This window comes from Staurois parvus, unplaced genomic scaffold (genome assembly GCF_062004578.1).
Source record: "Staurois parvus isolate SC_StPar_1 unplaced genomic scaffold, SC_StPar_1.0 ptg000009l, whole genome shotgun sequence".
Classification (NCBI taxonomy): Eukaryota; Metazoa; Chordata; class Amphibia; order Anura; family Ranidae; genus Staurois; species Staurois parvus.
The window spans coordinates 12,394,369-12,518,041 of NW_028317805.1; the positions used below are offsets into that span (position 1 = coordinate 12,394,369).

Genomic DNA, 123,673 nt, shown 5'->3' on the forward strand with positions numbered 1-123,673 from the left:
GGATCACCGCTGGGTAGACAGAGGACAGGGATCACCACTGGAGAGGCAGAGGATAGGGATCACCGCTGGAAGGTCAGAAGAAAGGAATCACTGCTGGGAAGCAGAGGACAGGGATCACCACTGGGGATGCAGGGGACAGAGATCACCGCTGGGGAGGCAGAGGACAGAGATCACAACTGGCGAGGGAGAGGACAGAGATCACCGCTGGCAAGGGAGAGGACAGAGATCATAGCTGGAGAGGGAAGAGGACAAAGATCATAGCTGGAGAGGGAGTGGACAGGGATCATCGATGGAGAGGACAGTGATCAATGATGCAGAGGGAGAGGACAGGGATCACCGCTGGAAGGGAAGAACACAGGGATCGATGCTGGGGAGGTAGAGGACAGGGATCACCACTGGGGAGGCAGGGGAAAGAGATCACCGCTGGCGAGGGAGAGGACAGAGATCACCTCTGGCGAGGGCAGAGATCACCACTGGAGAAGGAAGAGGACAAAGATCATAGCTGGAGAGGGAGTGGACAGGGATCATCGATGCAGAGGGAGAGGACAAGGATCACCGTTGATGAGGCAGAGGATAGGGATCACCGCTGGAAGGGCAGAATAAAGGAATATACTAAGCAAAATGGTAGTGTGACAAGAACACCCCTACCTGGAAAAAGAAGGTTATTAGGTGATCCACGCGGAGTAATATGAATTCAAAAATATTCCAAACAATTCTTTATTTGATCACATAGATCATAAGGAGGTTAAACATGAGCATGGTGTACATATGAAAAAAATAAAATCATGTTAAAAAGCACTAGGCGTCTTCAGTTTAGGGTCATCTTAACAAATAGAGTACCACAAGGCAGAGTTATAAAGTGGTGATATAGTTATCCTGGGTTTCCATGGGTTTTCGGCTTGTATTCGAGTAAACCATGTATGCAGCAAATGTGTTCCCAATGTATGTCAGGTATCTCCTGATGTGAAAAAAGCTGGAATACAAAAATATATAGTATATATATGGAAATATGAAAACCAAAAAACCATATCACATCCAATATTCACCAGGCCTCCCTCTACAATGGTCAGTGGATACTACTATTACCTTCTCAAAGGTGAGGTTGACAGGCCAGCTTCTCAAGTGTAGGGACTTCCTGGATAGCCACCCCAAATAAAATAAAGTCCACAGTACCAAATGATTCTGAGGATATATATAGAAAAATAGTGAAAAATGTAAAGATCATGGGCATCAGGTCACCCTGAAAATAAAACACACACAGAGTGGGTATATTACCATCAATGAAGATCAAGAAGACATCTGTCGACTTGAAATAGGATCAGGTCCTTGATGCTTTTCCAAGATGCATATGGGGGTGAGGAGCCAGGTAGTCACAATACATAGATTCCAAACACATACACTGTGTATATAGCATATAACAGGCTATACGGGCCTGAATTCTGATACCCAATAAAGGGTTTCCAAAAATTGCTCAAAATGAGAAGATTATTATTCCATATACTGTGTATATAGCATATAGCAGGCTTTGCAAACCTGAATTTTTATACCCAATAAAGGGTTTCCAAAAATTGCTCAAAATGAGAAGGTTATTGCGGTTTCATGAGGATATGGCTATGTCACAGCACAACCCCTAGATAGGATAGCGTATATATATATATATATGTAGATCGTCCTCCAAAGAGGATTTGCAAAGATTCCCCGAATATACAGGGTAATTTAGGCCCAAATAGCATGTCCTTGTTAACACCATAAAAGCTCTATCAATCGCAACAGCCGTAAGCTAAATTAACTTGCCACCGGTGGAAGATAAATTTCCCTGAAAGATAGCCGTTTGCGAGCCGCTGCAACAATAGCCTTATGGTAGTTTTCAGAGGGTCAAGGGCCTTCCTAGCAGGGAGCTGTGACACCGCCGTTCCTTCCCGCCTCGTGGGCGCCGCACCCAGTGAAGACGCCGAGCGTAGTGACGTCAATACGTTGACGCGTTTCGTCCGCCAATCACCGCAGACTTCGTCAGAACTGGGAGGGGACTTCAATACTTCGCCTTATATGGTGCTCTAATTGCATACCAAAGAGTCTCCACCTCGCCATCTTGTGTTGAAAGAGTATCACTACATTGGAATAATCCAAAGTGAATTAAAACACATATATTGAATTTAAAATGATTGCTGGATATAGAAGAAAGGAGCCTAAATATTATTATAAATCAGATCCTCTTCAAAGAAAAATTAAATTAAAGATAAAGAGGAAATCTAAATTAGCACAATACTTGTTCCAGTGGGGAAGACATCAAGACCAGATTCCGCTACCCAGGCTTTCAATATTAATCCAGTTATTTGAATTTATTTTAATTATCTAGAGAAAATAGAATCTGAAAGTTACGAAACAACAAAAATTTAGAAGAGATCTTGAGGACTGGGAGAAAGGTGAGATATTCGATCTAACAAATAGCAGAGGAAGAAGTCGATCAAAACGTAAAAAACATTTCTCTAGGAATAATAGAGGCTATTCATCAATGAGTGAAGATGATGAGGAAAGCTATAAGAGATCGGTTAGTTTTTTAGAAGAAAAGACAGCGGGCGAGAACCAGGGGATACTAAAACAAACAAACAAACAAATCAATGGGACAAAGGAAGAAAGAAGCACTCTAGTTACCCTAAAACCACCCAATCAAAATCGCACCCGAAGCCACAAGAGATAAAGACCAACGTAGAGGGGGGAGTGAATGATCTTAAGGTAATAAATCTTTCCAAATTTGTATTGAAAAAAAGACATAATGATTTACTACGGAAAGGTTTAACCTTCTCCCCTACGGATAAAATGGACCTATTTGAGGTCTATAAAGACCTAAACCTGTTCCTGAGAAAGATCCTTCTGAGAATTCCATATTTATCTAGAGAAGAACAAAATCCCTATGACCTCAACTCAGAGAGGGAACAACAGGCTTTGAGAGACCTTATTAGCCTCTCTGAGGAGACCTCCATAGAAAGTGAGCTCGGGGAGGTGGATGTCTCTAATAAGTGGAAAAGACACACTAGACTTAAAACTCCGTCTAGAAGAATGCCCAATATCAGGGAAAACAAATGGTTAAGTACTTTCCTAGATCTAGTACACAATGATCTGGGGAAAATAGACTGGACAATGAGGAACGGTGATAACCTCACTAAGAGCGAAAGAATAGCCCTTAGGGAACTTAAGAATGCTAAAAACATTGTGATCAAAAAGAGTGATAAAGGGGGAAATGTAGTATTATTGGAGAGTGTGGAGTATGAGAAGGAGGTACTTAGACAGTTGAAGAGTCAGGATACATATCATAAACTGTCTAATAACCCGTTTCCAAAACTTGTAGTTGATTTAAATAAAAAAGTGAGATTGGCACATGAAGCAAATCTATTAACCAAACGGGAATGTGATATGTTGACAGTTGATGTATATAATATCCCCACCTTCTATGTAATTCCAAAAATACACAAAAATCCCTCTCAACCACCGGGACGCCCTATAGTATCGGCCATTGGTGGCCCTTTGGAACCAATAGGTAAATTTGTAGATGATTTAATTAAGGATCTGGTTCTAGAACTCAGATCTTATGTAAAAGACACTGGAGATGTACTTAAAAAGATCCTAAATGTAAAAGTACCAAAAGGTGCACTCCTGGTCGGCATTGATGTGGAATCCCTCTACACCTCTATCCCACATACCTGGGGACAAAAAGCTGTGGCCCACTTTTTGGAGACACATTTTCCTGAAATGGAGGCTCAAAATGAATTTATATTGGATTTGTTGGAATTTATGTTGACTCATAACTGTTTCCAGTTTTTGGGTTCCTTCTACCAACAAATATGTGGTACCTCCATGGGAGCACCTTGGGCCCCGGCATATGCATGTCTACATCTAGGTCTATGGGAAGAGGAGTTGGTATATCCCTCTATTCCCTATAACCAATACGCAATAACTTGGTTATATATTGATGATGTCCTGATGGTTTGGGATGGTAGTATTGATGAGCTTAAAAGGTTTATGGAATTTCTGAATGACAATGATAGGAATATTAAACTTACTTATACAGTAGATAGAGAGGTGATAACTTTTTTAGATCTGTCAATCTCTGTCTACGGAAACGATCTGGTTACTAAAACATTCAGAAAGGAAACAGCGGCTAATACACTTCTCCATGCCAATAGCTATCATCCAAGGAGTTTAAAACAAGGAATTCCTATTGGTCAGTTTCAGAGAATAAAAAGAAATTGTACAGAAGATCTGGAGTATAGATATGAATCTATTCAGCTTTATAAGAGGTTCAGAGAGAGAGGCTATTCACATAGAACTCTTAGAAGAGCAAAAAGAAGAGCCCTCGGTAAAACAAGAGAGGAACTGATAAACAAACCAAAATTAAAGCTAGCTGAGAACCTTGAAAACCAACCGGTAAGATTTATAACTAAATTTGGACAACAGTGGGGGGAAGTTAGGAAGGCCCTGGACTCCCATTGGTACTTATTAACTCAAAACCCGCAGATAGCCAAAGTAGTAGGAGAGAGCCCTCAAATGGTAGCAAAACGAACTCGGAATCTAAATGATATACTAGTACAATCAGAATTCCAGAGGGCACCACAGAGAAACTGGTTAACTAGGAGGACCGGTATTTATGGAATGTTCCCTTGTGGTCACTGTCAGATATGCCCATTTGTGCATAAGTCTAATCAGTTCTTTAATAATGATAATTCTAAGATATTCCAAATACGCAGCTTCATTAATTGCTCAAGTAGCAAAATAGTGTACATGATAGAATGCCCATGTAAGAAGATGTATATAGGTAAAACCAAAAGGAACCTTAGGACTAGGATTGGTGAACATCTGAGAGACATCAGAAATGAAAATAGGAATGTAAGAAAGGGAGAAAAAGAAAACCCATTGGCCCAACATTTTAAAGAAGTCCATGGGGGCAAAACAGATGGTCTAAAAGTAAAAGGGATTTTCATGCTGAATATTTCAGCCCGTCGGGGTGACTTTGATAAAGTCCTCCTACAAAAGGAAAAATTCTGGATTTATACCCTGGGAGCACTTGCCCCATATGGACTTAATACAGAACTTAACTTTGGTTTTTTTTTGAAATGAGTCTCTTGGAGCCTTCTACATATCCTAAGCCATAATCCATATTATGATATCCTTTATGTGAACTAAATATGGATATATTTGGACAAAATATGAATCTTAATTTTGTATCTGATTCTATTTTCTCTAGATAATTAAAATAAATTCAAATAACTGGATTAATATTGAAAGCCTGGGTAGCGGAATCTGGTCTTGATGTCTTCCCCACTGGAACAAGTATTGTGCTAATTTAGATTTCCTCTTTATCTTTAATTTAATTTTTCTTTGAAGAGGATCTGATTTATAATAATATTTAGGCTCCTTTCTTCTATATCCAGCAATCATTTTAAATTCAATATATGTGTTTTAATTCACTTTGGATTATTCCAATGTAGTGATACTCTTTCAACACAAGATGGCGAGGTGGAGACTCTTTGGTATGCAATTAGAGCACCATATAAGGCGAAGTATTGAAGTCCCCTCCCAGTTCTGACGAAGTCTGCGGTGATTGGCGGACGAAACGCGTCAACGTATTGACGTCACTACGCTCGGCGTCTTCACTGGGTGCGGCGCCCACGAGGCGGGAAGGAACGGCGGTGTCACAGCTCCCTGCTAGGAAGGCCCTTGACCCTCTGAAAACTACCATAAGGCTATTGTTGCAGCGGCTCGCAAACGGCTATCTTTCAGGGAAATTTATCTTCCACCGGTGGCAAGTTAATTTAGCTTACGGCTGTTGAGATTGATAGAGCTTTTATGGTGTTAACAAGGACATGCTATTTGGGCCTAAATTACCCTGTATATTCGGGGAATCTTTGCAAATCCTCTTTGGAGGACGATCTACATATATATATATATATACGCTATCCTATCTAGGGGTTGTGCTGTGACATAGCCATATCCTCATGAAACCGCAATAACCTTCTCATTTTGAGCAATTTTTGGAAACCCTTTATTGGGTATAAAAATTCAGGTTTGCAAAGCCTGCTATATACACAGTATATGGAATAATAATCTTCTCATTTTGAGCAATTTTTGGAAACCCTTTATTGGGTATCAGAATTCAGGCCCGTATAGCCTGTTATATGCTATATACACAGTGTATGTGTTTGGAATCTATGTATTGTGACTACCTGGCTCCTCACCCCCATATGCATCTTGGAAAAGCATCAAGGACCTAATCCTATTTCAAGTCGACAGATGTCTTCTTGATCTTCATTGATGGTAATATACCCACTCTGTGTGTGTTTTATTTTCAGGGTGACCTGATGCCCATGATCTTTACATTTTTCACTATTTTTCTATATATATCCTCAGAATCATTTGGTACTGTGGACTTTATTTTATTTGGGGTGGCTATCCAGGAAGTCCCTACACTTGAGAAGCTGGCCTGTCAACCTCACCTTTGAGAAGGTAATAGTAGTATCCACTGACCATTGTAGAGGGAGGCCTGGTGAATATTGGATGTGATATGGTTTTTTGGTTTTCATATTTCCATATATATACTATATATTTTTGTATTCCAGCTTTTTTCACATCAGGAGATACCTGACATACATTGGGAACACATTTGCTGCATACATGGTTTACTCGAATACAAGCCGAAAACCCATGGAAACCCAGGATAACTATATCACCACTTTATAACTCTGCCTTGTGGTACTCTATTTGTTAAGATGACCCTAAACTGAAGACGCCTAGTGCTTTTTAACATGATTTTATTTTTTTCATATGTACACCATGCTCATGTTTAACCTCCTTATGATCTATGTGATCAAATAAAGAATTGTTTGGAATATTTTTGAATTCATATTACTCCGCGTGGATCACCTAATAACCTTCTTTTTCCAGGTAGGGGTGTTCTTGTCACACTACCATTTTGCTTAGTATGTACCTTTTGGGTTTATGGATCCACACTTATACCAGTGAGTCGGAGATAAGTTAATGACACTAGTTATACGTGTCATTATTGGGTGGCTTGTTTGTGCTTTATTGTTGTGGCAGAATAAAGGAATCACCGCTGGGAAGCAGACGACAGGGATCACCACTGGGGAGGCAGGGGACAGGGATCACCGCTGGGGAGGCAGAGGACAGGGATCATAGGTGGCGAGGGAGAGGACAGAGACCATCGCTGGAGAGGGAGAGGACAGAGATCACCACTGGAGAGGGAAAAGGACAAAGATCATAGCTGGAGAGGGAAGAAGACAGAGATCATAGCTAGAGAGGGAGTGGACAGGGATCATCGATGGAGAGGACCACTGTTGATGAGGCAGAGGATAGGGATAACCACTAGAAGGGCAGAACACAGGGATCACCGCTGGAAGGGAAGAACACAGGGATCACTGCTGGGGAGGTAGAGGACAGAGATCACCACTGGAGAGGCAGAGGATTGGGATCACCGCTGGAAGGGCAGAAGAAAAGAATCACCCCTGGGAGGCAGAGGACAGGGATCACTGCTGGGGAGGCAGGGGATAGAGATCACCGCTGGGGAGGCAGAGGACAGGGATCACCGCTGGGGAGGCAGAGGACAGGGATCACCGCTGGAGAGGGAGAGGACAGGGATCACCGCTGGAGAGGGAGAGGACAGCGATCACCACTGGAGAGGGAAGAGGACAGAGATCCCCGCTGACAGGGCACTCAGGAGAACTCCTTTCCCATCCCAGCACTGCACAGAGCTCCTCCTTCCCACACTACACTTAGCGGAGATCACACACAGCCATGATCTCCACAGTGTGTATCTGGCTACTGCGGCTGCACTGCTGTTCCAGCCAAGGATTTTCACAGGTCAGAACTGCAACATAGAAGCCAGCTACATACTGTGCAGATTGTGGCTGTGTATAAGGGAATGTGATCTCAGCTATGTGTAGTGTGGGGAGAAGGAGCTGTGTACTGAGATGGGAAAGGAGCTCTGGCAAGTGCCTGGCCAGCAGCGACCCCTGTCCTCTGCCCAACAAGCGGCGACCCCTGTCCTCCAACCTGCTGACCCTTGTCCTCAGCTCAGCTGACCCCAGTTCTCTATGACCTACTGACCCACTGTACACTGCTCTACCAATTTCTGTACAATCCCCTGCTGACCTTTCATCCTTGGACTTGCTGCCCCCATCCTCTGCCCTTGTGACTCTTGTACACTGCCCTAAAAACCAATAGCTTCTGTACACTGCCCTTCAAACTGCTGATCCAGAACTCTGCCCTGCTGACCCCTTGTACACTGCTCTGCTGACCCCCTGTACACAGCCCTGCTGACCCCCTGTACACTGCTCTGCTGACCCCCTGTACACAGCCCTGCTGACCCCCTGTACACAGCCCTGCTGACCCCCTGTACACTGCTCTGCTGACCCCCTGTACACAGCCCTGCTGACCCCCTGTACACTGCCCTGCTGACCCCCTGTACACTGCCCAGATGACCCCCTGTACACTGCTCTGCTGACCCCCTGTACACTGCCCTGCTGACATCCCATCCTCTGCCCCCTCACATCAGAAAGGCTAGATCCAGCCCTGATGTACATCGCTGGACAAGGTGATTGGCGATGCATTTACACCATGTGATTTGTTTAAAAAATGAAACACTATGTTTACAGTTAAGGAAACAATAATAAATGCACATATCTGTTCAGGAAAAAATGTGCTTTTATTATTTTTCCCACAGAAGCCTCTAAAGCATTCCAGCCACAAAGGCAGGTCCCTGCAGATCGCCGGGTCTGCAAATTGCTAACATGCAGAATTCATGCTGAACTCTTCATGTTAACAAACATGATCCCCATCCCTATTGTAGAGATAGAGATGATAGAGATAGAGATGAGGATGATAGAGATAGCGATGGAGATGATAGAGATGGAGATGATAGAGACAGATATATAGATAGAGTTGATAGAGATAGAGATGATAGAGACAGCGATGGAGATGATAGAGATAGAGATGATAGTGACAGAGATGATAGAGATGGAGATGAAAGAGATGGAGCTGCTAGAGATAGAGATGATAGAGATAGCGATGGAGATGATAGAGATGACAGAGATAAAGATGATAGAGATAGTCAGGGGACACTAATGTGGGGGGAGGGAGTGGCAAGGGACACTGCTATTGGGGGGGTTAACTGCTATGGGAGGGTTAGGGACACTGCTATGGGGGGGGAAGGTGGGGTCAGGGGACACTGCTCTGGGGGGGGAGGGAGCAATGGACACCACTATGGGGGGACAGGGGAACACTGCTATGGGGGAGGGGGGGAAGGGATGGCAGAGGACACTGCTATGGGGTGGAAGGGGGAGTAGAGGACACTGCTACGGGGTGGAAGGGGGAGTAGAGGACACTGCTACGGGGGTTAGAGGACACTGCTACAGGGGGCAGAGGGGGGGCAAGGACACTGTGGGGGAGAAGGGGAGACTTTTTCCTGCACAGGAGTCCCCTTTAAAATCTATACCAGGCCTTTTCACCCGGTATAAGTGTTGAGGAAAATTCCCAGACTGTGTTGTTAAGTAACAGAACAAAGCCAGCTGGGAAATGTCATTTATCTTTTCATTGCTAGAAGGTTAATGTGAGGGAAAAAAATGAACCGTGGCCTAATATAGGCGGCAACCTGCTATGATGAAAAGTGTTTGTGCCACAAGATGGACCTCTGTGTGAGGTCCCGATCATGTGATCACTGATTGGCCAAATCAGTGGTCACATGAATAGTATTAAGCAAGATGTCACTTGCTGACATCATTGCTTACTACTTGTGAAATCTGTGAATGATCACAGAGGTCACATGGTACAAGGCTATTCACAACAGCCTGGTACCATGTGACAAGCTGTGACCAATCACAGCTCTCACAGTATTTCTCAGTGGCTGCAAGAATGCAGCCAGAGAGAAGGAGAAATGATTGCTTTTACAGCCTTTATGGGTGTAAAAGCAATCAGTGTAAAAAAAACAACAACAAAATCTTCATCACCCCCCCACAAGTAGTACAGTGTCACTATGGTGACACTGTACTGCTAGGATGACAGTATGTTAAAAAAACAAATATAAAAAATAACATAAAAATGGAAAAAATGTTTTGAAAAATTATAATTTTTGGTTATAAACTAATTTAGGTTATTTTTTTTTTTACTAAAGAGATATATAAATTTTGGTCAAGATTTATGAAGAAAGATTATTTATTTGCAAAATTTTATAAGAAAAACACTTTTCAAAAATTTTTGGACTTATATAGCAAAAAAAAATAAAAATCCCAGTGGTGAATAAATACCACCAAAATAAAGTTTTATCTGTCTCAAAAAATGCTAAAAAACTCATATGGGTACAATGTTGCATGACCGCGCAATTGTCATTCAAAGTGTGATAGTGCTGAAAGATGAAAATTGGCCTGGACAGAAAGGGGGTGAAAGTGTCTGGACTTGAAGTGGTTAAGGTCCACCCTTTAGCAGGAATATTGCTACAGGGCGGACTCCCTGTGCAAAATCACATATATATATATATATATATATATGTGATTCACACTCCTACTCCTACTGATCACACCGATCTTGGGGAGATCAGATGATGTAAGGGCAGAGGAGATATCTAGAGTCTAATAGACCCCAGATTTTTCAAAAACGAATATATGACAATGCCTACTGCTGTAACTATTACATATTTACATTCCCTGTGACAGCAATAAAAGTGATTTAAAAAAAATGAAAAGAATTAACAGGACAGTACCCCCCCGAGCGTGCAACTGCTTGCGCAAGCGTTGACCTCATACCTGTATGTAAACAAAAGTCGCACCATGCATGTGAGGTATCGCCAAGAGCGTCAGATCAAGGGCAGTAATTCTAGCACTAGACCTCCTGTGTAAATCTGAAATGGTAGCCTGTAAAAGCTTTTAAAGCATCGCCATTGCACGGGGTGTGCGCAGTTTTAAAGCATGTCATGTTTGGTATCTATTTACTTGGCATACCATCATCTTTTATATTTTACCAAACTGTTGGCCAATATATTGTGTTTTTGTGCATTAAAAGTAAAAAAAAGTGTATTTTTTCAAAAGATTTGAGTTTGAAAAAAATTGCTATGCGAGTACTATGCGACATAAAATTTGCAGCACCCACCATTTTATTCACTAGGGTGTCTGCTTCAAAAAATATATATAATGTTTGGGGGTTCATAGTAATTTCCTAGTAAAAAATACAGATTTTTTTCATGTGAACAGTGTCAGAAAAGGCTTGGTCTTCAGATGGTTAGAAAAGTGAGTGATGTGTGAGGCATAAACTTCTAATGCCCCCTCCACATGACCCCTTTTTGGAAAGTAAACACCCCAAACTATTTGCTGAGAGGCATGTTGAATTAATAGAAGAATTAATTTTTTTACCATAACTTTTTGGAAGATGACAAAAAAAAAAAAATGTTATTTTACACAAAATTGTCACTTCAAAGATTTATTGCTCACACATCCCATGGGTATATGTGGAATTACTCCCCAAACATTCCCCAAATATTCTGCTACTCCTCCTGAGTATGGGGGTACCACATGTGAGAGGCGTTTTGGCAGTCTAGCCGCATACAGGACCCCAAAACCCAATAAGCACCTTCAGGCTTTATTTCCTTCATTACACTTCCTGACTACCTTTCATAGTTTTGGAGGCCCTGAAATGTTAGAATAGTAGTATGAACCCCCCTATCCTTCAAATGACCCCTTTTTGGAAAGTAGACACCCCAAGGAATTTGATAAGAAGTATGGTAAGTATTTTGCAGATCTCATTTGTTGCCACAAGTTTTTGGAAAATGAAGAAAACAAAAACAGATTTTTCTTTTCTTTTTTTATATTTCAAAAGCTTGTGAGAAAAAATTAGATCTGCAAATGCCTCTTTTTGAATTCCTTGGGGTATCTACCAAAAAGGGGTCATTAGGGGGGGGGGGGGGTCCTGGCATTGTAGGACCTCCGAAACTGTGATAAGTAGTGAGGAAGTGAAATGAGGAAGTTACGCACCTTCAGGCTTTCAAAGTGGTCATTGGATTCTGGGTTCCTGAATGTGGCTAGGCTCCCAAAAAGTCTCACACATGTGGTATCCCCATACACAGTAGAAGTAGAAGAATGTTTTTTGGGGTGTAATTCCACATATACACATGGCATGTGGGAGCAATATATCATTTAAGTGACAACTTTGTGCAAAAAAAAGGAAAAAACATGTTTTGACATTTTCCAAAAACTTGTGAAAGAAAATAAATCTTCCATGGACTCAACATGCCTCTCAGCAGATAGCTTAGGGCGTTTACATTCTGAAAAGGGGTCATTTGGGAATGTTTGTACTGCCCTGGTATTATAGCACCTCAAGAAATGTGATAGGCAGTTAGAAAGTACAAGCTGTGTAAATTCCAGTATCTATACCATGGTTTGTAGATGCTATAATGTTCAGCCAAACTAATTAATATGCAGTTATTGGGATTTTTTGTTTATGGCGCAAAAAGAAAAACCCAGAGGTGATCAAATACCACCAATAGAAAGCTCTATTTGTGTGAAAAAAGGACATAAATTTAATTTATTTACTGTATTGCATGACAGCGCAATTGTCAGTTAAACTAGCACAGCGCCATATAGCAAAAAATGGCGTAAAATTCCAATATCCATACCACCATTTGTAGACGCTATAACTTTCACACAAACAAATTAATATACACCTACTGGAATTTTTTTTTTTACCAAAGACATATAGCAAAATAGATTTTGGCCTAACTTTATGACGAAATTTGAGTTTATTGGATATTTCAAGGTATTTAGTAAGAGGCATTGTGAGTTTTTTTGGGCCTGGCCTTATGTGAGAAAGTAATTGCTCCCTAAATCCCCTGCTGCATAACTCAAGTGCACTTGAGCTTGAAGTCACTAACTGATGGCCAGACATTCACCTTCAGAATTTTCTGGTAGATCGCAGAATTCATGGTTTCATCAATTATGGCAAGTTGTTCAGGTGCTGAAGCTGCAAAGCAGCCGCAGACCATCACCCTACCACCACCATGTTTCTCTGTAGGTATTATGTTCTTTTTATGAAATGTTGTGTTAGTTTTACGCCAGATGTAATGAGATGCACACCTTCCAAAAAGTTAAATTTTTGTCTCATTAGTCCACAGAATATTTGCCCAAATGCCTTGGGGATAATCAAGATGTTTTGTGACAAATGTGTGATGAGCCTTTCTGTTCTTTTTGGTCAGTAGTGGCTTTCACCTTGGAACTCTCCCATGGATGCCATTTTTGTCCAGTCTCTTTCTTATTGTTGAATCATGAACACTGACCTTAACAGAGGCAAGTGAGGGCTGCAGTTCTTTAGATGTTGTTCTGGGTTCTTTTATGGCCTCCTGTATGAGTCGTTGTGCTCTTGGAGAAATTTTGCTAGGCTGGCCACTGCTGGGAAGGTTCACCACTGGGAGGAAGAGGAAGAGGAGGAGAACTCTCCCATGGATGTCATTTTTGCCCAGTCTCTTTCTTATTGTTGAATCATGAACACTGACCTTAACAGAGGCAAGTGAGGGCTGCAGTTCTTTAGATGTTGTTCTGGGTTCTTTTATGGCCTCCTGGATGAGTCGTTGTGCTCTTGGAGTAATTTTGCTAGGCTGGCCACTGCTGGGAAGGTTCACCACTGGGAGGAAGAGGAGGGAGGAGGGAGGGAGGAGAAGAAGAAGAAAAAGAAGAATTGCAGTCCGCTATTATATTTGACATGAAAAAGTATTGCGGTTGCAACAATGTATCTATTTGTATCCAAATAAAAACATTGTTGCAACCGCAATACTTTTTCATGTCAAATATAATAGTGGAGCTCTCTGCAGGGACAGAATTAATTAAATGCCGGCCGTAGACGGGACGAAAATCGTCTGATTTTTTTTACCGTTGGTGGTAACGTCGGCCTATTGAACGACCGATTTTTCATTTTTTTTTTTTTTATAAAACGGCTGGTTTTCGACCCGCCTATGGCCTGCATTAGTGTGCTTCACTTTGTCAGATAGCTTCTACTTAAGTGATTTCCTGATTCAACAGGTCTGACAGTAATCAGGTCTGGGTATAGCAAGCGAAATTTAACTCAGCTTTCCAAAAATGTAGTTAATCACAGTTCATTTATGATTTGGCGAGGGGGCAGGCAGGTTTGGACAGCTTTTTTTTTCCCTTAATAAATGAAATCATCATTTAAAAACTGCATTTTGCATTTACTTTACATGTGTAATATTATTATACAGGATTTATATAGCGCCAACAGTTTGCTCAGCGCTTTACAATATAAAGGGAGACAATACAGCAACAATACAGTTCAATACAAGAGGGAAAGGAGGGCCTGATCCTGGGAGCTTAATATTAACATTTGATGGTGTGAGTCATTTACTTGTGCCAAATATCCAAAAATATCAGCAAGGGGGCAAATACTTCTTGAAAGCACTGTATCATACGATCTCTGGTCAATTTGCATAAGTGTTACCTGTGACCCGGACATCTGGGCAATGTCTGATGATCATTCATTTTTAAAATACAGGGTATTTTAACATGCACGCTCAGATCACATCACTTGGGGGTGTATGTAAATGTAAATGAAGGAGGAGAAAGTCCAGGCCATCATCAGAGAAGCTGCTGCACATGGATTAGACAATAGTTCTCTCTTTACTTTAAAATGACACATAATAGAACAGGAAAAGTAAGCACCTCCTTACATTTAGGGCTTATTCATACTTTTCCATTTTCATGCAGCAAAACTACTGCAGTTTTCTGCATGGAAAGGCACATTAGTTAGAAATGCTATTCTATCATAAGAGCTTTTATTTTACAGGAGAAACAGACTTCAGCAGACTGTTTCTTAAAGCTTCTGGCATGAATCATAGATCATACTTTGCTGGGTTTTTGCCTTCCTTGGATCAACTGTCGGTATAGGATTATAACTTTTTTTTTTTATGGTTGAACTGGATGGACTTTTGTCTTTTTTCTGCCATACTAACTAACTATGGAAGGCAGGCGGCTTATAAAGCACACACAAGCCTTTATATATTCTATCAAGCACCCAGGAAGTTCGGCTATTAACTTCTCAACTTTGGCCAACTGTCTTCTGCACCTCCTCATTAGTCCCTTTAAGCCTGTAGATTGTCTAACAGACCAAATCATACGTAACCAGGGGTATCATTTCCAGAGCGGAAGGTAAGATTTTGCCTTTAGCTTTCAAGAAGGACCAAGAGCAGACCACATACTGTGAGGATTTGATCTGTTAGAGCAGACATTCTCAAGCAGGGTTCCAAAAGACTTTGCTCGGGGTTCCTTGAGCTATGGCCAACTGACCACCTATTTGATGGTGTCTGCATAATTCCAGGGCTATTGCCACTCAGAATAACCAGTGGCATGGCACCAGTGACCTTTTCAGCTTTCTTTAAGGGTGCCATACTGACCACCACTGTAAGGATGGCATTCTTCTCATTGACCACCAACGTAAGGTGCAATTTTTCCAACTGACCGCCTATGAATTTTTAGCAGGGGTTACCCAAGACCTGAAATTTATTTCAAAGGTTCCTCTTGGATAATTAGGTTGAAAAAAGCTAAGTTAGTGCAACAATATTTACATACAACTATGCAAGGCAACAATCTGTACAGCTTACATCCAATCAGGTACAACCTCAAAATTCCCAGTTGTTGGCAAGAATTAGAGATGAGCTTGGACATCCTCTGAACTCATCTACAGCCAAACTTATGCTCTTTTTTTTTTTTACTCTAATGAGCTGCAGTCAGGGTAATTTTCAACCTGTCACTTTGTTTACATGAGCGGTGGGTCAGGAATGACCCAGGCCACAGCTCACTAGAGTCAAAAATAAAGATTGTTGCGTTAGGAGGATGCGCAAAGCTCGTCTCTAGTAAGCATTGCTGGTCTGAGAGGTAACAAAATGAAATGTGACTGTACAATGAGGAACGGTTTAAATCATTCAGTACAACCAATATAAACATTCTGCCTGATCTCAATGCAGTGTGAGAATTCTAATATGGGGAGCACTGTGTGACCTAATCTTTATTTGTACTCCTGGTTCAAACCTCCTAAGGAGGAGCAGAAAAACAGGTCCTAGCTCCATGCGCACTTAACAGTTAAGAGACGGGAACCATATAAACATCATTTTTGTTTTCTTTTGCAGGCTGGGTAGTTTACATTGGGGGCTTGTTACATGGCCAGTTTAGGTATGGGAATACTCAACAGAGAGGCCTACTTGTTTTCCTTTGTCATTTCTAGATTTGTACAAATCTACATATCCTTTAAAAATGCTTTCTAATGGGCTCCTAAAAAAAGAATACTTTTCCTTAGCAAGTGTTTATTATTTGACTCCTGTGGCGTCACTGTGAAAGAGCCATCCTAGTGACCAGCTTCTATTGATGTCTGAGTATAGGAGCTAATGGCATGCCTGCATGATAGGGCGACGGGAGAATGCTGAATGCTGCATGAGAGTTTCTGCAAGCTGTTGTAGAGCGGTGATTGTACAGCAACTCTTCAGAACAATGCCCTTGTGCCAAGCCGGGAAATGGATTCTATTAAAAGCAAAATCTGCTTTTACTGCTCACTTATATTTAGCTCCTTTGTAGACCTTTTTGGGTTTTGAAACAAAAGCAGATTTCCTGTGAAATTATAAAGTCTGTTCTATAGCGGAGTATCCCAACCTTTTTTTTTTAAATAAGGTACAACTTTATAAACGGTGAGAGTTCAACAAGTAGCCCCCAGAGGCCCCACTGCTTAAGTACACTGTTGTGTATGACTCTATAATAGGTTAGTATACCATTAGAAACAATCCTTTAGGTCTGAAGCAACTAAAACTAAAAGTTCCCTTTTTTTGGTTTTAAATTGTGTGTAAAAACTTCAGTTTTTAAGATGAATTTATTGTGACAAGAGACAGTACAGCCTGTGGTACACATTTGTCACTGCTGAAAAATCACAGCTGGCCATACATGTGGGAATTGGGATAAAGCGATCAAAGTTTTGACTTCATGTATTGTCAAAATCGCAACAGGATCAAAACATATGAATTGGTGGCAGTGATCAAGCACAGGGAAACAGTATCAGGATTGACCTGGCATACACACACATACGCTCTCCCAAACAGGGCCTGCCTAACTTTGTCTTGCATCGTGTTTTGACTATACTGTCCACTTTATATTGTAAAGTGCGACCCACACACTGTTAGTGCTATGTAGGTATGTGAGTATATATATATTGGGCTGAAATAAGTATTGAACACGCCACCATTTTTCTCAGTAAATTATTTCTAAAAGGTGCTATTGACATTTTCACCACATGTCGGTAACAACTCATGCAATCTATACATACAAAGAAACTAAAACAAATAAGTTCAGAAATTAAGTTATGTGTATTAAAATGAAATGACACAGGGAAAGAGTTTTGAACGCACTAACTGAAATGTATTTAATACTTTGTAAAAAAAATCCTTTGTTGGTAAAGATAGCTTCAAGATGCCTCCTGTATGGAGAAACTAGTCGCATGCATTGCTCAGGTCTTCAAATCTTGAAGGTTCCGTGGGCCTCGTCTATGAACTCTGATCTTTAGTTCTTTCCATAGATTTTCTATTATATTCAAGTCAGGTGATTGGCTGGGCCATTCTAGAAGCTTTATTTTCTCTCTTTGAAACCAATTGAGAGTTTCCTTGGCTTTGTGTTTGGGATCATTGTCTTGCTGAAATGTCCACCCTCGTCTCATCATCATCATCCTGGTAGATGGCAGCAGATTATTATCAAGAATGTCTCGGTACATTTTTCTATTCATCCTTCCTTCAATGACATGAAGTTTGCCAGTACCATATGCTGAATAACTGCCCCACACCATGATGTTCTCACCTCCAGAGTTTACTGTTGGTATGATGTTTTTGGGGTGATGTGCAGTGCCATTTGACCTTACACTATACATTAACAGGGATGGTAATGAATGATCACCCACAGGAACCTCCCCACCACTCACCCTCAGCATATAGGAAGAGAAAACAGCCTCCAATCATGCAAAACCATTTAATAACACATAAATCAAGAAAAACAGAGTTTGCACTTACAATATATCAGGATGAAATAGCGTATCAGCATAACAACATGAAAACTCCAAACTTCCAGCTCCTGGTCTGTAATCGGATGAAGCCAAGTGGGCTGGTGGTGTAACGCGTAGGGCGGAGCTTAGTGACGTTGATTCCGGTTACGGACCTGGAGACCGGAAGGTTGGAGTTTTCATGCCGTTATGATGATACGCTATTTTATCCTGATATATTGTAAGTGCAAACTCTGTTTTTCTTGATATATGTGTTATTAAATGGTTTTACATGATTGGAGGCTGGTTTCTCTTCCTATTTGCTGAGGCTGAGTGGTGAGGAAGTTCCTGTGGGTGATCGTTCAGTACCATCCCTGTTAATGTACAGTAGAAGCCCTTTGCTGCCATCTGAAGTTCATTTATGGAATGATCATGCTTGTTAGATCAATGTTGCTATATAGGTCCATTACCTGAGGTGAGCGGCCATCCTATTTCAGGTGGAGGGACACTGAATTCATTTTGCTGTGGAACACTATCAGTGGAAGAACAAGATTGTATGGCCTTTGGGCCGATTGAGCCCTGAGAGACTTTTTGAATTGGCACTGTTTATTTCATTGATCTACCTATTATTTTTGTACTGTATGTTTTAAATGTTATTAGTAGCGCAACACTTATTTTATGGTGAAATTATGTTCTTTCCACTTTTGGATTATGGCCCCAACAGTGCTCACTGGAACATTCAGAAGTTTAGAAATCCTTCTGTAACCAATGCCATTAATATGTTTTGCAACAATAAGGTTGCAAAGGTTTTGAGAGAGCTCTTTGCTTTCCATGCCTTTTTGCACCTCCCTTTCTTCATGTGTTCAATGCTTTTTCCATGTCATTCAGTTATTCCATTTTATTACACATAACTTAATTTCTGAACATATTTGTTTTTGGTTTCTTTATATGTATGGATGTATGGATTGCATCGGTTGTTACCAACATGTGATGAAAATTTCATGTCCATAGCTCCTTTATAAATATATTTACCTAGAAAAACCGTGACGTGTTCAATACTTATTTTACCCAAGATATATATATATATATATATATATATATATATATATATATATATATAATTTTTTTTTTGTTTTCTTTTGTTTTTTTTTTTATTGCAAACTAGTTTTGAGTGGAATGACCATCTAACTCAAATAAATCCACAAGTGAACCAGAGGCATTAAAACACTTGGTGGACTAATATAGGTATATTTCAAATCCTCAAATTACTGTACTTCTTGCAATCAACTAGAGGAAATGATATTAAAGTAGACTTTACCTGTATGCTGTGCACTAGTGAAGATGGGGGTGTCAATAAATTAAACAGTAGAAAGTAAATAGAACCTGGATTAAAAAAAAAAAAAGTCCATACATGCATATGAGCAAACACCTGGCAGGGGGGATGGGGGTGATAAGGGCTATAAAGTATCTAAAATCAAAATGACAGTGACACTTCAGGAGTTTCTTCCTGCAAACACATTTACTGACAGGTCCTCTTTAGGTCCTCTAAACCCTCTTCTGTCCTGTCCTGTCAATGTCACAGCTTTATCTATACACACTGCCAGTTTGACCTGCTGAAATATTCATTATTTTTTTTTTTTTTTTATGGTTTTGTTTAGTGGTGCAATTCTGGTGCCAAAATCGATACCAAAAATTCAAAATGCATGTGGCCGAAAACCGACCCGAAATGTCTGCGTATGTGGGGGTCAGGAGGCTCCAACTGTTTTATTTTTATTTCCTACATTTATGTATTTTTTTTTTAACTTATGATTTTATTGCTATCACATAGGGGACCAATAGTCCCCTATGTGATAGCATATGAGTGACAGGTCCTCTCTGTAGGGGAGAGGGGGTGGGGGGCAGTGTGTGCAAGGAGGGGGCAAGAGAGGAGCAGTGTGTACAGAGAGGCTCCCTCACTGGCTGTCACTATATGTCGGTGCCGGTTTTGAAATGCAATTGCCGGCTTTTTTTTCTCTTCATTATAGCTCACAGAATTAGCTGTCACTTTCCCCAGAGCTAAAAGAAATTTTGTTTCTTTTGAAAGAAACTAAAAGGAAACTATGTTTCTTTTAGCTGGGGGGGAAAGTGACAGCTCATTTTGTGAGCTATAGTAAAGAAAAAAAAAAGCCGGTAATTACATTTAAAAACCGGCACCGACATATAGTGACAGCCAGTCAATTTATACACTCCTCCTCTCCTGCCTTTCTCAGCCCCCCCTCACATCTGCAATACACACAGTCCCCTGTATTGGCTAAATTATTCCTATCTGCAAAATGCCAATAGCACTAAATTTCGGTGCATCCCTAATTTTGTTGCACAACAAAAGGTAAGACGTTGTTCTATAAAACAGACTAGAACCTTATTTTTCCAGACCACAAATCTTCTACATAGAAAAAGGTCAATAGTATAACACAGGGCCCTCCAATCCTTATACACGTTCCTGGGTCCACTCATCAGCACTTCCAGTCTGCGGCTCTGTCGAGGACATAATTTCCGGGTCCAAGTACACGCGGAGTGCCAATCCTTTTGGTGGTGTTCCCTGGTGGCTGAGCATTGGAACGGAGCTGGTTACACCCGCGGAATATTGGTAGCCTTCTGCCTTAATCCTTCTCAGGACTCCGTCGGATGGTATTTTCTCCCTGATGACCACCTTCACAAGCGCTGGGCTATGGTTTTGAATGTACAGAGGCTTGGATGTGATCTGTTTTCAATATAGGACTGTATTCATTCCATTATGGTTGCTGGTTGCTGAATGAATGATTCGTGTATGGACTTTTTTTTGGAAGCGAGGTTCTATTTACTTTCTACTGTTGAATTTATGGACACCCCCGTCTACGCTAGTGGCCATTGAACTCAACTCCACAGAAAGGGCGCAATAAAATTTGCATGTTATTTATATATGTTTTTCAGATAGTTTTGTAGCAAATACACAGTATATAAATTAAACCAGTGATTTCCCAATCATCTACTTTGCACAAATAATCTATTTAGTGTGAAATAATTTGAGTAGGTTATTTTTAATGTGCAGTGATGACCTCTCTGCAATAAGAAATCTCAGCAGTAAATACAAATAAAACAGATCTAACAGCTCTAATTAGTATAAACGAGTCAAAACACATTCTCATTGATTGCATTATTCTTCTAATTAACAGACAGAAAATTAAAAAAAAAAAAAAAAAAAGACCATTAACTCAGTTTTTAATAAATAAAATATTGTATCTTTATTTAACAAGCTATTCACATTTGCAGATTGAAAAACATTATGGTACCAGTAACAGAGCATAACAAAAATGTACTAACACTGCATGTAGGGTCACTGATCCTCATCAGCCAATCACGTGTGTGCTTTATCTCTTTCACACAGATCCGTAGCAAAAATGCATATGGTTTTTGCACGTTTGTGGTGTGTTTTGTTTTTTTTTTTCTTTTTCTTTTTACAAGACATGCGACTCAAAAACAGCACAAAGAACCCAACAAGGTTGCATTTTTGCTGTGTTTTCCATTGATCTCAATGGGGAGGTGCAATTGTGGTGCATATTTTTTTTTATCGCCCCAAATCTGCATTAAATTTGCAGCAAGCGGGATTTGAGAAAATGAACCAGACCTGCAATGGATCAGTGTGAAGAGTTCCACAGGAATACATGGTTACTGGTTTTTCTTCTGCATTTTTACCGCAAACACTACTGAGAGGTTTCAGTAAAGCTTGGGCTGCAAACAATCACAGGACAGCTGAACGCCAAGTTTGGTAGAAATTGAAAACAGGGAGAAAATCTAACACTCAGTAAGTGGTTGGCCTCATAAGAAGTAAAGGCTCTAACCATGTACTTCTGGAAAGAATGTATAAAACAATAACCGGAACACACAATGCAGTGTTGTACAGCGGTGAGCCCTTCTGCAGTAGCAAAGCAGTAGAAATCAGCACCCCGCAGCTGAGGGAATCTAATCTTCAATGTGAAAGTCATGCTACAGCTTGCAAAAACACCTAATCTGTCATTATGTATTTTTGATGCTGTGCGTTCTCCCAATTGGATTTTTTTTTTCTTTTAATAAAAAAAAATCCAAAAAAGGGGACAGGCTCAGTGGAGTTTATTTATTAAAGCTGGAGAGCGGAAAATCAGACTCACTTCTGCATAGAAACCAATCAGCTTCCAGGTTTTATTGCCAAAGCTTAACTGAACAAGCTGAAGTTAGAAGCGGATTGGTTTCTATGCAGAAGTGAGCCTGATTTTGCGCTCTCCAGCTTTAATAAACTCCAGATTTTGTAAATAAACCCCAATGGATCACTTGGTCTTTTCCTGTGGTTACTTTTCCAGGTTTCCTGACATTTGAATGGAGTCTTTTGTATAAAAAAAAGGGTATCTAAAATATGAGGTGTTTTTGGATGGTGATCAGGTAAGTGTTAAAATGCCCAGTTGGTGCTCAGAGAATTAGGGGCAGTTCACACTACATGCATTTCAGTTGCTTTTTTTCTGCATCCAAAAACGCACAGAAAGTAGGTGATATGGTTGTCAATGTCATAGTTCACATCAGTGTTTGCAGTTCCAGTGCGTTCCGGTTGCAGAAGAAACAAAAGTAGAACAGGCTGCATGTTTCCTGCACAGAACTGTACTGAAACGCAGTAAAACGCATAAAAAATGCACGAGGAACGCACATGTCCCTATTTAAATTGAAGAAAGGAGAGGGGAAAAAATGAAACAGAACGCGTCAAAAACACACAGAAACATGTAAAAAAAAAAGCATCAAAGCACCAAAAATGCGCATATGGAAGCGCATATGGAACGCATCTGGACTGCGTTTCTACAGTGTGAATCAGCCCTGAAAGATTTAAATAAGGAGAGCAGCCATCAGCACAAGGGACACGTCTCATTCAATCCAAGCATTGTTCCTGATGGAGATTTAAAAAAAAAAAAAAAAAAAAGGATCATTAAATTTAAGCTTTAATTATTTCTCTAAATTGGGCAGCCAGGAAAGTAGTATTTTTATTTTAGAGAGCTTAAAAGGTTTTTTTTTTCTCAAAAGGGCTATTGGCTCTTTCTGTGAATTCTCCCCTCTCATGGTCAGACAAAGCAAAAAGCACAAGCTGAGCAGAGCAGAGATACTGTACATTTCTCTGTGTTATCAGACCCTTTATCCTCTCTCGCCCATCTCCCCGTGTTATCAGACCCTTTATCCTCTCTCGCCCATCTCCCCGTGTTATCAGACCCTTTATCCTCTCTCGCCCATCTCCCCGTGTTATCAGACCCTTTATCCTCTCTCGCCCATCTCCCCGTGTTATCAGACCCTTTATCCTCTCTCGCCCATCTCCCCGTGTTATCAGACCCTTTATCCTCTCTCGCCCATCTCCCCGTGTTATCAGACCCTTTATCCTCTCTCGCCCATCTCCCCGTGTTATCAGACCCTTTATACTCTCTCGCCCATCTTCTCGTGTTATTAGACCCTTATCCTCCCTCTCACATATCTCCCCATGGTATTAGACTTTATCCTGGCTCTCGTATAGCCTCATGTTATTAGGCCTCTATCCTGACTGTCATTATCCTCCATGTTAGTAGACCTTTATCCTAGCTCTCATATATCCACCTAGGTTTTTAGACCTCTATCCTGGATTTCATGTATTCTCCCATGTCATCAGACCTTTAATAACAAGGCGGACATATGAGAGCCAGGATAGAAGTCTAATATTGTGGATATCTACCCTGGCTCTCATATATCCCCCAAATTTTTAGACCTCTATCCTGGCTCTCATTTATTCCCTTATGTTATTAGCACTCTATCCTGGCTCTCATACATCCCCAAAGTTAGCGGACCTCTATCCTGGCTCACATATCTCCCCAATGGTATTAGCACTTTATCCTAGATTTCATATTTTCCTATGTCATCAGACATTTAATAATAAGGTAGATATAGGCCAGCCAGGATAAAGGTCTAATATTATGGTGGATAAATGAGAGCCAACTTAGACTTCTATCCTGGCTCTCATATATCCAAGTTATTAGCAATCTATCCTGGCTTTCATATGTTCTCCCTGGCATTAAAACTTCTATCTTGACCGTCATATTTTCCCAAATAATTAGCGCTTTATCCTAGCTTCCACAAGTGCTCCTCTAGATTTTAGCCCTTTATTCTGGTTCTCCGATAATCCCCCACAGTAGTAGACTTCTATCCTGGCTCACGTATATCCTCCATGTTATTAGACCTCAATTCTGGCTCTCAAATATCCCCCATACTAGAAGACCTTTATCCTAGCGCTCATATATCCTCTCTAGGCTTTACGACATCTATTCTGGCTCTTATATATCTCCCATGTTTCTAGACCTTTATCTTGGCTCTCATATATCCCCCATGTTTCTAAACCTTAATATTGGCTCTCATATATCCCCCATGTTTCTAGACCTTTATCTTGGCTCTCACATATCCCCCATGTTTCTACACCTTTATCTTGGCTCTCACATATCCCCCATGTTTCTACACCTTTATCTTGGCTCTCATATATCCCCCATGTTTCTACACCTTTATCTTGGCTCTCATATATCCCCCATGTTTCTAGACCTTTATCTTGGCTCTCACATATCCCCAATGTTTCTAGACCTTTATCTTGGCTCTCACATATCCCCCATGTTTCTAGACCTTTATCTTGGCTCTCACATATCCCCCATGTTTCTACACCTTTATCTTGGCTCTCACATATCCCCAATGTTTCTAGACCTTTATCTTGGCTTTCACATATCCCCCATGTTTCTAGACCTTTATCTTGGCTCTCGTATATCCCCCATGTTTCTAGACCTTTATCTTGGCTCTCATATATCCCCTCTAGGTTTTACATCTATTCTGGCTCTCATATATCCCCCATGTTTCTAGACCTTTATCTTGGCTCTCGTATATCCCCCATATTATGAGGCCTTTATCCTGGCTCTACCACCACCAGCAACACCTGAATGGAGATTCCTTGGAGAAGGTAAAGGGGGATTCGAGGACAGATGTAAAAAAAGTAGTTCTGTGCTGTCAAAGCGCAGCTTGTCGCACCTCTTCAGATGCTTAAAAAGTGCAAGAAATAAAAATATTTTAATATATACAGTAGTCTCTTTATTTTATACAATGGCAAAGTTAATATAAAAATAGAGGTAGTACCTTTAAACCAAAGCGCAAGAGGAGGTGTAAAAAAAATGACAGTATGCAGTTGTGCATAAATCATTCCACATTCCATCCCGGCAGCGGCAGGGTTAAGTCTACAGGAAGTGGCGAAGGGCATATTCCACTTCTCCTGCAGACACCAGTCTACATTCTGCAAAAAGCGCAACGTTGGCTCTCTTCTGACAGAGATGTCCTTGAACTACTTTCCCTAGCATCAGGTGGTTTGCGCGCCGCATATTCTATTTAATGACAGATGGATCCGAGCAGCGAGTGGAACAAAGCAGCAATCGCAGGTTTAACAAGGCACAACATCCGCTTTGTATCCCAAACACCATCGTGTGTCACTGCATGACAGTCTCATTTGCCTGGCTCTTAGGGGTGAGCTGATCCAGTAAATTTATGAGCACGCTCAATCTCTCGGACAGTGTGGAAATCTTGCTGGCTGAAGCCCGCAGCAGGCTGGAATAGACTTGCTTGTAGGTTTTCAGAGAGCTTTCTTCTTCTGTGCCGTTACTGGAGGAGAGAAATCAGCCAAGCTCAGACACTAAGTACAACATAATCTCTGTCAACCCAGACATTACCCGTGTTTTATCTGCACACTTACTGCAGGAAAATACAACGCTCTCACATTCTGACTGTAAACGCTGGAGATAAAGACTTGCATTTTCAAATTTCACAAAGTAAGGCCATTAACATGCACCTGCAGCCTCGGAAGGAAATAAACAAACGGCCTCCTTTAAAAACACAGCCCTGTAAGAAGGCTCCACCCTTACTTTTTAAATTGTTTCTTTATTAATGGCCAAAATGTAAAAGGTATTTAGGAAGGATGATATTGACGTAAAGCAATTCTGTCGCTGAATTAAAGTTCCAATAAACGAAGAGGAAAGTAAATACTCCTTGCTGCCGCTGAATGCCACAGTAATGCAGAGAAATCTTCCCCTGGAGTCTCTTCATAATATGACACTCCAGGTTCTCTACTGTGTTCAGCACTTCCTCCACTGACCCCTCATTCCCTACAGTTGACTTTTTTCTTTAAAGTGTTTAATTACATAAGTTCTTTTTTTCCACAAGAGAGTTTATTGGAATGATTTACATTTTTTATAACAGCGCAAGACATTACTTGTTTATATTGTAAGTGGATATTGGTTGTTTACATATCAATGAGTGCTGATATTTTACCTTTATATATTTTTTATTGTATTACTTTGCAACAAGTGCAGTTACATATGTATAATTTTTAGGTTATACCATTAAAGTGTTACTAAACCCAGGACCCGGCACTGACTATATCCGCTCTCCCCGGACCCGGCACTGACTATATCCGCTCTCCCCGGACCCGGCACTCACTATATCCGCTCTCCCCGGACCCGGCACTCACTATATCCCCCCGCTCTCCCCGGACCCGGCACTCACTATATCCCCCCGCTCTCCCCGGACCCGGCACTCACTATATCCCCCCGCTCTCCCCGGACCCGGCACTCACTATATCCCCCCGCTCTCCCCGGACCCGGCACTCACTATATCCCCCCGCTCTCCCCGGACCCGGCACTCACTATATCCCCCCGCTCTCCCCGGACCCGGCACTCACTATATCCCCCCGCTCTCCCCGGACCCGGCACTCACTATATCCCCCCGCTCTCCCCGGACCCGGCACTCACTATATCCCCCCGCTCTCCCCGGACCCGGCACTCACTATATCCCCCCGCTCTCCCCGGACCCGGCACTCACTATATCCCCCCGCTCTCCCCGGACCCAGCACTCACTATATCCCCCCCCCCTCCCCCGGACCTGGCATTCACTATATCTGGTCTCCCAGGACCCTGCATTCACTATATCTGGTCTCCTCGGACCCTGCATTCACTATATCTGGTCTCCTCGGACCCTGCATTCACTATATCTGGTCTCCCTGGACCCTGCATTCACTATATCCGGTCTCCCAGGACCCTGCATTCACTATATCTGGTCTCCCCGGACCCTGCATTCACTATATCTGGTCTCCTCGGACCCTGCATTCACTATATCTGGTCTCCCACAGTACATACAACATGGAAATACCTTTTCTCATCAGCAGTTAGAGCAGTCTTGTGACTTCCGCAGAGCACTGGTTAAAGCTTGTAGGAGGAGTTTTCTTTCTGATCTAGGAGGATGTGAAACCTCTGACCCTATGTCTGAACAGTGCTGATTGGCCCTGTGCTGATCATATGCACTCTCCCAAGAAAAAAAACCCTTTAGCAATACACACTAAACTGAGCATGTGACTACAGATTCAGTCTATCAGATGGTCATTTCAACAAGAGGAGGGGCAGAGAAGAAAGGCTCAAACAGCCTTTTTACACAATGCAGAGGATTAACCTCTTAGGTTCCACATTGAGTATAACAAGCATTCTTTACTGCATATACAGACTGATTTCACTGTTGTGGGTTTAGTAACACTTTAACATTTGCATTCAAACACTACCATTACCACCAAGTTCCATCTTCTCTATTTAGCTGCTGCAACAAGGTTAGTTTGTGGGACAGTACGGTGACACATGCCTTTCAATCTGATCATTCCGATTTTACAAAATGTTCAATAACCTTACTAAAAATAAATTAAACTGGATGCACATCTTTGTGTTTTTTTCACTAATTGCTAAAGAGGTTCTTTTCTAATTAAGTAAAAGAGAGGCTTTTGGAAAAGTCAAACTTTGTGGGGTTCCGGCGACCCCATTTTGACCTTTACAATTGCAAAATTGATGGAATGAATATCTGAAGAAAGCAGTCAGCTTCTGGGCATTATAATCCATGGAAACGTGGGGAACATGCGCTATACATGTATGGCACCATCAACGGAAACAGAATGCAGAGGAAGCCAGCTGTAGAGAGATGTTCAAAGGTGCTAAATGACAGCTGAGCCCGTCACGCCTAACTCTTCCACACGATAATCTGCCAGGACTGCCATAGCAGCAAATCGCAGTGGAGGCATTTAAGAACCAGAACATTTCTGAAACATCACCCTTCGAAAATTCACTAAAATAGAAGGAACCAAGATTAGCCATCTTTCCAGTATTATGCGCTTTAAAAATGTAATAAAACCCCATTAGAGACTGCTGCTTCCGGCAGATGCCATCCATCTAGTAGTCTATAGCAGCCTTTCTCAACCAGGGTGCCCAGGCATCCTGGGGTGCCTTGAGGTTTGTTTAGAGGTGCCTTGGCAAAATGTCTAAAAATTGCCCGAAACTTGTATACAAGCCATCGGGTGAAACAAGCCTGCCTTTTAGCTACACAAAGCCACAGGATTTCATTGTGCACCATTACAACCTTCTAGCCGCTGGCATCCTGACGACCAAAAACATCATCAGTTGATAAGGAGGATGTCAGCTGCCTGCACAGCATCCTAGTTTGACCCTTCCCTGCCCCTCTCCATCAGTGTTGGGGTCACATTAGCTCTGTGATGGAGAAAAACTGAGGGAGAAGAGAAACACTGGAATACTAGTCAGTACCAGCGTGCAAAAGTGTATTTGCTTTGGAAGAATAAATCACCTCTAACATTGGGTGTCCTACATGTGTGGATGTTGCTGCGTTATATAAAACTATTAGAATAGTTTTTCACATTTTAGAATGGGGTGCCCTTTCAAAATTATGGACAGTCTAGAGGCACCCCATTTTAGAATGGGGTGCCTGAAGACTGTCCTTAATTTCAAGGGGTGCCTCGGGGACTGTCCATAATTTCAAGGGGTGCCTCGGGGACTGTCCATAATTTCAAGGGGTGCCTCGGGGACTGTCCATAATTTCAAGGGGTGCCTCGGGGACTGTCCATAATTTCAAGGGGTGCCTCGGGGACTGTCCATAATGTCAAGGGGTGCCTCGGGGACTGTCCATAATGTCAAGGGGTGCCTCGGGGACTGTCCATAATTTCAAGGGGTGCCTCGGGTCTGTCCATAATTTCAAGGGGTGCCTCGGGACTGTCCATAATTTCAAGGGGTTTCTCAGGACTGTCCATAATTTCAAGGGGTGCCTGGGGACTGTCCATAATTTTAAGGGGTGCCTGGGGACTGTCCATAATTTTAAAGGGTGCCTGGGGACTGTCCATAATTTTAAAGGGTGCCTTGACCGAAAAAACGTTGAGAAACATTGGTCTATAGAGCGGTTGTATTGTATCCATTGCACAGCTTACAGGCCTTCCCACATTTCATGCAGGGGGCTGTAATGAACTGGTGGACGATGCCACAATGCAATCAGAGGAAAACAAGGATCTTCACCTCTGCATAGTGATAATCTTGTTCTTTCTTCACATACAGTCTCAGGCATCACGAGTCGCTCCTTCAGGATTCGTAGGATCCCCATCATTCTGCCAAGCTGTGCTGTTGAAGATCCTCATTTTCCTATTCATCTAGTGAGTCTAACATCAGCTCCTTCATCAGCAGGAAAGATCGCTGGTGAGATTGTACATGAGCTATGTGCTTGTGCTTTACACAATGACCTGTAGAGCAGGTGAAAGATATTTCCCTGCTGCGGATATTGATAAATTCCCCCAAACCCCTGCCTTGACAAACCTCCATCTAGTTACAATTTACAGCGAAGTCGAAGCATAAAACTAACGTGACTCTGCACATTGGTCATGTAGGGAGCTGATAGACTGTATAAAGAGAGATAAAGGCGAGCAGGTTTCCTCATACTACACGGGATAAAGCGTTAAGCTGATGAAATATCATGACACTGGAGAGCAGAAACAATTACCAGTTGTGGACAATCACACTAAACAAGCATCTACTTAGAATGCAAGGCAGGATGTCTATGGAATACGCTGTGTCTACACTGCCATCTCGTGGAAACCTTCCACAGCACACTGGCTCTGCAAGTGAAATCACCCGAACATTAAAGTGCTTCTAAAGGCTGAAGGGGTTTTTTTTTTTTTTTTTTTTTTTAACTTTCATGCAGTCTATGCACTAAAGAAAAAAACCTTCAGTGTTCAGTCCTCCCCAAATACTTAAACACCATCTTGATCCAGCATGGAGCACCAGCTCTCCAGCCTCTCTCTCTGCTCATTGGCTCAGACGCAGCAGCGGGAGCCATTGGTTCCCGCTGCTGTCAATCACAGCCAGTAAGCGTGGCTGAGCCGTGCTAAGTGTGTCTTAAAGACATACAGGGCTGGCTGCAAGCCCGCAGAACTGCCCCTATAGCAAACAGCTTGCTATGGGGGGCACTTGGGAGGGGGGAGTAGCCAGGGGACCCCAGAAGAGGCGGATCGAGGCTGCTCTGTGCAAAACCATTACACACAGCAGGTAAGTATGACATGTTTGTTATTTAAGAAAATAAAGTGATTGTAAAGGCAAAAGTGTTTTTTTTTTTTAAAACTATGGAGGATTTCCAACTTTTTATAAATGTAAATAAAAAACACTGGGGGGGTAGATGAATATGTGGCACAGCTGTATTAAGTGACCAGACATGAGCAGGCTAAAGTGTTTCAAGGATTTCCAGGTACATATAGTATATATTTCTGTTACTGGAGTAATGGTCCCTTTCCATTGCCTTAATGACATTTCCAATAGGATTACAATTTGCCTTGAAGGGGAACTGTAGTCAAAATATTAAGTCCTGTTGGATCACTTCAGGCTGGCCCTTTGTTGCAGGTATATCTATGTAAAACATTGAAAATAAGTCTCTATATAGTTTAAAATCCAGTAATACACTGTATCACCCTACATTGTAGATGCTCATTTGCTATTTTTTGGCATTGCCGAAAATGTAGAGGCCAATCTGCTGACAGCCTTAAGATTTACTGCTGCTCAGGGGCTCTGGGCTTCAGCAAAATGGCAGCCTCTAGCAAGAAAACCCGAGAGCAATGCTGGAGGCCATTGCAGCACAAACTAATTTTGGTAGCATAATTAATAATGTGGAATGTGTGTTCCTTGCTGATGAAAATATTTTTTTTCACCAAGTTATTGGTAAAGTTCATGTTAGGAATTCAAGGAAATAGTGGCGGCAGAAATGTATCGGGCCAAAATAGTGTTATCAGCATTTTGTGGATAGGAAAAAGGTGGCGATAATGGCTGCCGAAAACGTGTAATTTTGCAATTTTACGATTATTTTTTTTTTTGGCACAACTTGTTGCTGGGCAGATTAAATACGCAAGACGCATCAAAAATGCAACACGTGTGGTTTTTAAGCGGTTTCAATGCATTTCAGGCCTAGGTCACACCAATGCAGTTTGTGTTTTGTCAGTTTTGCATTTGTTTTTGTTTTTTTAATTTTGCCAAACTTGTTGCTGGGCAAATTAAAATTACAAAACGTATGAAAACGCAACACATGTACGTTTTTAATGCGTTTTCAATCCATTTCAGGCCTGGTTCAGAACCAATGCAGTTTGCGTTTTCTCCGTTTTGCAGAGCATTTTGCTTTTTTGCACGTGTTGACATTTTTTGATACGCTATGCGTTTTTTGAATTTTATTTTTTTAGCCAACTTGTTGCTGGGCAGATTAAAAATGCAAAATGCATAAAAAATGCAGCAAACGCGTGAAACTGCGTCAAAAAGCACTACATGCGATTTCAGAATAATGTTGCAACACAAGACATTCTTCCTCCACAGCATTCAAAAGTCTAATGCCAATATTTCACTGACCAGCAGAAGCTCTGCCATTAGATAACTGAATTGTAAAGAAAACGTAAACCCAACATTTTATATTCCTGATTATGTGCCTGCTGTACCATGCACTTGTATGACAAAGTATCCTGTTCTCTTTGCATTGCTTCCTTTGTGTGAAATACCTAGTGTTCCTTCCAGTCCCTCTGCTTTTCTATTAGAAACTGACCATACTAGGCATGAGAGCACAGCATGGTCAATTCTCCAGTTGTGCTGGGAACGGAGCCTGCTCTCCTCCAATGGTCAAACCAAGGTGTTCAACGTAAAGGCCAGGGGAACCCCGGACCTGGCCACAAACGTATGCAGCCTTTTGCTCAATCTGGATGCCATAATGTCCACATCTGGTGTTCCCCATTTCTGACAGAGGATCAGGAAGATTATGGAGTGGAGGGACTACTCCCTGAAAGCAAGCATTGGTGACTCAGGAAGTCCACTTGCCAATTTTCTAAACCCAGTATGTAGAACGTGGTGAAAGATGGAATATTGTTTTCTGCCCAGAAGAGAACCAGGCTTGCTTCTCATTCTCATTTCCAGAATGTGGATCAGGAGCATTGACTGCTGTGGGGACCAGGTTCCCTGGACAAAAAGGGAATTGTAAACCCTGTCCCAACTCATCAGGCTTGTGTCTGTTACCACCTTCCAGAGTGAGGAAAAGAATACATTTGCCAGATTGCTAGGCAGAGTTGGAAATCCACCTTGCCAGGAAGACTTGTGTCTGGCTGGGGAGCAATAGTGGACAATCCAGAGAAGGGACATGCCTGTCCCACAAGTCAATGGATGTCTGGTGAATATGGTTGACCTAAGCATCTAGCAGTTGGACTTCAGAACTCTTTTCTTGGGGAAGAAACATTTTTGCTTAGGTGTGTCCAGGATCACCCCAAGTACTCCAGGAGATGGGGAGCCTAGGGACAGACTGCTTGAAGTTGATCACCTATCCAAAAGTTTGAAGAAACTAGACTGTCTTTTGAATGTTGAAAGACAGGACTGTGGCTGACAAATCTTTAATCAAAAATGTCATCCAGATATCCTGTGACCTGGATGCCTTGAGACCTGAGCAGGGCCAAGAGCTGGTGCTGATGAAAGCCTGAATGCCAGGGTGACAAATTGAAGGTGTTGGGTCTTCCACAGCAAAGTGCAGAAAGCATTGGTGTGCGGGAATGATGAAACTGTAAAGACAGGCAACTTGGAAGCCTACTGATTTCAGAAATGTGCAAAATCTGTCATAGCTATTCTCAGGTTAGGGGGGCTCCATATGAAATTTGGGGACACGAAAATCAATTAAGGTCCAAAATGGGGCGAATGCCTCCCATTTGGCTTTGGGACTGTGAATAGGTTGGAAAAGGGATTACCACTCTGCGTCTAAAGTTGAGTCAGGGCAGCCCACAAATCGGTCTGCCTTTAGGAGGAGAACGCAAGGATATTTACTGAATTTTGTAGTCCCTGGAAATGACAGATTTGATTTAGAGGTTTGGGGCCTCTGATCCAGACTGGTGCAATGCAAACACAAGCTCCCCCTACTCCAAAAGTGAGGATGCCCCTTCACTGTGAAGGTGGTTTTTCTAGGTAAGCTTTGAAGATCTAGGGGTCCAAGGCTTGTGACAAAAGGATGGGTCTACCTTTGAGAAGGACACCTAAGTGTATTGAAAGGACTCCTTTTAGTTAGAAGTGGCAGTAACTTCCCTGATAAATTAATAGACTAGTTCACCAAACAGGCATTCCCCATCGAAAGGCATGCATTAAATATGCCTTTTGCAAGTAGGCTCAGCAGACAAGCCTTTAACCACAAAATTCTGTGCATGTGCATAGACAGCAGTGTCATCAGAGGCCTGATGAAGTACTCTACGGAATCAACATAAAATTGCTTCATCAAAAAGGTATGGGCTGCACTGTTTCAACAGAAAAAAGGTCTTCAATGTCTTCTCTTTGTCCATTTATCAGGATGTAGCTAACTGGACTGGGCAAATGAATAGTCACAATGGCTGGTATTGAGACAGGACCAGCAAGAGCAAAGGTTGTCTTCAATAAGCTTTCACAGCATCCATCCACAGAATGCTTACAGGATGGAAAAACCTCAAAAGAAATAGTGAGATGTTCATTGGGAAATGAAAAAACAGGATCCAATACCAGGACAGACTATTTTTTCATAAATTTCTTTTTGATTGAATATAACTCAGTGAAGAGTTTTGGAGGAAGGAATACCTTTTCAGGATTTAGCCAATCTTAATGCAAAGCACAGTTATGTTGGGGCGTGCAAGGAAAAAAGACTTCCATCTAGACTTCAAAAGACATTTAGTGCTGCTAGGAGCTTGTTTAGGCTGAGGAGATTCTGGTGCTGCTAGGCAAAGTCTCAATAATTGAGCTCACAGTAGAAAGCATATGATATGAAGCTTTAGCTTATCCCTTGTATAATGCAGGACAAGGATCTTCTACTACATACACATCACCTTTCTCCATATCATCCTCAAAGAAGTTAGGAGGTGCAGGGTCATACTCCCAAATACATTCAGGTGGTAGATCGAAAGAAAAGTGCTTTTCTGCCCAAATATTGTTAGAGGGTAGACAGTTTCCCAAAGAAATCACATAGTTGAAGTGAAATCTGCCATAGTATTAGGTTTAAAAATCTCTAAAATGTTACAATTTGATGCTTGCACAGTGAAAGCTGTATCATTAAGACCATCCGATATCACCCAGAATTCATTTTGGGAGGGAATACAGCCGATTTTCACAATTTTGTTTTTCTTCATGCGGGGATCTGGATCTGATCAATGAAGATCAGACCCAGACCCTCCTATGCAGCTATCAACAGATCTCATCTAACAGTGCAACAGCTCTGTCTAAGCTTCTGTGCCAACAAGAAGTGCCATGACATCCCTACACTTCCAATGTAAACACAATGTGGAAGCATACTGTTTACATTCTCTTCTACAGTATACTCCTATGCAGAAATCTGTAGACAGATCAGTAGCCCGGGAGTTGATAGTCTCAGCCCCAAGGCATAGTGCTGTACCATGGCTTTTCCTGACAGTTGGTGGTTCCTGCACCAGAAGCCAAGAGGACCCACAGGAGCTGCCAACTCCAGGTGTTGATTTAAAAATCAGAGCTGGGACAATCAGCCCCTGTCCTTGTGTAGTTTTATAATGGCACCCAGGACTTAAGTGGTTAAGCAGTTACTGAAACAGCTTGCTTTAAACCACTTTGATAAAAGAAAAAAAAAAAAAAAAAATTCTGAAAGTTCTAAACACATCGCCCAGTGTTCTGTATGGTTTGTCCCAACTGCCAACTTTAGCCTGATAAAGAAAGGTGATAATAAAGCTATGTCAATGCTATTAAGAGACTGCACCATATACAGGTGAAAATTAGAATATTGTGCAAAAGTTCATTTATGTCAGTAATGCAACTTAAAAGGTGAAACTAATATATGAGAGAGACTCATTATGCAAAGCAAGATAGTTCAAGCCGTGATTTGTCATAATTGTGATGATTATGGCTTACAGCTCATGAAAACCCCAAATCCACAATCTCGGAAAATGAGAATATTGTGAAAAGGTGCAATATTCTCGGCTCAAAGTGTCCCACTCTAATCAGCTAATTAAGCCATAACCCCTGCAAAGGGTTCTTGGGCCTTTAAATGGTCTCTCAGTCTGGTTCAGTAGGAATCACAATCATGGCAAAGACTGCTGACCTGACAGTTCTGCAGAAAACCATCATTGACACCCTCCATAAGGAGGGAAAGCCTCAAAAAGGTAATTGCAAAAGAAGTTGGATGTTCCCAAAGTGCTGTATCAAAGCACATTAATAGGAAGTTATGTGGAAGAAAAAGTTGCACAAGCATCAGGGATGACCGCAGCCTGGAGAGGATTGTCAGGAAAAGGCCATTCAAAAGTGTTGGTGGCTTTCACAAGGAGTGGACTGAGGCTGGAGTCAGTGCATCAAGAGCCACCACACACAGACGGATCCTGGACATGGGCTTCAAATGTCGTATTCCATATTTGAAGCGTCTTACTTGGGCTAAAGAAAAACAGACGGTCTGTTGCTCAGTGGTCCAAAGTCCTCTTTTATGATGAGAGCAACTTTTACATCTCATTTAAAAACCAAGGACCCAGAGTATGGAGGATGAATGGAGAGGCACACACTGCAAGATGCTTGAAGTCCAGTGTGAAGTTTCCACAGTCTATGTTGATTTGGGGAGCCATGTCATCTTCTGGTGTTGGTCCACTGTGCTTCATTAAGTCCAGGGTCAACGCAGCCGTCTAACAGGAGATTTTGGAGCACTTCATGCTTCCTTCTGCAGACGAACTTTATGGGGATGCTGACTTCATTTTCCAGCAGGATTTGGCACCTGCCAACACTGCCAAAAGCACCAAAACCTGGTTTAATGACCATGGGATTACTGTGCTTGATTGGCAGCAAACTCGCCTGACCTGAACCACATAGAGAATCTATGGGCAATTGCCAAGAGAAAGATGAGAGACATGAGACCGAACAATGCAGAAGAGCTGAAGGCCGCTATTGAAGCATCCTGGTCTTCCATAACACCTCAGTAGTGCCACAGGCTGATAGCTTCCATGCCACGCCGCATTGAGGCAGTAATTGCTGCAAAAGGGGCCCAAACCAAGTACTGAGTACATATGCATGCTTATACTTTTCAGAGGTCCGATATTGTTCTATGTACAATCCTTGTTTTATTGATTGCATGTAATGTTCTAATTTTCTGAGATTGTGGATTTGGGGTTTCCATGAGCTGTAAGCCATAATCATCACAATTATGACAAATCACGGCTTGAACTATCTTGCTTTGCATGTAATGAGTATCTCATATATTAGTTTCACCTTTTAAGTTGCATTACTGAAATAAATGAACTTTTCCACGATATTCTAATTTTCCGAGTTTCACCTGTATGTAAATTTTTATTTTGCCCATAGTTCCACTTTAAAGTGGTAGTACAGTCTCTGTAGTTAAAATCCGCGGACAAGCAGGGTTTTTATAAAAGAAGAGATCCTATTGGTCTCTCATAAATGTCCCGCCACCTGTCAGCGGGTAATGTGACCTGAGCCGCACATGCACAGCTTAGATCACATTTATGCCCCGCTCTGTGTGCTGTGGCAATGTGACTTTTTTGTGCATGCACAGGAGTGCCGTCGCTGCAGCCCAGCCATTCAAGCTGCCATAGATCCGAAAGCTGAAAGGAACACCAGGCGATGATGGAAACACTGGGGGAGCCATGACAGCACTGCGCTGGAGGGTTCCGTTTGCAGGCAAGTCTGTCATAATGTGCTAGTATGCGGTGAACACTAGTACTTTATGACTTAAACCGGATAGGACAACTTAAAAAAAATAAATAATGTGAGACATTTCTTAAGACACACTAGCTACCTGGGATCTGGGTTTGGACTAGTCCCATAAAGCTTTATGAGAAGGTAATAGAGACACTTACTTCTTCTTCTTAGAAGACAGGAGCTTGACAAACTGTAACAGAAGAAAAGACAGGCGGGACTCAAATATATTGACCAGCTTCAGGACCTCTTCCATGCGGAGATTAGCAGAAGAACCTCCTGGCGGCTCGTTGCTGTCCTGCGTTCCCTGAAAAAAGAATATTTTTATTCAGCCACAATGCACATCAGATATTACTCCCAATGTATAAACAGGCGCAAGAAGCTAGACTGACTGCAGCTTCTCTATTCAGCAGACACAATACACTCAGTGAGCGAATACCCATTCAATGCGGTCCTAGGCATGAACAGCCCATAGCATTTTTCCTCATGCTTACCTGCTGCAGAATATCAATTGGAAGCAGATAGGCTTATTTAAAACAGCTCGTTAACGTGAGGCATTCCTGGGCTATTCTCCCCCACAGGACTCAATGCCTCGGCCGCCTGGATGTAAAACACATCGCTTTAATGAAAGGCTAGACAGCTCCCACATAACTCAGCGTACTTCTCATGAATAGGAAAGGACTGGGCTTCTTCCTTTTCATTCATATTACATTTGACTATCTTGGTACATTTGCTGGAAACATGCGGAAAGGAAGATTTCCATTGCTAATGCAAACATACTGTATTCTTATCGCTCAAGATGATCAGTCTGCTTTATAATGTACTTTCCTGTAAACCGCTATGGACTTTGGCAGAATTCTATGTAGAAAAGGTATTCAACAATCAAATCAAGAATCACGACAATCAGTAAAACCCTCGGTGCCACAAGGGAGTTGGGACACTACATACTCCAAAGTCAAAAGAACTGCAGCTTTCAGACCCTGCCTGGTCCCATCATAAGAAGCAAATATCCAAAGTAATGATTCTACATACAATTAGTATAAAAAACCCCTGTGAGCTGCTATGTATCACATATGTATAAACTCAACAACAATATAGAGCGAAAAAAAAAAAAATTATTACCGCACCCCATATTATTATACAGTATTTATAAAGCGCCAATGGTTCGCTCAGCGCTGTACATTACAAAGGGAGACAGAACATGTGACAGAACAATACCAATGCAAAACATGAGGGGATCGAGGGCCCTGCTCTTTCAAGCTTACAATCTAGGAGGGAGGGGATAGCGGCACAGGAGGAGATAGCTGTGGGGGATGGAGTGGTAGGAAGAGTGCCATATATTAAATAACTAGTGTATTCTGCTCATATTGACTCTTGTGCAAAAATAATATGATCGCTACATATAATATATCAGCCATCATGCACCTTAAGTGACCCTCATACTAATCATATGAAAACTTAAAACCAAAACAGTGCTAGTGATAAACTACCATATCTCTGTTCTCCCATATGCAATCTAATTTGGTAAATAAATCCAACATAAAAATTAACCCCAAAACATGTATAAATCTGCGCAAAGAAAATTGCATGAAAGAACATCCACCTGTTGATAAAGAGTTGTAGGCAATAATTTACCCCCCTTCATCCCCCTGAGGAAGTCAAGTGCCATGTGATGAGACACGTTGGGGCAGGGCTTGGATGACATCACAACGCTCATACATGAGGTGGCAAGTGTTTATTCGTGTGTTGCCGGTGTTTTTACATATCACCATTGTGAAGAGTCATTACATCTATATGAGGCAAGAAGCAAATATCCAAACTAATGATTCTACATACAATTAATATCAAAAACACTTATGTGCTGCTATGTATCACATGTGTATAAACTCAACAACAATATAGAGCAAAAAAAAAAAAAAAAAACAACATGATTACTGAACCTCATATTAAATAACTAGTGTATTCTGCTCATATTGACTCTTGTGCAAAAATAATATGATCGCTACATATAATATATCAGCCACCATGCAGCTTAAGTGACGCTCATACTAATACTGCAAACTTAAAATCAAAACAGTGCTGCACTAGTGATAAACTACCATATCCCTGTTCTCCCATATGCAATCTAATCTAATTTGGCAAATAAATCCAATATAACAATTAAACCAAAAACATATATAAATCTGTGCAAAGTAAATTGCATGAAAGAATGTCCATCTGTTGATAAAGAGTTGTAGGCAATAATTTACCCCCCTTCATCCCCCTGAGGAAGTCAAGTGCCATGTGATGAAACACGTTGCGGCGGGGCTTGGAAGACATCACGACGCTCATACAGGTGGCAAGTGTTTCTTCAAGTGTTTCCGGTGTTTTTACATAGCACTATTGTGAAGAGTTATTACATCTTTATGAGGCTGGTTATATATGGTGCAATCCAGCACCCACAGAGTGCGAGTAGTATTTTATCGGTCTTTTTGGTACAATAAAAATATTTTTAAAGATAAAGCACTATATGCAGTGTTTTGCTTGCATGGTGGTGATTGGAAGCAGCAAGAGAAGGGAATTCTTTGAGGGTGCTTTTTTTTCTTTTTTTAAGTTAATTTGATTTTTAAATTATTTTTACACTATCCCCTCATGCTTTTTTTTTTCTTTTTCTTAACACTTTTAATGCCATCATACGGAATGCAAATATCCCCTATAACTTCAATGGGCATTGTCATATATTCTTTGAGAAATCTGGGGTCTATCAGACTCTAGATATCTCCTCTGCCCTTACATTATCTAATCTCACCAAGATCAGTGAGATCAGATGCTTTCCCAATTTACAAATGGCGCTGTTTATATCCTGCAAAACTGCAGTGATGAAATGCTCGTAGCTTCCAATTTCTTAGACTATAGAGATGATTGGCACCATTCTGGTCTCCAATCAGCTCTATGGTCAGCTGGCAGAAACACCGGCTACATTCTCAGGTTCCCCGGATGGCATGGGACTGCCCGAGAAGGCCGTGGAAGGCAGCGGGGGGGGGGGGCTAATTAGCCACTAGGATTGCTTTTACATGTAAGCCGATCACCAGCTGAAAAAAAACGATACCAGGATGAGGTCTGCAGCTGCAGGCATCATCCTGGTATAACTATTCAAAGTGCAGTGATACTGATACCAGTACGTCGCTGGTCCTTGTTTAGTGTATATGCCATGTTCTATTTTTTTTTTATGCAGCCCTCGGGCTGAAGGAAAAAAAAGAGAGAAGAAATCTCTGCCAGAAAAAGTGTGTGGATTTGAGGATTGGGCCACAGCACCTTCTGGATACAAATAAGCTGTGATGGTCTCTTCCTGGAATTTTAGGAAGGATCCACATCGTCCAGTTGCTTTGTAAATTACAAAAGCGTTATATATAGCCAATTGAAATAAATAAATAGACACATTTTTGTACAAGTGTCGTGCTTTCCGGGAAACTAGGTACAGATTCATCATTTGGTCGTTGAAGTCCCCCCCTCTCATGTTAAAGTTATAGAAGTGGACACAGAGGGGTTTCTCAACAACACCAGATACCATGTTCATTTGGACTGTCGCGTCTGCGTGATTGAAAAACAGGACAAAAACATCCAGTTTGTCCTTCCACTTCACTGCGAGCAATTCATCATTCTTCAAGCAGGCTTTCCCCCCCTTTTTAAGTCGGGTATTTACAAGACGTAGGGGGGAGCCCCAGCGATTAGGTGCCACATGAATTCCAAGATTGTAAAAAATGTCTAAATAGTGGCACGCTTGTATAGAAATTGTCCACGTATAAGTGGTACCCCTTACGGAACAAACACAACACCAAGTCCTGGGCAGTCGGGGGGCTCTACTTCACTGTCTGGGCAGTCGGGGGGCTCTACTTCACTGTCTGGGCAGTCGGGGGGCTCTACTTCACTGTCTGGGCAGTCGGGGGGCTCTACTTCACTGTCTGGGCAGTCGGGGGGGGCTCTACTTCACTGTCTGGGCAGTCGGGGGGGGCTCTACTTCACTGTTTCTTCCCTCATAAACCCTAAATTTGTACGTATAGCCTGTAGCCCTCTCACAGAGCTGATACAATTTGACCCCATATCTTGCATGCTTGCTGGGGATGTACTGTTTGAATGCAAGGTGGCCAGTAAAATGAATGAGGGACTCATCCACGCAGATGTTCTGATGAAGCATATACACATCTGCAAATTTCTCAGTGAGGTGGTTTATGAGGGGCCAAATTTTGTAGAGCCCGTCATGTTCAGGGTCACCCCGAGGATGCCAGAGTGTGTTATCACTGAAATACATGAAGCGCATTATCGTCTCATATCTATGCCTGGTCATGGGAGCAGTGAACACAGGCATATGATGAATCGGGTCTGTGGACCAATACAACCGCAACTCATTCTTTTTTGTAATGCCCTATTGAGGGTTAGACCCAAAAAGTTTTATATTCGGAAACCGTAATGGGTTTCCTTGTGAGTGGTCTGGCAAGGTTTGAATTTGGGTTTGCAGCGATATACTGTAGAGCATATAAATTGCTTTAGCCCCCAATCAAATTGTACAAATCTACTGTAAAAAAACAGCTCCATAAATGCAAAGGGAGTTACATTTGCTGTTTCCACCTGAAATCCGGGTTGGGCAGTGAATGTGAGGGGGGGGGGGGGGGGGGAGCCAGTACAGATGCTGCCGAATCTGTGGGCTACCGATCAGGATTTACGAGCAAGCACGTCAGGAAGGACACTAGGGGCTCTATGGGCCTGTGTGCAAATTCTTGGTGGCTGCGGGACAAATAGATATATACTCACAAACCAAAGGATAATAAAAGCAGTATGAATAGTCCGCAATGGTGGTCAATGCAATGCTGTGCCCCAAATGGGGATAAACTGACGCGTTTCGGGAGCTCTGAGGAAGGGGTTTTGTCTCCCGAAACGTGTCAGTTTATCCCCAACTGGGGCACAGCATTGCATTGACCACCATTGCGGACTATTCATACTGCTTTTATTATCCTTTGGTTTGTGAGTATATATCTATTTGATTATACAATAAACACGTGGTTTACCACAGTGATGCGCGATGAGAGTGCGCCCTTTTTTAGTTTTTTGTTCATCAACACCACACTGGAGTTGAAGGTGATTTACCAGTTCAATACTCCTTAAAGTTTGCTAAAAGTTTTGTAAATGTTTTATGAAAATTACGCTCTATAGACTATTAACAGATTAAACAGTTTATATACAGTGCGGGGAATTTATCAAAACTGAAGCAGCCGGAATCTGGAGCAGCTTGCATTAAAACCAATCAGCTTCTAGCTTTCATTTTCAAAGCCTAACTGAACAAGCTGAGAATAGTAGCCGATTGGTTGCCATGCTTCTCCAGATTTTGGCAGCTCCAGTTTTGAAAACATCCTCTCAATATTTGTAGAATCTAAAGGCCAGAGTTGGGCCTAAAGCTTCTATAGAAAGCTGTATCTCTGAAAATAGCTTTTTTTGGTTTTTTTAAGCGTTATTTAAAGCATGCAGGAAAATGTCACAACTTGCATCAAACTGACCTAGATTTCAGAAGCAATGGGTCCTTAAAAAGGCTAAATTTCCGCATTTGTCAGTCATCTATAAAAGCCTGTGGATTCACAGAAAGCTGGCGTGCCGGTTGTCATCTTTGTTTTATCATTCTAAGTGCGTGTGACTGTACATCTGCTCTAGCATGCACAAGCCATAATATTTACTGATGAGGAAGTCACGGAAATGGAGATGCAGAATGAAATACATGGATTCGCTCCCAGTGGCAGGGAGGAAGGTGACAATTAGGCTGAGACACGGCAGAGACTGATGAAACGCTGATCAAGTGCAGAGCACCAGCCAGCAGCCAGTAAATGCAGCTGAAGTGCAGACACCAAGGACGTGTTCTGCAAAACTTTATATAAAACCGCCCTTGAAAAAGAGCGACAACATCAACACAATTGTCCCTGTAATAAGGAAATTAGGCGCGCTGTCTGGTTCTATCTGCACATTACTGCTCTGCCTAACAATCATAAGCAGGTATGGGGTGACCATTACATCTCTTCCATGCAATTGCGAGATTCCGAAAAAACAAATGAAAATTCTAATTAAAATGGATGCAACATATAAGTGCTACATATAACTGCTACACAAACTATTTTGTAATTTAGGGGGAAAAAAAAATTTAAAAAAATCTCTTTTCCCCATCAGAAACTGAAAACTACATACAGCTGGTCCAGCATACAGTTTATCGATGAGGAAGTTATGGCAGTGGCAGCACAGGTTTCCTCAAAAAGGTGGACAACAGTGTGCCATGCCTGCCTAATGTGTTAACCTCACATATGTGGCCTCACTGAAGTGGCTCTTCTTCCATGAGCTAGCATATATGTGTATCAGTATTGGTGCTGGGAGAGTGTCCAGGCTCTCACAGATCGCTGGGTCTCATTATTATACAGGAGTTATATAGCGTCAATAGTTTGCGCAACACTTTACAACATGAATACTAACGATCAGGGACCGGGACTCCTGGTTCCCGGTCACCTGATTGCTGTGATAGCTTCTGATTGGCTATCACAGTGATCACAGTGATCAGTCAATGCACAGCCCGCCCCTGTGTTTTCTTTTTCCTCTGAATCGGGAGGAGGATACATTGCATCTTTCTCTTCTTGCAGGGGAAAAAGATGAGAACAAAAGTGTGTAAAGAAAAAATAAAAAAATAGCTAGCTCAAGGTTTGATCTAGCTCAGTGTCGGATTCAAAGTATATTTTGGGGAAGGGTCAGTATATTTTGGGTAGAGTTATTTAAAAAGAAAAAAATGAAAAAGAAAAAAGGCATTATTTAAAGGAGAAGTTCAGCTTTTGGAACATGTGACATGTTCCACCCGTTTTTAGGGTGGAACACGCATCGTGTTCCCACCACTGCAGCCGCTGCCCGATCCCCTCCTCCCTGTGACAGCAGTACGGGGAGAAATTCCCTGTACTAGCTGTCACTTTTTGAAAACATTTCAGCTGTGCGGGGCTCAACCCACAGGGCTGCGTCATCAATTCAGAGATCCGTGAATGAAAGAACTACAAGTCCCGACAACCCTTGTGGCTGTTGACTTATAGTTCTCAATGACATGCCACAGCACTGTTGAGCACTGTGCTAGTTGAGTTTTCCTGTCAGACTGTATCTGCTTCCCCATATGGGAGGAACGCACACACAGATACCCTGACATGTCTGCAGGAGTCCTGCATGGCACCAGCAATGTGCTGATCACTGGCACAATGCATTCCAGGCTCAAAAAGGAAAAAAAAAAAAAATAGTAAAATTCACATTTTTTTTACCTGATGCACACTATTTTTTTTCTGGGCCCTACTACAGGTACAAACAACATATAACAACATACACTTATGGTACCGCTGCAATCCTCAGGATAATTTATTTTGGGTTTTTCTTTGGTGTAATGTTATGGTAATAGAAATATACAGCTAAATTAAAAAAATAGAATTCCTTTACTATTTTGGACGTTTATCTTTTAAAATAGAAAAAAAAAAAAGAAACCAATCAGGAGATATCCGTTACCATTTACCACCAAAAGAAAGCCCAATTTGTACTGAAAAAAACAAAGCATAATTCACCTAGATACACAAAGTAGTTGTGATAAGTACAGCTTTACTAATGCATGTCAAAGTTGAAAAATTGTTTTCAAGTAGTAAAAGAGGTGGATGTTGCTTCTTCCCCCCTCTCCACCCCCCCACCTACTAAGTGTGAGAACTCAGCGATCACATGACGGCTGATTGCTGAGTTCTCACAGACGGTCACCACTTCTGGGGGTGGTTGGTTTCAGGCTCTCAGTGGCTCACTGAGAGGCTGAGCCTGATGCAGCTCCAGACCGTGGGGTGGATCCCGACTTTAAAGTCAGGATCTTTCCCCAGCCTGGACTGGCTGAGGGACGTCAGCCTGCACTGGCTGACAGTGGACTTCCGTGGACTGACAGCTGAAAGAGTGTAGAACGAACTGCACTCCTGTGATCCACAGGAGAAAAACTGCCTAAAGAGGTTTGGCTGTACTTCTCCTTTAGGACAGCAAAGAGAAATTTTCTTTTTATGTTGTGGAGCAGGACGTAAGGAAGAAGGGACAATGTCCTTGTTAGGGTGGAAAGAAGAGACCACCTTCAAGAGGAAGGGAGATGTAAGCTTCTATACAACCTTGTCCTTGTTCAATGTTAAAAATCAATCCTTACATGATAGGGCTGCTAACTCAGAGAGCCTCTGTGCAGAAGTGATCGTAACAAGGAAGGCCACCTTGTGAGTTTGGTCAGACAAGGGAATATTCCTAACAGGTTCCAAAGGAGGCTTCGAAGGAGCCAAGATTAATCGCCAAATTCACCTTTAGCAACATGTTACACCCATATTTAGGCTAATCACAAGTCCCATTCACACCAAGTCTACCCCCCTGACAGTGGATGGGGGCTCCTCTCCCCCTCAGTCGTTGTCGTACTTAAAATTTACACGGCTATGCGGGGCTTCACCCACATAGCTGCATCATTCATTCACAACAATCTGTAAATGAATGAACTACAAGTCCCATCTGCCCCCAATGGACCACGAGGGTGCCAATCAGCACTCTTGTAGTCCATTAACACTTCCTGCCACTTAGCAGTTGTCTGCCAGCACAAAGGTATGGGCAATGAGCTGTATGAAGTGTCTGCAGGAGCACCCACAATGCTCTCTGCAGGCTGAGGTGAACCTATGCTTTAAGGGGACACAGAAAAGCACATATTTAAACAGATTTGTGCTACACCCTGAACAAAGGCATTACCTAGTGAATGAGAGGCCAAAAGGTCTTTGGAAGAGAATGTCAGGGATGAAAGGCCAAAGGGAACAGTGACCAATAACTAATGCCGATTCCCTGCTGTAAAGCGCAGATAGCTCTGATGAGGCAGAACGATGGGAATGTGTGAGCTTTAAAGACCTCGAACTTCTTGTCTACCAGATTCTTGAACAGGATCTGACTCCAAAGGATAGCAGGGAGTCAGACTGGGGGCAGTCATCAGGGTAAAGGGTACTAGTGCCCCAGTGAATAAACTACCACCCTCTTGGCTGCTTAGACCCAAAAGGTTCATTTGACCCTTTTCCCTTGGAATTGAGATCTACCATGTTTGTGAAATATTGTCCTCAGAGGGGTACTCTTGGGCCAGAAGAGCTTTCAGGTCCAAAGTCACACCAAAAAAGAGGAAGAGGACGGGCACACAGCTGCAGTAAATTAACTAAAAGTGAGGCAGTGCAGGTACACCAAGTACCCGTACCGCACAGGTGCACTTGGCGCCCCAAGGGGGAGGCCTGCAAATGCAATAGCACAGGCACAGACATGCAATTACAGTCAAAATTGCTTAAAATTTAAAGAAAACATGGTGCTCCTGGCTTTCAGAAGCAACCACAAGGGTGGTCGACAAACAGACCAAAAAAAAAAAAAAAAATGGAGTAACCTGGGCATAAATGTTAAAAGGGCGTCTGCCTGTACCCACCTCCTAAGCATCTGTAGGCAGAATCAACAGGGAAATTACCCCATCCTGGCTTTACTCAGCACAATGGGCCTACCCCAAACCGGAAGACGATAGCCCTAACCTGTAAAGCACCCCATTGATAACTCCACAAGCTGCACTACAGACGTGCCTACAGCAAAATTATAGGCTGGCCCTGCTTCTACTATCCTGCAGGGTCCAGGTATGGTCCCACAAGGCTCAGCTGAGGAGTCAACTGAATCAGACGCTGCAGTGGTTATGGTACAGCAGGAATCTTGATAGAGAGAAACCTCCGTAGAAAGAAGGTAAGCTTCTCTCAGGAGGGGGAAAGAGGTGATTAACTTAAGGACATTAGCAAAAAAACGAGAGGCTAGCTATGAAAGGGAGGAGTTATATAGGGGAAGGTTCCTATAACCCTTTTGCCAGTGTCTAATCACCTTAGGCAGCCCTAGATAGCCCAGTTGTAATGATTAAAGAGCCAGTGTCTCATGCTGTATGATTAAGTCTTGTCTCTTACTTCGCTGACATCTGGCAGGGATGTGGATTTCCCCGTCACTGCCTTTATAACGTAGATACTTCCTATTGACTGTCCATTAGCAGGGTCCTCTCAGTATTTAGAAGAATAGTGACATCAGCACAAGGGGACTGTAGAGGACTGGTGGTCCTGAACACATTTGCTGCACTGGGTTAGCAGTCCCTAGCACGCAGAAATAGTGTCAGTGTTTAGACTTAGCGCTGACAAAATGTAAACTCTCATGGATCGTGATCAACAAGAAGACAGTCATCTTATGTGATACCTCTACCAGGTTTGAGCAAATCTGGAGCCCATGGATTAGTTACTTACAGACTCCACCTTAATAATAAATCCTCTCCCTTTGCTTGGATTGGTGGGCCTGTTGCATGGGTGGATTATGTCTGTCTCTCTCTTTGCTCTTCCTTCCTTATTCCCTTTTCCTCCTTCCTATTCATCTCTCCACATTTTGCCCTATGATGGATTAATGTCCTATTATGACTTAAAGATGCATTGTGTAGCACCCGGCTTTTTTTTTTGTGTCTGTTATCTACTGAAACAAAATGGAGCAGTTATCAGGCTCTAGTTCACTTGAGCTGCTCCTGTAGAGTTAGCATACACATTCCCTTGCTCAGTTCTTGACTTTCTCTGGTATCTCCCTTTCAAGGGTAAATTTCAATATTTGTGTCTCACCTACATTTGCGAGTTCCTTTTGCAGTTACAATCAAGGGCTTATTATAACCTATTTGTATGTAAATCTTCAATAAAAACATTGAAACAAAGAAAAACTCCTCCAGTGTGGATCAAAGTGAAATGGGAGGGAGTGGGTTACATTTTTACCTGTTGTAGGGCTTTAACAAAAGCCACATATTTAAAAAAGATCCTGAAAAAAGAAAAAACTTTTGAAATTACATTAACCTGCTAAAGCTTATATGAGAGTTAATCAATTGGGTTTAAATCTCGTTTAAGACACTGCAACATTATCGTAGGCTTACAGATAGTCAGCAGATAGATCACTTTTCCCATTATATACAATATGACCACAGATCAGCCCAGCATATACAATATTCCTGCCTAGGGCAAACAATATGTAATCTAAAGCTATTAATCATGTAATTAAACCACCACCTGGATTAGCAGACTGCGAAGAGGCATCCCTGTTTATACAGAGCTCCAGTAAATGGCTCTTTGGACAGACAAGCTTCCCAGAACGGAGTACAAAGTGTGATGTGTTATGAAGAGCTCTGAAAACATGGCATAGGTACCACTACAAACTATTGTAAAGGTCGCCTGTTCAGAGGACAGACAAGGGACACTCATGCAACTCCTAATGAGATGTAGATAAAGTCTGTGTCAGCACATTTCAGGCCTGTGTTCACACTCACAGCTTGGCAAACTTCTCTTACCTGATCACTTTCACACTCCAGCTCTTTCTGAAGAACGACAAAAGCACATCGCGTATTCATCATAATCTCCAGAGCTCCACACAGGCTCTTCACTTTACCCGCAGTGCTGTTCTGGCCTGGAATCAAGACAACACATGCAGTAAAGTCATCTGACGCCATTATAAAGGGAGTATATGAGACAGCACAGAAACCTGATGTAGCTACAAAAAAAGTTTTCAAAGCCCATTTACACTTCTGTGCATATGGACGACAGAGTCATGTACTCCTGTAAAGTTAAAGTGTTATGTTTCCAATTATAATACATTTTAAAAGATAACTCCAGCCAAAAAGTAAAAAGGAAACAAATACAGAAACTGGTCTATCAAAGAATTTGGCAAACAACATATATATTATCTCGGTCCTCTACAACTGCACAGAAAAAAAGGGGAAGGACCTACTAAGTGTAGCATAAAGGACTATTTATTAATATTAAAAACTAGTAACTAATGAAAGTGAAAAACAGCAAGCTCATCAAGATGAGAGAAACAGCTACTTCCTGTTTGATGGCCCCGTCCCTGCCTCTGCTCTGGGGACAGCTACCACTACTATCACAGACTATTGTCAGAGACTATACGGACTTCATTGTGATATGTATGCTCCTGGGGCAGACCTGATTGGTCTGTGCGCCAGCTCTTTTACCTTTCTTTCCACACTTCCTGGCTGCTCTGTTTGGACTACCAGCACGCATTTTTACGACAATGGCAACACCCACCTTAAAGGCCAATTCCACCTTTCCTACCATGTTACATGCACCTATATTTAGGGTGTAACATATAGCATGGTGCCAAGCCATGGCTCCACCGGCACAGCTGCATCATTCATTCACAGAAATCTGTGAATGAATAAACTAAAAGTCCTGTCTGCCACTGCAGCAGAGGGACATGTACTTATCAATAGAACACAAGTGTGATCACACTTCCTGCAGCCCTGTAACCAAAGGTCTGTACCTTGATACAGACCAGAGACTACAAAAAGAGTCTGCAGGAGCGCCTGTGCATTGTAATGCTTTGCAGGCTCCTATGCATAAAATAAATAAATAATAATAAAACAAATACCTGAATTTGCTGGAAAAAAACTGTGCATTTATTATCACTGAATCTGTACACAGACAAATATCCAAATTGTACTCAAAGTGAATCTTCACTGTTATAAAAAAAAAAACAAAAAACAAATTCTGAAGCCTCCGGGGGTATCCCCATCACATATTCCAGGAGGTTGAAGCAGCAGGGACATACAGCAGCTGGAAGGCAGATCTGATGGTGTGTCATCAGAGGCCAGCTGCAAGAACATGGAAGAGCCAGCTCCCAATGGTACAAGAAGGAAAGATGTGCATTGTGTATTACAAAGATGAGCTGTATGTACTGCAATGTCCCTGTTTTGTCTCTTTAAAAATACAGCAGAAAAATGACAATCCTGAAATCCAGTGAGCCAACTTTCTGTAATAAACTGAAAACATATCCTCTACTGGATTGAAAACCCAAGCAAAGACACGCCTGCCCGTGTGGCTCATGTTATACCCACATACTCTCCGACTTGCTTTCGCGGTTGTCAACAAATAGGCACCATGGCCCATATTTGGTGGACTTGCCCTAAGGTTTGCAGACTGTGGATCAGGGTTGATGCCCTTCTCCGCACGGTTTCACACAAACATTAAGCGCAACCCTTATGAAGCACTATTATTTAAACCATTAGTGGGCCTAATTCATCCTGAACGGCAGCTGGCATCACATTTATTCATGGCTACCAAACGGACGATCGCGAGGGCTTGGAAGACCGCCCTCCTCAGCTTCGAAGCTGTCAAAAATCGGATGAATTTTATAATGGTTAATTAAAAATTGACGGCTATACTGCTAGACACCCACACAGTTTCTGCAGACCTGGCATCCCTGGCTTGATATAGCCCAACCGTCGAGATTTGACCAGTCCCTCGTTATGTCGATATAAGATTTATTTTATTTTTTTTCTTCTTCCATCGCGGTCCCCCTGGAGCCCTTTCTTTGTCTTTTGTCTCTTTTGCTTTTCTGCTCAGTCTGTTTTCATGATATTTGTGTTGATTGTAATTTTTGATTCAAGTACCGTACCAGCAATACTATATTTACCTGTCTGACTTCATTGGGAGTCCTGAGTATAGAATACCAATATGCATTCAGCGAGGCTCCGTGTTCCATCTTTCCTGCCTTCTGTATGCAGATTTTGTGATAATCTTTTCTCTTAGTTTATTAACTCATTGGTCTCTAAATGTCTACCATTTTGGCAACTTATTGTTTTATTTTCCCTCTTTATATATTGCGCTTGTGTACTAAGTTTGTTTCCTTGTATATACATCAGTATATTCCCTGTATTATTCATCAGAAAACTTGTATGTGGACAGCACAGTGGTTAAATGATTAGCACTTCCGCCTGGCAGTACTAGGGTCGTTGGTTTGAATCCCAGCCTCGGCACCTCCTGCCTGGAGTTTGCATGTTCTCCCTGTGTCTGGGTGGGTTTCCTCCAGGTACTCCGGTTTCCTCCCACACTCCAAAGACATGCTGGTACCCTGTTTCCCCGAAAATAAGACCTACCCCAAAAATAAGACCTAGTACTGTTTTTGGGAATTGCTGAAGTATAAGACCTACCCTGAAAATAAGACCTAGTTGTGATCAGCTGTTCCACCACCTCTGGCACTGGCCCTATGTACACCAATATCTACTGTCTCTTATAAACACAGAAGAGTGGCTTTTGTGTTTCCAAGTGACAATCCCTCTTGTAAGTAACAGCACCATCTGCTCCCACAGAACCCCCCTACCTCTGTACTCACTGTTGGACAGGGAAGGAACAGATATCTGAGGGGGCAGTGGGTTTAGGGGTGGGGCGGGGGCAGGGCATCTCATCCTGCAGCCTAATGCATGGAAGCCAATGCCCCAGGGGTGATCACTGGCCAGTGAGGAAGAGGCGGAGTGGTGAGTGCGGTTGGTGCACTGTGTGGGAAGATAGGACCCGAAGCTCACTTCTGCATTCCCTGCAACTCACCCCTGCACTCTGTCTGTGGCTCATCTCTGCACCTTGTTTGAAACTCACCCGTCAATTCAGCTCTGGAACACCTGACTGCAGCTCGCAACTGTCACCTGTCATCAGCCAGCCCTCTCTATAGTAACCCTCATCCACAACTGCCTGCAGCTCACCTCTGCACCCCCTGTCCACACCTGTACATTAAAAAAATAAGGCCTACCCCAAAAATAAGACCTAGTGTGTTTTTTTGAGCCAAAAAAATATATTACAGAGTCTTATTTTCGGGGAAACGCGGTAGGTTAATTGGCTCCTGTCTAAATTGGCCCTAGTACAGTATGTGTATGTATGACTGTGAGTTAGGGACCTTAGATTGTACGCCCCTTGAGGGTTAGGGACTGATGTGAATGTACAATATATATCTGTAAAGCGCTGCGTAAACTGATGGCACTATATAAGTACCTGAAATAAATACATTTCTGTTGGTCAGTGCTTCTGTTTCTGACTGTTTCTCTGATGTTATCTATTCTGCAATAAAATTAATTGTAAAAGAAGACCCAAGCAATGCCTGAACGTTTTTCTGATGGACTACAGAACATCTCTGGAGATGAGGAATGGGGCAGGTGCTCTGTAGTCTTAACACTTCCTGTCCAATGCAGACAACACTGCCCCATCACAAATATATTACAATGAACAAGTTCTTTCACCCTAGGACTGAAAAAGTGTTACTGACAGAAGAACCAGCTAAAAACAAAGATGCCTGAAAAAATAAAAGACTATTGTAGCCACCAGATCTGAAAGCTGGAAAGCTTCAAGATGTCATATTTCTGATCTCGGGTTTAGATACACTTTAAAGAGCGCATGTAGGAACGAAACAGCTAGCCAAAGCATGCTAAATACATCAAATATATCAGATGTAAAGCAGCTTATATGCTGGATCAATGCATCTCGTCGCTGTTCTAACAAACTCTGTATTTGCTGCTTAAGCCTCCAGCCTTTTCCAAGTGTTTGTCCTGCCACTTAGTACAGTGTTGGTGCTCCAAGCCCAGTATGAAATGAGGAAATGTCACCAAGTCAGCGGATTTACATAGCTCTGCACTACTGACACTGTTTGGCAGCAGCAAGTGTGAACAAGGCCGGGCAGAAAAAAATCTCTCTACTTTCCCAGCACAGCAATTTTTCAGTTGAATTAATCGGATTTGCAGATTTGGGGTAATTTTAGCCTGCAGGTCTATAATAGATGGGATAGGAGTCATCCATGTGAGGCGCTTTTATCATAATGAGCATCTTTGTTTGTATGTACCACACATGCTGCCTGTACATCTGTTCTTATAATACCCTCTGGCAGGGCACCCGCTGCACATGTTATCTGCATTGTGCTAGCAGAGCAAACTGAAAGCTGCAGAAGGGATTGTACGAACCTGGGAACAATCTATCAGAATGTCGCAGTATAGGCAAATGGGACTATTCACACAATGTATAGCTCATGGCACCTCGCTGCTTCGTACAGATCATGTCCTGTTCATGAATTACTCCTGCAGTGACTGTTGTCTCAACATTCATTTATTCCTCTGCTGGGGATCCACATATATAGTACATAATGGTGGTCCTGTCAAACAGTTAAGAGGCGTACTAATATATACACCAATAACAATGAAACTAACTGGGGCATTAAAGAGAAGCACCCATAAGTAGTCTTTTGTCAGAATTTAAACATTCAGTATTCTCTTATTATTGTGCAGATTTATTTATGAAAGACTAGCTTTACTTGAGGAGGACTCTGAGGACAAGCATGAGCTGAAAGGGCCATCTTCAGTGAAATCCACATGTTAGACTGAGCAATTATTATACATTATTATTATACAGTATTTATAAAGCACCAATAGTTCGCTCAGCGCTGTACATTACAAAGGGGGACAGAACATGTGACAGAACAATGCCAATACAATGCAGAACATGAGGGGATTGAGGGCCCTGCTCTTTGGAGCTTACAATCTAGAAGGGAGGGGAATAGATCCACAGATAAAAGTTAAAAGCGAATCTTAACCACTTCAAGTCCGAACACTTTCACCCCCTTCCTGTTCAGGCCAATTTTCACCTTTCAGCGCTATCACACTTTGAATGACAATTGCGCGATCATGCAACACTGTACCCATATGAATTTTTTAGCATTTTTTTGAGACAGATAAAACTATTTTTGCGGTATTTATTCACCACTGGGATTTTTATTTTTTTTGCTATATATATGAAAAAGTCCAAACATTTTGAAAAAAAAAAGTGTTTTCTTATAAAATTTTGCAAATAATCTTTCTTCATAAATCTTGGCCAAAATGTATGCAGCTATTTTTTTTAGTAAAAAAAATAAATACAAAAACCCCCCTAAAATTATAATTTTTCAAACATTTTTATATTTAGGGTTTTTTTTTTTACCATACGGTCACCCTAGCAGTACAGTGTCACCATAGTGATACTGTACTACTTGTCATGGGTGATGAAGATTTTTTTTTTTTTTTTATTTTACACTGATTGCTTTTACAGCCTTTATGGGTGTAAAAGCAATCATTTCTCCTTCTCTCTGGCTGCATTCTTGCAGCCATTGAGAAATACTGTTTTTGAGAAATTGAGAAATATTTTTTTAACATACTGTCACCCTAGCAGTACAGTGTCACCATAGTGACACTGTACTACTTGTGGCGGGGTGATGAAGATTTTTTTAATTTTTTTTTTATTTTACACTGATTGCTTTTACACTCAAAGGCTGTAAAAGCAATCATTTCTCCTTCTCTCTGGCTGCATTCTTGCAGCCAATGAGAAATACTGTGAGAGCTGTGATTGTTTTGAATAGCCTTGTACCATGTGACCTCAGTGATCATTCACAGATTTCACCAGTAGTAAACTATGTCGTCAGGAAGTGACATCTTGCTTACTACTATTCATGTGATCACTGATTGGCCAATCAGTGATCACATGATCGGGACCTCACACATAGGAGCACGCACAGGCAGTGAGTGCGGAGGCCGTTTATAAATGGCCACCCGCTACTGCACGGCTCCCGTCTGGTCGTTTATGTACATGGGCTGGACAGGAAGTGGTTAACCACTTGAGTACCATGCTATAATACCCTTTCATGACCAGGCCACTTTTCATTGCTGTGATAGTTTGACAATTATCAGTCATGCTATACTGCATCCAAATGAATTTTGTCTTATTATTTTTAGACAGTTTTTTCTTTCGGTACTGGATTTTTATTTTTTACTATAAAAAGGGAATAAAGATCAACATTTTTTAAACATGGGAGGATGAAGATGAGGGAGTTAATTTACAGGATAAGGGAAGTGAAGGGGTTAATGTACAGGCACCACAGAGACAGAATTCAGAAGAGATGAGTTCCGGGGGTGTGTGTGAAAGGGTTAAACACTCCCAAAAAAACATCCCACTGCACCTTAACCCCTTAAAGCTGGCGCCTCCCATCCGGGAGGCAGGGTGGGGATTCCGATCATGTGATTGTCACAGCAGTCACATGATTGGAAAGCTCCTGATCGCAAGTAGAGATCGGGAGCTTTCTGTTGGCCACCAGTAACTGTGCCGGGATCTCGCAGGGTGCATGCTCTCGGCGCAGCTCTGTTTAACTCTGGTACGCATATATGTGGCATCTCAGCGTTAATGCCACCGAGAAGCAGCATATATATGCATACCGTCGGCACAAAGAGGTTAAATCTGTTGCTATCAACCCACAAGAATGAGAATTTGTGAAATTTTCCTTCCTCTATTGTGAAGGGAAGGGGAGGGCTATCAAATATAAACAGTGGCATTGTTTACATTTGTGATTTCCCATCACAATGATCACAGGTACAGAATGACTGTGATTGGCTCAGTTTTTTGCCCTTGATCTGCCCTGTTTAATGACAGCATGATCATAGGCACTGTTTGCACGCTGGGTGCACACACAATGTAAACTCAGTGACATTTTAAAATTGCAGTCTGGAACACTGTGGCCACCACTCTTCCGTAGTGAAGCAGTAAGAGGGTCAAGGTAAGTTTTTGCCAAGTCCCGTCCAGTTTCCCTTTGTCCTTGGTGTGATAAGGGCACTGCGAGGCCAAACTCAACATTTATAGTCAAGATTAATGTGATAGGAAGTGTCACTGGGAGGATATGGAGGGGGTAAAACTTCTTCAGAAAAAGTAGAAATTTACACATAACTTCATCTACCAATATTGTATGTTCTACACATCACTTAAGCTTTAATCTACTCATAATAGCAATCAAGTGATTAATATCTTCTACTGCTTACACCCCGGTCACAGCAGGTGTGACTTGCATGTGATCTGCACGTCCTGCAACTTGCAATTCGTATGCCAAGTCGCACCCTATTGTCCACTATTACAGCGGTCATATCGGTGCGGTTCCGACTTGGTCAGAGCCGCACCGATTTTAAAAGTAATACATGCACTACTTTTGTTGCAATTTGCATACAAATCTGTGTCAGATGTCTTGCAAATCGCAACTGAAATCGGCAGGTCACCCGATTTTGAAATCGCGCGACTTCACTGTAAGTCGCATGATTTCAAAATCGGCTTTGATGTGACCGTGGGCTTAAGATGGAGTTATTACTGAAGAATACTGAAGCAATGAGGTCTCTGGTACAGTAATACAGCAACATGAACATACAGTCTTACTTCGAGCCAAACGTGTTAATACTATAAAACATCATAATGGAGAACTTACTGGACATTTGGAACTCTGCAAAGGCCACTCTCTCGAGCTGCACTCTGAGAAGCTCACATGGAGCGTCTTTCAGCACTTGGAAGAGTTTCACTGCTTTGCTGTAGTGGAGATCAGCTAGAACACGGTGTTGCTTTCTTGAGTGCTCATCCCCCACCTGTAGAAAAAGCAGGTACTGTGATACAAGCTGTCTGTACAATTTTATTTTTGGTAGCTGCAGACAGATTAGAAGAAAGCTAAAAAGCCCTGCAGGCAGGAATTTACCCCTAGGCTCTAAGCCTGTATACAAATGATATAATGGATTGTCAGAATCACATACCACATGGCCAGACTGAAAGTGAACCTGCCAACCTTTACAAACCACATATGCACTAGCCCTACCCCAGGCTAGCCATACACATCAAGGGCTAAATGAGAGAAACCATTTGATGACTCCATCTATACGAAAACAGCAATGATGGAAGAATCTCTCCTGCTAGCTGTGGTACTCTGACAGCCCCTGCACCTACAGCGATCAGAATACCCAGACAGTGACTGCATTTTGGCTGCAGTCACTATTCCGCCAAAAATTTTCCACTTGGCTTCTTTGATTTTCAGATGGAAGTTTGTGGAAGCTGGGTGGTGCCAAAAGGTATATGTAAAGCGCTGCATAAATTGATGGCGCTATATAAGTACCTGAAATAAATTCTGATTGCGCAGGTTACTGAAATTTAAGTTGTCTATGGCCAGGATAAGCCATGCAATGAATGCTTTTTCATTTATTAGTCAACAGCCTTATCAGGTTGTCCCCATGCTCAGACACATTGGGGGAGATTTATTAAAACGGGAGCGCGTAGAATCTGGTGTAGCTGTGCATAGTAACCAATCAGCATCTAAATTCAGCTTGTTCAGTTAAGGTTTGTCAATAAACCTATAAACTGACTGGTTACCATGCACAGCTGCACCAGTCTTAGTATCTCTTAATGCAGGAATGAATGGTGGTGTGACAAGCTTGTGTGATGTACAATAAAGGATAAGTTAACCTTTTGACGAAAAATAATAAATGCACATTTTTGAAAGTAAAAAATGTGCTTTTATTATTTTTTGTTGCAGGATCCTGTAAAGCATTGCACCAGCAATCAGCAGATTGCTGATGCCATGCAGGTCTCCCGCAGACCTGTCAGTATATCTGTGTATCCATACATCCCATACTGACAAGCAGATACACTGACAGGAAGAATCAATGAACTACCACGGAGCATTACAGCGACTTGGCAGTTCATTGAAAACTACAAGCTGACAGCAGCTAAGGCTGTCAGGACTTGTAGTTCATTCATAGAACTCTGCGAATGAATGACACGGCCATGTGGGCAAAGCTCCACAGGGCCATGCTGTTTTTAAAAAGTGATAGCTTTGTACTGCTGTCTCAGAGAGGAAGGGGGTGGGGAGAATCAGGCAGCGGCAGCAGGATTTGAACATGTTACATGCTCCACCCTAAAAACGGTTTAAAAAACTCTAATGCTGGAACACATGTAAAATGCCACTACATGCTGCAGACGATATTGCCCATCAATACTGATTAACATAAGTAAGTTGACTTTATGCAGATAGGTAAAACAGCTGGCATTGTTAATGTCTGAAAAGGAGCAAAACTACATATATAATGAGCAAATGTAATGTAAAAGCCAACAATGGGGCATCACAGTTGGATAACTAGCATTTTCAGAATGTAGTCAGCAATAGCAGTCTCCATATTCCTCTCATGACTTTAAAACGCAACCCCAGTTAAACACTTTCATGGTTTGGAAAGAGCTGAGTAAGAGTTCGTTATAGAAAAAAAACCTGCCAGAGGTTGTGTCACTGAAGCCCCCTGTTGAAGGTGGAAAAACTGTCCAAAAGGGACACAGACATGAATAAAAAGCACATTTTAGTAGAAGAGAAAACAGCCAGAACTTCTGACATGTGCCCCCCCCCCACTCTTTTCCAAGCTTCACAGGAACAGGAAGGGTAGAGAATTGCCCCAATAAGGTCAGACAGACATATATAGATATTCCTGGGAAGAACATCCTTATAGAAGACCTGTACCTGGTTTCTCAGACAACTGTGATACATGGAGGCGAGTCTGTGATGGATGGTTGCAGCACGGTACTGACATAAAGGCTGTCGAGCAGACACAGTTTCCACATCACAGTACTTTAAGGACTTCATCATGGCTTCTGTCACTTCTCTCTCGATCTGCAGGCAACACAACAGAACAAAAACCACGTCTTCATATCTTTTATTGCGATAATGAACCTCACCAGCAGCAACATTCAGTACATGTGACTTCTGGTAAACAGGCAGTTTGGTCCATGCTTTTACTCCCTACATCAGTACTATACACATTTGTTATACAGTAGGACCATTCAAGTAAAATGAATGAATATAAATTTCATATATGCTTTGATAAATATTGAACTATATATAGCTTGGTCTTGTCTACGCAAGTATCTGCATAAACATTGTATGGGTATGGGCATGCAACTCTGGACGCACCATGGAATGTGGCACTTTTTTCCAGCTCAGCATGGGGAGATGCAATCCATTGCATTACACTGTGCTGCAGCCAATAGAGATTAATAAAATTTCACTTTGTGACATACAAAAAAAAAAGTTCAGTGTGTGATGCACTGTTTACACGTAGCACACCAAACGTTAAAGCATTTGGTCTTAAAAAAAAAGGTAAAAAAAAAATTTTTTTAAATTAAAGTTTTTGGTTTTATACTGTTTGTTTTTTTTTTTTTTACTAAAAAGATAACTGAATAAATTTTGGCCAAGATTTATGAAGAAAGATTTATTTGCAAAATTTTATAAGAAAAACACTTTAAATTTTTTTTGGACTTTTTCATTTATATAGCAAAAAAAAAAAAAAAATCCCAGTGGTGAATAAATACCACCAAAATAAAGCTAAATAAATCTTCAATAAATGCATAAATGTATATTGAGATTTTGGACACTTTTCTTATTCCATCAATTGAAAGGATGTTTGGTGATGCTGACATTTTTCAGGATGATAATGCATCCTGCCATAAGGCAAAAGCCATGAAAACTTTCCTTCAAGAAAGACATATAGGGGTTTATTTACTAAAGCTGGAGAGTCCAAAATCAGACTCCCTTCTGCATAGAAACCAATCAGCTTCTAACCTCAGCTTGTTCAATGAAGCTTTGGCAATGAAACCTGGAAGCTGATTGGTTTCTATGCAGAAGGGAGTCTGATTTTGGACTCTCCAGCTTTAGTAAATAAACCCCTCAACGTCAGCGGCATGGCCTACAAATAGCCTGGACCTCAATCCAACTGAAAATCTATGGTGGCAATTAAAGAAAATGATCCATGACAAGGCTCCAGCCTGCAAAGCTGATCTGGCAGCTGCAACAAGAGAAAGTTGGATCCGGATTGATGAAGAATACGGTTTGTCGATAGCTTGAATTCTCTGAAGCATGGATTTAACGGTTAGAAAAGCCAGAGGTGCTGCACCTAAGTACTACTGGTGTACGGTAGTGTTTTTTTTCATGATTCAATAATATTTTCCTCAGAAGAGTGATTCCATATTTTTTTCCTCTACTTGATCTGCAAACACAGTTGCAACTGACTAGTTTTTTTTTTTTTTTTTTTTTTTTCCAAGTGTTTTCCAGCCAGAAGGTTGGAATGTTAAATGAAAATAGTTTTGAGGAATGTGTGCGATTAGTTTGAATGAACATTTTCCAAGAGTGAGGATTCCATACTTTTTGCCCAGGGTTGTATACTGCAAATTTCAGGTCAGATAATTTCTGTGCTTGAAAAGCAAGTTAAAGGTTATTGCAAATATGGAGAAAAGCAACTGATCATAAACATTTTCTATTGTTTGAAGGTTTTAAAAGAAGCTTTTGGCCATTCTTGCTATTGGAATTTTGTATGAAAGGGTCTAGAAAAATTGTTGTTCATAAGACCGGCATTATGTTATGTCCACGCTGTTCCTTACATTAGACCATGAGGGGATGGATGCACTCTACAGTGCTGTGTAGTATGTTGGCACTAAAAACAGGACATTGTGACTCATTGGACATCTGGAGAAGGCAGCTGATTAAGGCAATTCACTGCATAAAAAGACAATGGATAATAAGCAGCCATGAAGGGTGCAGACAAGATACTGTATATTCCATTTGCAAAAAATGTGTTGTGCTGCTCTTTATAAGTGAAAGATAATCACCATCCCTAAAATCCCATACAGTGCAAAAAATAGGATGTATAACAATCTATCATGTGTCCCACACAATCCACATGCGCAAGTCCTGCAGTATCCAACAGAATACAATATGCAATTCTCCTGCTGGAGATTGTGCCCTCTTCCCCAGTGCTGTAAAATCCACTCTCTGTGCACCACCGCAAATCGGGTGTCTGCAATGAACCCTAACCTTCCCATATGGACCTATTTAAATTACAAACGGGTCAGAAGCACTTTTTCTCCACCAATGGGGATCTGCATAGAGGTCTCTGTAGTTCTCCAGTCGCTCTCCTCCACTGCACACAGATAATGGTAAACTCCCACAGAGGAAGCCGCCATAGTGTAGTACATAAAATGCCCAATTATTTTTATTAAAATTACACTCAGAGAAGTTGGTAGTGAGTGTACTTAGTAGAGGATATTCTGATATTACTTGATTTTATTGTCTGTGTAGCTTCGCATTTTTTTTTTTTTTTTTAAGTACTAGGAGAGATTGTATCTGTAAAACTATTTGGTTTTATCTATGTCCCAGGATGTGCCTATAAAATCTGTTATTGGGAGCTGGTGGACACTAGTGCTCTCCTCCAGTCTATCTTCCCTTTTTTTTGTTCTATTAGTTTGGATGTGGCACTTTGAAAGTCTCTATTTTATGAACATTTTTGTACCAGATTTCCCTCGTAGTTCTTGGAACAAACATTCGTACACACATTTGCACATTCTTTGTACATCTGATAAATGGACAAATGTCATTCGAAAGAACATCAAAATTTTGTTTGCTTTTAAACATTCAATTTTGGAATTAATGCAACTTCCTGAACAAAAACCACATAGACCGGTAGAAATTAGTTCATTTGAGAATAATTTTCCATCCTGTTCCTTTGAATTTTCTTGTCACTGCAATCGAAGACAAATGTCGATTTGACCCCACTAACGATTAGAAAATCTAAACAAAAAAATGTTCAGTGATATTCTACTGGTATCTGGCCAGCTTTAGGAAGCCCTATGCATTCTTTCCTACAAGAAATGGAGATCAGCTCTGAGAACTGCATGAAATACACAGTATGATCACATCAGCAGACTAGAAGCACACATACCTGCTCCTGTGCTTTCCTGGAGATGGGAGCATAGTCCTGCAACAAAGTGGCCATTGTAAAATAGGTGGTGGACAGCTCCCAATATACAGAGTCCCACACAGCCTGATGGGTATCTCTTTTATCTAGAGACTTCAATGCTTTGTGATAGTAATCAATGGCCTGTAAAAAGATAGATTAGGCACAGTTAACTCAAACAAATTTGTGTAGCAGGTTATGCCAATAGTTTGACTGTTAAAAGGGTGAGTTCACCTTTAGGAGCATGTTAAATGTAATACCCATATTTAGGGTGTAACATGTTCCAATGCACTCACCTCCCGCTGCCAACACTGCCAACACTGTTACAGGAGGTGGGGATTCTCCTCCCAGCATCCGCTGTCACAATTCAAAAACAGCATGCCTGTGCGGGGCCTCGCCCACATGGCCCCTCATTCATTCACAGTGAATGGACTACAGGTACCATCTTCCATTCCGGTAGGTGGCTTGTAGTTCTCAATGAACTGTGAGGCAGCTAGTGAGCTACCCCACACATTCAAGGAGGATGGGGGAAACGTCCCCTCTTCACTGTCAGAATATATAGATCAGTGCCGCAGCCACTACTGAGCAACTTTTTTACAACAGGTCTGTTCAACACACAATGTATTTTTGACAGAAAATTTATTTTTCTGCTCTAAAGTTCAATTGTAAGTGACAAGTTCACCTTTGAAGATTAATGTACCATCAACTTGGCAAATACATACTGTTAAAGATTTGTTTATTTTCTACCTGCTAGCCATTGTGTGTATTCTAATCAATACCACCCATCACATGTAAAAACTGAAAAGGAAAAAACACAGAAGTGATCTAGATAGCGCAGATATGACATATATTAATACACAAAATAAAAGAAAAAAAAAATAACACTCATAAGCAGGGTGTATTCAAGCCACAGACGGCTATCATTTCCAGGTACATAACCCTAGGCAGTCAGTGCTTGCTCATAATTAGTTGGCTACTGAGGATGAAATAGCCCAAAAGCAGTCCAGGCAGCAATGGACTTAAAACAAAAGTTAATAAAAAGACTGAAAATACATAAAAAACTGACTGTGACAGATATATACCTGTGTAGACTTTCAAAATCAACCTCTTTCAACCTTGTTACCCCAGAGGAACCCATTAAATAATTTTCAGGTCACAGGGAACCCCTGCTAAGGGAATTCAATCAGGGGTCATTAGGCAAATCCTTCTTACATTGGTGGTCAGCGCTGGTTAGAATGCTTCCCTTACAGTCAGCTATACAAAATTATAAAAAGGCACCATTAGATGACATGTCAATCACCAAAACAAAAGCAACCCCTAGCAACCTCTAGAGAAACGTAGGTGTTCCAGGGTACCCTGGTTGAAAATTGCTGCTCCAAACACTGCCACTGACATATTGAGGGCTCTTCCTCTGAGTTTTGAATTCTATATTAAAGTGGAATTACATGCTGTTGATAACCAAAGTTTAAATCTGCTCCCTTCACCTTCTAAATCCTATTCTAACTACCTTGTGAAAGGAGGATGCTTATACTTACCCATTCTTGGGGTGCTCCGGTCTGGTTATGTGACCAACTTCAGGGGAGAGGAAGGACAGCTGACAATGGATGTCCCATAGCAGGCTTATGGGCGACGTCACTGCCCAGGCATTTCAGCCATTAGTGATGATCTCATCTCTCGCCTGAAGTCGGCTGCTGGGGAGATCATGTAATGCCCTCAGAATAGGCAAGTATAGGCATCTTTATTTCACTGGGTAGCTAGAATAGGATTTACAAGGAGGGTGGGAGCAAGGTTAAGCATAGTAGGCAAAAGCCTAAAATTCCACTTTAAAGTGGATCTTCACTCTCTCAATCAACATGGACTATTTTTAATCCTTATGCAGCTAGAATTTGTAAATAGATAGAAAAGTATATCAGATTTACTTGTGTTAAACTCTTTTTTTAAATTTCTTCAGTTAGTTCCTTTTTTCTCTACTTAAGCAAATGATGTCATACATCCCAGCAGTCTTCAGTAGGGGAGGGTTCTCAGCTCAGCCTATGCCTGAACGAAGGGTAAATGGATTCCAAAAAGTAAATGATACATGAATCCTCTGCCCTTAATCAAGATGGCCACTGCCAGAAATGCTAGGGAGGTGTTTCTCAGCAAAATAAAAGCAAGGAGACATGTATAGATGGGAGCTGCTTTGAATATTAAAAATGCGCTAAATAGCCTTTTTGTTTTGTGGTACTCAGATGCAGTGCAGTTCCATTTTAAGTTTTGTTGAAGGTGACCAGCTGCCAGGGTTGTTTTTTGGACTATTCATCCCTATGATTCAGCTAATAATGAGAGCACATTTACTGCCTAGGATTCCATATGCAGAGCAGAGACAGCTTCTTGTGATTTGACTACATATTGCTTCTGAGAGTATGATTTCTTTTGCTTTTTTATATATATATATATATATATATATATATATATATATATATATATATATAATGGGGGGGGGTACACTTTTAAAGGCAAATAGACTAACACATCCACCCAAATTAAAATGGTGCCTGGAGTTCAGAAAACAGTCAACTGTATAGTTATAACTTTTTTGTATGGCTCAGAACGGTACTGCTGAAAACTAATAAAAATGCCACAAGCAGTCATGGAATGTGTTATCACAGCAGAACAAATACGGGGGATTGCTTTAATAATGTACTGATGTGTTCTTTCACTCCTCCAGCATTCTGTGTTAGTCACAGATGGTAGCAGAAGAGTAAAAATATATGCTTGGAGGGATAATTGAATATGGCTTGTGGTGCAAGCTTTTTAAATGCTTAGTTCTCTTTATTATTCATGTTTAATAGAATAAAATATTATCAAAACATATTCAGTTTGAATAGCAGGCAAGAGAAAATATTAACCAAGTTCGGTAAGTATCAATGAAGACTGTATGGTTTCCCACTGCATTGGCCTTGGAGCAGAAACAGACTTGCAGCATGGGCATTAGGTAAATAAGCATCCAAGAGTACACATACTACACTTAGAAAAAGATATATTTTATATATATATTTTCCAGTACTAAAATAATAAAAGTATGTATGACACATTATCACTGTGATGATTAACACACAGTCCCACCTTGTTGTAATAAAGAGCCTCCTCCGGAGAGAACTCCCCCCTCCTCTCATCATTTCCACTTCCACAGTGTGCCTGGGCACAGATCCTCATCAGTCGCCCCAAGTTACACAGCAGGAGAGCCATGTTCGTGGTGTCCTGGATGGATTCAAAGTTGGTGATTCCTTTATCAAAGCTAGAGAAACTCTTCTTCCACATGTCCTGCTCTGCATTGGACACGCTTTTACCTGCTGGATAGTATAGGAAAAAATGCTATATTTTGCTTAAACAAACAAAAATCATACATTTAAGCAGTTGTGTTCACCCATCATAGGAGTCTAAAAAAAAAAAAAACCCCAAAAAACATGCAGTTAGGCTCCAATCACACAGGCATAGTTAAGTGTACATCTGTATTAAGGACTGTGTATGCCCATATGGGACGCGCAGGCAGTCCCATTTATGTCTATTGGGATCCAGCACCTGCAGGGTCACAGGCGCTGGTTGCAACTGGACAGCCATGCAGGCGCGGATAAATGCCCCTGAATGCACACTGTGTGCACCCGCACTGCTGTCAAATTGGGTTTCTGTACTTGTGCATCCCACATGGGCAGGTACATCCATGGACATGTTGCCTTACCAATGGAATCCAATTCATGAACTATAGGTGCTCAGAAATAAGAGTGCTCACGACCAGACATCACAAAATGACTTCACGCTCTAGCCTCTGTTTTGTAACCCATTTATAATAAGTGGGCCACGGCGAGAAGCCTGTGCTGTCTCACATAGTTTTCCTGCCTAAAACTGCAGAGAGCTCCATGACTGATCACATGACTGGGCTCTCCTCCCAAGAGGAGCACAAGGCACATTTGTAAAGCACACTATTGTGCGGTGTTTTCTAAAGCATCGGTAAGAAGGCAATACTGCTGATTTATAAGGCACTGGAATTTTAAAAGAGACTTTGCAAACAGGAAATTTTCTCATCAACAAAGCTGAAAATGTTCTCTTCTCTCACATAGCAGTGATCAGTGTTATGCGCATGGGAAACCTCATCTGTGATCTGTAAAGGGAAACACTTAATCTTTTTGCCATGTATACGTGTGCAAGTCTCTGGGCTGGTCTGACCTGGCTGAAAATGGGCAGTCTCCATGACAGAATATCAAACAGTCATCATAAAACAGCTGCTATAAGAATTGTTAAGGACTGCATTTGCTAGTTGCCTGGCTTTATGTTGCTTTAAAGGCAGATTTTTTTTTTTAAACATTCTATACTGATTTGCACAATGGTTTTGCATAAAGCATCCCTGATCCTCCTCTTCTCGGGTCCCTCGCCGGCACTCCTGGCCCCTTCCTTCTGCCACATGCTTCACAGCAAGCAGCTTTGGGGGCACCCAAGCAGGCTTGCTCTCACGCTGATGCCGTGTGTCCCCATTCACAAACAGATGTGGCTCGGCCCCTCTCCATGCTCTCGCATTGGCTTACTGGCTGTGATTGACAGTAGTGGGAGCCAATGGCTCCCACTGCTATCTCAGCCAATGAGGAGGGAGAGACCCAGAACACCCGAGGCTCTCATGCACATCGCTGGATCAAGATTGAGCTCAAGTGTTGGGGGGACTGCAGCACACAGAATTCTATTAAAGTGCTAGCATCGGCATGACAGGCAGGAAACTAGCATTCTCAAAAGACCAAGATCAACACTTGTAGCCTACACAATTCTTTGAGGACAAAACAGCTGTGGGGTGGGGAATGCCCTGGGCACAGATGATGGGCCCGTACAGGTGATAGCTTAATGGCAGGCATGCATCTGTGGGTCTGGATCCTAGTCCAAACACACCAAAACCCACCTCTAATCCTGAGAGTCTCCCCTATTCATAGATCATGTTACAGGCAGTGTAAACAATGAAAACATCTCAGCAGAGGAGGCCAAAAGCTGCTCAGCCCAAACCCAAACTTAATAACCCCTGCAGCACGAGAAATTCAGAGACAGGAAGAGGAAGGGGCATTCCTGCAGTGAAGATTTCTTCAGGAACCAGCTGCCTGCATGACTTGGGACATACTTCATCACTGGTAAGTAATGGGACTAAAGCTGTACAGAGGAAAAAAAAGTTAGCTTAACAGATGGCTTATAGCATTCTACGTATGAAGGTACAAAGCCTTCTGTGTGCTGCTCCCCTTACAGTCCCCCTAATACCCATCAGAGGCCCATCTTGATCCAACAATGTGCACAGGAGCCTCAGCTGTCCTGGGTCTCTGTCACCTCAATGGCTGAGATACAGCTGTGGGAGCCATCGACCCCCACTGCTGTCAGTCACAGCCAGTGAGCCAAAAAGAATAGAGCAAGGGGTGGGGCTGAGCCACGCCTTTCTGTCTTATGGACACAGAGCAAAGCTCAGGAGCAAGCATGCACCAGTGTCCCCTTAGAAAATAGCTTGCTATTGGGGGTACTGGTCAATGGGGAGGAGTCAGGAGAGCCAGCAGTGGACCCAAGAAGAGGAGGATCAGGGCTGCTTGGTGCAAAACCACTGCACAGAGCAGGTAAGTATAGACATGTTTGTTATTTATTTAAAAAAAAAAAAAAGCATTAATATCACTTTAAAGCTAAAGTTTAAGAGGCGTTATCAAATTACTTTTCCATTTCAATCTGTTGCCAGCAGTAATTTCCCATAACTACATAAATATTGCTCCTCTAAAATGATGGCAACACTGAAGAAGATCTTTACACATACGGAGTCAAGTACACCTCCCCTGGTACAGTAATCTGTGCTCAAGTAATTGCTCAATTCTGTGGAGGGCACAGACATCTGCACAGAGCTGGAAGTTAAATATCAGGCATCTATAGCACCATCCTTTGGATTAGCATAATGAGCCTTTCATCTCAAGTGATATATCTGCAAAAAGGTTTTGCAAATCTAAATGCAGGTTCTCTTTATTGCAATGAGATTTATTATACTATAGCAGGCTGTCCATTCCACTTAGCTGTTACAAGTGTGAGGCCTGTCTCAGTATTTACAAGGAAGACGCAGGTAAGACATCACTGTGAAGTTTCTAAGTTTTCCATTTTTCACATTTATATAACTGACATGCATTGGTCTCCCCCCGCAACTCATTACAAATTATTTATTTTTTTCACGTAAATCACTCTTAGACATAAAGAAAAGGGTGAGCAGTTTGTCAAGTTTTCATAAAACTTTGCCTAGATGCCAAATCCCCATCCCAGGCATATTCAATTAAGACAAGCTTGAGGTTTAAGTACCTTTAAATACATAGTCCTATCATTTCCTCTCTAACATAATAGCCAAATACTCTGCTTATACTCGGAGATTCTGACAGAAAATGGATTGAAATTGCTAGAAAATTGCACAAGATAATGTAAATTAAAAGGATGTAAATATAAGGTTTGTTTGTGTGAGACTCTAAAAAAATAACAGCCCCGAATAAAGCAGGGAAATGTAAATTGCAGGAAATCCATTGCAGCACTTAAATATATATGCAAATGTTCAGAATGCAGGCTAGAAATTCATTAGCTCACTACGCTTTGTTGATGAGGTTGTAGGAGGACAAATCTATGCAGTTTTAAAGTTTGAGTACTTGAAAATGATTTCCATTCAGAGAAATGATTATACGTTATAATACTCTCTCCGCCAACTGACAAAACGGCAGGGGTTCTGGAGCGACAACATCCTAAAAGTGTTGGCAGGCCCGCAACGCTGATAAATTAGGCCAATAGTGATGCAAAGTACCTGAGAGAAGCACTAAACTTTCTATAAAAGTTCATTGACCCACACCATCTCAAACTTTCCAGAGCTATTCTATACTAGAGACTCCCATTCAGGAACAGGGCTGCACAGCATTAAGTGAGCGGCAGGCGAGCAAGCGATGCTTGATCTTTATTAGGCCGGGTCCACATGGCAATGGAGAGCTGACGGAGTGCTTTACCGCTGCCGCTCTGGTAGCTGTCCGTTCCCGGCTGTGGTAAGGGGCATGATTTAGCGCATCACGCGGCTCCCTTTTTTGTTTTGTACAAACTTTATGTAAGTGTAGAAAACACACTTCATTCATAGCAATGTACGGCAGAGCGCTGCACAGTGCCATGCAATTTGGCACGGTGAGTTGCGATAAAATGCAGCTGGTCTGCCACTGGCTAAGTTGCAATGTGAATAGGACACATGGGCAACAACTGTTTGCCTTGTGTGTTTGAGGTGACAGACATTTTACAATGAAGTAAACGGTGTCACCGCACACTGTGTGAATCAGTCCTTACAGCAGTTCACATTAGCGCCTGAGCTCCGCCTCTTGTCAGATAAGCAGCAGCAATAGATTCTAATAGGAGAGCGAAACCTACTGTGAATTGTGCTTGCAAGGGATCTGGGTTGCATGCTCCTTAGGAGATCTAATGCCTGATGATCTGAAATGGAGCGGAGGCAGGGATCCTAGCACCGGACAGCAGTTGCAAAAACAGATCATTAGCACAGGTAAGCCTATGGAAACCCAATCAGCGAATGGCAAGTGACTTCAGCTAGTGGCAGGCCATATCACTAATCACCTCCCCCACCGCTTCCCCTCCTGGGTTTGTGCAAAAAATAGTCTTCCATGAAACCAGTCCCTATGGCAAAACGTTTGCAGACCGCTGCAAAAGGCCACAAGCAAACACTGCTTGTGATGTCTGGAAGCCTTGTCCAACTGCTACTCCTCAATCTACTCCCCAATGAGCCAGTGCCAAAGGGGGTTAACCCGCTTGCCTCTTCCACATCTCTCCACAGCTGAAAATAGAAATAACAAGACACCTTTTTGTTTCTACTGGAGCATTTGCTTCCAAATTTACTCCTTTCACCATGTAGCTATTGATCCTTAGGCTGGTACCCCAAAATTTCAGAATGCTGGTTTACTGAGAAAACAAACTTGAACAGCTAGATCTCAGAATACATGTATATTGTGTTCATTTCAGAACCTTATCTGAATGCAATAAAAATGGACAAACTCAACCAGGAAAGGAAGAGTTGCTTTTAAAAAAAAAAATTCACTCAAGAGTTTTCAAGTCAATGACAAGGCTCTTAAAACTCACACATTAGACCTCACCTGCTCTCTCAGACTGGAGGGCTGCAGCCTGGTTCATAAAGAACACTCCGATTTCATTTCGGATATTACCAAGCCTCTTGAGCACCTGCATCTTCTGCTCTGGGTTCTGGTCCTGGAGTTGGGTGATGATCAGGATTTCACTGGCAGCTTCATAGCATTTGCAGCTCACTGACAGCTGACATTCCAGGTCAGTGATCAGGTCGGTGACAAAGGAAAAACCTAGAAGACATAGTTCAGGTTCCTTAAATGGAGCGATAACTGAGGGTCAGTAGAGTATGAACAGCTTGAAATTCCTGTTATTTTGTATAATCACTATGAGATCTCGTGTGTACAGTAATCAGCTTTCGGAAATTAATGTTCCAAGTTCAGATTAGAGAATAAAAGACATCGAATATACTGCTTCTCCCACATGAAGACCTATTAGGTGGGTTCAAAACACAAACTCTGTACTAGAATTGTCAAGGTCCTACCTTTTCCCAGAGGTTATGTTACTCCATGTGCTGGCATCCATCTTGGATTTCTGCTGAGCATGGTGGGAATCTTTTATGCCTTCAGGTCTCTGAGGTCCATCCCCCAGAGGGGTGTGGCTGAGTACATATAAGCCTGTGATCCGCACATGCTCTTTGCACTTGTGTCTTGTGTCTTTGTCTTGCTACAGCTCTGTGTATATGCTCGTGACTCTTCTGGTATCTGACTCGGCTTGTGACTAAGACCATTCTCTGTGTTTTCCTTCGATCTGACCTTCCGTTGCTGAACCCGGCCCGTGACCTGTGATTCTCTGTCTACTGTTCTGTACCGTTTTGTCCCATTGTTGTTGACCCGGCCTGCCTGACTACGCTATTGTCATTCTCACCAGCTACACGCCATTGGCGGCGGCCATTACCGCAGCCGGGGTGTCTCGGGGGCCGCGACCTGGTTCCTGGCTGCGTCAAGTCCATCCCCACCATCAGGGGCCCTGGTGAAGGGCAGCCTGGGACTTAGACTCCGCGCCCTGAGGGACTTCGGTCTGTTGGTGGTGGTTGTCGTCAGCCAGTGCGTTACCCTGCCACTAGGCCTACCTGTCCGTTCCACAGCCCTGCCCTGACAAGAATATATAGTACCTCCTGCGCTTATATGGATAAATATTGCGAGTAAGCAGCCGGCACTAAAATACCTCAACCTAAGGTACAGATATAGAAATAGATATGAAAGTGGTGCAGCGCTACACATACATCTTATAGTAACATGGGAATACAGGAGATGAACACAAATATTTAGTGATGGGCCCACATGAACACCAGCCCCCACTCAATGAACTTGTAGCAAGGACAGAACACACTAACTCCTCCTGATCCTCACCTGAGGGATCATTAAATCAGTGCAAAAAAGTGTGTGTATCCCCATATGGGATAAAATACTAGTTCAGTGAACCGTGAAAAACACTGCAAACCAATACAGCCGCACTCTACTCCTTATTGTGCATAAATGCTGCAGTATGAAAATGTCCACAATGATGCAACAACTTCATCACACACATGCAGGTGATATTCTGGTGCTTGTGCTGATACATGCAAATCCTTAAATAGCTGAAGTGCCCCCTCACCTTCCTGCCAAGGCCCCACAGGACCAGTGCGCTTCATGGGTCACTTAAGCGGTCCTCCCAGGACAAGGTGGTCTTCTTGGTAGTGATGGTGGTACTCTCTCCTCTCTTTAAAGGTTTACCTCCAGCCACTAATGCCACTGCTGTTTATTACTTTCCATGAACGGCCCCAGTATTGAGACAGAAAATAGCCAACACAGTGTAAAAATGTTTAATATTGACACCCATAGTGTGGTGTGAAGGCTTTTTTGTGACTACAAAATTGTGAGTGGGCATTTTTTACTTCTCTTGGTGTCAATATTAAACAGTTTTACACTATGTTGGCTATTTTCTGTCTCAATACTGGGGCCGTTCATGGAAAGTAATAAACAGCAGTGGTATTAGTGGCTGGAGGTAAACCTTTAAAGAGAGGAGAGAGTACCACCATCACTACCAAGAAGACCACCTTCTCCTGGGAGGACCGCTTAAGTGACCCATGAAGCGCATTGGTCCTGTGGGGCCTTGGCAGGAAGGTGAGGGGGCACTTCAGCTATTTAAGGATTTGCATGTATCAGCACAAGTACCAGAATATCACCTGCATGTGTGTGATGAAGTTGTTGCATCATTGTGGACATTTTCATACTGCAGCATTTATGCGCAATAAGGAGTAGAGTGCGGCTGTATTGGTTTGCAGCGTTTTTCACGGTTCACTGTGCTAGTATTTTATCCCATATAGGGATACACACACTTTTTTGCACTGATTAATGATCCCTCAGGTGAGGATCAGGAGGAGTTAGTGTGTTCTGTCCTTGCTACTAGTTCATTGAGTGGGGGCTGGTGTTCATGTGGGCCCATCACTAAATATTTATGTGTTCATCTCCTGTATTCCCATGTTACTATAAGATGTATGTGTAGCGCTGCACCACTTTCAGATCTACAAATTCTGTACTGCTGTCAGCACATGTGATCTGGAACTGAACAAAATGACTGCCTTAGATAGACTGTAGTTAAATTGGGATCCTAATGGTTCCCTTTGCATAGGTATAGGCACTTTTTTCAGAATCTATAGCAAACATGAAGGTACTTCCCAAAATGCTATACATACAGGTACATTAACTTCTCTCTCTCACATATGTCAATAAAGAGGAGAGAAAGATCATCTGAAGTCTGCAAGTGGTGATATGTGCAAACTCGCTCACTCTGCAAACTCAGACATTGGGAAACAAGGCACAAGAACAAAGCAGCAACTCAGGCTTCAGGTAATCGCCAACCAATGAATACAAACCTCCTATCCACCAAGGGCAATTTGTATTTGCCATGGTGCTGCAATCAACAGCCAACTGAGGGCCTAAAGCGGAACTAAACTCCCCTAACCTTTACAGCCATGGAAGTTGCCATTTTAGCCTTTGATCTGCACTCCCCCCCCCTTCGCTTTTCTTCTTCAAATAATTAGCTACCACTATGCAATCAGCTACAACAGTTTTTATATTATTTTCATTATTATTATTATTATACAGTATTTATAAAGCGCCAATAGTTCGCTCAGCGCTGTACATTACAAAGGGGGACAGAACATGTGACAGAGCAATACCAATACAATGCAAAACATGAGGGGATTGAGGGCCCTGCTCTTTCGAGCTTACAATCTAGGAGGGAGGGGATGGTGGCACAGGAGGAGATAGCTGTGGGGGATGGAGTGGTAGGAAGAGTGGAGGAGGTCGGTCAAGTTAGCAGGGGGTGGGGTAGGCTTCCCTGAAGAGATGGGTTTTCAGGGTGCGCCTAAAGGAGAGGAGAGTAGGTGATAATATGATGGGTTGGGGAAGGGAGTTCCAGAGGATGGGTGACACCCTGGAGAAGTCCTGGAGGCGGGCATGGGAGGAGGAGACCAGGGAACTAGAGAGAAGGAGGTCTTGTGAGGAGCGGAGTGTGCGTGCTGGGCGGTACTTGGATATTAGGTCAGTGATGTAGTTCGGGGCAGTATGGTGGACAGCTTTGTATGTCAGTGTTAGGATTTTAACTTTGATCCGTTGCGCAATCGGAAGCCAGTGGAGGGATTGGCAGAGGGGGGTGGCGGAAACGGAGTGGTTGGAAAGGTGAATGAGTCTGGCAGCCGTATTCAGGATCGACTGAAGCGGGGATAGCCAGCGGCAAGGCAGGCCAGTGAGGAGGGAGTTGCAGTAGTCGAGTCGTTATATGATGAGGGAGTGGATGAGCTGTTTAGTGGTTTCTGGGGTTAGGAACGTGCGGATTTTGGCGATGTTGCGGAGGTGGAGTCTGCACGAGTTTGTTAAAGATTGGACTTGGGGCTGGAAGGATAGGTTGGAGTCCAGAATGACACCAAGTACTCTGGCCTGCAGGGCGGGTTTGATAGATATATTTGACTTTCTACCAATTGTAGGGATATACAAACAGCTGTTTTAGCCCCTAAAAGTAACTTCCTCACTGGTGGAGTATACACAGTAATTAATAAAATTCAAATACTTTATACAATCTCTCTAAGATACATCTGTGAAGCCCATGTGGATCCATATAGCCCACGACTTATACAATTTATAATCGTTTCTTTTACATTTGTGATCCCAGCACTCTGACTCCATAATTCTATCTACCTCGAGCCTCCAATCAAGCAATGTAAGGCATTTATCGCTCCTCCAATAATGCGGCATAAGACCTTTTGCTACATTTAAGAGAAAAGGTTCCGCTTTAAAAGATCACTTGTGAACTGCCACAGGACTCATGTTGAAAGGTGTTCCTATTAAATGCTGGGTCTGCTATTCAAAAGCAAACAGTGTATGACAAAAAAGGCTATGCTTGACTTCCTTTACCTGCAGTTCACATGCTGTACATAGAAAAGCAGCACAATGCAATGCAGGTCAAATGCAGCCTCCAAACTGCCCAATTAAAGTCAATAGCATTTTGTTGACCTGTGTTTGATTTGTTCCAAACACCCATGAACGTAAATCCATTAGGACAAGGTCAATTCTGACAGGCATGCCTTGAATGTAGCATACACTGCTCATGCACTAGTAGGCAGAATATAAATGGAAACACTGCAGAAAACAATGATGGTATGTTTCAGCAAGAAAGGGTTTATTTAGAGAATCGGTAAAAGAGTGGTTTTAGTTCGACTTTAAAGTATTAGAAATAGGAAAGATTTCTTAGTCGGCTATCCTTACTTTGGATAAGTAAAGCTTCACAAATCTACCCCTATAAGATTGAAATCCTAGGTTCTAGAATAGGCCCAATGGTGACTGGTTCTCTTTAAAGGCCAAGTTCATCTTTAAAAATAAATGCAAATATTTTTACAGGAAAAAAAAGTGCATTTATTTTTTTTTTTGTTCACAGACGTCTGCAATGCATTGCGTAGTGGATTGCAGGCGCAGTGCCAGGCCCCTGCTAACTCTTCCTCCAGCTCTCAGTTTGCACCTTCCTATTGGCTTTCAGTTGGATATCTGGAGGAAGAGTTAATGGAATATGAATGCGCTGACTATCATATACATATTCCAGTGAAAACCAAGTCTTTCTGCCGCAGAGACAGACGAGACTTTTAGTTCTATCACACACAGATCCCTGTGAATGAATGACGCAGCTATGTGGGAAAAGCCCCATGCAGGTGTGGCAATTGCAAATTGAACAGCTGCAGAGGAGAAGAACCTCCACATGCTGTCACAGGGGAAGGGGGGGTACTTTGGGAGTTTCTTAGCAACATATTACCCCCTAAATAATGGTATAACATGTTACTAAAGGTGAAGTTAGCCTTTAAGCACATTTACAGTTTTCAAACAGACACAGGAGGAGGATACAGCTTTTTTTTTCCAATCTGCGTGTAGCTGTGCTCAGGCTACAAAGCTTTTGATCTCCAATTTCAACTCGAAGGAGAGATAAGCTTCCCAGTTTGTCTCTTAGCCACTCAGATTGACTATGTGAGCGTTCTACAGTGGATGAAGCTGGGGTTCTGCTTTAAGCGGTTCTTCCATGTAGGAGTGGCTGTGATACCCACCATCACAACTAGATTCTCTGTGAAGACTGTGCAGGATCTCCTGGTCATCCTTCGTCTGGTAATTGTACTCCTCGAAATATGCAGCTCGGTTGCTTGCGTTCTGGGCCAGCATGAGCTGGATGTCTCCGCAGAGAGTGAGGTACTGGCAAAGTAACAGCATGACATCGGGAACTTGACTGGTACACAGGCAGCTGTAGGCATCTATGAAGATTGACAACATTATTTAACAATATAAATATATACGAATTTTAAAACACACTTTGTAATGGTCAGCGCCAGGGGCGGACTGACCATTTGGAAACTTGGGCACTGCCCGAGGGCCTGGGGTCAGTAGGGGGCCCCATGAGATGCCCCTGGTACCTTTTTCATAGGCTTTTTTGAGTTTGAGCAAGGACACAGGGGCCCCATGATCCCCTATTGCCCGGGGGCCCCATGAGTTGTCAGTCCGCCCCTGGTCAGCGCATCACAACTTCACATGAATGAATTTGACAATCAAGGGGGAAAGAGAGCTTTTTATCAACAATTTTTTCCCATCTCAGTCTTCACAAAAGCCTTGTGTGAATTGTTTGGCAAGCATCAATCCTCTCAAAAGAAATCCACTATGTAGGCATTGCCGTGAAAGTGAAGAGTATCCTTACAACACACACACACTTCAGTGGGGAGGGTCACATGTAGTATGCACATAAATCATATAACCGCAATAAAAAAAAAAATTAAGTGTACTCTTTCCTATAAGAGAAATTTGGGGCCTGCAAATTGCTGACCTCTCATTTTGCAAACGTTAGTTACCTGGTTGTTCTGCTGACCCTCTGGTTTTTATGCTACGAGTCTCTGAACTAGAACAAGTACAGCGATGAGGAAGTTTTGTTTTACTCAGACTTCCCTTATCTGCACATTTGTTCCATCTCAGTAACTCAGATGTACTGAAGCCAGCAAGCCATTAGAAAAAATTCAGGAAACTAGCATTTTCAGAAAGAGTCCAGCAGTAGCGGGTTACATAATAAAATCAGGAAAGGTTTTCCTTTAACCTCCCTAGCAGTCTGATAATGTCAGTATTTCTGTGCTCAAACCGGAGCTTTTTTTGCATGGAAATATGTTGTTTTTATATTGTAGGCCTGTAATTTTTAGGAATAACTCACTGAAATCTGTCTGAACAAGAGTCTAGTAAACATCCCGGGTAGGATAAAATTTAAAACACGAAATCATAAATTAAAATATAATAATCATAAAAATAATAATAGAATAATAAATTTAATTCAATAATGTAATCAAACCAAAAACACTGAAATCTGAAATATAGCGCCAAGTTCGCACATCCCTGAGCTTAGCTGCAAAATCGTTTTCAGTGTCTGATGACGAATTTCCCCACGAATCATTATCACTCAATTCTGCAAGTGGTTCTGATTTACTATCGCTGTTCTCTAGCCGGTCTAACACCACTTTTGACATAAAGGGACGCTTTTTGGACGCCATGGACGTTTCTCAGCTTCAAGGAAGAAAGAACGGTAAATATGCAGGCAGGGCACAGGGCAAGGTACTCGGGACAAAATGTATGTGAAATGATTTGATACAGTAATGTAATACTATGTGATTTTAGTGTATTGAGTGAATGGGCAGCACAGTGGCTAAATGGTTAGCACTTCCGCCTGGCAGTACTAGGGTCGTTGGTTCGAGCCCCAGCCACAGCACCTCCTGCATGGAGTTTGCATGTTCTCCCTGTGCCTGCGTGGGTTTCCTCCAGGTACTCCGGTTTCCTCCTACACTCCAAAGACATGCTGGTAGGTTAATTGGCTCCTGTCTAAATTGGCCCTAGTATGTGTATATATGAATGTGAGTTAGGGACTTTAGATTGTACGCTCCTTGAGGGTTAGGGACTGATGTGAATGTACAATATATGTAAAGCGCTGCATAAATTGACAGCGCTATATAAGTACGTGAAATAAATAAAATAATAAAGTCACTTTTTAAAATTTTTAAAATTTCCAACCGGTTCCGGCCCCCGTATGTTCTGACGCTCGCAGGGACCGGAACCCGGAAGACAGATGCTGGCATCGGCCGAAGGAGATGGCCCAGGATGCTGCAGGGGTGACATCGCAGGAGCGAAGGACAAAGTAAGTGAAACAGGGATCACAGAGCAATGCTGCAGGGTAATCCCGAGTGTAGCCGAGTGTAAAACAAAATGAAATGGTACACTGTTTAATCTGCCTGGAAATATTGAGTTACAAAGTATTTGAAGCCTGAATTCACACTGAATAGAACTTTGAAATTGTGCTACTTCACTTGTCAGTACGACTTCATCTACAGATGTCTATGCCAGTCGCACCTGAAATCGCCAAATGTAGTGCAGGAGCTACTTTCAAAATCCATGTCTGAGTCACACCGCTTAGAACATTTCCACTGCGAACAATAGGGTGCGACTTTTCATGTGATTTGAACTGTCAAATCGCATGACAAGTCACATAGATGTTAACAAGGGTGACGTGAATATATTCTTAACCACTTCAGTAGAAGTTGTTCACATTTTAAGGAGTTAAACAATTTTAACATTTTAGCTATAGGTTTATTGATTTTTCAATAACTCTGTAATTACTTTTGATACTAAAGTGACACTTGTTCTTTGGCAAACAAAAAGGAATTCAGTGAAATGGCTTTCACTTTATAAGATGGCTCAAGCTTTAGGTCCCTATTAGAGTTCCGAATGCCTGAAATGAGAAGATTACTGCTGTGCTCTCCCTTTAGCCAACTCTGTGTGCTTTGAGAATCCTTTGTCATGAAAAACAGTTTGCAAATAAGCCTGTATATGAAAAAAAAGAATGCAGAACAATATATAACAAAATTAAAGTGAAACTCCAGGAACAAAGTTTTTTTTTTCTTTTTTTGCTAGGTCTAGAGAAGTTATCCCTAATGCTTGTAAACTAGGTCTGGGTTATGGCTGGATTCTAAAGATGTTAGTTTTATTCATGCTGAATACTGTTAGCTGCAAGCTTCAAGCACAGTAACTGACTGTTTCGACTAGTCAACCATGAAGGATCGAAATACTAATCCTTCCCTACGTCATCCCGATCCATAAAAAGCTTTGTGTTTTTATTTGCAGAATGTAAGGCATTATTCCTTCTATACTGTGAAAATGATACAAGGCTTGCTTTGTCAATGAACCAGTAAAGAAATGGAGAGCAAGCGACTCAATCCTACACTGTAAACTAGCCGGAACAGTGGTTGATAGTATTATTCAGCATGAATTAAACTTGCATTTTCAGACTTCACCAGCATCCAGAACAGGTTTACAAGCATTAGAAAGAACTTGTCATGACCAGGCAAAGTGTAAAAAAAAAAAAACTTTTTTTTTTCTGAAGTTCTACTTTACACAAAGCCATCATCGTTTCTGCCTACAAAGGAACCACTAGTGGGGGCATGATAAAGTACCAGTGGACACTACATGGGAATATAAAACCACCTCATTCAGGCAGGTGTATGGCAAGACATTTTTCACAGCAGGTCCAGTCTGACAACTTCATCTTGGGGAGAACACCTAGAGAAGTACTTGGCACACAGAGGTGGCACTCACATGCTGGGTCTTAAACACAATTGAACAGCATAGAAAACAGTGCTTTAAAATCCGAGATTTGCCCAAAATTATGAAAAACTTGTCACTTGTTCAAATTATAGTGTATTTTCCTTATGCACCTTACCGTAACACTGTAAAGCCAACTTGATGTATCTCAGCGCTCGTCCATACTTCTGCAGGCTCATTGCGGCATCTGATAGTACATAATACGCTTTGGAAGACTTAATAATCAATTGCAGCTTCATTTTGAACTGCCAGGAGCCAGGGACAATGCCAGATCTGCTGGAACACTGTTTATCCGTACATTCCACTAGAATAGATAAGTAAAAGCAGGATGTATTGTTATTTTTTAGGTATAAAAGCTTTAGCGAGCAATTTCAGGCAAGAGCTAGAATGACCTAGCAAACTGCTAATGCTGTCCAGGAAACAATGCCAATGTGTTTTTCAGATTGTCCGGTACAATCTGAGGTTTATTCAGGCTTCTCAAACTCCTGGGTGGATCTCGCAGTGTAGCTTCCCTCGAGTATGGCCAAACTAGTGGGTGTCTGGGTCAGTGATTGGGCGAAAAGTGTGTACCAGGGAACACATTGGGCTGCATTTTCTTGAAACAGTAGAAACAGGGCAACTGTGTAAAGTGAATGACAGCATGAAAGTCAAAGAGTTTATCCAAGACTTTGTTAAAACAATTTTATGTTTGATTGGGGTGAATCTATAAAGTACAAACCAGCTAACAAATTTCTTCATGTTCTGGTTAAGGCAGAAAGGGTTGGATTTTTACAGTCTCCATCTTTCTTGGAAAGAATCTCCTGCACTTCCTGTCTAAAGATACAATAAGTTAGTGGTATTTTCCATAAAATGAAATCTTAGCTCTGACAGAGGTCACCAGAATAGCTGACAACTAAAACAGTTACCCTGTACTCCTTTTGCTGTGACAGGCAAAAACCTAGTTGCTGTGACTTTCACCACTGGTGACATGGGTTCTCAGGACAAATAAGTTAGATCTTCCCAACAGGGAACACAGAGCCCAGTAACAATCTGAGTTCTAAGTCTAATCACCTTAAACTGGCAAATTAAAACTATTAGCTACTAAGGAATTTGGCTGCTTGTTGCCAATGTCAAACAGATAAAGGTGTAACCAAATTCTTCTTCGCTGCTTAAGCCGGCCATAAATGGACTGAATCTCTGCTGGTTCAGCAGGCAGTGGCTGAGCTTCATTCCATCAATGGGCAGGCTGATTGTTCCCAAGTCGATCCACTTGTACTTGGGTACAACTAACTTGCTAGATTTTAAGCATTTGATTACTTCCCACAGCTATGGCAGCTAGTAGTAATCACTGTATTCTGACACAACAGAAGAAGGGTCAGCCGCACACTGGAGGATAGATGAATATAGTGCTATGATTAAGCAAAAGATCGTGTGAAACGCGTTAACAAGTCCTGTATTCATGTCCTGGTGTTCTGTGTGTCCTATGGACCAATAAATACACACTATATTCATCTATCCTCCGGAGTGCGGCTGACCCTTCTTCCTATTGCATCGTGTGTGGTGGCGAACCAGAGCCTGCACCTGTCGTGGATTGATCTGGGTTGTTTGCCTGAGTGGTGTACCTTTTGTTCCTTGCACTGTATTCTGACGACAGAGAAAACTCCCCGTGCCCCCTTTCCCTGCTGGAAGAACACAATGCTGCTGCAGGAGGCATTCCCTCTTCGACACTGACTGTGTTGATGGAGAAAATAGAGAGATTTTCTTTCCTTCCATCCATGGCAGAAGGGAAGAAAATTGATTAATCTATGGCTTGACCACCCATTTTGGTTGCAGATATAAGTTTATATAATACGCAACTAAGCCACTCATCACTGCTTGGAGCACCCATTGGGTATAAGTTTTTTTGTTTTTTTTGGGGGGGGGGGTATTGCCCAGATTGGTCATAAAGAACTGTCCAAACATTTAATTTCAAAATGCGCAGAAAATTAATTCTTGATATCTGGATTACAAGATCTACTGCTAATTAGCGACACTCCCAGCTTCAGAACATGATGCAAAATTGTTAATAGTTTTTGAGCAGAGATGCAATATAACTTAGGGACACCCCAACTTTGATTTTGCAGCCACTTGGGGCCCCTCTACTGTTCACAGTTTCCTCCTGCATAGGTCAAGTACTACCAACAGAACTTCCCATTCTTTTATGGCAATTCAGAACATAGGAACAATGACTATAAAGGAGGAGATCTGGATGCTGAAGCTGCAGCAGGACAGGCAAAACAGTGGAAAGTTTTTTAGATTAAGTTCTTAATAGAGACCCAAGAAGTGAAGAAGACCGCTATGAAAACATTATGCATAATATAAAAACTACATGGATGGACAGGGTGAACGCTTACCCTTGTGTAGGAATAACTGCATCTGTTTCTCCAAACAATCAGAGACAACGTTTGCAGAATCGTCCTCATATTTCAGCGGGATCGGAGTGTTGGGGTCTGCCGCAGGCAGCTCCCCTTCTTTCTTAACACTTCCGTCAATAGACTTCAAGCCCTTAGAAGAACACAGACCATTACAGTTCTTGGAAAAAACATTCTGAGAAGACAAACTAAACATAGCAAGTCAGACAGTAAACTCACCTCCAAGACATAGCCAAGCACCAATCTGCAACGCTCCTCGGTGTCACTGCACACTGGAAATGCACAGCTCGGCTGGAAGACACAGCAAAACCAATGGGAAACCACAAGTTATTCCCCGATCCAAAGAAAATATATCCTAATTTTTCAGTTTACGGCATGCTGAATTACATGCAACTTTTCGCTTTGGTTCTGCTGACAAGATGTCCCCTAAATTTTCTTTTTTCACCCAACTGCTGCAGTTGTTACAAAGCCAAGTGTGGGTGCTGCTCTCACCTGATGGATCTCTAAACAGACATTCAGCAACTCCTGTGTGTGGAAGTGTAAAATCCCCAGTGCTCTACATCCACCAATACAAATAAATGTATGTACACAGCCGTGCCCGGGTTAGCAGCAGCTCCTTCTGAATAAGCATTTACCCACGCATGCGCTTACATCGCTTTTCGCTGAGTGCAAAAAGGAGCACACATGCAAGAATGGGTGAATTGCAATGCAGAAGCAATGGTTGGATAGATTGGCGTTTTGGTTTTTTTTATTCACTCATTTTGCCCTTGTGAATTATTTTTAGACTAAAAGTTATTCGTTTTTGACAGTTTCTGCAAATGTTGGGAAAATACAAAACAATGAGTAATGTGAAAAGCTGTGTGGAAAAACCCCTACAATTCAAGGTGGAACAATTCCTGCCTTTGGACATCTCTCCTTACCCTGATTTGATGGGTAGACTTGTACTTTTCTGGAACGGAGAGCTCTCGCACTGAATTAATGACAGCCACAGCCTTGCTGTCTTCAGAGGGGTTAGAAGTGGAGCTGTATGCTCCATTCTCATCACTGTCCCCCAACTCTTCCTCTTCTTCCTCCTCACTGTAGCTCTCATCAGAGTTACCATTGGAAGCAGCATCTATACCTTCCTCCTTCTTTGGCTCCAGCTGGAAAAGCTCTGACAGCATGTAGTTGGCTGAAGCAATAATCTGAGGATTAAAAAAAAAAAACAAATCAAAAGGATAGAGCTACATTAATAAAAATACAAATAAAATATACATATAGTCTGAAATCTTCTGTCATCACCATTCAGCAAATGTACTTACTGAAGCCAGTAGGGTTAAATAAATATATATCCATCTGGATTAAGAGGTCACTTAAAGCAGACTTTGAGTTAAGGAAAAAAGGTCTGCCTATGTGTCATCCCCCACCCACTAATTACAAAATGGTGGAAGTAAAAAATAAATAAATACTGACAGTATTAGTTACCTTATGCACTGGATTCTGGTGGTCTTGTCTAGAAAGCTGAGGAACTGAAATCCTGAAAGACTCTGAACTTTACCAAGATCCCACTGTGAGGCCAGTGACATCAGCAACAGGAAGCGTCTGGATTTCAGGAGTAAGGCTACGTTCACACTAGCCTTGTGTGCAGGCGGCAGAGAGGCGTTTGGGAAGCGTTTTTACCGCTTCCCAAACGCCTCTGCCACCTCTGCACATAACAGCACATAGTGCTGTTCTAACAGGAGCGTTGCGTCGCGGCAAAACGGACGCCTCTGGTCGAGTCAGGAGGCTTTGAAGCCTCCTATTCTCGTCTATGGTGCCGCTCCGCAAACGCCCGGCCGGCGTTTGCGGTGCGGTTGCGACGCGGTTGCGGGGCGTTTGCGGAGCGGTAACACCACTCAAATGCATTATAGGCGTTTGTGGGGCGTTATTAACGCTCGGCAAACGCCTAGCAACCGCCGCTAAACCGCGCATGCGGCGTGTTTGCCGAGCGTTAAAAACGCTCCGCAAACACCGGACCAACGCTTGCCAAACGCTATAGGGGCGTTTGGCAAGCGTTGGCAAAACAGCCTAGTGTGAACGAGCCCAAAGGCAAGTAATTTGTGTGTGCTGGCATGGGGTTTTTTTTTGGTTTTGTTTTCTTTTACCCATTTACTCCAAAATACACTTACATGGCAGAGTACACAGCAGAAAGTACATACATGGTGTCCAAGGTATTAAGGAACAGTAAAAATATAACATGTAGATCTTATTGAAAAAATACAAAAGTAATACAATCACTTAGCAACAATATCCAATGTGTCAAAAGCCAGGTAAAGAGTGGGGGTCGAGAGAGTAGAAAGACCCCAAAACTAACAATGCTTCTGCTTAAAGAAATATGTTACCATAATCCCAGACCCCAAATCTGAGCTTCAACCAAAGCACATGGTGAACCTGGTTCACTATCAGACCGAGTACAGAAAGGAGATATTTCTTTCTTCATTTTCACCAATTAGTTCACAAAAAGTTTCACTTGTTCGAATGATTGACATATTATATGTTGTTATCCTGGTTTTTGGCCATGGTAAAACCTACCACACTGTAAACAAGATTATAGTACAAAGGTCACAGCTAAGTTTAGCAACTTGCTTACTTTTGAAGAAGCACCATATACATTACCTGAGGATGTCTTCCTTTATCCACCAACTTCAGGCAGTTTAATAATAGTGTACGAATAGTTCCATAATGTTTCCTGTTTTGCATTTTCTTCATCATCATATTACAAGCCACCCTAAAGTAAAGAAAAAAAAAAAAAAAATAGAGCAACAGACCACTGCAATGGACATAGCTACCAGTAGATGGCATGAGTGTACATCTCTACACAGCGGGAGTAAGCACAGTATTTTCAAGCTGCCTTGCAGCGGCTGTAGCGGGTTTTACAGAGTTCCACATCATGATGAATATTTTACAGAGCAACACCCCAGAGAAGTTTCAGTTTTGTTTTCTAATGTACTCTAGAGAAATATCACAGCTAACACAGATTAAAACTACAAACGTGTTCAAAGTCATAAAGGCTTTTATTGATGTTATTATTGAAATAGGATTGAGGGATGGATTTTAATTATCTAACTCATCAGCAGTTAATTATACTTCAGGGGCTCGTTTAATATTCCGCTGGGACATGCTTTGCACCTCTTGTCAATTTCTAAGATCTGCACAGATATACAGTAAATATTATAACCTGTTACAGCACAGAGGGCTACACAAAGCATATTAGGACACTGTAAATGGAGACTGAAAAAACTCTGAAATCCACATTTGGTCATAAAATCATACTGTGCTGCTATGAATTGGTAGGGCCAAGGAATTGGGTCATATAGTTCCTATATAGTGCTGCTTGTGGAATTCCTTCCCTTTCCTTATTATATACGTCCCATGGCATCAACTGTATACACAAAGCAAAAACACAGGTAAAGATCTACACTTTTTTTTTTTTTTTTTTTTTTTTTTTTTTTTAATAGACAGCCATCTTTTATTTTTTTTTTAAAAATACCTTATTACAATTTTTTTATTTTATAAAGCTTACTCATAGAACTAGTAGCACTTTAGTTATATACATTTACTTCTCTACTTATACAACATAACCACACTGCTTTACTTTGTTGTTAAAATGTTTCACTTTTAACTGACAGATCATATTTAAAGCAAATACTGTAAGGAGGCAGCAGGGAGGTCTTCTCTAGATAGAAAAAAGTAATACCAAAATATAGATCTCTCCAATTCATATATAAAACACACACCAACAACAGGTATAGTAGGCCCTGAAAAAGGGATTCTAACAGGTGGACAAGGACAATGGAATAGCTTTATTGCACCATTTTGGAGAATCACAATCTGCCTTCACAAAAGGTGTGCAATAAAGCTTTTACATCGCCCTCATTTTCATCTATGAAAGCCCATTAAAGTATCTTGAATACCTGTTGGTGTGTGTTGGTGTGTGTGTGTGTGTATTTATTGGGAAAAAAAACCTTGGAGGTTGACAGATAAATGCTGGATTAAGTTTTCCCAAAGATGATCGTTTTAGTGTATTTTGGTTTCATGTTTGATGCAAATGAGAACAGGGAGTTATGAGTGTTAATGTTGGCTGGATCCTGGAGTTCAGCTTTAGGCTCCATGCACACTATCATTTTTTTTTTTTTTTTTTTTAAGCTACAAAAAGCTGGAAAAAAAAAAACACGGAGTAAAAAAGCATTTTAGAAGCAGTTTATTAGCATTTTTACAGTAAATGTAGAAAAAAAAAAAAAAGCTGTTAGGAGCGATTTAGTAGCATACAAAAAAACTCTACAAAAACAAATTTTCTTTCTGCTCCTAGACGATGAAGCTAAAAAAAAAAAGCTAATAGCCTAAAAGTAGTGTGCATGGACACATAGAATAACACTAGCTTCTAGGAGCAGGGAAAAAAAACAAAAAACCGCTAGTGTGCATGGAGCATTAATCTCCTAAGAGATCAGTGACAAAAGGCAGCATCATCAGAAAAATAATGTAAAAGACCATCAGAACACTAGGAAAGATGCGACTGCTAAGAAGACACTTACTTGTAGAGGAGAACAGCCACTGGCATGGTGAATGGGTTCTGATATTTGTCCTCTGTTTCTTCACACAAAGTAGTGAGGTCATACAGTTTTACTATATCACTACCGCTGGCTGCCAAAAAACACAAATACCACCACATGATGGTCGGACATCACACTAATTATCACAGCTAGAAGATAATTAATTACTGGTGCACTGTACTACAAGTGTGACCCCTATGCTGAAAAGGCAACAGCTCTGATCTATTTGAAACTTTTTTTTTTTTAAATGAAAAAAGATTCACATGAGCAAAACAATACTACAATACACAATACTACACTTTCAAAGTTAGCCAGAAAAAACTAACTATTAAGAAGTGTCAATTACTTAGGTTATTGTTGCATACATTTACAGATATATGCAGAGACCACACTGCCACATCCAGGCACCTCTGATAAATGTGGTCCTTAACACTAATCTGAGTTCCCAGCTAGGGAAGGTACAGCAACACATCAGAAGCCCAGACATCGCTGCAAGGCGGCTGAAGACTTCCATTGTTACTTTTTTAGATTTAGTACAGACGCATACTGGAAGTATTCAGATGCTTTGGAGAGGCGATCTCTGGGCTTCTGGCATGTTGCTGTAAGATTAAGGAGAAAAAAAAGGCTGCTTCCAGATGAGCTTGCTCTCCGTAAGGCAGCAGATGAACATTTTGTCCCTGAACTTGACATGTTGAAAACAGAAAAGAAAATGGGGAAGAGTAAGGATTTACTATGACAGGGGCCATATTGTTATAGTAGAAGACTGGGTCAAAGCAACTCCAAAACTGCACTTCTTGTGGAATGTTTCCGGGCTCAGGTGATCAGTACCTTCCAAACGTTGTCCAAGGAAGGAAAACTGGCAAACTAAGGAGAGGGTCATGGACAGTCAAGGCTCACTGACGCATGGAGAGAGCAAAGGATGACCTGTGTAATCCAATCCAATAGAAAAGCTACCGTAGTTCAAATTGCTGAAAAAGTGCATGTAGTTTCCAACAGAAAGGTTTCAGAACTCCTAGTGCATCATATTTTGTTGCGTATGGGGCTGTATAGCTGTAAACTGGTCAGGGTGCTCATGCAGACCCATGCCCATAGTCAAAAGCAGCTATAATGAGCACACGAACATCAGAACAGTACCACAGTTAAACGTACTGGATGTTGCTTTATCTTCTGTTTTGAAAATCTTTCATAAAGAAAGATTATACAAAAAAAAGAAGAAGATCAAGATACCACAGAGCAATAGAAGAAGGTGGCCTAGTCTGATGTATATATTAGAGTTAGAAACCAAACTAATCAGAGGTGCCCTGATATGGCAGAGTGGCTTCAGATTAACCTGAATTAATATATACAGTATATTAAAAAAAACAAACAAACATTATGATAGATGTACTCACATTGTTAAAAAGTTAACTAAATGTAATAAAAATTGGTGTGTGACTGTCCTATAGTCACTCAACCACTGTGCATTGTACCCTTCCAACAGTATAGTTACCATAGTCTCAAAAAAAAAAAAAAAAAAAAAACTGTCCTAAATGAAATGATCTACAAGTAGTCTATCATAAGAACTACATTTCTAAAATCACTGTTCAGTTTGAAATTGATTTTTTATTTTTTTTAAACCACATACTGCTGCTAATTCTAAATGAAAAATAGCAACACATTAAAAAAAAAAAAAAAAAAAAGTCACACTCAAAAAGAAGGACAGTAAAAATTAAAGAGTTTATCTCATGAGGGATTAAATCTTCAATTCTGATCCTTTTCCCGTTGCTTGGTTAGTAAAGTCCCCCCATTTCTCTGGGCCGGGAAGACACCTCGACTCTCACAACTGACCCTGCACTACTTCCTATTATTCGCGGTGGTCTAGCGCTCCCCCATTTACAGTGCTGAGCATAAACGAGTGAACCCCTTTTAAAATGTAAGATTTTAATCAATATGTCAATGAACACAAGAACAATTTCCAAAATTGTTTTACAAAACTGGGTTTTATAGAACATTTGTTTCGCTCATTATATGAAAGTAAGATTAATAAAATAACTTAGATTACAAAATCTTCAGTTTTACGCAAATTAGTTGATGCAAAAATGAATACACCCCACAACAAAAACTACTCCATCTAGTATTTTGTATGACCTCCATGATTTGTAAGAACAGCACCAAGTTTTCTAGGCATGTTAAAAAGTTGGCGACATATTGCAACATCTATCTTTTTCCATTCTTCAAGAACGACCTCTTTTAAAGCCTGGATGTTGGATGGAGAGTGATGCTCAGCTTGTCTTCTCACAATTCCCCATAGGGATTCGATTGGGTTCAGATCAGGAGACATACTTGGCCACTAGGTCACTTTCATCCTGTTCTTCTTCAGAAATGCAACAGAGGCCTTAGATGTATGTTTTGGATCATTGTCATGTTGGAAAAAACATGACGACCAAGGGCACGGAGTGATGGTAGCATCTTCTCTTTCAATATAGAGAAGTACATCTGTGAATTTATGATACCATGTTTCACTGTAGGCACCATGCACTTTTTTTTATACTCCTCACCTTTACGAAGCCATACAGTTTTGAAGCAATCAGTTACAAAAACAATTATCTTTGTCTCATCACTCCAGATTACGGAGTTACAGTAGTCTTCTTTTTCAGCATGGGCCCTGGCAAATTCTAGGCAGGCTCTTTTGTGCATGGGCTCTCCGGCTTCCTTCATGGATGACACCCATGCATGACATTCCTCTGCAGTGCACACCGTTTTGTGTCACAGGAAACAATCACCCCAGTTTGGCTTTCTACCTCTTTAGCTAACTGCAGTGAACTTACATGACAATTTTCTTCTCATCAGAAGATGCTGCTGTCGAGGTGTTAACCACTGGACAGCCTGCACATCTCTGTGATGGTTGCAGTTCCATTTTGTTAATTATTTTGTATCACTTTTGCTACGGTATTCTGACTGATAAGTAGAGCTTTGCTGACCTTCTTGTAGCCTTCACCTTTCTTGTGTAAAGAACTTATTTTCTCTTTCTCAAGCCTTGTGACATTTCTCTTCCATGTGGTGTCATTGCTGACAGCATGAAATGGGAAGGGATTTTCTTTGTTAAGCATCGCCATTTATGATCAACTGTCTGCTGTACACCTGTTTAATGAATAATTAGACTCACCTATAGTTGAATTCTTGTCAATTAGGATTTTGTTGTCTAAAATTTAGTTTTGCTCCTAAGACTTTCATTGCAGTGTATCCATTTTTGAAACATGGTCTTGTATGAATTTGTTAGAAAAAATACTTTTTTTATGCATGCAAATTACCAGATATTGTTTGAAATCAATGGCCCACATTTGGAGGAGCATTTTGTAGTCTAGTGTCTCTTAGAAAATGTTGATTCTGAAAGGAAAGGTTTTCTGACAAATCTGTTGGGGTGTACTCATTTACGCTGAGCTTTGTATTATAGTATTTTTGAGCAGCTGTATTAGTTACAATGCTATGGTGGCTCTCCCAGCCTCGAGATAATCTGGCAGTAATCCTGGAGGCTGCTTTATGCTGAATTTAGTAACCTAGAATACAGAGGTCTGACCTTGAATGCAGCCATCACTACTCCTATGCGGACAACCTTGAAAGTTTGGAAACAGGCTAGAGTACGCTACGGGTTGGAAAATGTTTACTCTCCATATACTCCACTTTGGGGGTAATCCCTCCCTGCCTCACCTGTTCACTGTGCTGGATCTTGTCATATGGGTTCTCTATGGTATAAAGATATTTAGACATACTGCCAAGCGGTGTCCTTCTAACCTTCGATGACCTGAAATGCATGTATAATCTGCCTAATCGGATGTTCTTCTGATTCCTGCAACTGTGACATGATTGCTGCTCTGCCTACCCTTAAAACTGATCCTCTGGAGTTTTTGCTAATGGAGGGGGATCTCCCTAAGCAACTGTCCTCCTTACTCCACCCATTGACCTCTGCCAGAATGGCCTCCGTCTATGTCAAATGGCACATGAATTACCCATTTCTTTTGGAAGATGACTTGGAGGTTTGTCTTTTGCAATATGTCCCTTCTACCATGATATCTGCACAGATCACTTCCTACAGCTGAAATTTATTCAAAGGGTGTATTATACCCCACAACGTCTGGCTGCAATTTATCCTGGAAAATAGACTGCTTGTTCCCGATGTGATCTTGACGTTGGTTCTTATACACGTACAGTCAAGGAAATCAGTATTTGATCCCCTGCTGATTTTGAATGTTTGCCCAATCACAAAGAAATGATCAGTCTATAAATCAAATGGTAGGTGTATTGTGACACAGAGACAGAATAGCAACTAAAAATTCAAAAGAAATGCATGTCTAACAAATTATGCACGGATTTGCATATTCATGAGGGAAATAAGTATTTGATCCCCTATCATGCAGCAGGATTTCTGCCTACCAGGTGTCTTTCATACAGGTAACAAGCTGAGATTAGAAGCAGTCTCTTAAAGGGAGTGCTGCTAATCTCATTTTGTTACCTGTATAAAAGACACCTGTCCACAGGAGCAATCAAACAATCAGATTCCAAACTCTCCACCATGGCAAAGACTAAAGAGCTGTCCAAGGATGTCAGGGACAAGATTGTAGACCTACACAAGGCTGGACTGGGCTACAAAACTATCGCCAAGTAGCTTGGTGAGAAGGTGACAACAGTTGGTGCAATCATTCGCAAATGGAAGAAACACAAAACAACTGTCAGTCTCCCTAGATCTGGTGCACCATGCGAGATCTCACCTCGTGGAGTCTCAATGATCATGACAACAGTGAGGAATCATCCCAGAACTACACATGAGGATCTTGTCAATGATCTCCAGGCAGCTGGGACCACAGTCACCAAGAAAACAATTGATAACACACTACGCCGACAAGGATTGAAATCCTGCAGTGCCCACAAGGTCCCTCTGCTCAAGAAAGCACATGTCCAGGACCGTCTGAAGTTTGCAACTGAGCATCTGAATGATGCAGAGGTGGACTGGTTGAAAGTGTTGTGGTCAGATGAGACCAAAATCGAGCTCTTTGGCATCAACTCACCGTGTTTGGAGGAAGAGGAATGCTGCCTATGACCCCAAGAACACCATCCCAACTGTCAAACTTGGTGGTGGAAACATTCTGCTATGGGGGTGTTTTTCTGCTAAGGGAACCACTGCACTGCATCAAAGAGACGATGGACGGGGCAATGTACCGTCAAATCTTGGGTGAGAACCTTCTTCCCTCAGCCAGGGCATTGAAAATGGGTCGTGGTTGGGTGTTCCAGCATGACAATGAACCAAAACACACGGCAAAGGCAAGAGACCTTAACCCGATTGAAAATCTGTGGAAGGAGCTGAAAGTTCAAGCTGCCAAACGTCAGCCACCAAACTTTAAAGACTTGGAGAGGATCTGCCAAGAGGAGTGGGCCAAAATCCCTCCTGAGATGTGTGCAAACCTGGTGGCCAACTACAGGAAACATCTGACCTCTGATTGCCAACAAGGGATTTGTACTAAGTCATGTTTTGTGAAGGGGATCAAATACTTATTTCCCTCATGAAAATGCAAATCAGTGCATAATTTGTTAGACATGCATTTCTTTTGAATATTTGTTGCTATTCTGTCTCTGTGTTACAATACACTACCATTAGATTTTTAGACTGATCATTTCTTTGTGAGTGGGCAAACATTCAAAATCAGAGGGGATCAAATACTTATTTCCTTCACTGTATGTTCTGGTCTTGCTCCAGGCCTCAATCCTACTGAACTGGGGTGCTAGATACCATCAATGTGGGTAGTAATTTTTCCATGAATGCAAAGAAAACAAAAAGAGGGCGCACCAGCCTAGTGCATGATCGTAAAAAAATATTTATTAAAAGGATAAAAAAGTGAGTATCATATAACAATGGACATATAAGACAAAAGGCACATCACACTAAACAGCAATGTCCAATCCACACTGCATCGAAGTCCAAAAAATGGAACCCTGGACTTCCAACTGGCTAATGTGTTTCGGAGACTCAGAGCTCTGAGGAAGAGGCCGAGTCCTCGAAAAGTGTTAGCCAGTTGGAAGTCCAGGGTTCCATTTTTTGGAATGAGACGATGGATGATGTCCTGGGGTATTTCCTCCTAAATCTGGACCAGGGCATCACTGAGCTCCTGGACAGTCTGATGTGCAATCTGGCAGTGTCTGATGGACCGAAACATGATATCCCAGAGGTGTTCTATGGGATTTAGGTCAGGCGAGCGTGGGAACCATTCAATGGTATCAATTCCTTCATCCTCCAGGAACTGCCTTCATACTCTCACCATATGATGCCAGTCACTGCGAAGCACCAGGGGGAACCCAGGACCCACTGCACAGCGTAGGGTCTGACAATTGCTCCAAGGATTTCATCCTGATACCTAATGGCAGTCAGGGTGCCATTGGCTAGCCTGGAGAGGTCTTAGCGTCCCTCCATGGATATACCTCCCCAGACAGACAATCATTGACCCACCACCAAAACATTAATGCTGCACAATGTTACAGGCAGCATAATGTTCTCCGTGGCTTCTCCAAACCCTTTCACGTCTGTCACTTGTGCTCAGGGGGAACCTGCTCTCATCTGTGAAAAGCAAAGGGCGCCAGTGGTGGACCTGCCAATTCTGGTGTTCAAAGGCAAATGCCAATCGAGCTCTTATGGTGCCGGGCAGTGAGCAGAGTAGAGGACGTCGGGCCCTCGGGCCACCCTCATGAAGTCTTTTTCTAAGTGTTTGGTCAGAGACATTCACAGGAGTGTCCTGCTGGAGGTCATTTTGTAGGGCTCTGGCAGTGCTCATCCTGTCCTCCTTGCACAAAGGAGCAGATACTAGTCCTGCTGATAGGTTAAGCACCTTCTACGGCCCTGTCCTGCTCTCCTAGAGTAACTGCCTGTCTCCTGGAATCGCCTCCATGTTCTTGAGACTGTGCTGGGAGACACAGCAAACCTTCTGGCAATGGCACGTATTGATGGGCCATCCTGAAGGAGTTGGACTGCCTGTGCAACCTCTGTAGGGTCCAGGTATCACCTGTCTCGTTGCCCATCTAGTGCACCTGTTGTTAATTTCATGAACACCAAAGCAGCTGAAACTGATTAACAACCCCCTCTGCTACTTAACTGACCAGATCAATATCTCAGGAGTTTAATTGACTTGATACTACACTGATTAAGAAGTGTTCCTTTAATTGTTTTGAGCCGTGTAGTTTTGCACTTAATACTGTTTTGTGCACTTAAGATTATATATCTGGTTTTCAGTGGTTTTAATTATTTTGGATACTGCTTATTGTATTGATCTCCTTGCAGATATAGGATATGGTGGTCTTCACATATTAGCACTGCACTCATATTTGGTTTTTAAGACCACCCACATGACATGTTCTTCTCTTCCCCCTTCAAGCCACAACCCCCCCCCCCCCCCCCCCCCCATCTCCTTTTTTTCTTCTCTATGACCCCACCTCCTGAGAATTCTCCCCCTGGTGTCCAAAACTTAATATACCAAATTGTGGCTTGCACATTAATTTTATGTTTCTGCCTCTGTTCCCAGCTGGATGACTTACGGTACTTCTTTACATTGGCTGTAGCACGAACTGCATTGCTTTTCTCTACCCCAAGTGTATTTTTGGAAGCTGATCACTTGTTTGACTTGTAATGTACCTCAGTTTTTGTGTATTGCTGTACTAATTAAACGCAATTGTTAAAAGATGAAAAGTCTTGAATTCTGGTTTAATGAGTGATATGGAAGTACTTATCTTGGTTATGTAGAGGAATGCTGTGTGTTAATAAACTAAATCCCGCTTCTCCCACTTTCCTGTCAGCTCCTCCCCTGCCAGCAGCCCAATTTGTGGGCAATCCTGTTAATTCAAGCAGCGGTTTTAGTCCCACCCCCTTTGCTGTGACCATGAATCTCCGGTCCAGTGCAACAAGGAGTCAAAAGCAAGTCACATGTCAGGAATGACTCCTTTACCCCTGGTAATCCATACAAAAGGATACTATTCCAAACTCTCTGATATTGTGAATATAGTACTGTCAAATGTAAGAAGTCACTAATACTTGTGCTACCAGGACACTGCTGGGGGATGTGGTTCAAATGGGACAACCTGCAACATATACTTGGTGCCCTGAAGGACAGGAGAGACTAAAGAAAAGTTTAATGAGCATTTTTTTTATTAAGATTCTGGCCTAAATCAAACCATGAAGCAGAAGCCTAGGAGCAGGCAGAAGAACAGCAATAATGTTCTTGTAATGCATTACCTTTAAACAGCCAGTAAGTGTGGCCTTCTTTGGTGCAGTTAGACTTCAGAAATGACAGGATATTCTGTGCTATGTCTTTAATCACCTTGGTGGAAAAGTTGGAGTTCTCCAGATTTGGGATATCTTCAGTTTTAATCATCTCATATTTCTGTAAAGATAAGAAAATGTTAGGCTAGCTGCTACATCTGAAATGTATGTCCAGTCAAAACATTTTAGTTTTCAGAAAGGGAAAGGAATAGTACACCTCTATCATACTTTTACTGCAAACTGGGGTTCAATTAGATAATTTTTTTTTCCCATGTTCTGTAATGTGACATACGTTTCACCAGAGGAAGGGCAGAACAATATCCAGGGACCCAGCATTAAAAAGCTAACTGAAGTTCTAGGCTTCCCTACTGTACTTTAAAGTGATATTAAACAGCTTGCCCGCTGCCCTATAGCAGAAGTATAGCTACGGGGCGACATGGCTGCGCAAAAATCAAGTATATATACACACCGCCCTACCCGCGCCACTATTGGTGGCTAGGGATTGGCTGGCGATTACCGGCGGGAAAAATCGTTGGGGAAAACTCACAGAGGAGAGACCTGTGTGTAAAACAACAAAAGTCTCTCTCCTGTCAGCAAAGACATGCTGCTTTGTATTTCTCTGAACAGTAGCAGTTAGTCAGTTCCCACCCAGTGTCAGAATGCTGTGACCTACATTTATGAAGCAATTTTATTTACATTTTTTCTTATATTTTATTGGATGTGTTTTATAGCAACGAGTAAAAAATATTTTTTCTTTTTTAACCATTTGCCGCCCGCCCTATGGCCGAAATGTCATCAGCGTTCCGGGTGGACGCCATATGGCGTCCTCCCGCACATGCGCAGATTGCGCTCCTGCAGAGCAGCACAGCGGCGCGATCTGTTACCGGCCGTGTACCTCGGACAGGGTCGATGACAGATCTGAGTATCGGCCCCGTTGCCGGTACCATGTGACCTGCTGTGACCAATCACAGCAGGTCACATGACAGTTGTATACAACGGATGGCTTCATTCATGCCATCCATTCTATACTAATGTCTAGCTGTGAATGGTCACAGCTAATCACATGCACATGTCATGTGATTAGCTGTGGCCAAATCACAGCTAAGCACAGAAAAAAAAAAAAAAATGATCACTTCCCCAAAGTAGTACAATGTTACTAAAAAAAGGAGGACAAAAATTTAATTTGGGTTCAGCGTTGCACAACTGCACAATTGTCAGTAACGCAGCACCGTATCGCAAAAAATGACCTGGTCAGGAAGGGGTGGTAAATCTTCTGGAGGGCAAGTGGCTAACATTTGTTCTTTTAAATAACAAACACATCATACTTACCTGCTCTCTGCAGTGGTTTTGCAAAGAGCAGGTGGCTCCCGCTGCTGTCTCAGCCAATGAGAGGGAATTCTGGGATTTCCAAGATTCCAGTGCAAATCACTGTATCGAGAGAGGGCTTAGGTGAGTATTGGGGGGGGGGGGGGCCCTGGGCAAGCTGCTGCACAGAGAAAGTTTTTTTACCTTCAAGCATAGAATGCATGAAGGTGTAAAAAAACCTTGCGCTTTTACAACCACTTTAAGAAGAAAAAAAGTAAATTTTTTGTACCATCCTTCACTTCCTGCCTAGCAAAATAGTTATCAGTGTCAGGCACTTATTTGCTCATTAAAATAGAAAATATCAAAAATGTGAGGCAGACAGGTAGGTATAATTCTCTTTTTTTTTTTTTTTTTTTTTTACAAATTTGTATGTCCCTTTAGGTTATAAAAGCATAATGTTTGAGCATGTTCTTTTCCTAAGCATTATAATAGTTCACAGTGTAGAAATGGTTAACATCTTACCTGTACAATGCCGTTAACATGAAAGCACATGACAAGTTCTGGTACGTTACAGATCAGATTGTCCAACCAGTAATCAATTCCAGTTAGCACATTGATTGGTTTATTATTATCCCTAAAATTACAACACCCAGTTTAGGATTTTACTCGTGAGAAAAGAAAACTGTATCTGTGGCATAATACATTTACACAGACTCCGAAACCAATACTTTCAAGAGAAAAAAAAGCAAAGCCGCTGAAAACATGTATTTTATGGATTATATATTATATTATTGTGCATTTTTTTTTGTTTCCTAGGACATCTCAGATCACAGGCCATGCAATTTTGTTTATTTTCTCCTTACTGCAGCATGCAATATGGTTTGAACTATAATAATGGACAGCCAGAACAAGTCTTCTAACATCAATAATAAATTTACTCACAAGAGGTTATTAGAAAAAAAAAATATTGCATACACACCACAGATAGAGTGCACTGGTATTAATTAAGCCTCAAAGTGTATGTAAACCCAAAGATTAAAATGGGATATACACAGATTACCAGTAATTAGCGGTGGTGGCTGTATTGCCTTTTTTTTTTTCCACAAAAGTCATTATCCTTTAACTGCAGTGTGTGATACTATCAGTATTTAGCTGAACAGCAACTTTTTTATTTCCTAGGGTGACAGAACTCATTGAAGGTTTGCCTATGCAAGCACTGCATTGTCGCCCCATGATGCCTACCCTCCACGCAATCGACAGGCTATCATGACAATGCACAGCAAGTCTATTACTGAAAATAGGCCTGGTCAGTCAGGAAACTAGGAGGACAGCATTGGCAGCCTTCATGTTTTTTTCAGTTCAGGTATCCTTTAAAGCATCTTTTATATTTAACTATATTAAAATATATATATTTTAACCATAGTATTTAAATCTATAGTGGACATAAACAAAAAAAGTGCAAGCAATGCTGACTTACCGTAGCCGCAGACTAACAGCCGGGTACCGCCCTCCTCCAAATATGGGCATATTAGAACCAACCAACATATGGATATCTTCAAATGTCCACAGAATATTTCGAACAAAGTCATTTTTTAGACCCTTTAAGAAAGAAAAAAAAAAAGTTAAATTATCAACATGATGCAAAAAATGAGGAGTAATGGCACACAGGACACGCCAAGCACATAGAAGAAAACACTGGAAACGTAGCTATACAAAATACATGCAGTAAACCTGTCAGCAGCCAAAACACAGTGGCTGTTCATGAGTGCTTAGTGCACTTAGAATCAGACAGCTGGGGGTTTATTTACTAAATCTGGAGAGTCCAAAATCAGACTCCCTTCTGCATAGAAACCAATCAGCTTCTAACCTCAGCTTGTTCAATGAAGCTTTGGCAATGAAACCTGGAAGCTGATTGGTTTCTATGCAGAAGGGAGTCTGATTTTGGACTCTCCAGCTTTAGTAAATAAACCCCCTGTTGTCCAGTTCCAGTTCTTTATGTTATAACAGAAACCTGTCATTAAGCTATATACCTGTCTGATGAAACCCACCACTGTATGTCTTGCTTTCCAGTTCCAAGGTAGTAACCTCAGTGGGTCATGTAATGGCAGCCTCCATCAGAAGGTAATTTAGCTTAAAGGTTATGTAAATCCTAACAATAAAATTCTATTTGCTCCCTTTTGGTCTGTTAAAAATACCACTGAAAAAGTGTTTTGTATTTTCTTGACAAGTGCAAAAACTGTCCATTGATCGCTTGTTTGGCAAAAGAAAACAGGGCAGGACTGACACCAATCAGTCCACAAAAATGCCATGTGTTGTCATCCCATAGCAGGAAAATGGAGCCGAGTGCATACTTGCAGATCACCAGGTATTTTCTGTACTTAAGAGTCTTTACGTGGATAAACTACTGGGAAATCTGCATGCATTGCTGAGATAAACGCCATAAGTTTTTTTTATTATGATTATTTTTTTTGCTTGGACATACATTTTAATTACAGCTTTTCTTTTAGGGCTCACACGCAAAGGGAGGGTTCTTTTGTGGCTTGCTTCCCATCTCAGCAGAATCCTGTTCACTAGGGCACGTCAGCAAGCATAGACTGAAAACTAAAGAACTGAAAGGAATATAAAAATCAAGTTCAAGTCTCTGGGAGACCCCATGCAGAACCCCTGTCCAGTGCTGCCTGTGACCTTGCTCCTGAGATCCTACATTGCCGTAGAGTTGCCAGTCTTCTGCTTCTCCACAGAAGACAATAACAGCAAAATGTGTGCAGTAAAGGACATGCTGCCACATCCACTATGGAAGGCACCTTCACTTGCCTACTTCTGCTACAGTATGAATAGCTACTGAATATGCGCTATGGCTCGTTATCATATTTATAGAGTATAAAAGCTGTAGGAGATACAAATGTAATGTCACCATAACTTCCTGTACACAGACCTCTGAATGACACCAGACCCAAACATTGCTGCCAGCGCAAAGTTATGAAGTTATGGGGGAGCACAAACACAGCACACACACACGTGATCCTAAATCAAACCTGATTGGAAGCTCCCCCTTCCTCTGATACAGAAGGCAGTGTCTCAAATGGGGCTGGCCAAGCTACATTGTCTCTTCCTGTGGATTCACTTAGATTCTGAGTTTCTCTGGGTTCAGGAGGGGTGGTGGGTACCGGTTCAGCTGTGTCATCACCATTAATACTGGAAACGTAAAAGGATATAAAAAAAAAAAAAAAAAAAAAATCAGTCAAGAGAATCAAGGTGATATTGCTTATAATTTAAAACAAACCTGTTCATTCCAGTGTAAAGTGGAAAACACCTGCATTGGTTTTAACATCAATCCATGAGGTAGGACCCTGGATGCCAATTCCAGGCTCATTATAGTCCCTTGACCTCTATGCATGCCAACACTATGTCTTGCCCCACCATGTAACAATCTAACGTGAGAATTTCTACTGGGACTTCTAGGATCTGAAACTGGAATATTAAAAAATGGTTGGAATCTGTGTTGGAGAAAAAAAAAAAAAAAGGAAGGACTAATGCTGTCCTTCAACCCCCCTTGTTGCATGCAGTTCCAGTGGCCTTAATAGGTGCGTTTAATATAATGACTAGCAGGGATTTACGCTCTAGGTATGCAGACCACAAGTCCTGACTTTGTTTGCTACATGCTTGCTTTAGGACAGCAATTTCCAGATCAGAGCACCCAAGCAAATTGTGGTTTTAGAAGGAGTTCAAATATAGAAGCCTCTCTCATATTTCCCTTCAGTAGAGGTCTCAGGTCTCCTTTGATATAAAAGGTGTAGTTCAGGACACTTACAGCACGACTAACAAGTAAAATATGGCTGCACAGCCACACTCACTAAAGGAATATTGTTACAAGGTACATACGGCTTCCTTCTTCCAACCTTTTAGCCATATTGAATACATGTTCACTTTTCACGAAGTAGCCTGCGGTTTTATTTTTATTCATCTTTTAAATGTACAGGAGAAAACATTACCTGTAATAGAGGAACTTGGAGAGGATGGCTTTCTGGTACCAGTGCTCCTTACTCTTCTTCTTTCTCTGCCACTTCTGGTCCATAAGCCTCTGATAAAACTCCTTCAGCCATGTCCAGTCACCTGTCTGCACAACAAGTTACAGCTGTCATTTTGCTTGATCATGTTTGCTTCAAAAGGTGAACTCCAAGTGGGAAAAAAACAAAAAAACAAAAAACAAAAAAACACAATTTTCTTTGGTATTTGCGATGTAAAAATAAATTAGGTTTACAGGGTGTCCCATGAGTGGATAGTACTGCGTTAGGTAAAACTCATAGTTTCTTTTATTTTGTACATTGCTGTAAGCAACAAATTTCCAATGCTGCAACTTACAGCTCTGGTTCTAGTACAGGGACAGTAGTGGGTTTGCTCACTTTCTACCTTGTTTATTCCCAAAATGTTCTGTATTCTTTCCAGAGAAGGCATTATAGGGATAGACAAGGGGAGCACAAGGATGGGTAAACATCAAAATCTCCTCACATTGATTCAGTGAAAGAACTGTGAAAAGAATACAATGCATTCTGTGAATGGACAAGTTGGGCAGTGACAGCAAGTGACCCACTATCATCACTGTACCAAGCTTCAGCACTGAAAGTTCCGCAGTTGCAGTAGTGTCCACGATTTAATTAAATTAAAGAGTTTCATGTAACACAGCACCATCCACACATGGGACACCCATCATTTGAGGCCATTTGTACATCGCAAATGATGATGCCAAAAATGCAGTTAACTGCAGCAGCTAGATTTTCAACAGTTAGCCAAGTGAAAGATGGATCACTGCAATTCAAGTCATCAACGGCCTTCCTAAAAAGGTATGAAGCAGATACATGGCAGGTCCCCAAAAATCACATACCCCTATACAAGAAAAAGGAAGAAAAAAAAAAAGCGTACACCAAGACTAAGCGAAGGTGTCAAAAGAGCACAACTAAGCAATGTCCAGTGCAACGCACATAAAAACATATAATAAATCAATAACATAAAATAACTGGATTTTTTTTCTACATACTTACTTGTAAAAATCCATTTCTTGGGAGTACATCACAGGACACAGAGCAAACTATTCATGACTATGTGGACACTGGCTGACCAATCAGAGAGGAGGTCCTCCCCTATATAACCCCTCCTACACAGGAAGTAGTTCAGTTTTTGTAGCAAGCAATGAAATTCCAGAACATCCGTGTCCCGTGATATACTCCAAGAAATGGATTTTACAGGTATGTAGAAAATCTAAAAACATACACTTGGTGCACATCCCTATATTTATAGAAATAAAATGTGATAAACACCAGAAGTATAGGTCTGCTTATTTTGCATAAAAAAATTGTTTTACGATATAACAGCATTGCGATCTTCTACTCTGGAGGGAATATCTGTTTATTGCACAAGAAGATGCAGATGCTGAGGAGGCGGCAGGGGAGTATTTACCACAAGGCAAACAAGGCATTTGCCTAGGGCGGCATTTTTCTGGGAGGCAGCGCATGCAGCACGGGGACCAGGTGAGATCTGAGAGAGGCTACAGACTGCTTGATGGTGTATGCAGAGCCCGACTCTTATTCCCAGGGATGTCCAGAGCTGTGAGAGAGTGTCTCTCTCTTGGGGTTGTTGGTCATTGTCAGGCTCTCTCCACAGGGGGGGAAGGGGGGAGGTGTTGACCGGTGTCAGGCTCTTGCCCCTGGGGCAGGCCTCCTATTTTTTTTGTTGCTTAGGGCAACACGAAACCAAAATACACCACTGGGAGGCGGTAGAAGTATCCTATCAGTGAGATGAGTGCGGACTACACGCACACGAGCATGTATTGATCTCTGGAAAGAGAGATCACTATTTTTGGTAAGAGGCTGATCATTTATTTGGTGGAGGAATCACGTTTGCTCACCACCTTTCAAGATTTGATTGAATCTCAGAGAATATATGTTGGACTAAGCACTTTTTCACTTTTCATATGGCTGGTTTCACTTTTCATATGGCAGATTGCACTTATTTATTACAAAATTGTGGTTTGTTAGCCTTTTTGTGTTGAGAAGGTTCACAAGTGTATATTGCATTGCTATAAAATGTAGAGATGAACACCAAGTGTATGTTTAGGTTTTCTACATACTTACCTGTAAAATCCATTTCTTGGAGTACATCACGGGACACAGATGTCCCGCCCCTCTTTCGGGAAATGTTATTGCTTGCTACAATACCTGTGTGCTGAGAAGGTTCACAAGTGTATATTGTATTGCTATAAAGTTATTATTCAGCTTTTTTTAGGGAGCAGCACTGTTTTTTTTTTTTCACTAAGCGCAAATAAAATATGTAGAAAAAATCCAGTTTTCCTTATCGTACATCACGGGACACAGCAGGCTATTCATGACTATTTGGGATGTCCCAAAGCAATAAGAAATTTGAGGGGAGGGTGACACCATGATAGTCAACATCAATCAGGATCTACTCAGCCATCCGTAAAAAACATTGCGGTCAAAGGCAGAATCCTCTGCGGCTCCGACATCCACCGAGTAGAACCTTATAAATGTGTGAACCGAAGACCATGTAGCGGGCCTTGCAAATCTGAGCCACCGACGCCTGCAGGTGCATTACCCAAGATGCCCCCACAGTCCTGGTAGAGTGTGCCTTCACCCAAAAGGGTGGGATCTTACTTTTGAATAATTAATTGGCGGATCCAATGTGAAATAGGCAACTTGGATGCTGCCTGCCCCTTCCTAGGCCCCTCTGGCAGCACGAACAGAAAATCGGACCTCCTGACCTGTGCAGTCATCTTCAAGAAGACACTTACAGGGTGTACAACATCCAAGGTATGCAGTGATCTGACTGAGGCCTAGGAAAGAACAAAGGCAAAACTATGTCCTGATTGAGATGAAAACCAGAAACCACCTCGGTAAAAAAGGGCGGATAATGGAAAACCAGAAATGGTTCTCTGCTAGAAAGAGCTGCCAGCTCCGACACCCTCCTCACAGAAGTGATTGCCACTAGAAAAACAACACCTTACGAGTCAACAGGACCAGTGGAATCTCTCTAATAGGCTCACGTGGTGTTTTTTGCAAAACCCCAAAACAAAAAGTTCAGGTCCCAAGGACACACAGGCAACCTCACAGGAGGAGCAATACACTCCTTGCAAAATCATGCGGACCAAAGAGAGGGACGCAATGGGTCTCTGGAAAAAAACAGCTAATGCTGAAACCTGGCCCTTAATGGTACCAACAGCTAATTTCTTCTGCAAGCCTGTTTCAAGAAACAACAGGATCCTACTAATCACATACTTTTGTGGGTGTCACCTGTGAACCTCACACCAGGAAATGTAAGCCTTCCAGGTTCTGTAATAAAATGTTCCTAGAAACTACCTTTTTAGCACCTAACATGATAGGGATGACAGAATTCAACAACCCCCTATCCTTCAGGATCTGGGTTTCTTTTACAACAGATTTTATTATAGACAACACAACATCAAAGGAACAGTCAAAAGCAAGATCACTGACACAAAAGACCAAGACATAATGTTCTTCTGATGAGAGACATAACAAATGCACTGAGGTATTGACAAAGAGAAACTGAGTACATAATCACAACACATAAAGAGATGGAATGAAACCTTATAAAGTGCGTTAATAGCAAACAAATAATGACCAATGAGCTAGTAGGCGAAGGTCAAAGATAATCACAAAAATCAAATACAGAGGGTAGGAAAAACTGAGCACGGAGCCTCACTGGACGCACATCAGTACTCTACACCTAGGACTCTCGAGAAAGTCTGACAGGTATATAAAATATTGCAGGTATGATTCTCTAGGAGTATTAAAATCAGTGCAAATATCATGAGAACTAACAGAACAGGGGAAAGAGGAAAAGAAAAAAGAAAATAAGGGAGAAACAAGGAAAGTAAAGACAAAGAAAGGGCTCCAGGGGATCGCGCCAGAAGAGTCTTATATCGACAGAAGGGTCTGGTCGAATCTAGACAGTTGGGCCACATCAGTCCAGGGGCGCCAGATCTGCAGAAACTTTGGATGGGTGTCCAACAACATGGTCGTTAGCTTCTCATTAACCATTATAAAATTAATCTGGGACTCCCCCAGTTCCTCCACACTTGGATTCCCACTCCCACCGACTCAGGAGCACCCCGATTCATGGGAACCTTTTTCTCACCTGCAATAAAGTCTCTGAGTAATCTATCCTTTTATAACCCCCCATCCCTCCCCCGTACCCCTGCATATTCTTTCCTCCAAGTCCGGAGTTCTTTATGAATCCCAGAAGTATCGCCTCTCTATTGCTCCCTAGCGACATAGCCCTATTTTCTCACCTCAGTTTCTCCTTGAGAACTGGTGAGCTCTCCTCCTTTCTTTCACAGTCCAGATTGTGACTTCTGGTATTCATACAGACCCCTGTGTTACCTATTCATTTTTCTGACCACGTGTTATCGACAGGATATCAGTCTTGTTCTGGTTTACGATTATAGTACATGCTTGTTTTCTGCCTATGGGCTGCCTGGTACGTTTACTTGCACCCAACCAACCCTAATTTCTAGAACAACGTGATTCCCCACCAAATTAGCCAAAAAAGCCCCTTAACCTAATAGCCGGACTGATGTTTCCCCTTCAACCAACCATATGCTCCACACCGCTTTCCCCCCCAGATTTTGTTCCTTCACATAACCTACCTCTGCCCATCCTCCTCCCTCATCTTCGCCAATAATGCCTTATACTACGCTGGGTTACCTGAGATCACCATCCAAATGAATGAACTACCCATTTGCTGGCCATGGCGACCCTTGAGGTTGTCCACTGCTGCCCCCACTATGTTCCAGACTGTCCCTCTGTGGATACTCTATGGACTACTTACAGCCCTTTGGATAGGAAGCATACTCTCCATCCATAGGGTGCCATATATACTCCCCCCCCCCCCCCCATCTCACCCAACTCCCTTCTTCACCACTCCCTCTACTCCACTCTCCTTTCCTTCTTCTCTGTTTGTTTCCCTCTCCTCTTATCCCCAGGGTATACTGCTTATCATCAGAGAGAATGCATCTCTATCTTCTCTATACCACATCATTATGGCTCCCCCTCACACTAAATGTTCAAGGGCTTAACTCCCCAAACAAGCACACCAAAGCCTTCAGCACATTGTCTTCCATTAAAGCCCATGTTATAAGTTTACATGAAACACAATTCTCTACCCTCTCTACCCCTAAATTCTTTAACTCCTCCTTTCCCCAAATCTACACAGCCTCTGTATTCTTCTAAATGTAGAGGGGAACTTATAGGCTTCCACCGATCTACATCCTTTACCCTCCTGTCGGAGATCAAAAACCCAGAAGACCGCTACTTAATTCTGACAGGCAAGCTTCTCGATAGGGAGATTACTGTAGTATCCTTTGCCCCTAACAAGGACCCTACCCCCCTTCCTCTCCCACTTACTAAATACAATAGATGCCCATAAGAAAAGGAACTCTTAATTTGTGGGGATTCTAACCAAAGTCCTATACTTGTATTTAGATAAATCTCCACCCCCAATCTCAACTTCCCCTAACAAATTACATTTTCAACAACTTCTGAATCAATATTCCCGATCGAATCCTGGCGTGAATGCAATCCAGCATGACCCCAATACACTCACTGTTCATATCCACACAAATTATTATCCCGGATTGATCACATTTTCCTCACAGTTGGTTCTTCCCCAATTCTCCTCTCATAAACTATACTTCCTATCTCCTGGTCCAACCACAATGCGGTTCTCACCACTCTCTCCTCCCTGGTCCCCTCTCCTAACCACACCTCCTGGTACATCAATGACACTATTCTAGCACACCCGGAACATCGCCTAGTCCTACAACAGGCCCTCAAGGACTACATCTCTCTCAACACCACGGATGATATATCCCCTCTAACACTCTAGGAGGCTCATAAGCCTGTCATAAGGGGGGTATGCATTAGCCAAGCCTCCTACATACGAAAGGAAAAAGAAACTAGAACATAAACGTCTTGAAGAAACCTTTCAAAATGCCTCTCTAGCTTTCCAAATCACACCCGACCCCCACCTCTAGACAAGATTTTGACAATGCCCGCTTGGAATTGGACCTGTTCCTTAATGAATCAGAAGAAAAGTCCTACGCAGAACATAAGTTCTACACGAAAGCCAACAAGCCAGACACGCTCCTGGCTCTCACCCTTCACAAAATCTGCCACGCGCATAGACTATTACACCTGAAACTCTCTAGAAATACCTACTCTAGTAACCCCCTCAAAATTCTTCATGAATTTCATCATAAATGATCCAGTCTTTACTAGGACTCCCACACTCTAGACCTAACAAAAGCCGAATCTCTTTTCTCCAACATCAAACTTCCTACGGTTTTGGCTTCTCAGACCACCAACTTGAACAAACCTGTCATGCCCACAGAAATTCTGACAGCTATTAAACCCTTAAGCCTAACATCCCGGCCCAGATGGACTTTCGGCCACCTATTACAAAAATTTTTTGGATCTTCCAACCCCCATTATAACCTCCACCTTAAACTCACTTCTAGATGGCCACCCCTTCCGCCCTAACTCCTTGACTGCTTCCATCTCCATGATCCCCAAGCTGACCACTCATGTTGGTCCAATTTGCGACCTATATCTGTCCTCAATCTCGACATCAAAATTCTGGTAAAAATCCTCTCCAGTCGCCTGAATGTAATTATCAGCTCCCTAATTCATAGGGACCAAGTAGGGTTTATACCCTCTCGTCAAGCAGGCGACAACATACGTTGTGCGACTCTTCTAGCCCAAGCTGCTCGAACCCGCCAAATCCCCATCTATTATCTCTTGACATCCGCAAAGCCTTTGACATGGTTTCCTAGCCCTACCTCTACTTTGTCTTATGCAAATGAGGCTTTGGTTCACACTTCTCAAGATGGATCGCCTCACTCTATACTGACCACGGAGCATACATCCATTACGCCGGATTCAGATCGGACTTATTCCCAATCCACAGAGGCACTCGTCAAGGGTACCCCCTATCACCTCTACTCTTTGCCTTAGCATAGCTATCCTAATTCAATCTGATCCTAATATTAAAAAAAGGTATTGAAATAGGGGGAATCCATCATAAACTCTACCTTTTTGCAGATGATGCCTTGCTCTTCATGACTTCTCCCCTGATATTAGCCAAAAATTTCCTACAATTACTAGGCCATTTCAGCCGCATCTCAGGCTTAAAAGTCAACCCTCACAAATCCATTGCTCTGAACATATCCCTCCCACTCTCTCTCCAAGACCAACTACAAACTGTATTGCCCTTCTCCTGGTCCTCCCACTTTATCACTTTTCTAGGGATCAATTCACAGCTAACCCAAAGGACCTAGACCTATACAGTGCAAACTACCCGCCCATGCTTTCCCACCTCACCTATGAACAAATTGTCTCCATTACCTAGATCCTGGTTGGGACGTATCACGGTTGTCAAAATTACTATTTTACCAAAAATATTTTGGGTTCTTCCCATTTCAGTTCCTGAATACTTCCTCCGCATCTTACAACGTCGAGTTTTTACCTACGTCTGGAATTCATTAAAACCCTGTCTCCCTAAGAACATACTCTTCTCCCATAAGTTGAAAGGCTTACCCAATTTCCAAGCCTATCATGCAGCTCATTTACTTCAGCTCCCCCAATACCACACCACTAAAGAAACACCCTTATGAGAGTCATTAGAATCCGTAGATTGTTACCCTCTGTCGGTAGCTAACCTTTTATGGCTAGACCCATCTCACCACCGCAATCTCAGTCCCATCTCTCATCACTATCTTTCTATGTGAGACAGACCTAAGGCACGCTACCTCTTCCAGTCCCCACATAACCCTATGCTCTCCTTCTTTCTCAACCCTGCTTGATCTTCCCCTTCATCCTTTTCAGCCTGGTCTTTTTTTATCCTCTTCCAAATTTTTATCTTCTTCCAAGATAACATCCTTTCAGTCCCTACGCAAAACCTACCCTCTTCAGAACTTTTTCGCTACCTTCAGATAAAACACTTCCTTTCATTTATACTTCCCTCAGATCCTTTCATCCCTCACCTTTCTTATTTTGAACGAACCTGTAAATAGGACCCCCATAGAAGAGGCCTTTTCTCAAACCTATACAGCCAGCTCCTTGAACCTTGTAGTATGTATATTTTGGGCCGAAATATTTCTGGTCCTCTCTAAATTGTTTGACACTCTAATCCCACCAGATCCTGCAGTGGCACTCCTGAATTGGAAACCTCTAAACGTTACCCGCAGACAATTCAAATTATTCCTCCAAATAACCACAGCAGCTAAACAGACCATTTCAAAAGCATGGAAAACTCCCTCAAGCAGCACTTTGGCTGTGCAAAACCATGTCACGCAAGCCATGATCCACGCCAAAATTGAAGCCACCCTGCAAGACAGGATACCTAAGTTTGAAGCCCTCTGGAACCCATGGGTAACCCACTTCTTACCCCCTTACTTCCATAGTCCTTTAAAAATCTCATAAATACACAGGGTTCAGACTATATCTCTCGGTTGACCTAGTCTACCCCAGGGATGGTCTTACTCTCCCCCCCCCCCCCCTTCATCTTTACACTATTGATTTTCCCCCCTTCCTCCTCTCACCCTCCCCCTGCTTACTTACTTCTTTCTTACTTCTCTTCCCACAGTCAACCCCTCCTCCTCCCCCCTCCCTTTTTCCTACCTACCCCTGACATGTCTTTCAGTTCGAATGCGATCCTTTACTACAGCTTCTACTTTAGGTTACACTCCAGGACCCTGGCCATTATCACCTTCCCTTTCAGCCCACCCTAGGTGCAAGTAACCACTTGATGCCATGGTTTCCAGTTTTTTACTAACTTGCAATGTTTTTTCTGATATTTCTATATCGTTATTCATGATAAACCCAGGGTACAACATCTAGCTACCATTCTTTCTGAAGCTTGTTAGCCCTCTCATAGCTTGACATTGTTTGCTACCCTTCTAATTTAGCTTTACCAGCTTGATGGTTGTTTCTGCTTAAATTGCCTATCTTACCCGCTGTACCTGCCTAAGTCTACTGTACAATATTGCTGATCACATGTTCATGTTACCTCGTTTCACAATAAAATTTAACAGAAAAATCTCCTTCCTGTGCCGAGGCCACTACTAACCGAACCAGTTCCATACGAAGACCGGACATTTAGAAACTTATTGAACCCCTTGAGGTCCAAAATAGGCCTTACATCCCCATTTGGTTTTGGGACTGTAAACAGGGTTGAATAAAACCCCTGAAACCTTTTGTCCGCTGTAACCTCTGATCTCTCCCTGAGACAATCAGCAATAGAGTGCCTGAAATAAAGCTCTTCTTTTCTCTGGATTTATAGGTACATTCAATTTTAGAAACTGGCGAGGAGGAAAGACCTGAAGTTCTAGTCTGTGCCCCAGTGAAATTGTGGAAATGACCCATTTGTCTTGGATTAGAGTCCTTCATGCAGCCATAAAATTCAAAAGCGTTCCTTCCACCCTTCATAAAGAGGCAGCCTTGGGATCTGTCTTGAATGACTTTTGCACCCAGGGCCTCCTTGGGTTTTGATTCTGAGATCTACCTCTGGAGGCTGGGACATGTGTGTGCCAAAACGACTACCTGGTAGATGAGGGGCCAGCAACCAAAGCCCAGGCCCTGACACCTTAAAAAGAAGGGCATTTGGATTTCCTTTTAAGGGGTAGCAGAGAACTCTTTCCCCCTGAAATCTTTTGGATATATTTGTCCAAATTTTCCCCAAACTATGAAAAGTAAAACCTGCCAACAATTTTTTGCATGGCAATTCTGCCGACCAACTCTTCAGCCACAAAGCCCTGCACATATGCACTGACAGGAGGGCCAAGCAAGAAATTTGCTGAATTAAATCTTTAAGAGCATCAACCTGCCAATGAGGAGGCGGCCTTAAAGCGGAGCTCTACCCAAAAGGGGAAATTCTGCTTTACGGCTTTATCCCCCTCTCCCCATTAAGGATTGGCACCTTTGGGGAGCGGGTACCCGAAATTGACAGGTACCCGATCTCACTTCCGCTATGATCACCTAAGGCACAGGTGTCAAACTACAGCCCTCCAGCTGTTGAGAAACTACAAACCCCATCATGTCTCTACATTTAGGAGTCATGTTTTCAGCTGTCAGTCCTGCAATGCCTCATGTTATTTGTAGTTCTGCAACAGCTGGAGGGCCACAGTTTGACACCCCTGGCTTAAGACAATTGGAAGTGGAAGTTGCCCTCCTCCCTCCCCGTAGTCTTCTGAGACACGTGACAGGTCTCAGAAGACTATGGGACCATTCACAAAGCGCAGCGCTACTTGCCGCAAGCTGTCACAGCCGGGTGCCCACACTGAAGAAGCCAGCACCGGGGAGAAAAAATGGCCGGTGAAACCAGCCATAGTGAGGACGCCACTGGACTGAGGGACAGATAAGTGTCTGTATGTCAAAAGTCAGCAGCTACAGTTTTTTAGCTGTTGACTTTTATTTTTTTTAATTTACCTGGAACTCTGCTTTAAGGTGAGATTCCAGTTTCTTATCTGCTGGACCCTTCAAAACCTGGACATTATCCACAGGACATATTAAAGATTTATTGGTTGAACTGGATGGACTTTTATCTTTTTTCAGCCAGACTAACTATGTAACTATCTATTAAGGGATGAAACCGCTGCATCCACTACAGGCAAACCCCCATTTCTTAAACTTTTCTTTCATGAGATAGAAAAGAGAAAACCTCTTTGGTGGAACAAAAACCCTGTCTCGGTGATCCCAGCCGACATAGATCATTTGCTCCAGAAGATGCCCGAGTACTCTGTACAGGCTTCAAAGAGCTGAGAAAAGAATACGTAACCTCAGAGGGTTCTATCAGAGGTAGCCTGAATCCAGACCATACCAGAACAGTGAGGTCCTGCACTAAAAACTCTGAGACGGGAGGCAAAGATCTCCTACTTCTCCTCAGGCTGTGACTCCTCAGACAGAGATTCTACTGCCTGACCTTCCTCCAGTTCTTCCTCATCCTCAGGCTCCACCAATTCCTGTTCCAGGATTGGTGGTTTTAGTAACAGGGATCTATCCCGCTTCTTAGTCCCAAGAAACTGATGCAATCATCCCAGCGGTCATATCTTCTATCCCCGCTAAGGCTGAAGCAAGATCATCCTTGGTTACATATGCCGAGGTAGATGCTCCAATAGTAAAAAAAAAAAAAAACACGAAACAAACCACACAACGCAAATGCTGACCCTAGGAGCCACCAAGGAGCGGCTCTTGACTGAGTGGCCAATGACCTTCAGGTATACTCCAAGAGCACAGCAACACTTTCTGTGACCATCCACCTTACAGACAATGGCGAAAAAAACTGAAGTACTTCCTGTGTGAGAAGGGTTATATAGGGGAGGACCTCACCACTGATTGGTCGGCCAATGCCCATTCACCTATAGGTGGCCTATAACCCACATAGTCATAGTTAGCCTGCTCTGTGCCCTGTGATGTACGATAAAGAAAAATAGCAACTGAATAACAATACTGAAACAATCTGGCAAACTTTATATAAAAAAGGGTGCTACATGCCCTCACCTGAGAGGACCTCATGAAAAGCTCCTGAATGTCTAGCTCATCCAGAAGTAGGGTGCGTCCAATGCGGTGAACGGCCATGCTGACATGCGACTTACTGTATGGAATCTTTAAGAGTTTCTTTATGTTCTGGGAAGGAATTAAAAAAAAACCAAAAAAAAAACAAAAAACACATGAGTGTATATAGAAAAATATAACATTCAACACTATAATGGATCTTTAGCTATGCTAATCAAATCAGTTTTCACAATTGTAAGATAGTACAGCTCTAGTAGAGTAGAGTTGTATGTGGACAACCCACCAAATAATTCAAATAATGAATCCAATAGTTTAGGTGTTTCCATTGAACAGCCGTGTTAACACTGCAGCATACAAATACATTTTTGACAGTTTTGTGCTTCCATCCATTTGGAAACTGTTTAGGGAAGGCCCTGTGTGTTCCAGTAAGACAGTGTCATTGCACACAGCCAGCTGTATAAACTCATGGTGTGTCCCCATCGAACACTGTCCAGATGAATTGGGACGCTGAGTGCAGGTCAGGTCAGGTCATCTCATCAAACATTATTACCTGACCTCACAATTGCTCTTTTGGCTGAATAGGCACACAATTTCCACACTTCAAAATCCTGTGGAAAGTTAGCACTGAAATCAGCAGTGTCTGCAAACCAGGAGAGCAATGACGTCACTTCCTTGGGCATGAGGCAGTGACTGGCTGAAGCGACTGGCTGTTAGACCAGAGCAGTGTCGCAGGGAAGTAGGTCACATGCTCCCCCATACCCAGCAGCACTATGTAGTTTTTCTGGCTATGATAAAGGTGAAAGACAAAGTAGGTTAGGAAAGGTAAGTATAAGGGAGGCGGAGGGTGGGGGCAAAGCAGAGGCCCTGTCCCTTTGTCCTGCATGGGCACGGCGGCAGTGCTTTATAAGGCTAAAACATGTATATAATGCTCTGGATTTAAAAAGAAAAAAAAGGTTACCTCCGAATCAGACACCACATCCACCTCCTTCCCCACAGAGTCTATGAAATCATAGGCCATGCCAAAGCTGTAAGAAAGTCAAACACATACAATCAGATAGAACAGAACAGAAACTTGGCACTGGAAAATAGTACCAGAATTAAACGTTTTTGTGTACTTTAATATGGATCACATATCACAAGCTGAATGTTTTCTACAATTACATGCAGTAAGTGGAAAAGTGTACATTGCAATCCTTGTAAAGAAACCAGTAAACCAGAAAGCAGTGAAAATAAATAAAACAGAGAAATAAAAGTAATTTTAGCATATAAATCCTGACATCAGAGCATTCCCTCATATAACAGCATCTAGGCCCCCTCCCTCAATGTAGCTTCACAGGCCCTATAAGGAGTGTGATGGGCATATCCCCTCCACACTCCTAATTTTGATTGCTGAATTAGGGCTTGTCTGCACCTGCATTTGGGGAAGGAGGCTGTAATAAAAGCCCATCTCAAATGCCTGTTAATGCTTTTCAACTGCCCCTTAAAGCTACAATGGCAGCCAGATGGGGTGTGTACAAATGCTGCAAGAAAAAAAAAAAATATATACCCTCGGCCATGTTCAGGGGGCAAAACCGCCAGTGAATTCAAGCAAATGGGGCTATACTGCAACCTCATGTAGTGCAAGCAGGTGCAGTAAAATATAATATGCGGGGTTCATATAAGCAGTGATGAGGCAGCATATTGCCTCCTCCCACCCTGGACCACTTTTCAGAGGTATGGCAATGTTAGCCTCATGTGTAAATGTGGCATTACAACAGTAACAACATGTCGAGAGGTCTAGGAACAGGAAAAGCAGCCCCACAGAGACCATGTGCAATGAATGCAGAAGCAGGCCTAGGCATAAGAACAGCCACCGAATGCCTGCTGTAAGGCTCCATGTACACGGGACGTTTGGAAAACACTTTTGAACGATGGAAACGGACTGCTGGAAAACGTAGGTTAAAAAACATCTGTTTAGCTGTGTTCGCATACCACGTTTGTGTTTAGAAGCGTTTTTTAAAGATAACCTCAGGAGACCTTCCCAAATGCCCAGAATGCACTGCAAAACAGTGAAAAAACAAACAAACAACTATTTGAGAGGAAGAGAGAGAGCAGAAGCAGAGAGAGCAGAAGCAGAGAGAGCAGTATGCGTTGAGATTAGCTGTCTTTTCTGGTTGTAGTCACTATGGATCCCATCATGAGCATAATGCAGCGCGTTCTACCATTTTTTCCTTCACGCGAAACCTGGAACTGACTGCGCTGGTATACCGGGTCCATTTGAGTACCTGGAAAATGCTTCGCATGCATTTCTGATGATGAAAAAAGGCTCTGGACAGCATCTGGACATGGAACAGTTAAAAAATGCTTCTAAACACAAACCGCGTTTATAAGCCTTTGAAATGCTGATAAAATCTACTCCTGAACGCAAGTTTGGTGCGTTCAAAAAAAACGACTGTAAACTGTGTACATGGACACATAGGAAAACATTAGGGAGAGTTCAGGGGCTGCGAAAAGGAAAAAAAAAAACACGCAGAAAAGCTCCTGAACGTGAGTTTATCAGCGGCAGTGTACAGGAGCCCCAAGTACTACATCATACACAAGTGATTTCTATCATACCGTTGGCAGGTCAGCTTTAAAACTACTGAAGCCTTACACACAAAGATTTAACCTATTCAGTCCATGGACTGAATGAAAGAAATACAATGGATTCCTCCATTCCACAAGTATGAATGAAGGAATCTTCTCTGCCAGCTATTGCACTGAATGTGCAAACAGTAACTAAATCTGACTGGATGCAGCCACTGCCCAGCCAACAATTTCTACCTGGCTTTCCCCACTGACTTCTGGTGGTGCTGAAAGTGCAACCCACAGTTCAGCAGGAATTGGCCCAAATGTGAGCCATGTATGGGCAGCTTTAGGTGAGGAAATAATATGATACACAGTGCGTCCCAGTAACCCCCACAAAATCACTGGTCAGAATATGAAATCCTACCTTGAGAATGGCTTGCTTTTCTTTCCACTTCCCAGACTGGTAGGCCCAAGCTTGGCATTCTCCCGCAGCCAATTAGCAGGGGGTAACTTTAAGTCAGTCTTCTCCTGAAGCCGAGCGAATGCTGTGGCTGGTGGGGCGGAGGAATATTTCACTACAGCGCGACTCTTCACCTCTTTTCCTCCTAAGGAGGGCAAGGAATCCTAAAACAAATATGTTGTTTCACTTTTAGCCTGAATATACAGTGGAAACACTTCAAGGCCTTTTATATCAGATGAAGGATTAAAGAGGAACTCTACTCCATCCCATGATGGATGCTCTTAAAAAACCATACACGTCTTCCCAGCGGATCCAGCATTGTGCTGCCATTGCAGGCGTGACAGCAGATGTGCCACTATCTTGGTCCTCTTCATCCAGGTGCCTCCTCCAGATTCAGACATCCCAGCCCCATGCACCCTTGCATCATAGCCCATCCCTTCCATTCACTTTCAGTCCCATAGCCACAACAGGAAGTGACAGGAAATCTCTCCAAAGTGAGGAAATCCCTGGTAGTCACCAGAACTAGTGTCCCCATTGAAAGATTTCACCTCTAATCCTCTACTGGTGACAACCCCAAAACTTGCAATCTTCTTTCAGTTTCAGTAATATTAGTCATCAGAACAAATAGAAAGGCAATAAAAACCTGAACAGATGCTCTAATGCCTCTCCACACTATCCTATTCATCCTACTGGGTCACTGAAGACATTACTGGAGTGAGCAGAGACTAACAATGATAATAATTAATCTGTGCTCACTCCTATCCTCACTGACCCAATAATATGAACCTTCTATAGTGTTTTATATCACAGAAGTGGGTCATAATCCTATGAGGCCACATGTATCTCTCCCACTCCCAGCACAGAGACTAGGCTTTTACTGAGAGCCCAGGTCCCATATTAACAATCAGGTACTAGCAGACCTGCTTCCAAATCACTGTGATTGCCTTCACTTGGCTATCATAGTGATCAGTTGCTGTTCAGCCCTCCACTGTGTTCTCTTCTTGAATGGAGAAAAACATACATTGTATACATACAAGATACATTATATCTTCTCTCCTTACTGTAGGAGAAAAGTGTAAACAGAAAAGTGTGTGAAAAAAATAAGGAAAAAACAAAAAAATATTTTATATATATATATATATATATAATAAAATTATTAATAAAAAGATTAAGAACAAACAGCTAGATCACGGTTTGATCTAGGTTAGAGTCAATGGTCAAGGTCGGAGCCAAAGGTTGAAGTCAATGATCAGAGTCAGTGTGTTTTAGATCAGATTAATAAATAAAAAAAAAAAAAAAAAACTTTTTTTGTTTTTTTTTTTTTTTCCAAAAAAGAGGTGTTTATTGAAAACAAAACACACAGATTGATACAAGACAGAATAAAATTTCAAACGGGTTGAACATAGGTCATGTGGCAAAACATATATCATACAGAAGAGCATGAAATCCAAAGCAGAAATGAACAAATTGGATGAGTAAAACCACGACAAGGTTGTGCCTGCAATATTCCAGTGTGCTTGTCAAACGAATAGAGCAAGAAGGCACCAGGCATTCTACAGTAATGTCTCAAAGTATGGTGCTATGGAGGAAAGGAAGGTGCGTACAATATCTAAGCAGAAGTCCAAACTACAGGTTTGAGATAGTGGAGGTGGCGGAGAGCGTATATGGGAGTAGATAGTCATGGAAATCGCTAATGGGAAAGGAGATAAGATGTTGACATCATGCCTAATGCTCTGCGGAATAATTATCTGGAGCTTGTACAAGCATAAGAGAGGAGAAAAAAAAGAGGAAGGAGAGAAGCGCGAAGGAAAGAAAGAGAAAGAAAAGGGGAAGAGAAGAAAAAAAAAAAAAAAAAAAAAAAAGGGGGGGGGGGGGGGGAGGGAAACATATGGGTAGAAGGGAGTGAGGGAGGGGGTGACTGCAAAAAATTATTGGATCATCAATACGGGTCATATCAGGTGCGGTAGAAGTCTAAATTAACATTAGTTGCAAATAAATGTGGGATGTACACGAAGGAGGAGGAGTATGTTGACCACCATCGGGTCAAATACAACTGAGTTACAACAGTAGGGAACCTAAGTCAAGTCAAACAGGTTGGTCCATAAGAGACTGATATGCAGGGGTGGTCAGGAAATGAGTCCAACAGGCCCAAGTGTGGGAAAATTTCGTAGGGGTATCAAGTGCAGTCGCAATCAGTTCTTCCATAACTGCCGTTTTACCCACTCGGGTGAGCCAATCGCGTATAGAAGGAGGGCGTGTGGAACCCCACAGAACAGGGATGCAGAGTCTGGCTGCATTGATCATGTGCATAGCTAAGGATTTGAAATACTGCCCCCCGGAAAGGGAAGAGTGATGAAGGAGGAATTGAGCCGGAGAGAAATCCACAGGCAAGGTAGTTACAGACACCACTAGCCTGTGTACTTCTTGCCAAAACGGTTGCAGAACAGAGCAAGACCACCAGATGTGAAGGAATGATCCATCTGAGGTCCCACATCTCCAACAACTGTTGGGGAAAGCGGGGTTGAACCGATGAATTTTCCAAGGGGTTCGGTACCATCTCGAGGCTATTTTGTAGCCATTTTCCTGAGTCGAGACGTTGAGGGAGCATTTATGAGAATGCTTAAATACCCGGTCCCAGTCTAAGTCCAATAGGTTAGTTTCAAGATCTCTATTCCACGCTCGACATGATGGGAGGGAGTCATAAGTCCGATTCTCCAGTAGGAGGGGATAGATCTCCGAGATCAGGTGCTTTCGTGGTTCAGCTTTAGCGCAGATAGTTTCAAAAGGGGTAAGAGAACGGCCCCAGTCGAACGGGGGTTTCTGTGAAAGCAGATAGTGTCTAATCTGAAAATATACCCAAAAAGGGAAATCGCGGACACCTAGACTTTCAGTCAGTTCTCTGAGTGTTTTCACCTTGCCTTTGTGGAGAAAATGTTTCACCAAGATCTGTTTATGCGGCCAAAATTTCAGTAAGAAGTCCTTGTGCATTCCTGGAGGGAAAGCAGGATTGAGACGAATAGAGGTTAACGGGTTGGGTGTTTCGGAGATGGATGCAAATTTACAAGCCAAGCGAAAAGTTTTTAAGGTAGGCCCCACTAAAGGGTGAGTGAGAAGGGTATGAGGCGTGTGCTGCGGCAGAAGCCAAGGAATCGATGCCAGGGGTAAGGGTGAGCACGCATCTTCTATATATATCCAGTCCTTGGAGGCAGTGTGAACGTGCCAATCAACTACCCGGGAAAGGTGACATGCCCAGTAGTAGCGGTGAAGGTCAGGGAAGCCAATTCCACCTCTAAGCTTAGGAAGGGTCATTTGGGAGAAAGCAATGCGCGGACGCTTATGATGCCAAAGGAATGATGAGCAAAGTCTTTTGCACGATATAAAAAAGACAAGGGGTAAATGAATTGGCAATGTTTGGAAGAGATATAGAAGGCGAGGAAGTATATTCATTTTGATTATTGCTGCCCTTCCAAACCAAGAGAAGGAAGGACGATGCCATTTATTAAGGTCTTCCTGCAGAGAGCGCAGAGCGGGAAGGAAATTTTTCACATAGAGGTCGTCCAGATTACGGGTAAGCTGAATACCGAGATAGGTTAAGGATTCCTTTTCCCAATGGAATGGGAATTGGAGCTCACAGGAGGAGACAAGCTCAGCAGGCAGGGTAATGTTAAGGGCAGCCGACTTGGAGAAGTTAATTTTAAAATTCGATAAGAATCTGAAGAGGGCAAAATCCTTCAGTAGGTTGGGCAAGGTGATGTGAGGATCAGCAAGAAATAGGAGAATATCGTCTGCGTAGGCTGCGAGCTTGTAGTCTTTGTCCGCTACCCTAATCCCCTTGATATCGGAATTCGAGCGAATTTTCCGTAGCAAAGGTTCAAGGGAGAGGACAAACAGGAGCGGAGAGAGGGGGCATCCTTGCCGTGTGCCATTCCTTAGATGAAAGGAATTCGATAAATGACCGTTCACCCTCACTCGAGCTGTCGGATCGGAGTATAGGGCCATTATGAAGTTAAGCATCTTCTCACCTAAACCCAGTGCTACTAGAGATGCCTTCAAGAAGTCCCACGCAATCCTATCGAAGGCCTTTTCTGCATCCAGGGAGAGAAAAAAACCAGGAGAGTTAGACTTATGGAGCCAATGATTAAGGTTAAGGGCCTTAATGGTATTGTCCCTTGCTTCTCTCCCAGGGACAAAACCCACTTGGTCTAGGTCAATCAGGGAGGGGAGCAGGGGAAGAAGACGATTAGCGATGATCTTCGCAAATAACTTGATGTCCACATTCAGCAAGGAAATGGGTCTGTAATTAGAGACCTGTGTGGTATCTTTCCCACTCTTAGGGATAACTGTGATGTGAGCCTCCAAAAGGCGGTTTTGCGATCGGGAAGGATGAGAGAGAGTATTGAAAGCCAAAAGAAATGGGACACTCAGGATATCCAGGAAAGATTTATAGTAAGCTACTGTAAAACCATCAGGGCCCGGACTCTTACCCGGTTTCATCTGTTTTGTCGCGGACTGAAGCTCAGTTAGGGTCAGGTCCCCTTCCATAGCCTGAACCAGATCTTCGGAGAGGGCCGCAGGACCGTAAAGGCGAAGGAATTCGGAGATCAAGGAGGTTCTGGACCTGTCTGTATGTATAGGGGGACGTTCCGGAGAAAGATTGTATAAATCTCTATAGAAGCGTTCAAAGTGGGAGGCAATATCGGGGTCAGATGTAGCCTCGGTGCCATCAGAGCCCCTGATTTTATGTACCGTCATGCTGGCTCGTTTCTCACGAAGCGCTCTAGCTAGAAATTTCCCGCTCTTATTTGCGAATTCGTAGTACAGTTTTTGAGAAAGAATGTATTTTTTCCTAACAACCTTACCCAATTCCGTAAGAAGTTGTGAGCGAGTATTCGTAAGGTCTGCAAGGGTCGACGCAGCCAGAGTCCGCTTATGTGCTCTCTCCAAGGAGTGAATCCTGTCTGTGAGGAGTCTCAGGCGCTCCTGCTTGGCTCTCTTACGTCTCGACGCAGTAGCCATGAGGATACCCCGTATAACACACTTATGAGCTTCCCACTGCGTGAGGGGAGAGGTGTCCGATGAGCTATTCAAAGAGAAATATTCAATCAACTTAGAGCGGATCTCTTGTTCAATAGCAGCGTCCGCTAGAAGGGAAGCATCCAGACGCCAATATGTTGAGCGTGAGTGAGCAGTGGGGAACCGGAGAGACATAGTGATGGGATGGTGATCTGAGAGAGTCATCGGTTCTATGGTAGCAGCATGGAGGAATGGAAGATCTGATTGCGACAGAAAAAAGTAGTCTATCCTAGAGTATTTGTTGTGTGGCGGAGAGAAAAAAGTGTAGTCTTTGACGGTAGGGTTGAGGATACGCCAGGAGTCGTGTAGTTGCAAGAGCTGAAGTTGTATGCGTATTTGCTTCAGAGCCTTGTAAGGCAAAAAAGAACATCCCGAAGAGGAATCTATCAGGGGGCTCAAAGGTACATTCAAATCACCTCCCAATATCAGCATCCCTGATTGAAAAGCAGCTAAAGTGGAGGTAAGTGAACGCATAAAAGGGACCTGTTTAATATTGGGCGCATATACGTTAGCAAGTGTGATTGGTCTGTTGGCAAAGACTCCCTTTATAAGCAAATATCTACCTTCGGGGTCCGCCAGGGAATCTGCTATTTGGAACGGAAGGTGCCTGGCGAACAATATGGCCACCCCCTTTGATTTAGCTAGAGGGTTAGTGGCATGGAGGACCGTAGGAAAGTGGAAATTATATAACTTGGGAATGGAGTCTTGTCGAAAGTGCGTCTCTTGCAGAAAGACCACATCTGCTTTCTGTTTATGTAAATAGGAGAGAAGCATGGAACGTTTTTCCGGTGTGTTCAATCCCTTTACATTTAGTGAGAGGATTTTCAAAGACAAATGACCCGCCATTGAGGTGGAAGAGAGCATGATTGCTATCTAGTGTCGTCTAAGTCAGATGTAACGGTGTACTACGGATCAGGAGGGGGGGGGAAGGAGGAGGGGAGAAGGGGAAAAAAAAAAAAAAAAAAAAAAAAAAAAAAAAGGGGGGGGGGGGGAAGTAGAAGGAGAAAGAAAAAGAAAACAGACGTATGAGAACAAGAAAAGGAAAAAGAGGAAAGTAGGTAATAGACGGCTTGGGGAACAGACCCGCTGTTCCACGTGAGAAAAAAAAAAAAAAAAAAAGGGAAAGGAAGTTCAGGAAGAAAAAGAGAGAAGCGCGAGAAAAAAAAAGGGAGAGAGACCAGAAAAGATATAATAATCGTAGCCGAATAGAGGAATCAGTATAAGCTCACTGAGCTCACTGTGTGGGGGTCAAAGTCGACGTAGAACTAGGAAGTGAACCATTGCCGGCCGGCATCCCTCTGTGAGCAATGATGTAGAGGGAAAAAGGAAGGATGCGGGGTACGAAGGGTGCAAATAGTGTCGGGAGTCCTATAGATTAAATAACCAGAAAATGACCACCTGTCCTCTGCGGGGAAAGAAATGTAACGTAACGCTCAAAGGGTGAGAACTGGGAGAAGGGGCATAGGCGCAATATGACTGGGGGGGTCGCAAAACGAGGAGCAACAGTACACTATGTGTAGAAAAAGTGCGCGGACGCTTACAAACCAGGATAGCCTATACTAGTGTGAGATCAAGACCGGTTAGGGACTCAGCAATATGAGTAGAGTAGTGAGGGGCCCTCACAAATATTACAGGCAAACCGTATCATAAGGCGTAAGGAAAATTAGACATCAACAGCAAAACATGTGAAATCGTGTCATAACAGGCTTAACACACAGAAACCCCTAAGCAACCACCGGTGAACGACTAAGCTTCTTAGGATCAAAACCAGGCATGCAAGCTTATAATCTGAAATGAGCTAGCTGATATGCATATATATATATACACATATACATACATGTACACATACACCTACAAGAACATATAAAAAAAAAAAAAAAAAAAAAAAAAAAAAAACCCCACACACCCATAGAACAAAATGACCTCTGAATCCTCCGAGTAGCAGGGGGGGCGGGCATCACCTCTCCCAGTTCAGCATAGTAAAGGGGACGAGGAGGCGAAAGGGGGATGTGTACGAGGGTAATCGAGGGCGTGATAGTCCTCAGGTTAACCTCGTCAGTCAAAGTAGTAGGTAAGGACAACCCGGAGAGAAAAAAGGAGGACTCAAATCCGGGTGAACTATCTAGTGGCAGAGGGAGGCGATGCTCATCCACACAGCCAAACTCCATGTACAGTAATTGCCGCTACCAACCCCTATAACGCTACTGCCCATCCCAGCATACAGTAACCATATCCCCTCAAACCGCCCCCCAAGAGAGAAATTAGGTCACTGACACAATCCCACAAAGAGAATACATTACAGATCAGGCAGAGGCGTCATCCGAAGGACCAAGATGTGCCGGGCAGTCCAAGGTGTAGGGGGAGCGAACAGCGTAATACTGAGCAGTCTCTTGCAGGCCGCAGGACATCTTCAGGGACGTAAGATTGAAGCTCATTTAATACCATAAGGACGGAGCTGAAGGATGGAAGTCTTCCAGAATGCAGACGGATGGTCAGAGGGCCCAGGAGGCTGTGAAGAGGCGCAGGTCAAGAAACAGCGGGGGGCGGAGAGACTGCCAAAGGAAGCTGAGTGTGTTTGAGCGATGACCTGGATGGATCCAAAAAAAAAAACTGTTCCCCAATGTGGGGGGTGAAACCGGTTTGCATACGGTCAATGTCCGTTCCCATATCATGTAGGGAGAAGTGAGGAGGCCCTTTAAGTGTATACAGGGCCATAACTGTATGTAAGTTCTGTAGAGCAGAGGATGTCATCCTGGTGGAGAAGAGGTATGTGTCGCAAAGTGTAAGTTCAACAGGCATTGATCAGTGCACAAAGAGGTAACTGGAACTTTCGTGGCAAAACTGTAAGAAAGCGTTCGTGGAATTGGCAAAATATAGAAACCTGGCGAAAACATGCGCCGGAAAGGTATTGCTGTGTGTGGATTCCGGACTATTAGATTTCGCGCCGCGGCTTCCTATGTGCAGGAGAGGCCGTCGGGCTGAGGATGGCTGTTGCGCCCCCTGTGGGGAGTCTCGGAGGAGTCGTCGGAGGCATCCGACCTCTACGGTTAGATTGAGCATGCCAATCCATAGCACTGTCCACCGATCCCGGGCCCTGAACTGGTGGCAATCTTATGGAGCTGTACCAGTCAGGTAGGTCAATCAAAGGTATGTCCAGGGAGGAACAAAACAATGGCAATTCTTCAGGGGATCTCAGGTTGCATGATTGTCCGTTAGCTTGTACAGAGAGGCAGAACGGGAACCTCCATCTATAAGTGATGTTACGTGATCGGAGCATGTCCAGAAGGGGACGTAATGCACGGCGTTGTTGTAGGGTAATGCTGGATAAGTCTTGAAACAGTTGTAAGTCTGCGCCTTCATATGAAAGATGCCTTCTGCCTCTAGCACATCTGAGGATATCCTCTTTGAGCGGGAAACTTACAAGGCAACAAATGACATCCCTGGGTGGGTCTGCGTCTCCCCTCCTAGGGCGGGTCGCTCTGTGTACACGTTCGATGTCAATTGGGGTTGCTGGAGGGCGACCAAGGAGGTCATTAAATATGGCCATTACCGCATTGGGGATATCGTTAGTTTCCACTGATTCTGGGAGACCACGTATTCTAATGTTATGTCTGCGGCCACGGTTGTCTAGATCCTCAACATGTCTGCAAAGTTCTCTGATAGTAGAAGTGTGCCTCACTGATTTTTGGTGTATGTCTAAAATGGCAGATTTGTTTTGCCTGGAGGTGGATTCCACCTGCTCCATGCGTGAGCCCATGGCCCTTATATCCTCCCTTAAATCTCCTAGGGCATTAGTGAGCGTGGCAGACAGGGTGGCCTTGATGTCTGCTGCCACTGCATGAAGATCCCTTAAGGACAGGGATTGGGATGCAGGATGGATGTCATGGTGTGGCACTGTGTCCGGAGCAGCCGACAAGGCAGAGCAGGAGGGAGCTGTTACATCAGTGGCAGCAGAGGGAGGGGGCGAGGGGATGCAGAGGGAGAAGGAGATGACTGCGGCCTTTCCCTCTGCTGCTGGGAGCGGAAGAGCTCCTGTATATGCCGCCCCTGCATTCCCTGGCTCCGTGGGGATCGTGATCGGGCACCGGCTGATGTCCGGTCCGACTTCCCCATAGTGAGACAGCACTCACTCACCCCGCTCCTCCGTAAGGCGGTGTAGAGGGATCCGGCCGGCGGGAGCTCTCACTCTAAGCGGCCATCATCCAGCCGCGGCAGACCACGCCCCACTTTTTTTGTTTTAAATTAGGTGTCAGTGTGTTTTAGCTGGGATAATAAAAAGCAAAATGCACAATATTGTTCCTGGGTTCTACTACTACAAACATACACACACATATGTAGTATCGATACGATTTCCGGGAGTAGGAGAATTTATTTTGGGTTCCTCCTTGGCAGTAGGTCACGGTAATAGCAAGAAATATACAGCTACATTTTTTTATACTTTTTTTGTACTATTTTGTGCCAGTTTTCCTTTGATAATAAATGAGCAGATCATATACTACCATTTACCACAAATGAAAGTTCAATTTGTCCTGGGGAAAAAAACAAGGTATAACCCACCTGGAAATAAAGCAG

General features: G+C 42.4%; 1 protein-coding gene and 2 long non-coding RNA genes across 3 annotated transcripts; 1 reads left to right on the forward strand and 2 right to left on the reverse strand.

The window, feature by feature from the left end:
- Nucleotides 1-701: 701 nt before the first annotated feature.
- LOC149474261 (uncharacterized) lies at nucleotides 702-1,379 on the reverse strand. Its single transcript, XR_016311659.1, has 3 exons — nucleotides 1,276-1,379; nucleotides 1,087-1,182; nucleotides 702-973 (listed from the first exon to the last, which is right to left on the reverse strand). It is a non-coding gene; the product is annotated as an uncharacterized LOC149474261 (long non-coding RNA).
- Nucleotides 1,380-6,389: 5,010 nt separating this feature from the next.
- LOC149474262 (uncharacterized) lies at nucleotides 6,390-6,883 on the forward strand. The gene is made up of 2 exons (XR_016311661.1): nucleotides 6,390-6,498; nucleotides 6,612-6,883. It is a non-coding gene; the product is annotated as an uncharacterized LOC149474262 (long non-coding RNA).
- A 14,414-nt stretch (nucleotides 6,884-21,297) lies between these two features.
- EDRF1 (erythroid differentiation regulatory factor 1) lies at nucleotides 21,298-119,947 on the reverse strand. The gene is made up of 27 exons (XM_089669742.1): nucleotides 118,513-119,947; nucleotides 117,595-118,113; nucleotides 116,942-117,018; nucleotides 116,657-116,848; nucleotides 113,993-114,192; nucleotides 111,980-112,046; nucleotides 111,007-111,132; nucleotides 99,415-99,539; nucleotides 98,458-98,617; nucleotides 96,900-97,021; nucleotides 95,945-96,056; nucleotides 94,091-94,238; nucleotides 85,825-85,933; nucleotides 83,909-84,020; nucleotides 82,195-82,458; nucleotides 81,494-81,565; nucleotides 81,257-81,407; nucleotides 79,003-79,188; nucleotides 75,314-75,514; nucleotides 69,756-69,974; nucleotides 64,708-64,934; nucleotides 61,588-61,746; nucleotides 58,338-58,487; nucleotides 56,277-56,430; nucleotides 48,526-48,641; nucleotides 37,289-37,434; nucleotides 21,298-25,743 (listed from the first exon to the last, which is right to left on the reverse strand). Exons 1-27 carry the CDS (start codon nucleotides 119,945-119,947, stop codon nucleotides 25,572-25,574), a joined length of 5,721 nt encoding a protein of 1,906 aa, XP_089525868.1. The 3' UTR covers nucleotides 21,298-25,571.
- Nucleotides 119,948-123,673: the final 3,726 nt, after the last annotated feature.

Coding starts and splice junctions, on each gene's coding strand:
- EDRF1 (XM_089669742.1), bottom strand. CDS start 119,947: ATGGCGGGTCATTTGTCTTTGAAAATCCTCTCACTAAATGTAAAGGGA. Junction 97,022..98,457: donor AAGGGGGAGCTTCCAATCAG/GTTTGATTTAGG, acceptor TCTTTCTTAAAG/GGTCTAAAAAATGACTTTGT. Junction 69,975..75,313: donor CAGAGAATCTAGTTGTGATG/GTGGGTATCACA, acceptor TATGTCTTCTAG/GTTTTTCCTTTGTCACCGAC.